We start from the raw sequence: 144,179 nt of genomic DNA, 5'->3' as shown, positions 1-144,179 counted from the left end.
TAGAGCCTCTAGGACTTTGAGTGTTCTCCGAATGTGTACTGTTAACAAAGAAGCCGTTCTGGCTTTTAACAGCCAATCGTCCAAATACGGGACAATAAGGATCCCCTCTTCTTTGAGACTTGCTACTACAGCTACCACTACCTTTGTGAAGACTCTTGGAGCAGAGGTTATTCCAAAGGGGAGGGCACGAAACTGAAAATGCCGGACTTGATTGTTGACAAACACTGCCACTCTTAAAAACTTTCTGTGCTTTGGAAAAATTGGAAGATGCAAATATGCATCTCTTAAATCCAGAGTGGCCAAGAAATCCCCCTCTTCCAAAATTTGAATGACTGATCTTATAGACTCCATCCGAAAATGCTTCTTTCTTATGAATCTGTTTAATTGTCGTAGATCGACTATCATACGAAAAGTTCAGTTTGGTTTTGGAACTAAAAAAATTCTGGAATATGTTCCCAGATCTTCTTCCAAAGATGGGACTTCCTCTATCACTCTCATCTGAAGAAACTTTAGCACGTATTCTTCCAGTGCTAACTGTTTTTGAGGAGAACAGGCTCTCTGGGTGATGCAAAATTGATGACGCTACCCAGTTCCTGAGAGCTCTGGACACCTCAGAAGCTGCAATAAGAGGCTTGCACTGATTTGATGAAGTGGAATACATTCTTCTAAGGGAACATTCTGCCTTGCGGTCCATTACGTCCTTAAGACCGGAACCATCCTCCACTGGAATTGTGGTCCTTTTATATAGGTGTCCAACGGCAACATCCACTTTGGGTGGTAATTCCCATACTTTAACTTCATCACTGACTGGGAACAGTGTCTTAAATCTTTTACTAATTACAGGAGCCTTATCCGGATTCTTCCATTCAAATTGAATGAGATCATTAATTACCGGATGAACTGGAAAAACCCTTTGTTTACTCTGAGTCCATCCTTTCTCCTTTTCTGGACACAAGGATCTTCCTTCCTGATCCTCAATAGCTGTTCTAACAGCCTTAATTAATTTAGACACTGATTCCGTCTGGCATACTGCCATCTCTGTTTCTTCCTCCTCCGAAGAAGAAAATACTTCATCGATTACTGTATACTCTGCCCCATCCAGGGATCCTGGAGACTTTTCCTCATCTCTTTGTGCAGTAGACTGTTTAATCTCTGAAAAAGATTGTTGGAGAAAATCTTTAAGCCATGACAAAGAACCTTCTTCTTGCTGAGGTGCATTATCTGTTTTAGCTAAACATTCCTCACAACGTCCTCTCTCATAATTATCTGGTAAAGGTACATCACATACACGGCACACCAAATGCCTTGTCTTAGATTTTCTTTTCCCAGAAGATTCTTGACTAGACATCTGTAACATAAACACATATACATTGTGGTATATACTGTGGCATAAGAATAAATCCATGTCTAGTATAAAGACAGAGAGGAGAGGACGTGAGCATACCTTAGGCTTTATCCCAGGCAAATGCAGCTTTTAGAACCCAGCATACACGCACAGATCACAGTAGGAAGCAAATCACAATGCAAGCGCATCTTCCTTTGGGGTCCCACGCTAAAACTCTTCCTGCTGGCGTAAATACGCGCTTTCCCAGCGTGTAGACGCGTGATGACGTCAGACGCAACGTCTGACTGCATGACTACGTCCTCTGTGCCTGGAATGCGGAAGTACCGGTAAAAACTCCGCAATAGCTCACAAGGGGCCAAAAACTGCAGCGTTACATACTCCCCTGTAAGGACCACCAGACTCGCTGGCTCCCTACCCGTCCACAGCTCACTTGGAGCCAAAAAAAACAGAAAAGAAAAAAATGACGATCCTACCATCCTACCTAAGGTAGGACAGAAAAAAACATGAGGGGAGGAGGGGGGGTGGGACCTTATAGGAGAGAAAACTTTATTGTTCCTACTGTCCGACCAATGGGGTTAAGAGACACCAATCTCTTTAGTGTGCTGAAATTGGACGTTAAGGAAATGATATATTTGTAACATACATTTTTATAGGTTGTTGTGACTGATGTTAAGTAAATATCAAGATACCAGATTTTGTAAAAAGTAGTTGTCGAGGCCAGTGCTGGGCCAATTCATGGATGCGCCTGAGACAGAGGCTCATCCGCTCTCCCACAGTGACACTAAGGGGCAGATTTATCGAGGTGAAGTTTCAAAGTGAAAAACTTTGAATTTCAAGCTATTTTTTGTGTACTCCGACTAATGAATAGTCATACTTCGATAATATATTCGAAGGTCGAATTGTTTTGAAATTCTGTCTCTTTAAAACTTTGACTTCGACCATTTGCCACTTAAAAGCTGCCAAAGTGCTGTTTTAGCCTATGAGGTACCTCCTACAACCTGTATGGAGGCAATTGGGGGAGTTTGGGAGATTGAAGGTCGAAGTTGAAAAAACTTTGAATCAAAGTACGATCGTATGATTTGAAGTACAATCGTATGATTCGAAGTAGGCCGAATTCGGCCCACTTTGACCCCAAAAAAACGTCAACTTTCATTCGATTGGTCTTTTTGAATTCGAAGTTCTAAGTTTTTTTAACTTCGACCTTCGACCTTTGATAAATATGCCCCTTAGCAGGGTGGTGGAGGAGTGCTACATGGGAAAGCAATGCTTCTTCTGCTTACCCCTAGTTTCAGGTTGTTAACAGATATGGGAACTGTATCTTATATATTGCAAACCTACTGTTTGCATTGCAAAGCTCAACGATTTACCTGAAATGTTAAAAGGAGTTGTTTCTACTTTATACTAATTATATAAGAACATATACCTTAAGGCTAGTGGCATACTTTTTTCTGCCTGCGTAGAACGCAGATCGGGAAAAGGACAACCCCCTGTCTTTTTTTGTCCAGGTTTGTGCATTGACAGACACAGCATCTGCCTGTCAGCACATGCAACGTAAATCCCAACACAAAACTTGTGTTGAAAGTATCCATTCTTATTCCGAAATCTGCTCTGTATGTGACTTGATATTAAGATGCCATGCTTGAAGACGATGGATCGGCCTGGTCTCCACCTCGCTAGAAAATTCATTTATGTATTTTTACCCGACTCAGATAATAAATATGTTGTTTTTTTGTACTTCCATCGAAAACAAATGATTAAGCAAAATATATATTTTTGATGATATATTGTATATGTCAGTACAACAAGGAAAAAATTCAAAATATTCCCCACTGTGAAAACCTTTTTCTTCACCTCTAATTTAAAATGTTTGTTTATTTTAAGACATGTCTGAATCCCTACTCCCCAATGCACATTGAAAGGATTTGCACAATTATTTTCAACTCTGGAATAAATCATACCAGTGTAGAAAATAAATTGTTAAATGGTGAAAGGATAAGTGCATTTTTAAAAGGGATCTATGGTCAAAAATTGAAATCCCCCTTTGGCTTTGGGGAGTTAATATAAGCGTTTTTCCAATAGCGATTAATTCTTTTTCATGAGCAGTTTTTTGGGCAAACACAGAGCAATCATATCCCCCACATACCTGCACCCACCTACCAATGAAAAACGAGTAGTCAGTGATGGTGGGAGTGATGGTGAGACACATTGAGCAGGCGTCTGTAAACCGTCACTGCCTACTCATTTTTCATAGCATCAGAGTCTTCCATCCATTTACTACGCCAAATGTAACCTTGGAATAGGAGGTATGGAAGACTTTCTCATAAACAACTTTATTGTGGTGACTTCTTCTTAACAGGTAAATCATAGCAGAGATCTTTCTCCTTACCTTTCCCTGAGATAAACTGCTGTCCTTTGTTCTATTACTGCAAAAATGTCTATATTGTTTCCTGTTCCTGTTTTCGTTATATACCTTTCACTACCAATAACTTTATACTTTATAGTTTAACTTAGGACTCACTGCCATTTGGTGGACAAATTAATTATACATTAACCATTAATGATTCACATTTTGCCTCCTTATAAGCAGTGGGCCAAAGCATTGCCTAGTCTATTACCATAATTAGTGATGGGCGAATTTATTCGCCGCCAGCGAATAAATTCGCGAAACGCCCGCGAAAATTCGCACCGGCGTCAAAAAAACATTTTTCTGAAAAAATGGACGCCGGCGCCAAAAACGGGCACCGGCGTCAAAAACGAGATGCCGGCGCCGTTTCACGAATTTTTCGCCTTTTCGCGAATTTTTCGGCGAAACGGCGCAAATTCGCCCATCACTAACCATAATCAATTTATTTCCAAAGGGAGTTTTTTTTATACACACACATACACATACATGCATATATTTATATTTATATATATACAGTACATATATATATATATACAGTATATATATATATATATACAGTATATATATATATATACGGTATATATATATATATATATATATATAGATATATATATATATATATATATATTATATATATATATATATATATATATATATATATATATATATATATAGTTGTGATCACAGCCTCATTGCACCCCCACCTAATGTTTTTAAAATTAGTGGTGAGCACAACTTTCCCTTGTTTGTTTTTATATATATATATATATATATATATATATATATATATATATATATATATATATATATATATATATATATATATATATATATATATATAGTTGTGCATTCAATGTTTCGGGCCAGTATTCGAGCCTTTATCAAGAAATCCCAATACGAGTCGAAATGTTGGATGCACAAGTATGAATAAATACAGATTTTTTGCACTAAACATTGGAGTGAGGGTCCTTGATAAATTCTACATGTGGATTAATACTGAATAAGAGTGCAGGCGCTTATCATCTTATATATAAATATATATACAATACATTTACGCATCAATAATAGTTTGCAGATAGTCAGGACTATCTGCCAAGTTTGTCATTTTATCTGTCTGTCTGCCTGTCTAAAATACACAAAAGCATTGAATAGCCTGCAAATTATATACGATAAATGGCTCTTAGTAATGTCATCAATTATAGACAGTGCATCGTTTAGCAGATCTTTTAATAATAATAAATAGCTGTAATTGGCTATTTGGTGGCCCCTATGTGGACTGGCAGCCTAAAGGAGGCTCTGTTTGGCAGTGCACCTGTTTTTTATGCAACCAAAACTTGCCACCAAGCAATTCACATAATTAAGTTTGCAGTGGGTGGGTCTCATCTGAAACAACAATGAGGTAGATTCACCAGTTCGCCAGCCGCAATTGCTCTATGACTATGCCAATTCACTAATATGTGGAGTTTCATCCTGGGCATCGACCGCTGTAGACTTTTCACTAGCTTTACTAGCGGCAGTGTGAGCATTTCTTAGCGAAGATGCGTTAGTGATTTTGCGCTTAGGTCAATTTGCATAGGGCGGGAAATTTAAAGTTGTATGGAGATCATTATTATTATAAATGTTGGTGCAAATGCTTGAAGTTACCACTTCTTAATAAAAATTTCCAGGGAACCTTAATAAAGACAAGAGAATTAATATAATGCCCTACACAGGTGCCCACTGTAAAATGAATGCTCCATATGTTAGGAAATTTCTGGAGAAAATCGGTTACCCAAAAAAAGTTTAAATTAGGACTTTTGCACTGTATTGATAATAAATTGAATCTTGAATATATATATCTACAGTATCACAGCCCTGTACAATGAAAGGACATATACAATGAGCTTGTGTTTTGCTTCTGTTTCAACAAAGCTCCTTCAGCAATCTTAATCACAGAAATATAACTGGAAGAACTGAATCTAGAATTGTGAATGATTGCCGCTGGGGAGAATTGTGTCATCTGTTAATGTATTCAGTGAAATATTGTACTTTCACAACATACTGTGATTGCCAGTGAAACACACAGTGGTAGCTTTTTACCATTCATAAATAATAAATAAAAGGTGCTCAGTGCATCATAACTTGCATAACTAAGGAAAACGGAACCAATAAATCTGTTTAATTTATGTTTGTATGTGTATTAAATTGGTTTCCTGATAATTGATATGATAAATTAAAATGTAATTCCACTTAAGCAACAAACTTTTTAGAAACATTTGGTAATTGCTTGGCATTTTCATTTTTCCTTTGAGGAACTCTATTTCCCCATATGGCAGGTCACAGCAGAAGATTTGTACAAGTTATGATCCTCTCATAACATCCATTCCACTGTAGCTCTGAATTTTTTGCTAAGGCAGCAACGCTCTGTCAACTAATTTAATATTACAGATTAATGTAAAATGCCTGTAGCTCTAAATCACCCTCATTTATTTTGTACATTAAACCCTGACAGAAAGAAACCCTCAGCAGTCAGCACTCTGTATTTCATATAAGATATATTGACCCATATGTACACTCTATTGTACATGTGTTTCTATGGTTACATATTCTAAAACCTTATGATAATTATTTCATGTAAACATACAGTATCAACATCAAATACTGTACACTTGTACACTTCCACACTGAAATCTATTACTGTATAATGAAATGATGTAACATTGGTATTAACAGTTTCTATAGTATTCTTGCACAACAGTGTTACATAAATGATTACTATGTCATGAGTATGTTAAAGCAGATAAAATGGATATATCCCTAACATTTTCTAAAGATGCTAAAGAATTTATGTATATATTAAAGGTAATATAATATTATTCATGTTTTTGTGAACTGTCAAACAAATTTTAGGCTAAAATATTAAAACCAAGGTGTTATTTATCATGGTCTGAATATCCGAGGAAAAAGTCCGATGGTCTAAAAACTCTGAATCTAATACTCTCTCGAGGTCTTGTATAAGTCAATGGGGGCAGGTCCCAGTATCTGCGCTGATGTCCGTATCGATATCCGATGAGTTTGTGGTTTCTGTGCAAAAACTCAGAAAATGACTATGCTTTCATGGAGTTTTTTGCGAAGAAACCACAAACAATTCTGCGTTTTTGGGGAAAGCTCCGAAGTTTGCTCAAGCCTATTTTTTGTGGCTTTTTTCTTCATAAATTAGGTCCATTCAGCCAATTGGAGTTGCTCGTATTTCTAACTTAGAAATACTCAGATAAATTCGGGCCTTGATAAATAACCCCCTAAGTGTTTGAGATGACATTTGCTTTATAAATTCATCATTATTTTCTCAAATCTTACTTTATTTAGAAAAATTATCAAATAAGTTAATTCAATTTGTGTCCAATCAAATAACTTTTTTTAATTACCTAAAAAGTTTTATCCTCAGGCTATTAGGCTTCTTAATCATGATATGCCACCACAACTTTTTTAGTTTTTTAATTATTTCTATATTGATGAATCTAGGAATATATTTTAGATGTTGGTACCCTCTGGTTGCTTGATTTGTTAACAATATGGCACTTTAAACTTGGAATGATCAGGGTACATTTCACTACAGATTGTACTTGTATAACTTTATATGTGACAAATAAAGAATCTATCTCTACCGAATGATCAAAATACTTTTTTAAAAATTGCTCCACACACTTGAAAGCACAAAGTAAAGGGTTACCTCTTCTAACAATCACAAGATAAATACAATAAGTAAGTAAGTTTATTGGCAGCTCAGTAGGTCTGAGCTAGAGGGGAAAAAGAGGATTAAGGGAAATCCTTGCTGGAGAAGGATCTGTGGGTAGGGATGTAGCGAACCGCCGAGTATGTGTTCGCGAACGCCGTTCGCGAACACCGGCAAAAAATGCGAACAGTTCGCGAACTGTTCGCGAACTTCGAACATCCGAAAATCGTTCGATTCGAACGATCGTAGGATTTTTAATCGTTCGATCGAACGATTTTCGTTCGAATCGAACGAAAATCGTTCGATTTTAGCGATCGAATGGTCGAATGGTCGAACGATTTTGACGCGAACGCCTATTGGCGAACGTCGCGCGACGTTCGCGAACTTGCGGCGGACGCGAACAGCCGATGTTCGTGCGAACAAGTTCGCCGCAGAACAGTTCACTACATCCCTATCTGTGGGTACTGTGTAGAAAATAAACTTCTGTAGAAAGCAATGTCAGTCAATCACCTGAAAGTGCAACAAGGTACAGCATTGTCCTGCATTAAAATGGGTACTGAATAATAGGAGGAAAGTTTCAGTCTTCCCTTTTATAAAGCACTGGTAAGATCCCATGTAAAATATGCAGTGTAGTTTTGGGAAAGTCCAAAGAAGAGCACCTAAGTTCTTAAAAGGTATGGAATGTTCCAGTTTTAAAAAAAGTCTTGCAATGATTGTTTACAATGGAGAAGAGGCTCTTAGAAAATTGGAGAAATAAATATACAGGGGAACACACCTCTTTATTGCTTCATTCACTGGTAATTCCTTCTGGAGGGCATGATCTATCCAAGAACTGATTTGCTTGCCTTTTGGAATGAGGAAGGAATTTTCACTTTCTGAGGAAAATTGGATATGCCTCCAGAAGCAACAAAAGTGGTGAATTATCCAGATTAGCACACAGTGTGTGCCATTGTCATTAAGCCTAATATTCTAAAGAATTTAATGTACATTGTATAATTACAGAAAACGGGGACATAAATATGTCATTGTCAATCATAAAGGCAAACATTCAAATGTTAAAAATAAAATATAGAGGTATAAAATTGTGAAAGTGATGTAGAAGACATATTCCATTCATGGTAAAACATATTAGGCCAATTAAATAAGAAGGCTATGAATTTGAAAGCTAGCATTGTCAGAATGATGTATTGTGGTGACAGTGCTACAGAGGCCTTAAAGGGAGATCATAAAGCATGGGAACTCATTAGACTGGCTCAATAGAACTTCTGGGAAAAAAATCCAAGGTGGAAAAGAAACAACATGTAATGTTTGCTCAGTGGCAAACACTAATATTTAATAAAGGCACATTCATTTCTGAGATTCTTCAACTATGTGTTACACAGACCAAAAATAAAATATTGTCTAGAAAAGAGGGAAAGAGTGGAAATGATGGAAAAAAATTTTTTAAAATATTATTTCAGAGACTGTGTCGAGATAGCATAGCAGGATGTCAAGGTAGATTTCCCTAATGGTTTTCAGGTTATATACAGTATTTGATTTTCTAAGGTGAATTGGTAGGGGTTGATTTGATTCATATAGTAACACATGTTAAATAAGGTCATGTTATCTTCACCCATACAAATCAAATTAATATGTTGGAATATATTTTAGAAAGATTAATTTTCCAGAAAAATTATGATGGATCTCTAGATTTGCTGTTTTCATTTTATGGTCAATCCTACAAGTCATGTTGTGATAAAGCAAATGCTTCATAGTAGAATTACTGCTTGGAAAGCACCAACACAAGCAACCAAGCAAAAAACAGGTACTATTAATGCATATAGAAGGGTTACAGAACTGTATGAATTTTTAATTATGTGTCAGTTAAAAAAACTTTGGCACATTGAAACCATAGCAATAATGATGTGAAGATGAATATGAGATTGTGATTTGTGATGCCTAATTATGGAGTTTATACAACAGCACTATGTTCTTGATGCCCCTGTTCCTACATTATTGGCATGTTCTGAATTAACTGCTAAAATACACCTGCACATTTTCAATATTGAAGTGTCAGTAAGGATAATTTAGAAATGACCATTATAGGGGGCGAGGTGTCTTTATGACTAGATAGAAATGATATTCCACTTCTGAAGATGTGTAGAAAGTTTTATTTCCTTGTTATTAGAGTAAATGTATGAATATATAACACTAAATCAAATGATAATAAAAGGTTACATAAAATACAGACATATAAGCCGTAAAAGCCAGAGTTTCCCAGTCTCAGTCAAAGAACAAGCATTAAAAAGGTTAATGCTCCTAATAATATGTGGGGAAGTTACTAGTACTACAGCTGATATGTTAATACACTATCTTAAATAAATCATGGACAATATATCATGCACTAGTTTGACTAAAAAACAGGGACCATTCATAATTTGCATATTTAAACTGAGAGATTATACACACATTGGGGCTAATTTATCAACACTAGGCAAATTTGCCCATGGGCAGTTACCTATAGCAACCAATCAGTGATTAGCTTTTTATAGCCACCTGCAAGTAGAACTATAAATTTGATTGATTGCCATGGGTTACTGCCAAGGGCAAATTTGCAAATTTTTAATTTTTTCTTTTAACATTGTCCCTGATCTTCTCTGGTTTTTTGTTGAATAATTATAAAGCCTTTGATTTTTAATCATCACATATTTCTCCAACTGTTTGCCCTTTATCATATTGTCACAGCTCCTGAAAAGCAGTATTTTGTTACTATGGTATGGTATGTAGCAACTACATTAAAAACCCTGCTTTTGCAAATGTTTATAATGAAGTTGCTATAGGGCATGTGCCATAGCAACTACATGAAAAAGATTTTGTAAGTACCTAATCTTTCAGTATGTAGTTACATACATTTTGCGTTTAAATGTCAATTACGAAAATGGGTTACTATCTGATAACTACACTTATCTACAGTAATTATCTAATAACTAGATCTAATTACTAATTATGTAATTACCACACTAATCTAATTATCTAATTACTAGATGTAATTACCACTTATATAATCACTATACTAATGGATTACTATCTAGTTAATTAAGTTAAACATTAAAAAATGTGTGTAGTTTTTGTGAACATCATTACTAACAGATATATGTGTTTTGATGTCTTTAAACATGTGTTTTGACCATCTCATTTCCAAAGGTGTTAACGTCAGTGTAATGTTTTTAAATGTAATTAGAAATGTGTTTCCATGGTGGCACATAGTCATAAATATGGTCTGATATAAAAAAAAATATTACCACCATTTCAGCATGTCATAAAATGTCACTGTTACTAATATCAATTTAACCGCAAACCACAGACAAGTGAAAAAAAAATTGCTGACCATAAAAAGAATATGAGCGGTACTGGAGGAGGACCGCCTACAGATTTAGACCTAATGGATTATGAAGAGGAAATTTCCAAAATACTTGGTCCAGATACAATAACTGGCATGGAAGGATATTTTGACACAGATGCAACAGGTAAAATCAATATATGTAGATTGCATTCTTAACTCATTTACTGTATGTCTCCCATTTTGATAAATGTGACATTAAAAGCTAAACACCCAAGAATTCAGCCAGTTTTTAATGAATCTCTATCTGGTTTTTCTAAGCGTTTGGATCAAATGTTGAAATGCCATAGGAATGATCAGAATTTTGTTGTTTTTTTGTTTTAAAGACTGCTCCTAATGCATGTCATATGGCATGCATTTCTACATGCTGGTGTCTAAAAAAACACCAGCATGTAGAAACTTTTACAGCCTCCACGTTTAATAAATCTTGAAAAATGTGAGATTTTTTTCTCTGAAAAAATAGTTTTCCCCTTTAAAACAATGACCAGAAAAAAATCGGACTTTAATAAATAACCCCCTTAGTGTTGATCATTAATTTATTCCAGCCCTTTGGGCACCTTTGGTAATTACATTTTTTATTCCAGCTGAAGGGCTGGGGCCTCACAACTTTATCTATTTATTTATTTATTGCACCTCCTGTGCATCCTTTAGCGGTTCATATTTTTGTCTTTTTCACTCAGATTCGGTGCAGTCCTCTGGGGTAGCACCAATCTAGGGAGGGAGGTGCTACCCCAGAGGCTCCTTCTCCCCCTCCGTCCGGCCTGTGTGGGCGCAAACACTTTGGGCCTCTATGGAGGTCATTTATTCTCTTTTCCTCTTTAAAACCAATATAAACTACCATATGCCACCAATGCCCTCAAATGACAATATAGGGTGAGCCATGCTGTTTTTAGACTTGTGGGTTGAATCTCAATTTCCCTTGCCTTTCACATGTTGCAGCCAATGTACAGATGCTTAGATAATAGAATAGCAAAACTACTCATATTCTGTTGTTCACTGAAACATATCTTTCACGGTTTTACAGGAGTATCAGTATGGATAAGGCCCATGTTAAAAACAAGAAACTGTGCAATACTTGTGATTTGACCTTACTACATTTGCATTCAATAGTAAAATTGGGTTGGTCCATTTTTAGGAACAATGTTCATTTGTCAACTTTAAAAAAACGTGCCAGAAGCAGAAGAAACTCGCTCATATCAACATGTAGTAAAAGTAGCAGATTATTTTGTAATTTTCTTAGATCTGAAAAGGCAGATAAAATTAGAACAATATTTATCAAAGTCAAAGTAGACTTGCTACACTTTATCCAAGTTTACCCTGATTTCAGAGAATTTGACTAGTTACTGTTAATACTAAGGAGGCTAAAAATATCATTGCTTACTATTGTGGTTAATAGAAAAATGCTGACCTACAGCACAATGGCAGCAGGGTTTGAGGTCAAAAATAACAGGCAGAATTCAAGTAACCGGGTATACACACTGAAAACAAAGAAACAAATCCCAGGATTAGGGAACACAACATAATCTTCAGACATGCTAATGCACAAGCTCTGTCACCGTGTGCATTACTATGCATTCAGCCAAGCCACAACATTGGGTGATGAGCAGTACTGTACCGGCCGGCCGGTGTGACCAAATGTAAGCATGTCTTATATAACCCTAATATTGACATTATTTTCCATCTACGTTAGGAGGCCTATTATAAGCTTTGAACCCAGATTTGGAGTGGGTTAAGGATCATAGGTCTTGATTAAGCTTTCATTTGGGATTAACCATTCCATCCATTCCATAGTGTCCAAATTATTGTAGTTGATGGGTATCAATGCACGACAGCTTGATGACTTCTGACCATGGCTGAGGTGTTGGGGTCATGAAATATGTGTAATAGTCATACTACAATATTCTTTATGTTATTTGTTTTCCCAATGGGGATTGTGGATTTAGGGCAAGTGCTAGAGCAACACAACCCCCCCCCCACTCTATGAAGTGTTTAGGGGGTTCAACTTTTATTTTTGCATTACACACCATCATGTCGAGTCTGCCTACTTTGTTAAAAAGGTTCAAGCAAATATTGAAATATGTAAAAAGCAATTTAATGGGGTCCATTAATTAAATCATAGTACTGTTCATATTTTATGGCGCTGCTGTAAAAGTACCACAGTACAGACAGTGTACAGACATGTTAATTTCAGGAAATTACCACCATGGTTGTGAGTTACTAGAGTACTGGAAATTCCCAGAAGAAACTAGATGGTCAAAAGACAGTCAGAAAAGCTTTATAACTTTACAATGCACCAAAATGCTTAGCAAAGAGTTTGTCACCTGTTGGTTAACTAAGATGGATAGCAAGTCAGTAAAATGAAGGTAGGCAGCTTAATTACATGCGGCATCACCAGGCCCGGATTTGTTGGCCACAAAGGCTCAGGCTAGGGCAGCACACCGCTATTGGCCACCACTGAACTTGGATCCATTCCACAGAGATCGGGAAACTGAAGCAACAGAGAAGCAGGTGAGAAAGGTGCAAGTGTGTGGTGGGGTTTCTAATGAGTTGGGTATGAGAGAGGTGTTAGTGTGCGAGTGGGGGGGCTGCAGGGGCAGTGGGAGTGATTCAACCATGGGCATCACCAGAATTTTGGTGTCATTGCTGTTGCAAATGATTGATTCTCTTGGTGTCCGATGTCCTGTTTCTTTGTGTCCTATGTGCTCAAATAGATTCATTCATTGCAAATTTGACACAACTCCAACTGGCAACATTTCCAGTGTGCTCCATGTGATTGGCATCTGCACCCAGAAGTGTACTGTGCTGGGCGGAAAGGGAACCCTACATCAATTGATGCAGTACCCAATTGTAACAGAAGGCAGGAAGGGCTGAGTGGTGCCGAGTTCAATTATACGGAGTGTATTTTTATAAAGTACCTTTAATAAAGAATGTTTTTTCATGTAACTGACTGGGGAAAATTGCAGACTTAAATGAACCCTATGGTGTGGTACAGTACTCACCTTTCAGTAGAATTCCAAATATTTTACAGGGTTAGTTATACAAGACTCTGTTTATCAAACTGCATTTGTTTCAAAATCTATTCTACTGTATCTGTCAGTTGTTTTGCACTTATGAAGTTAGCATGAAAATCTCCCAGTTCATAAACTTTTTTGTAAATACTTGTTTTGTATTATATATGTCATTTCCATGGCAGTCTGAGCATTGCAGTGCATGAGAGACATGATATGAAATAACAGACTTACTACAAACGAATAAATACTAAATACTATTAAGAACATAATTGAGGTTGTACAGAATAGGTGCATAATGTTATCTTCGTTGTATTTAACATGCTTTTTTCCCATTTCTGTTTTATTTTAAAACCAAATAATTACACAACATCACATGATACTGTATATATCGCAATTTCACTGTGTTGCATATTTTATTCTATTAAATGTAAAAGAATAAAGTCTACACAGTTAAAACATAAGGACACAAATTTATAAACAAAACAAATCAAGGGAAAAATTTTTGAAGAGCTCTTTAATCATCATCTGCACCCAGGAGATCCCTGCTTAAATCTCGCAAGAAGCTGACTTTTTAAGTGATAAATGGTGTTCTCAGGAAAGATGGGAAAAGTGATAGATGCTGCTGTCATTGTAAGGGAAAAAATAGCAGCATCTACATCAGAATTCTCATGGATGTTTAAGGTTTTACCAACAGAAAATGTATATCATTGGCGGAAAATGGCAATGTCATGAATTCAAACCATAAATATTTAGATATTTACATTTTATGATCCTAAGGAATATTTTTTCCAAGTAAATAAGAATAGTAAAATGTTTTATTTCTTTTGAAAATGCTATATTTATGCTTGTTTACAAACTCAAGGTGCAGTGCAAAGTGCATTCATTAAAATGATATTCACAATGGTTCTTTTGTCAGTACATATGCTTCCCTTGCATCAATATATCCTCTACTTTGCACCCTACACCTAAATGCTGATTATGCCTGCTTTGCTGAAAAAGGTGCCAAGCAGAGGATTCATAGACATAAGGGAACCTTAAAATAAGCACATGCCTTTTGGAGCTTCTAGAGCTCTGTATTTTACATAAGCCCTAAATCTGCATTTTCTACAGAAGCAATCATTTTGTTTTATTTATTGTTTGAAGATACATTTATTTGAAGAGCACAAATTGAAACACAAACAAACAAGCAAAAATATATATTTTTTGCTTTTCACAGAAAGTAGACAGCAACCCTACACTCAGGGGTCTATTTACTGACAATTGAATTGTGATTTTTTTTTTTCAACAAATTATGAAACATTTGTGGTTTTCCTCCATTTCTAAAAATCTGTAATAATTTAAGATTTATCAAGTCAAAAAACTATGAAAGCCTTTCCATGCCAAACTTTGCCAAGTAAAAGTTGGCAAGGTGCTGAAGAAGTCAATGGGAGGAGCACTGATCCTATTGCACCATTTTCAAACCAATCAGAATGTTAGAGGTTTTCATGTTTGTTTCTAGAGCTTTTCATGGTTCTCAGATGTTTTTAACGATTCATTCATCTCTTTTTTCTCTTTCATTCTTTTTATACTGTAATTAAAAAGTGTTTAGTCAATGCTTCAAATAACTATTAAATCTGACATTTTATAAATAAGCCTCTCAGACTGTTTGCTCTGAGATCAGGAGTTCTAATGAACAGAATTTTACTTCAATATGTGACTTTCCCAGCAGCCCTTGCTCTTAAAGGCATGTTTAGCTACACTAAGTTGAAATTATTAACAAAAATACATTTGTATAAACATCCATTTTGGGTTCTATCTTACCAAATAAGAAGCTTACAATCTTATTAACAACCAAGAAAAATAGGCAAAAACAACATTAAAAAACATATTTTGCTTAAATGTGATCCACTGCAGGTTTTACCAACTTATTATTAAATTTAGGGCATGTATCCTGCACACACAGAGACTTATTTATAAACATTCTCATTTTAGTGATTTTGGAGGTTTTTGAGACCACAACTAAACTTAATTTCTCTAAAAACAGAAATGTCATGGAATTTATTAAAAGATCCAAATATAAAAAGTACGAAGAGCTAAACGATATACTAATACTAATAATACAAATATCTCTAAAAATTTGAGTTTTTGGACAATTCCTAGAGGAAAAATCATGATAACCTCTAAAAATCCAAATTGATTAAAAGCAGTCTAAGGGGGTTGAAAAATGGCAAATACAATTCAAAAATAGACTATTGTGGTTTTCTTTTCATCTATAGAATCTGGTATGTCTATGTAAATATACATTCTATACAGCATTTATTTCTGGACGTTCAGATAACATCTATGCATCTTTATATGCATCTATCGTTATAGTTCAACTGAATGAGTCAAATAAGAGGGTATATTTTCCTTTAAGCTTTAGCTTGTTTCACCTCTTCAGTTCTTCCACTATAAGTAATCTACAGTGGTACTGTATATGTTTCATTTCCCAGGAACATCTGAGTACTGGGGTGAACAAAATTTTTTAGTGAAGCAGTATTCAGTTGAAATGAAATCAAATGTGAAAAACTGTCAAAAATTTGGGTACCCTTGTAATTTTGCTGATTTGAATGCATGTAACTGCTCAATACTGATTACTGGCAACACCAAATTGGTTGGATTATTTTGTTAATCCTTGAACTTCATAGGCAGGTGTGTCCAATCATGAGAAAGGGTATTTAAGGTGGCCAATTGCAAGTTGTGCTTCTGTTTGACTCTCCTCTGAAGAGTGACAGCATGGGATCCGCAAAGCTCCTCTTAAAAGATCTGAAAACAAAGATTGTTCAGTATAATGGTTTAGGGGAAGGCTACAAAAAGCTACCTCAGAGGTTTAAATGGTCAGTTTTAACTGTAAGGAATGTAATCAGGAAATGGAAGGCCACAGGCACAGTGGCTGTAAAACCCAGGATACAAAATACAGGAGCGGCATATGTGAGAATGGTTATAGACAACCCAAAGATCACCTCCAAAGATGGGCAAGAACATCTTGCTGCCGTTGGGTATCTATACATTGTACAAGTCAGCGCAATTTGCACAAAGAACTTCTGTATGGCATGTTGATGAGAAAGAAGCCCTTTCTGCATTCATACCACAAACAGGGTCATTTGTTGTATGCATTTAGACAAGCCACAGTCATTTTGGAACAAAGTACTTTGGACTTTGAGACAAAATTTAGTTATTTGGTCATAACAAAAGCACTTTGCATGGCAGAAGAAGAACACCGCAATCCAAACTACTGTCAAATTTGGTGGAGGTTCCATCATGCTGTACTCTGTGTGGCTAGTTCATGGACTATCAGTTAAGTATTGATGTAAAATCTCTGTTGGGGAGGCCAAATTTATGCACCTGTCTAATTTTGTTATGATGCATATTGCATATTTTCTGTTAATCCAATAAACTTTATTTTACTGCTGAAATACTACTATTTCCATAAGGCATGCTATATATTTAAAGGAAGTTGCTACTTTGAAAGCTCAGCCAATGATAAACAAAGAATTAAGAGGGGTTGCCAAACATTTTCATATAACTGTATTATCTGGAATGCTTGGACTATGAGATTTTCTGGAAAAGGGTTATTTCTCTAATTTGAACACCATTCCTCAAGGCTACTAAAATATTTAAAGATGCAAAATACCCACTAGGATAGCTTTGCCACCAACAGAAATTAACAATATTTAAATTACCATCAAGTAAAAGGTTCTTTTTTATTATTACAGAAAAAAGGAAATCTGTAAAATAATGAAAATTGTTTGCTTATATGGAACTATGGCAAATTGCAAAACACTTATTTTGGAGCTTACTGGATAATGCTATTGTCATAGTTAGAACAGTAACCTCCATGGCTAAATAGTAGCTTACCTATATAAACCACATTAGAGTATCTGAAGCAAACAGTTGTTAACTGTGTAGATGCATAATAAACCCTTTTACTTTTTTGTTCTTGGTTCTTTAACCAGTAAAAATTGCAGAGCGCGTAAAAATTTGTAGCCCGTAAAAATGTCCATTGACTTCAATGCGTTTCGCAACATTTTGGAACAGATTCGCTCATCACTACTATTAATCTATAAGCAATATATTTGCTCCATTGGTATTATAAAAATCTGGTGTTGGAAGCCTCATACTACTTACTTCATTTTGTAATATAAGCCAACATGCCCCTTCCTTTGGGAAGGTACTTTTTAAGAAGTGTCTAGCACATTGTGTCTATAGTGCACTTTGCACACTGCACATTGGTAAGTAAATGACTGCATACATGTTTGCATTTCACAAACTTAATATAAGGGGGTATGATATTAATCACAAGTTAGTGAGTTGTTTCAATAATTGTCGATTTGTCCCAATATTGTATGAATCTAAATAAACAATAAAACGTAGTGATGTATTTCATGTTATTTTTTCTCTGTGCTCCATTCCTAGAGTTAATGTCCTAAGCAGCAAGATTACATTTTTTGGTACAGGTATGGGATCTGTTATCCAGAAAGTTCTGAATTAGAGAAGGCCATCTTCTACACACTACATTTTAATCAAATAATTCAAATGTTTTTCTTTTTCCCTTTAATAATAAGACATTAACTTGTAATTGATCCCATCTATTTTATATTTAGTCCTTATTGAAGTCTAAACACTCATATTTTTTAATAGATCTAAGGTCTTGAGATCCAAAATATGGAAAACCCATAATCCAGAAAAACCCCAGGTCCCGAGCATTCTGGATAACAGGTCCCATACCCTATAGTCTCATAGGAAACCTTAGAGAAGATCCTTGGAAATTTTAGAATGTAAGGGAGTCAGGTGATAAACATTCAATGCTTTATACATTTTTAAGGCAGTTCATAAATGGTCAGTGAATAAAAAAATACACCTTAAGTGGGACCCTGAAACTTAGAGCCAAATATATTACATATGTGAGTATGGTCAATGTGCAGGAAGTCCTTGAGTTACATACATCTGACTTACATACAACGCATACTTAAAAATGGAGGCTATTACAGTGACATACTGTGGTTTGCTTTGCCTTTATTAGCATTTAGCTTTAATAAATCACCTGCCCAATTCCCTCTGGCATGTGTTGTCTACTGCAGAGCAAAGAAAGGTAAAAATAAATATGCACAGAAAGGTAAAACAAACTCATACAGTATGTAAAACCCTGCAAATATAAATAAACCATTTTCATAATAATATACTTTTTTCCGTACAGTGTAGTATGTGCCATTGGGTAATCATGTATAGAAAACTGCCATTTTAAAAAATAAGGCAGCCCCCTAGGATTGTATGATTCACGGTGCACACAAACATACCAAACTATACTTGTTATGTCACATGAGTCAATTAACAGACAGAGTTCTGTCTTTTGCCTCTACACTTCTTCCTGTTACAGTTAGGGTTGTCGTATTTCTAGTCAGGTGATCTCTGAGACAGCACAGAGGTCATCACAAAATGGTGGTTCAAGACAAGAAATGTAAAAGGCCAATATTTAGTTAAATATATAATCTAGTTTGATAAGATTCTGTCACGCCTGGACTCCCAAAACCCAGAATAAAGGCTTGCTAAGACTCTGGTCATGGCTCACCCTTCTGCCTTTAACAGCCATCTTGAAATTTTGACTGAGCAAGGGAACCAGAGTGTACCATAAGGAACGGGGAACCAGCACAAGTAGTCAGGAAACAGGCTAGGGTCAAAATCGGACATCGCAGTAGCAAATCAGAATCCAAAACATAGTCAGGGACAGGCAAGGAGGACAGGACAGGCAGCAAAATCAATATCAGGAACAGGCAATAAGGTCAGAACAGGCAGCTATGATCATTATCAGGAACAGGCAAGAGGTCAAACACAAGAATCACAGCAGAATCTCACCCAGGAACTCAGAATAACAGAACCTACGTCAGGCAACGGACAATTTGGAACGGGGCCTTTTAATTTTCAAGTTTAGTGCCTTGCGCAATGACATCACAGCACCATGACATCATCGAACAGCGACAGAGAGCGTAAAGGCTCGCGTGCGCCGGCCGTGCACAACTGTGGGCATCCCTGAAAACAGAGTGCGGGTGTCCCCACTGCACTGCTGGACCACCAGGGATCCTAACGTATTCTTTAATGTGACACTTAATTTGATATCTGTTGCTCAAGTATTCATTTTGTGGGTACAGTTTTCCTTTAAGAACAAACCTACAGACCCTGTAACCGGGGACTGCCTGCCTGTATTACCTTTTGCAATGGATATTCTCTACATAGAGGAGAAGAAAAATGTTAGGCACCCCCAGTGATTGTATTCACTTACCTGATAACTCATGCCTAGTACTCCAATTAGCGGGAAAACTGCACTGGCCTGGTATTTTTTGTTTTCAGCGAGCACCACAGTGCGATCTTCCTCTTCTTTCTTCTATAACCTGGGCATTTGGTAAAAAAATTAGCTGTTTGGTTATAGTTCAGCTTTTGACTTTACTGCCATCATGAAGAAAGAACCAGCAGGAAAAGGATCACTAAGGTGCTACTCATAATGAAGTACAAAGGGCCAGGCAGTTTTTGCTAAAAGGAAGGCTGGCCTGGGGTATCATGTAACTGATTTCAATGGGAAGAAGTGGCTTACATTTGGCACCTCCATTGATTTTAGCTTTACTTCTCCTTTAACCATACAAGGCTTCATTCAATATAAATGTATTTGACTAAACATTTAAAACTTTTTCTGAGAATTAAAATTAGATATATTTTCTCTCTGAAACAACTTTTACTAATGAATTAAGATAAACATTAACATTCAAGAACATAGTTCTATTTTTAAAGTAAACTTAATTGCAATTCTTTCTCAACACACTGTCAACTTTATAAAGAACCTGCTGAATATATTCTTAATTAAATGTTGGTGAAATAAGTACAACAATATTATAGTATTTCAGTCCATAAGCTTTGCAAGATATTATGTTATAATATGATACATTTCAGTAATGATCAGTGACAAATGCAAGAATGCAGTTATAAACAGATTTAAATGCATATAGAAATGCTGAATGAATATTTTATAGTTTATTTTTGCTTGAGGATATAATGAACAAAAAGTGCTGGAAAAACTTTATGACTGTGGATTGTTCTTGAAATAATTTGCAAAATTTGTACAGAATATTACATTTCTAAATGCTATAAGAAAGAGAAACTCTTTGGATAATTTTCAGCAGAGATCCTTTATTTGAGTACTTAATTTAGTATTATTGAGTATTCTAATATTTCATAAAGAGCAAAAGTGGCACAGTAAGCAAACGTCGTGGCTGGTACTAATATTTTTTTGTAATCATTAAATGTAAAAAAATGTTGAACTGTCAGGATTAATACAATTAATTTGTTGCATAATGCATTCAAAAAACAATGTTATAGTCACGCATAGATCATCAAAAAATCAGAAGAATCTAAATGAGAGATGACTTGCCCATATTATTGGCAATTGCCTACAATTTAACTGCAAAAACATTTTTTAGGGTAATTTTCTAAGGGAAACTTCAGGTCAACTTATGAGAGCAAGGGAAACTCAGTAAACTGTCATCACAGATTACAATATGGTTTTAGCTTTAAACTGCTTTGGGGGAAATGTTGTGTCTGTGAACTTAAATTTGAATTCCAGACATTAAATAAAAAGCTTAATTTGCCAAAACTCCTTCACTACAAAGCTGACGTGTGGTTCAACTTCTGATTCACACACAGAGAAATTCAGGCTGCCTGTTGGCCAGTCATCTCAGGCACAAAAAACAGAGAAGAGCACCAAAGTATGTGACTATACCCCCTTGCTTTGGGGAGCATTAAGCCTGCACTTAACTACAGTGTAACTACAGGTACCTGTAAATTATAAACCCTTTAATTGGTTGCTAGCTTTTCATAGTGCTATACTGCTTAAGTATTTTTTTTTACTTTTTATCAACCTGACCCTTCCTTTGACTGCTTGAATGTCCACATTGTTGTTGCATATACTTTAAATATTCACCATTCCACATTATTTGATGAAGAGAGACATGTCCCTCTGTAGCTGTAATACATAACAACATAGTAATTTAGGTTGTAAAAAAGACACAGGCCATGCAGTGCAGTTTTGGACTCCAGTCCTTAAGAGGGATATAAATGAGCTGGAGAGAGTGCAGAGATGTGCAACTAAACAGGGATGGAAGACTTAAATTATGAGGGGAGACTGTCAAAGTTGGGGTTGTTTTCTCTGGAAAAAAGGAGCTTGCGAGGGGACATGATTAAACTTTACTAGTAAATTAGAGGACATTATAGACAAATAGCAGGGGACCTTTTTACCCATAAAGAGGATCACCGTACCAGAGGCCTCCCCTTTAGACTAGAAGAAAAGAACTTTCATTTATATGTAGGTGGCTCTTCACAGTCAGGACAGTGAGGTTGTGGAATGCACTGCCGGGTGATGTTGTGGTGGCTGATTCAGTTAATGCCTTTAAGAATGATGATGATTTTTTGGACAGACATAATATCAAACGCTATTGTGATATTAAACTCTATAGTTAGTATAGGTATGGGTATTTAGAATTTATGTGAAAGTATGGAGGGGTGTGTGTATGGATGCTGTGTTTTCATTTGGAGTGGTTGAACTTGTTAGTCTATACTGTATATAACCTGCCTAACTGCTAGTTGATCCAGAGGAAGGCAAAAAAAACCCCATTTGAATCCACTACAATATGCCTCAGAGGGGGGGAAAAATTCCTGACCACGCCCGGACTGGCAATCTGTGGGTTCCGGCAAATACCAGAGGGGCTGCTGTAAGGTCCCATAGAAAGTCAGTATTTAGTGGGCTGGTGGGGGCTGTTTGGGCCTCTATGTGGGCTGATTGGGCCTCGGTTTACCTGAAATGCCAGGGCCTATTTTAATTCTCAGTCCGGACCTGTTCCTGACTCCAAGATGGTAATCGCACTAGTCCCAGCATCAACTTGTACTAAATTCTATCTTCCATAATCTTGTATTCCCTCACTTGCTAAAAAGACACCTAACATCTTCTTAAAGCTATCTAATGTATCAGCCAGTGCAACTGATTCAGGGAGAGAATTCTCTTTGGGTTAAAAAAAATCTTAATTTTAGGGGGTCCTTATTTTCAGATGTCTCAATCCCAGGTAAAATATGAGAAAAAAAACAAGTTTTAGTAAATAACCCTCTTTTTTCGAGATTTATTAAACCCTGATGGTGTTAAAAGTCAGAATAAAAAAGTTCACCAACTCAGACCTGCCAAGATCATGTAGAAGTCAACGGCAGATGTCCCGTTGATATTTTGAAGATATTCTAATCTGCGCTGGGTTTCGTTCAAGAATCCAAAGATTTTGTGTTTTTTGGCATCATATCTGAAAAAGACAGGTTTTGGCATTAAATCCAGAAGTCACAGTTTTCAGTGACAAATCCATAAAAAATCATATGATTTTTTCACGATTTTATTGAGTCTTTTCCGCCACAAGAATTTTTCAGGAAAATGAATTGATGAATAGATGGGGGAAGTCAGTGAGGATTTGGTCAGAATGTTTTTCAGAAAATAATGAGAAACCCTGCATGAGGTTTTTAACCATGCAGGGTTTAGTGATTAAAAAAAAGCTCAGCAATCTTTGTAAGTTTAGCCAAATGGGTCTTTTAATTGAATAAAAACTTTGGCAGATAAAAGCTTATGAAGATTGCAGGGCTTTTTTTCAGCATGAAACTCTGCATGATTAGTAAACTCATGCAGGGTTTCATTAAAGATTGCTCGTGCCGAGAAGCTCGAGCAGACTTAAATGGGCCCCCCACTTGTCATGAACGATTCTTTAATGCAAAATCTGACCTAATTTGTAAAGTCCAGTAAAAATATTCAAATTGTTTTATTAAAAGTGCAATGCAAATCTATGGGGAATTAGTTCAAATAGATAAAATATTTTTATTTTGTAGACATTTGTTAAAAACACATACATTATCTAGAATGATTATCCTTTTATTAGTGTCTACGGTCTAGTAGACTGACTGGAAAAAAAAAGATCACTGATATATGTCCCTGCACTCTAAACTGGCTAAAAATAGAATTAGATGACATAGAATGTGTTTACTGACCACAAAGAACATATTAACACTCAAGCTAACTGCATTAGACATTACTATAAATAATGTGGTTGCTTGCTGTTATTAATGAACACATTCTGCTTGACAAGGTGAGATCACTTGCTATGCTTCAAATCTACCAGTGCCCAACAATGTTAGGCTTTATTGCCACATTTACTATGCACAGGTCATGTACAGTATTAATAACAATCGATTTTGAGATTTTGACCACAAATCTATTTGTTTTTTCTATATTTCTTAAAAGCTCTAAAAAATTGAGATTTATTAAGTGTAAAAACCATGACAACCTCTAATGCAAAACATTGCCAAGTAAAAGTTGTTGAGGTCCTATAGAAGTCAATGGAACACTTTTAATAAATTCAATTCAATTAATCAATTTTGTTGAGATTTTTTTTCACTAAAAATGGTCAGAAAAAATTAAAAAAAATTGAGGTTTTCAAGGCATTCATATGTTTAGTGCATCATTCATCACTTTCTTCATTTGCACTTTTGATATTCGGATCTTTTGATAAATGCCATGAAAATTATGGTTTTAGAGAATGTGAGTTTAGTTGTGGTTTCAAAAACATCTAAAACCACTAAAATTCTAACACAAATAAGCCTTCGTGTTTTTTTGTCTACATAGGTTTTTTTGTCTATAATAGGTAACTATGTCTTGCAATACAAATATTTTCTCTAATGTGTGATTTTTTTTTATTATTAAAATTGCCTCAAACTTTTCAACAGGCTTCTTATCTACCATTGAAAATACAATACAATTGTTAAAAGAAAAAAACAAACAAAAATCATTGGAATGATATAAAGAAGTAATTACATTATGATTAATGCTCAGAATAGCCACACTAGTCAATACGACTTTTTAGGAAAAAAAAATACATGCTCATATTCATTTTGAAAAAGTGAGATATAGAGCATGCACAAAATAAATGTTGTTGTTATTATGGTGTTACAAAAGCAATACTCAACATAGATAAGCTATGATCCTACTGAGCCTCCTGAAAGAATGTCCTCATTCAAGAAATATCTAGTGATGGGCGAATTTGCGCCGTTTCGCTTCGCCGAAAAATTCGCGAATTTCGCGAAACGGCGAAAAATTTGCAAAACGGCGCTGGCGCCCGTTTTTCTGACGCCGGCGCCCGTTTTTGACGCCGGCGAATTTTTTTCCGCGAATTTTCGCGGGAGTTTCGCAAATTTATTCGCTGGCGGCGAATCGCGCAAATTCGCCGCGAATTCGCGCCTGGCGAATAAATTCGCCCATCACTAGAAATATCGCAGTCATACAGTATAATCCAAAGGCTGTTTGTTCCTCTATAAACTTCTCCCCAGCTTTTGCAATGTGGTGGGGATAATATTTCAGGGTTGCTGGTTTAAAAATGTTAAATCTATAGTAAGGGTGTTTAAGAATAATTTTTAAAGTATGCAGCCTTTTTGTTTGACAAATATTGAAGAAGTGGTGTTTAAAAGTAAATAACAATTGCTATGCACTGGGACTCCTGGCGTGTTGAGAAACCATTGCTGAGAACTGTCTGTCACAGGGTATTAATCAGGCAGTCAGAAGCTTTCATTAATAACAGTTTTTATAGCACTAATCAGTTCATACAAAAATGACTTCCATAAATGATCAGATCACAGATGCAGTCATTTATATCATAACTATTATTTGCAATTAATATTTTAGAATTTTTAGAATTGTTTATTGCACCTTATAAGATTTTTTCCTGTATGTAAAACATTATCAAAACTAATTAACAAACTAGTGCCAAACGAATAGTATTTTATAAAACGAGCATGACTATCATGCCATCTTATTTAAATCAAATTTAAAGAGCCATTTATATCTGACAATCATGAAGATTTCCTGAGGGGTTTAACAGAACTAAAAACCATGAAATTGAATTGCATCGCCATTGATTGACCCTTATTGAGTATTGCAGAAAGGAAACATAACCTTAAGAGATTTCCTTTTAGGAATCAGCCTGTTATTCAAATATGGACTTGATAAACCTCAAGATATAACAAATTGCTAAAAGCATTTAGACGCAAACCTTTTAAGACTTTTCAGAAAAAATATTGGAAGAAAAAGTATTCAGACAGGAACACTACAGGTCAGATTTATCAAGGGTCAAATTTCAAGGTAATGGGAGTTTTTTTTACTCCCATAACTTTGAGTCTAAAGTGGCGAGATAAATAACTGTGGGCTATCTCTCAAATATTTGGTTTAGATGAACAGACAAAAGTAAGATTAATGGAAAGTTTCATATCATCTGTCAGAATAGATAATCCCTAGTTGTAAAATTATTGAACCGGTATGACAACTGTTATCCAGAATGCTGGGGATAAGGGGTCTTTTCCATAATCTGGATCTCCATAGCTTAAGTCTGATAATAAATAATGTAATTAAACTCAATAGCATTGCTTTGCAAGTAAAATGGCTGAGTTTCTATAGAATTATTTTCCGGTAAATATTTTAACATAGTTTTTCACTTTATTAAAACATTTAAGTTCTTCATCCTCATTGGAAATGATGTAGTGATGATCAATTTTTTTTCACCAGGTATGGATTCACAATCAAACTGCATTTCACCATCAGCTAATATTTTTGCAAAACCACCAGAAAAACTATACAAAGTTAAGCCATAAAGAGGGGCTTCAGACACATTAGAAAATGCAATAATATACAGTTGAAAAACTTTTTTTATTTTGTTTATTAATATTACATTTAAAAAGGGCATCTTCTAATGGCCCTATGCATTTTATGCCCTTGGGATACTTAGCCCATGACTAACTGCCCCAGAGTATGCAAAACTGTGCACTTAAGCTGCACAAATCCTTGCAGGCAGAAGATACTTGAAATGTAATCAACACTAGTAGCAAACAGCAGAAGATAACATAATTTCCTCCTTCACCTTCCCGCTTTTAAGACGAGAACCAGCAAAGGAAGGCAGCAGAAGTTTTTTACTTTATTATTTTCTATTTAAGGTATGAGACTTTTTTTTATTCACATGCCCTATATCTTCTGTGTCTTTCTTACTTTATACAAGATATCAGACTGGTTTGGGGAGGCTTGGCCTCCAGAAGCCTTAAAGGAACAGTTCAATGTAAAAATAAAAACTGGTGTAATGGGTTTTTGGGCTATTTTAGACCAAAAGGGTTAAGTCCAGCTATAGGAATAAATCATATGTTACATTGGACACACCAAGCTGGGCCTTCGCTATGTGGAAGTAGTAAAGTAAGGATGTAGTGCAACTACAACTCCCATATGTTACTGTGCATGAAAGACAAAATACAAGGGGACAGATGGTTCTTGCAACAAAAATAGAACAGTTCAATTGTCCAAGACAAATAATCCACATGTTTTGTTCTTACAATCCACAGAGGCCCCAGCAGAGAATCATGACATGACTACAACATGTCCCTCAGAGACAGCAGAGTGATCTCCCCGAGCCAATAGTTTAACACCTGGATAGATACACCCTCAGGATCTCAGCACCATACTGGGCTGTCTTGGTGAACTGTAGCCTAAAGAATTTGGCACAGACATCACTCACATGCCAAACACTGGAACTGATTCAAGCAAACACCATTAATAATGCCAGGCATATTTCTAAAATATTCAGTGTGAATCCAACCAATTTGCATCAAATGCACATGCAGTTGCATCCATTATGGCAAATCGTTGCTGAATGGATTTTTTTTTCTGTTCTGATATTTTATAAACACCCATCGTTTCTTTATTTTCTGCCAAAAGGGCAATGGATTATGTTTTTATAATTACTCTAAGGGGTAGATTTATGAAAATATGGGTTTTTTAGAAATGTATTTATCACTGGGTGAAAGTTAGAGTTCACCATTTGATAAATATGCCTCTAAACATCCCATGGGAATAAATAGAAAGTGGGTGAGTTTTTTTGTGCTGTGAGCTCTATAATCTCTTATTTTGATAAACCTGCCTGTAGCAGAATGAAGTGCCATAGACTGACCAGCTGGGTCTAATTAGCTTCAGTTGGCTAATCAGTAGTTCTTACAACCCTGGCTGGTCAGTTTTTCAGAACTGAGAGAGATACAGAGAGGCATATTTACTAAAGGGTGAAAGTAAAAATTTGGAGTTATTTTGCCAAAAATTAAGATCACCCTCAACATCACAAGTTTACTAAAAGAAGAACACAACACGTTTTGGAATTAACTTCACAGTATTCAAAACTCTCTTTGCATAGGCTTTTTCCCATCTCTTCTCCAGGTGAAATTTCTCCAGTGAATATTGTCCAATTTACGAAGGGCACAAGAAGAAATTTTCCATGCACAGGCTGGCAAACTACCATTATAAAGATAGAGCAGCCACCCCATCCTAGCCAATTTTCCATATATATAATTTCTTCATGGACAAAACTTCACCAGAGAATTTTCTCCAGAGAATTTTCCTCACTACAATTGTAGGAGGACGTTCAGCACATTTCTCTTGAAAAAGTGCACTTATGATTTTTAGTAAATGTGAGATGTCTTGTGAAAACACACCCGGTGAATTAAGATGAACTTTGATGATTAGATGAGGAGAAAATTCACACTTTAGTAAATGTGCCCCATAGAGAGAAGTCTGGGATTCTGATGCAGAAGAACCTATGTGCATATTCACCCACAGTAATATGTGTGAAGGTCTGTAATGATGCTGCATTATTGATGCAGAATGTTCTTTTTGTTGTTTAAACAGTTTTTTGAAGAAAACTGCCTCTATTTTTCAAGCTATTACTGTTGTTGAAATAAAAAGCCATTTTCTTTGAGTCTTTTGCTGTCCCAACACTTACTCTGTGGGAAAACTGCCATACTGCCCCTTAGTCCTATCCTGTCTCAACCTTTGTCCCCATCACATTGTCTAGTGCTTTTCCAAGTTTTTCCCCTATATTACGTTTTTTGGAACTTTGATTATTTACTACAGCAGCATTATCCACATTCCTTATTCAATAATTCTAAAAGCATAGTATTTCAAGCATTTTCCCTAAATACCTTCCATTTCCAAGTCACTTCAATTTACTAAAGTTGTAAAGAGAATGAGAATGTGAGTGGGACTTCTAGATCATATCTGATCAAATTTACTGCAGTGTTGGTTGCTCACTGAACAGTATTTACTGCTGTAATTTATAAGTGAAACTTCAAATCTGTTCTATGCCATCAGAAGGGACACTAGATTAAAATTATGGCCAGACATTCCCCACAATAGAAAATAAATAATGTGACTGTTTATATTGTAAATATGGAACACATTTTATGTCAAAAAACAGTGTCTCTTTGAAATAGTTTAATGTGTCATTTTCTAACTTTATGTTCCATAGTTTATATTTGAGCTGCAAAAAATAGTTTCTCTAAAATACATATTTCAGTATAAATAATGGTTCTAAAGTCCTGGGTCTATTGGAAATCTAGCATAGCTTTCTTATAAATGCCATTATAGATGTATTTAACTTTCAATATTTTCACTTCTTTTTACTTAATTATATCTAAAGTTATACTCCAGTATTGAGCCTAAGTATTACTATGAATGCATGCATCTTTAATGCTCCTTTAAAAAATGTAGTTTTTAATTAACAAAGAGTGTTACAGAGATAATTTAGGGAAATAATCTAAAATGTTCCATTCTGTTATACTGTTTGTATTAAAATCTGACATGAACTGTAACAGTAAAAGTAACAGTCAACAAATGTAACAATAGATAATGTGCATATATTTGTCAGACACATGGCTAGTTGTGCATAAATTGAAATAAAATAAGTATCTGTGTTATATCTTTTACCTACTGGCAAAGCATGAGCAGCAATAGTAATCATAAAATGTTATCTTGCCCTCATCATAAACAACCAAAGCCTAAAGGAAGAGAGATTAGGTTAAGCATTTTTTATGCTTGGTATTATCTCTTATTTGAGTATTTTAGGTGTAAGTTGATAAGTTTACGAGAACTGTGTAAAAACAGTTTTCCTTTTTCTCTGTAATAATAAAACTGTGCCTTGTACTTGATCCAAACTACGATATAATTAATCCTTATTGTTGGCAAAACAATTCTATTGGGTTTATAAAATGTTTAAATTATTTGTTTTTGTGGACTTAATCTATGGAGATCCAAATTATGGAATGATCTCTTATCCGGAATACCCCAGGTCCCAAACATTCTGGATATCAGGTCCCATACCTGTTTATACAAATAAAAAAAATTCCAAACAGGAGAAAAGATGTCCTCCTGACTTGAAGTTTATTTTCAAATTTCAAGTTTATTCAAATATGAATGCTGTTTCCATAGAAGATGCTAGTAAGTATAAAAAGATGTAGTGTTAAAATTAAAACTTCCCCAGCCTTTCCTTTCTTGAATTTATAGTATGCTTTAACCGCTCATGCAGTGTGGATTTTTTTAATAAATTTCATGACACATACAATGCAGATCAGCATACATCAGTGTTCTATTCAGATACATGGATAGATATCTGACTGCATCCAGAAGGCAAGACTACTTCCCTGTTCAAATGGTGCCCTGCCACCACCTTAGGTAAGAACCCTGGCACTTTTCACAAAACAGCTTTGCCTTCTTGTGTATGGTTCCTCTGAAGAAAGCGCTTGCAAGTCCCATGATAAATTTACTGCTACTAGAAAGACTGTCTTTATAGTTAATGTCATATCCAAAACATTTTCTAAAGTTTTAAACTGGTCTCCAGTTAATCCTTGTAGTACTCCAGCAAACTCCAGACTGCTGATAAAGGCCTTACTAGAGGTCTCAAATGAAGTGCCCCGGAAAAACATTTTACCATTCTTTGCCCATTGTATTCCTGTTATCACTAAGATGGCAGAAGTTTGGAGCTTTAAAGTTCTAACGGTGAGATTACCTTTAAATCCTGCTTGCAGAAAGTCTAGTACATGGAAAATTGTTACTTATTCAGGAGTGACTCCTTTTCTCAGTCACCATGTTAAGAATTCTGTACATCACTGCTGCCAAGTTGTCTGATTTGCCATCCACCATTTCATGTTCTGCTACACTCTCTGTGTGATTGTAATGTTCTGTTACTAGTTGTTCTCCAACATCTCCCATTGTTGAAAAAAAAGTTGTTGTTATGTCCTTATATGCCATCTGGCCCATTTCAATTGTTGAATTTAGAAGGTCTAATATATGCTGACATTACTAATCTCCTTAATAACCATTTCACCACTGTCTTTATCTTTGTTTTCTTTTGTTCTGGCAGCATAACTAGTGCCTGCCGTGTTAAAAATCTGGCTCCCAGATACACCAGATCTAGAGTAGGGATCAGCTGACCTTTTTCCAGGTTTATTTTCCAACCATGACTCTGGAGAAATTGCATCACGAAGTCTCGATGATCCATAAAAGTCTCTGCATCTCTTGCCTTCAGCAATATATTGTCTAAATAATGATATATCTGTATTCCGTACTTATTCCGTACTTCCTTATTTCTGCAATAAAAACTTAGATATTTCTGATGGGCCCCTGCGATTGGCACAAGCAAATAGGCATCTTTTAAATCCAGGGATAACACCCAATCGCTTCATTCTGTGCAATAATTGAATGTATTGACTCCATCTTGAACTTTTTTATTTTAAAAAATGAATTTATTAGTCCAATACTGGTCGATAATCTCCTGTTTTTTCTTCAGTAGAAATAACTTTGAATATATTCCCCATCTCCTGTTTTCTTCTGGAACTGAAATTATTGCTCCCTCCATAATCAACTGGGGAATATACTTCAATAAGATCGGTTTCTTTTCTTGTTGATATGAAATTTCCAATAATAATAAGAAAAGACTGTGTTCTGAAACTTTCTTGAACTCCAAATAATAGCCTCTTCTCAATGTATTCAATACACATTGATCTGCTCTCGACTTCGTCCAGACCTCTACAAACCTTTCTAGTCTTCTGGGTATTATGCTCAGAATAATTTCCTAGATTGTTTGGAGCCTCCTCTACCTCTCTGCAACCTTGGCAGTGTAACTTGCCCCCCTTCCACTCTATCTCTTCTCTATCTTGTTTCTCTAAACTGACATCTGTCTCTACTAAATCTCTTTTCTTGAAACCTTGACTTTTCACAGCTCTTTCCTTCTGTTACCTTCTGCACCCCAAGAATGCAGCCACGTGCCCTACATGCCACTACTGAGAGAGCCATGGCCCTCGATGAGGATTTTACTAAGTCAACAGAGGATTCTGCTATGAAATCTGCCGCAAATCTAATCTCTGTAAATGCTTTTATTATCTTCTGTCTCTCGACTCCTTCTTTTATAGCTGTCTCCACATTCTATATCCAGCCTTTCAATGCTTTAGATACTAAAGTTAAAGCTAATGCTGGCTTTGTAGTTCTTAAGCGATGCCTCCATCTTCCGATCCATGGGATCCATGAAGGATACCCCATCGTCCACCGGTAGCGTTGTCTTCTTTTACAAATGTGCTACTGCCGCATCTACAGTACCTTTGGCAGTTTGTCTAAGACCTGTTCTTCCTTTACTGGGAATGGATACATCCTGTGCACCCTGATGGGTATAGGATATTTCCACTCTGTTTTCTCCCATTCTTTCACAATACATTCTTTTATGACTTCATGAATTGGAAACATAATCTTCTCTCTTTTAAGTAATTTGAACGAGTTATACGTTTCCACCTCCTCTGGTAAATTTAGCTGTGACCTTACTGATTTCACTAATGGTTTTATCATAGATAAATCAAAAGAAGCGTTCATGTCCTCCTCTCTAAAATCTTCTTCCTCTGCAATATCTGACAGTCAATCTCCTCCATCATGTTCCTTTCTTATATTGAGGACTGGTTCTGGATCCATCTCTCTTGCAGTTCTCTTAGTAGCTGTTTTTACTCCTTCAGTCACTGTTTCTTTTATCCACCTTATAATATCTAAGATGTCTGCAGCTGCATCACCTGCTAGTCACCACTCACAGATTCTATTCTTTTCTTTACTTGTCCTATTCCTGGGTGAAGACACACTGTAAAAAAAATTAAGTTATCTTAATTCCAATTCTATCCTATTTCTCCTCATACATCACCTTAGAATGTTTCAACTCCTAATACTCTGAGCAGCATTGTCTGGGCTACTAGGCACCTGAGGCTCCATAAGGCGGTCTAAAAAAAGGAACGGAATGGAAACAAACCATAAGATCCAAAAATGACATTGAATGCAAAAAGCCAGATAGCCTAACCAAGTTAAGGATCGACGCTAATCTCTCCTTACCTGCACAGCACAAAAAAAGTGCTTCCTCTCTCCTCTCCTGTACGCCACCGCTTTAGATCCCCTGGAAGCCGCGCCAGTATTGGGAAGCTCTCTATAAGCATGCCCTCAAATAAAATGGTGTGATTAGAACATCGTTGCCTAGCAAACTAAGAAAGGAGAAGGAATGTATCTCTGGTGCTGCCCTACAACTGCTGTAACATGCAGGCATTGACACAGTGACTACTACCAGATTAGATCTGGTACACATCTTTTTCTTCCCCTGGGCTGCCTAAAATGGGGTACTTTGACTCACAGAACTCCTCTATGAGCAGACCAAATGAGTCCTTCCAGAGAGAGACAACTCTCCAGACAACAGTCCCAACACAGAACTCGGTGAGCCATAAAATAAAATACTTTAGAGCTCCAAAATATAAACCCTGTCTATCAACTTGTGAGGACAGGAAATAAGTCAGGAGCAGGAGGGGAGAATGGAGGTATGGGCGTGTTCATTGTGAGTTGATTTGTTTGGACCTGTCCTATCAGCATGAGGGGGTGGGAACACACCCGTGGTGTGAAGGCTGTCATAGTGACCAGGGAAGACAGGTTTATTTTGAGAAAACTCTTCCCAGTCTAAAGGTAACAGGTACACAGTTCAACAGCACCACTTATTCAATACTTTTCCCCTATGGAGTTCTCATTGTTGAGTATGGCTTCCACACTCTGGGCTTCTCACTAAACCCTGTTGGCTCTCTTCTTCAGGGATACCAGCTCACCAGCTTCTAGCCTGACTCACCTTCTAATAGCACCACAGCTCCCCCCCCTACAAAACAAGGGGGTGTCTGGAGAGCATGTAATCCCACACCTCCTTTATTTGATGCTAACCTGCAGCTTAATCAGTTAGATACTGTACCTATAGCTTGACAGCTGCAAACACTAAATGGAGTTTAACACTTGTGAAGAATACACCCTGAAAATAACATTGTCCAGTGCATCTCTTACAATGCACAAGTAGGTTTCACTTGAACAAACAAGTTAAACTAGGATGTGTGTCTTTTTGCAACCTCATCTCTACATATTTTTCTTCTGTGCATCTATGCATAGTGCTCTATTTCCATTAATCCATCTGCAAAGTATTAGATTTCCCATAGTGCTAAACTGCAGGAAAAAAAATGAAGAGAGATTTCTTTATTACCCACAGAGGTCTGCATGTCACAAAGTATGGTGCAAGAAGTATTTGCTTGTGAATGGAGTAAAATACTTTTTAAAAGAGAGTGCATCAGTCACATATTATACAGTACTGAATTCTAAGGCATTCTAGGAATTATCATGATAGACTTACTTTAATTGGGTTCTGCTGAGTCCTTGTCAGGAACCTTGATTGTTAGAGCATAAGGCCATGTACTGCTGTGTCCAATATTCTTCAGAAACAATGTTTGTCTCTAATGATCACTCCCAAATAGCAGAAACTCCAGGCTCCTATGTTAAATGTGTTTCTGTACTGTACCTATTGAATCTTGGATGATTCTGTGCTTAATACTAAGGTATTCCCTGAACCTTCAGCAGCACACCAGAAGATACTCTTATAATGACAATCCTAATGTCTATTCCTGCAGTTTTTTTCACAATTATTTCAACTATTTTCTTTTGCAAGTGATTGTCATAAAATTTGTTGTTACAACCTTAATAGCTACTGTTTTCCACATCTGCATAACCAGTGTACTCTGTAGCTGATCTTCAGGACTATCAGCAAGTTCTAACAGCTCTCTAAATTTCTGTTTTGCCCTTCTTACCACTTGCACATGAGAAAGTGTGCTGTAATTAAAATACATACAATTGACAGACAGCTGAAATTATACCAAAAGCAATATTTTATTATCACCAAAATGGCTCATAATGTTTAATTTCTCATAAATTGGGAATCTGACCTAAATCTGCGAAACGGCAAAAAATTTGCTAAACACATTGAAGTCAATGGGGTGCTTGTCATGCAACATTATTGAAACCATGCAACATTTTTTGCAAACTTGCTCATACCTACTGATAAATAGGTGTCCACATATACATAACAGAGAGAATGGGAATTAATTCCAGAAGGCAATTTTTCTTTTGGGCAGCAATAGGGGTGTGCCTCCCCTTTAAATAACAAGGCTTATGTTGGAAGTGATTATTATTCTTTTTAGTACCCCACCTAAAAAAGGTGCTTTTAAAAAATAGGCTACGATTGATTAATCAACACGGCAAATTAATCAACTCGTATGGTTTCCACTACCACCTTTATGCTGACGATACTCAGATCTATCTCTCATCTCCTGATCTCAACTCCTAACTCGTGTCTCCTCCTGCCTGTCTGCTATCTCTACCTGGATGTCACAACGCTACCTTAAATTAAACCTCTCTAAAACTGAAATGGTTCTCTTTCCTCCAACTAACACCAGTAACATCCCGGAAGTATCCATCATATCTAACAATTCCACTATCACCCCCTCTCCCCAGGACCGGTGCCTTTGGGTTATCCTAGATTCTGCCCTGTCATTCACTCCTCATATCCAGTCACTTAGTAAATCATGTCACTTCCACCTAAGGAACATATCCAAAATACGATCATTTATCACCCAAGATGCTGCCAAAATTCTTATTCACTCTCTCATCATATCGCGTCTAGACTACTGTATCTCTCTTTTAATTGGCCTTCCCCTCCAGAGACTGTCACCTCTGCAGTCCATAATGAACACTGCTGCGAGTCTCATATACCTCAGCAACCGCTCCTCCTCTGCCTCGCCATTCTGTCAATCCCTGCACTGGCTTCCGTTACCTTTCAGAATCAAATTCAAATTAATGACACTGACTTTCAAAGCACTTCATAACTCTGCCCCACCCTACATCTCTGAACTCATCTCTCTCTCACCCAACCGCTTACTATGCTCCTCTACTGACCTGCTACTCAACTCTTCTCTCATTACCTCCTCACATGCTTGCTTTCAAGACTTTGCAAGGGCTGCACCCCTCCTCTGGAACTCTCTCCCACGGTCTGTCCGACTTTCTCCCAACCTTTCTGCTTTCAAGAAATCTCTGAAAACGCACTTCTTTCGAGAAGCCTACCCTCACAACTACCAAACGCAACACCACATACAATACCACATTGCTCACCCACCTAATTCGATCTTGCCCACTCCCACACCTTGTGTATTACTCTTCCCTTTAGACTGTATGCCTATGCATAGGGCCTTCCTGACCTTTTGTACCGGTATTGATTGTGATGTATGTAACTCCATATGTTCTATGTATATAATTCATGTGATTTAGTTGTATAATAACATTTACTTTACAGTGCTACGCAATATGTTGGCGCTATATAAATACACGTTAATAATAATAATAATAATAATAATAAAATTAATTTGAATGACCTCAAACTCACATAGTATCTAATTTAAGAAAAAAACTTGAATGTCTAAAACAAGAACGAATATTACCAACCTGAAAATTTGAATAGAAAAAAATCTTGAATGTCAGGAAGGCTATTATCAAAATTATCTTCAAATGGGTCACTGGACCTCTGCCATTGACTTCTACATGAGCTTGGCAGGTTTTATGTGCAGAATATTCAAATTTGAGTTGTTCCCAGGGTCCAGGTAAGATAAATGTTGAATTTGATTTTGGACTATTCCCAATTTATGAGTTTTGACCAAAAATCCAACTTGAAAATTTGAAGTAGAATTTACAATTTGAACCTTAATAAATCTTAACCTTAAACCATAGTGTTGCTATCACTGTGCCCTGAAACTATTGAATAATGAAATGAAACCATTAAAATTTGTAAAATGTTAAATATTAACTAATGGAGACCCTGCGCCCAGTTGCACTCTAAAGGGCTGTGGTGAGTATAAGGGAACTTGATATGTAAGCAATATAAGCAATGCACTATAGAAAGTCTTGAACAAAGTAACACAGAAATACAAAATGCAAAGTAGCTGTTTTGAAATGTGTGTTTGTGAGTGTTATTGCTATTTACCGTACTGGTCTTTTTCCAACTGTTATAATGATTTTTATTGTTATTAAAGTATTAAAAGTTTCCAAATAGCTATTATAATTACGTGGTAAAGAAACTGATTTAATTTATGGATTTAATTAAAAAGAATTCCTGCCGTAAAAAGTTTTTCTTTAATTAACGTGTTATTTCTAAATTTTGGTAAGGGCAAAGAGTGATGTAGCTTATGCTAAAATATGTGTAAATATTCTGAAGACTTAAGAAACTAAATAAAAAAGGAAAGTGTCTCATTTGATAGTAGGTATAAACAGCCAACATTAAAGTCAGGAGGATCAGGCCTGCAGAGTTCTCATATATTTTTAAATACAACAATCTATCTCTATCACAAAGTGATTTTATTATGCAATGCCATTAAGCCCATTGACTCTGGCAAGGTAGAAAGGCTGATGCTGCACTTATCAAACATTTTACTTCTACAAATTCATAGGTTTTATAAAGTCCTCATGGAGCTATTACCTTTCTTATTGGTCTTTCTTTTATCACAAATTCATTTTTAATATTAGTGAAGCAATAATAATTATGGTATCAAAACAAGTTGAATTGTAAAATATTTCTCTGTGATTTTCTAGCATTTTCCAGTTCTACCATACTCCCCAACATTACAAAGATACATTTAAAAAATCAGCTGTGTATGGTGTGCAGAACTGTCTGAACCCCAATATATGCTGTTTTTAACATCACATACCCCCAAATGTTTTAGCCAGAACAGTCTGTAATCTAAGACCCCAAAGGAGCTTACCCGGAGTGGTTGTTTCAGGTGGATTGGGGCATGTGTGGCTGTAACTGGGCACACCCTAAATTTTTTTAAGTTTTAAGACACTGAGAGGTATGGCAACATTACCATTTATTTATACGCTGCCTGAAACATCCAAGCAGCCATGGTTTTGGACTCTCCCAGTCAACCTCATGTCCCAATCTGCCCAGTTGGCCAGATCAAGATGGCTTTCGCCAACATTAAGGCACATTATTAACTACTGTATTTTGTTTGTTTTCCTGAATCAAACTTTTTAGCTCTAATCATAAACTATAATAATTACTGTAAATTACAACATTTTCATTGTTTAACAAGTGTAAAACACATTGAAAATGGAGCTACCCAGACATGAAGGGTTAAAGGAGGGAAGCCTTGACAGGGCTAGGAAGGCAGGGAGGTGCAAGGGTCAGACTAAGGTCATAGGAAGAGGAGGAGGGTTGCCAGGAGACTGCAGCACGTTCTCAGCAGCGAGCAGCATCCTGCCCACCCGCCCTAAAATGCTTTGGTGAGCGGGTAAGGGATTTGGTGATGTTTTTCCCCCAGAGTGGGAAGGGCTAGTACCCCTGGCAATTATGATATTGTTTAACCTCCTTAGGTAATGGTCCTGGAAAGCATAGGCAGCAAAAGATGTTTTAGCTCAGGAGGCCAGACAGGAGAACACTGGTGGTGTGCAATGCTGCCTCTAATTTAGACCACTCCTTATTCTGTGGCTATGCACTTTACACTCCACCCACTTTAATGTGTGTTTTCACCATTTTTCAGGAAAACCAAATTAAAGCAGTGGAGGCAACATGTATAATACCCCCGAACTCATAGCAGGATAGCACAGTGGCAATTTGTGTATAATACCCCCGGAACTTATAGCAGGATGGCACAGTGACTATTTCATGTATAAATACCCCCAAAATTCATAGCAGGATGGCACAGTGGCAATTCCGTGTAAAATACCCCAAGAACTTCTAGTAGGATGGCTCAGTGACTTTTTCATGTATAAATATTCCCATAATTCATAGCAGTATAGCACAGTGGCAATTTATGTCTACTACCCCCAAAACTTATAGCAGGATAGCACACAGACAATTCATGTATAATATCCCCAGAACTCATAGCAGGATAGCCCAGTGTCAATTCATGTATAATACCCCCAGAACTTATAGCAGGAAAGCTCTGTGGCAATGTATACTACCCCCAGACCTCATAGCAGGATGTCACAGTGGCAGTTTCATGTATAAATACCCCCAGAATTCATAGCAGAATGACACAGTGGCAATTACATGAATGAATACCCCAGAACTCACAGCAGGATATCACAGTGACTATTTCATATATAATTCTGTGTATAATTACCTCCAGAACTCATAGCAGTATAGCATGGTGACTATTTTGTGCATACACATTCCCAAAAATCATAGCAGGATGACACAATGACAGTTTCATGTATAAATACCCCAGAATTCATAGTAGGATGGCATGGTGACTATTTCATGTATAAATACCCCCAGACCTCATAGCAGGATGGCAAAGTGCCAATTCCATGTATAAATACCACCCAAACTCATAGCAGGATAGCACCGTGACTATTTCATGTATAAATAACCCCAGAATTACTAGCAGGATGGCACAGTGGCAATTCCATGAAAAATACCCCCAGAGGTTTAAATTAAAAATGGCTAATTTAGTAACAAGTAAAGAGTTAATGAATTACATTACTGTGGGAAAAACATAAAGATCTGCAAGATAGGGAAGCGGTATTAAACCCCACCATCAAGTTGGAGTAATTATTCTTATCAGAATTCTCTCTCTGTACTGATAGTTTGTGGAGGGGGAGAGGGGAGTGGAGAATCTGCTGAGCTGAACTGTGAGCCGTGTGGATTGCTACATGAGGAAAGTTCTTTCCCTCCCCTCACCAAAAGAAGCTTACATGGGGTGCAGGAAATTCAAACCAAATCTGTCCTCTTGCCGCAGCGCTTCTGCTTCTCTTCCAACTCTTCCTGGTCACTTTTCTGCATCCCCTACCTGTAAGAAGTATTCAGTGCCGGGTCCTGCAGGCTTAACTATTTCTTCACGGGGACTTTTGAATCTTTATTTGACAAATGGCAAGTCTGTACTCCCTTGCCTCTTAACTTCCACAATCAGGTGGAAAAATTCTGGGGAGCCATGTTCTGATGCCTATGCTGGGAGGTAGGCATTCAGAGTGAGGCCTTCTTATGTCTTCACTTGTCCACTGTAGCACAGTGCAGCTGGTGGTGGGCATGACATGGGGGCCTGTTAACTCCAGCTTTTTTAAAATGTGAGTTCAGCCAATTTCTGATCGCCACATCATTAGTCTCACCCCTGATGTCATCAGCCCCTGCCCCAATATCACTTTCTCATCACCTGACATCACCGGCCCCTCTCCTGATGTCACCGCACCTGCCTGTTTTCCCCAAACAGAAAAGGTGGCAACCCTAGTCTGACAGCATATGGGAGACTTCTCTGCTTTGCTATTTACCTATAGGATTCCCTTAGAGAGACAGAGAGTAAGAAGTTTCATGTGGTGGTAAATCGCTGTTCACAGTGAAAAGATCCTCTGAAGGACCAGATTGTTTACTCCATGCAGACTGGACATTGCATTATGCTGAAGTAAGTTATTCTTATTTTGGACTTGTGTTGCTAAATTCAAGCTTGTTTAGTCTACATGTGTAGTGGACACTAGAACTACAAAAGTAAGCAATATAATGTTTTAGTTGGACTTTGTTGCTGAATGCAAGCTACAATATATTCTGTTGCCATTTTACTGCTGCTGGAAATAATCAGATTGTTATGCCTTCATTCTGGAGTGGCCTGCATTTATGGTGCAAATCCCAATAGGATCCCTCCTAAACTTAACACTTTCAAATATGTTCCTCATTACAGAAATATTCCAATAGTTTTTGTTATCTGCTGCAACTTCTAAATATCCCTTTAGATTTTATAAGCATTTTAGTACATATGGAATTATTATAAATGGGATTAATATTCAGGATAAATTAATAAAATATATGGGGTGTCTCTGGATGTCACTTTAGATTCTCGTCAATAAATTATGGTGTTTTGGCATATGCTATTCATTAGTTATGGATAAGTAAAAAAAATTGGATAAACCATAATTATCAACATTTACTGGTTCTGCATAATAAATAGGGATGGGTGAATTTGACCTGCTTAGTTTCACCAAAAATTTGCTGGTGGCAAAATGTCGTCAACGCTCATTAAAGTCTATGGTCGTCAAAAAAATGTTGTCGCACTGCGAATATTTTTTGATGCGAGTCTTTTTTTTTTTGTCGCACAATGACATACAAGTCTATGGGCATCATTTCCGTGGCGAAACAAGGTGAAAAAATTCACTCATCCCTAATAATAAATAGGATTATGTTAAACCCTGCTGTTTCATTGGGTTACAAAATCTATTTTGAGGTCATATCTTATCTTCAAAGTGGACTCTCAGCCATAGTACTAAATTGGTAGATAGCTTTCATTGGCCCTGAACATTGCATATATAACACTGCTTATGTCATGGAACTCAATGTAATAATTACCCTAAAATAAAGTTGGAAAATGTTACTAAAATGGGATACACTGAAGATGCTCCTCTAAATATGTGTGTTTGAAAAAGAGTGCTTAATCCCATCATCCTATCAATTCTATTCCTTATATAATTAGTTTTTTTTATTTAGTCACAGAAAGTCTGGGACAGCTTGTATGTTATGTAAGGTATCCCAAACCCAGAACAAACTCCTAGGTTCTGGCCTCAGTTCATTCTTCCACTTATAACAGCTGCCTTTGGCTTCTGGAGGAGCCCTCCACTACTCAGATGCTGCCAGGTCTTATAGTGAGAGGACCAAGAAGAAAATTCTGGACTAACACGGGAACCAAACGTATACAGGAAGAATGGAGATCAGGGAACATGGTCGAAGGACAGGCCAGGTCAACACCAATCAGGCAGAGCAGTAAAGAAATGGGATCCAAGAGAATTGAACAGGCAGAGATAAGGAACAGAAGAGACTATAAAACACATCCAGGAATTATTAGAAATAAGCCTATGTTGGGCAAGGAACAATTGGCCGTGGCCCCTTTAAATATTTGACTAAATACTCTTTTGGAGTTAAACATATTTAATTATTTTATGGAATAGTTTTGCTTTATAAAAAGGACAAGTGAATTATCCAGAAATAAATGTGTTCAGTATAGTTATCAATTACCTTTTTTTTTCTATACCGTAAATAACATTGCCACATAAATAGCTTTAGATTTTTGTTTAGCTAAACAAGGCATCATGATGCCATAGGGATTCATACTAGATAATGTTCCCCAGAAAGAAGGAGTTGAGCACTATTTTCTATTTACATGGTTTACTTCACAAGTGCCTGACTCATTGGGCAGAACCAGCACAGTAAAATTACAAAATTACTATTTGCTCCGTTTTATTGACTACCATTCAAGGCTGCTGCCAGCCTCACACATTTAATCCCTCAAGCTCTTTGCCAAGAACATTACCTTTTATTTTCAGTGCTAAACTGTATAGGATACCCCTAAGGCTACATGTGAACTCAGTCTCCATGATGGGAGCTAGCCGAGTGTATCAATTGTTCATGATTTCCAGTTTTCCTGTAAATTGGGTGAGGCAGCAGAATGTGAATTTCCTTCTGTCAGCATTTTCCTCTTCTCCTCGCTGTGTTTCAGACATTCACTGTTTAGGTAATTAATTATGTAATATTCTTCATTGCAGGAAACCATTTAGCAGGTTGTCAGATTATTGGGTTATGAGCCAATTGGATGCATTTTAGTGGTATTATTTTTATATTAATTAAAACACATTTTCGGTTTAGCTAAAATGAACTGAAATTTGTATGCATGGAGTAATCAGTCAGCAAAGGATGTATTTATGTTATTGAAATTAAGTTTAGATAAAGACATAACATGGAGATTCAGCATTAAAATAAATGGTGCTTAAGATCCTGTTACAGGTATTAGATCCATTATCTGGAAACCCTCTGGAAGCTCTGAAATAGAAGAATGAAATTTCCCATCAAATATACTTACCCTTACAATACAATACAAAATACACCTGGAAGAATAGGAAATACCCTGCATATCCGTCCTTTACCAAGCAATGGGAAAAAGACTTGAACAATACGTTATCTGATTGTGAATGGGACAAGGTGTTCCAAACAATAAGTAAATGCTCTATTAGTAATCGACTACAGGAATCCTCATACAAGTTGTTATCTCGTTGGTACAGGACTCCAGTGGTTCTTAGGAAAATGGGGTTGGTGCCTACTGATCTCTGCTGGAGATGTAACAGCAATCCGGGAACATTAGATCATATTTGGTTCACTTGCCCTAGGATCCAGATATATTGGAGGGAGATATTGGATATATGCTCTTTGATTGTTGGGGAGCCAGTTAAGAGAAATGCACCTGCTATATTGTTATTTCACGATTTTGCTCCAGACGGTTCCCTAAGAAGAGACTTGCTGAGACACCTTCTTATAGCAGCTAAAGCACAAATTCCTATGTTATGGAGAACTACGCTATCCCCTTGTAAGGACAAGTGGTTTCAGTTAGTGACTGAGATATGTGTGATGGAGGAACAGCCTTCCTAAATAATAAATATGCGAATTACATCGCTACATGGTTGCCGTTGAGAGAATACATAACAACAGTTGATCAATAGCTTAATATTTTTCTGAAAACTGTGTAGATCGGGGTTTTTATCAATTTATAGACATTTCAGAAGATATTTACCAAATCGAGACGGGTAGAGATAACACCTGTTCCGCTAATAATGGAAAAGGGAAAATTATTACTGTACTGGGAGCGACCTTAACGAGATGTTTTGTCAAGCAGCATACAAGTTTTGCTTTGTGTGATATATAGATAGGCAAATATGACTGATTGAACTGTTTTTTTTTTGTTTGGAAATGATGTATAATTTTAATGCAAGTCTTGCACGGTAATTGTTCAATACTCGTGATGTATGGTGCATATGAAATGTATGTCTATATGCATATTTGTCAATAAAACTGATTACAAAAAAAAAAAAAATACACCTGGAAGAATGGACTACTATCAGCTCCTAACAACAAAGCTAGCAAATATATGTACCTTTAGGAGTTCTTATATGTTTTGGTATACCTGCAAGAACTTGCACTTGTACTCTTGCACTTTGTCAGATAGTTGCACTGCTCCGCATATTGACGCTGGGGAACCCTGGTGTTACTACCACCTCCTGGCCAGGTGAAAGTGTTCCCACAACAACCTGTGTCAATTGCTGCAGGGCATTTGCACAAAAAAAAAAACTGGGTGCGCATGTCACTTGCAAACCAAATGATGTCAGACAGACTTGGAAAATATTCAACACAACTGTGGGCAATTTGCAATGATGAACATATTAATTTTAGCAAATTGTGCACAATTGCGCTGGGCACAGCCCAATTGAATCAGATTCGGCCCCTTTTGTGCCAACAATAACACTAGATTTTTGGGGGTAAAGCTGCATTGTGGGGGGAAAGAACATGGTGATTGCTTTTGCACTTTTCTGACTGCACTTATGAACCTAAATATTGGCTCTACAATGGAAAATTAATATTTATGAAAACATAGAGGGTTATTTATTAAGGTACGATTTTTTCAGTGCTTTGACACCAAAAAACTCCGGGTTTTTGTCTGGCTATCCAAAAAAGTTGTCGTTTTTCCTGATCTGTTTTTTTTATTGATAAATAAGGCCAAATCAGAAAAATTTGGATTTTGATAAAAAAAAAAAACTATAATATTCTGGGTTTAGTTTTAATTTTGTGTGTGCCTATATATATTTTTACTATAACTTACTGTAATGTATATACTTTTTTCATTATTTTTTAAATGGTGTATGAATATATACATCTGTAAAGCCAGATAGTCAATATCTCATTGTAGAGCTCTAGAATAAACTTCCCAGCTGCTAAATTTAATTGAATTTCAGGTTGCAAATTAATTGGGTCAGTCTCCACTAGGACAAGAATTAATTCCCAAAACATGAACTTTGGCAATGTTTTTCAATAACTGCAAGAGCAATATAGGGATGCTGTATTGATCTGCATTTCCCCAATGCTACCCAAAGTGCTCCCCATTAACCCAAGAAAATTAAATAAACAGCAGTTGTTGTTTTTCATGGGGGCGGGGGGGAAGCAGAATGCTAAAGAATGCCATTTACTAAAATGTTACCAGATTTCAGAGCAAGCAGTCCTTGTGTCCCAGGGCCACTCCTGCCATGAGGCAAGATGAGAACCTTGCTTCAGGCAGCAGCGAGTGGCCAGTTAAAAGGGGCAGCAAAAAGCCGCCACTTGTAACTTTAAGAGGCATATTTCTGGGTTTAAGCCCTCTTTGCACTAGCGATGCTGCCCCCTTTGACCCGCTCGGACACAGATTTTTAAGTGCGGAACGGGGGGGGGGGAGCAGCAGCAGCCCCAGAATTGCCCCTGTTGTGTCCACAGAGTCTGTTTGTTTTCAAATAGTGATGAGAGAATTTTTCACCAAGTTTCACAATGAAAATGATGGCCATAGACTCTAATGGGTGAAAAAAATTTGTTGCACGTCAAAAATTTGTCACACAATTTGTAGCGAACCAATAGGGGCAAATTTACTACAGGGCGAAGTGACTAACGCTGGCGAAATTTTTTTAACCTCGCCGATTTACTAACGGGCACATGCGTAACTTCGATAGTGAAAGAGACTGACGCTGGAGCTCATTCTCACTCAATTGCCAGGCAAAGTTACGATCTGGCGAAGGGACATAACTGTGCAGATTCACTAAGATGCGCCAGACTTGCCTTTGCCACCTCAGACCAGGCGAAGTGCAATAAAGTAGATAGGACTTCCTCAATATTTAGCTGCTGATCGTATTATCGCTAGCACAACTTTGCAAGCGTTCAGTACCCTGTGCGCAATTTAGGATCTTCGTGAATTAGCATTGTCCAGGCAAATTTACGCCTGGCAAAGTGTTGCAATGTGCGCAAAGCCAACGATGGCGGATTTTCGGAGGTAAGTAAATTTGCCCCATAGACTTCAGTGCATTGCGGCAAATTTTCTCAGTTTTGTGAATTTTTTGACTAAGCAAAATGAGCCTGATTCACCCATCACTATTTGCAAACAGTTGTAAAATACAAGTTTGTATACACAAATATGGGATCCACAAACTCATTATCCAGAAAGCTCCAAATTACGGAAAGCACATCTCCCATAGACTCCATTATATCGAAATAATCCCGATTTTTAAAAATTATTTCCTTGTGCTCTATAAAAATAAAACAGTGTGTTGAACTTGATCCAAACTAACATATAATTAATCCTTATTGGAGGCAAAACCAGACTATTGGATGTATTTAATGTTTACATGATTTTCTAGTAGATTTAAGATCTGAATTATGGAAAGATCCCTTATTTTTTTCTACATTCTATTTTTATTTGCAGAGGCAATTTTCACATGTGAACTACCCTTTCAATGCATTTTGCCCTGTTATTTTGTACTACAGTGTGACATATAACACTTCTCCTCCAGGATTTAACTAAGGAACAGAAATACAGTATATCATCTTAAATATTCTGTTTGTGACTCATTATTGCCCCATACTGGAACCAATAAACTCTGCCAGATACAAACTATATAATAACCAAAGTGACAAAAGACAATATATCAAACATATTCAGTTCAAGCCAAGTGGTCTCTGCGGCGAAGCAGAACAGGGTTTTAAATACCTTGCCCCTTACAATCAGGTTGCATTCTCACAAGAGGCGTATACAGTTATTTGCCAGTAACTATTTAACAAATAGTAATATTTAAGTTTTTTTTTAGAATAGCTGGATGCAAATTAACAAGCACAGTTGCAATCTTGCTACATTTGCTGCAGGATTTCAGCAAAAAAAGACATTTACTAAAGATATAAACTATTAGGGTTGACTCTCAAGGTTGGGGCTGATTTCTCAAGAGAAACAGAGTTTGCAAGGACATATGACTACTCTTTAAAAATATATGAGAGGACATTATAGATTGTGTTTTTATGGTGAGGGCAGTGAGGTTGCAGAATGCCTTGCTGGGTAATGTTGTGATGACAGATTCTATTAAGCAGTGACTTTGGATGATTTCTTGACCAGGTATTCTATCCAAGGCTATTGATCTTCAGATCTACAGTTAGTTTAGTATATATATGCAAGGGTATAGGTCTGTGAAATTTGTATATATATATGTGCATTGGGGTTCATTTGGAAGGCTTGAATATTATGGACTTTGGTCTTTTTTCAACCCAAATTAACTGTGTTATGGTCCCCCTTTTGCATATAGACAAAATGACTAACGTTACATTGCATACTGCAACAACTAGTATGTGGCACACTACTGCTTGAAGTGTTTTGCTGTGCTGAATATCTCAAAGTGCAAGTTAAGAAACAATTTGGTATATTCTATATAATCAGGAGCAATTGTGCTGAAAATTGCATAATTTCCCATGCTCTTTTCAGGGTCCTATTTATCTTGAGGGCCTGTGCCTAGATTGGCAGATTTAGGGTAGCAGCCCTCAGGTGCCTAATATGTTGAATACAATGTTTCCTAACTAAAAAAGAATGGGGAGGGTTAAGGGGTGGGAGCTAGCTGGCTGGCTGGCCTGCAGCAGAAGGAAGTGATGTAATACAAACGTGAAATTTGTCCCTTCAGAATGTGCATATGGGGTGCACTGAGGTCCAGACCAATGTACAGCACTGCATCAAAAGTAAATCTGCATGTGACGTAAGTCTACTGCGCCTTTTGCCGTAGTGGAAAACAAGGACTAACTAACACCTTAAAGGTGTAGTAGCTACAGGGCTCTCCTACATCAATTGGAGCACTTGCACATGATTCAGAACAGGAAGCAGGACACAGATGCAAAAAAAGTGCCAAAATACTGTATATACCAATACAATAAGAGCATTCGTTCTTGCTCAAGTGCAAATCTCATTGCAGTAGTTAATGAGTCTGTAGTTTTGCACAGTTTACGACAGACCCCTGATGTACTACACAGTGGACCAGCTAGAAAATATTCCATTCATCACAATTTAGTAATTTGTTTAAATAAGTTCTTTACCTAAGTGAAGATGTGGTACTGTATCACTGCAGCAAAATCCTAGTGTAGATCATATCCATGACTGCATGTGCCTGTAATTAGCAAAATTGCTATAGTCATTAGAAATGACCTTAATGAACACATTAACACACTCATTTTACTTCGGCCCAAAAAGTCATATATGCTACATAATCCAAGAAAATAGGTTTAATTTTGCTTGCTTTGTGCTGTACTCGTTGGCATTATTTTCTTTAATGAAAAAAATGTCTAGCAAATACATCGGCTTTAAAACAGAACAATCTGAATTTTTTATTCATAAACATTCTGAATGCCTGATGCACATTTAGGCATGACATCTAATTAAATCATGCTATGTTTTGTGCACAGACACAATTTCACACCCACTGGTTTAATGGGTATTCTATATGAAACATTAAGGAAATGCTGCATGGAATTAACAGATATGTTAAAGCACTATAACTTGTAAACACAAAGGGAACAATTTATCATACCAATGACTTTTTAGAAAATGCTATTGCTATTAAATAGGAAGATTGTTTATACAGAATAGCATTAGCAAATCTGCGGCATGTGCAAATTTCTCTGTTCTACATGTATTACATTCTGGAGAAAATTGAAAATGAAATTAAAGGTAGACTAATTATTAAAATTGTAATTGCATGATTCCTTTCCATTGCTTTATAACAAAAGCAAAATAATGAGTTTTATAAGCTACATTTTCCTACAACTCTAATCATTAAATTAGATGTGCACTACCAATACCTATACTATTGCTGAATAAGTTAATGTGATTCAGTGTATCCAATTATTTTTGAGTCTTCATTATGCTGAATTTATAGTGCTAATGTACCCTTTCCCCTGTTAAAATCTTATTATAATTTGTGTTTTTAAAGCCTGTTTTTCACAAAGGTCTGGAAAAGAAGCATGTTGCTAGCAATTTGAAATTGTCTTTAACAGACCTAAGAATAACATTTATGTGTGGACATTTTATGGGATTATTTATACAGGTATAGGATCTGTTATCTGTAAACCCATTATTCATAAAGCTCTGAATGACAGGTAGGCCATCTTCCTTATTCAACAACTTTTTAAAATGATTTCCTTTTTCTCTGTTATAATAAAACAGTACCTTGTACAGGTATGGGATCTGTTATCTGGAAACCCATTATCCAGAAAGCTCCAAATAATGGGAAGGCTGTCTTCCATTGATTCCATTATAATCAAAAAATCCAAATGTTTTTCTCTGTAATAATAAAACAGTACCTTGTACTTGATCCAAACTAAGATATCATAATCATTATTGAAGGCAAAACCAGCCTATTGGGTTCAACATGTTATTTTAGTAGACTTAGGGGCCGATTCACTAAGCTCGAGTGAAGGATTCGAATGAAAAAAATTCGAATTTCGAAGTATTTTTTTGGTACTTCGACCATCGAATTGGTTAAATTCGTTCGAATTCGAACAAAATCGAACGAATCGAACGAAAAATCGTTCGACTATTCGACCATTCGATAGTCGAAGTACTTCCCCTTTAAAAAAAACTTCGACCCTCTACTTCGGCAGGTAAAACCTACCGAAGTCAATGTTAGCCTATGGGGAAGGTCCCCATAGGCTTGGCTGTGATTTTTTGATCGAAGGATTTTCCTTCGATCGTTGGATTAAAATCCTTCGAATCGTACGATTCGAAGGATTTAATCGTTCGATCGAACGAAAAATCCTTCGATCGATCGATCGCAGGATTAGCGCTAAATCCTTCGACTTCGATATTCGAAGTCGAAGGATTTCAATTCGAGGGTCGAATTTCGAAGTATTTTTAACTTCGAAATTCGACCCTTAATGAATCTGCCCCTTAATGTATGAAGATTCAAATTACGGAAAGATTTGTTATCCAGAAAACCCCAGGATAACAGATCCCATACCTGTACTTGATCCCAACTAAGATATAATGAATTCTTATTGGAGGCAAAACAATCCTTTTAAATTTAAGGATTTTAAGATTAAATTATATTTTAGCAAACGTAAAGCAGGAAGATCGAGATTATGGAAAAGCTCTTTATCCAGATATTCCCAGGTACCAAGCATTCTGGAGAGTCCAACACCTGTAATTATTTAGTTATGTTGACCTATGTTGGCCTATTTTGGGAAAATGGCAACTAGGTCCACATAGGGTACCAGCATAGGGAACTATTTGATTTTTGTAGTGCAACTCTCTTGTGGCAGGTAATCCTGGACCTTCCCTGCACCAATTCACACACTTGACTCTCATTGGGTGTTTTTTTTACAAGAAAATACTGAAAAACTGCTGAGCACTACAGCACACAATGTCTGCCATAAAGCTAATGATTATGTTTGCACTTTATGGGACTCTTTAACATTCTTTGTTTTGTTTGTGGCGTTCATTAGTCTGTTGTGAATACAATTTCTTCAATAGCCTTAGACCAGGTGGAATCTTGTCCATTGTATGAGAGTGGGCTCTTAGCATCTAAATTAATAAAATATTTTTTACATTCATGGTAACTTGTAAGCCATAAATGCTTTTTTACTTCTATCAACACTGTTTGAGGAAAATATTGCAATTATATTTGATTTAAATCAACCCATACATTTTGAGGAGTTCAGAAAAGTGTTTGTGTTAATTTGGTAATTTATACCTATAACCAAAGGAATAAAAATGAGGCTATAAGTTTTTCAAGTGTTCAATCGGTCTAAGGTTTACTGATGGGCCCCTGGCATCCCAGTCCGACACTGTATTTACGATTATACAGGAAAGTCCTGGAGCTATAAATGCAGGGGCTGCATGACAATGCATCCAAATGGCAAGAAGCCAAATTACACTGGTTTAAGTTTAAAGACTGTCAGAATAAGATGTAGCTGCTATTGGATGAGAAGGAATGAGTTAAGGCAGGGGAAAGCTGGGCTGGGGGCGGAGAAAGAGAGGGAAGTGATGTCAGGGGAAGAAGCAGTTCACTTCCTTATCTTCTGACCAGGCAGAAAGATGCCCCCCACCCGCCCTCCTTTTTTGAATATTTTGTGAAATGTCTTTATATTCTAATATTATGTACTGATAACTAAATGTGGATGTTATATTGTAGTTTTGGTATGGTTATACAGTATAAACGTGAGAGTCTGCCTGGTATTATAAATGTTAAACGAGTGTCAATCCAGGGAATGTTTCGGTCTTTTGCCTTCCATTGGATCAATAAAATACTGGATATGTGATCATGAATTTCAAGTTTTATTTGTCACAGCAGTGATAGGACCTTGCCAGAGTACTGCACAGGAAATTTTAGAAGAGGGAGAAAGGAGGTTCTCTCATGTGACTGCAAGTTGGGTTGATTTGTCGGGAAAGTGTATTAATAAATAAGCCCAAAAAACCCGTGCGGATTTGGTCAGAGTTTTTTTCAGAAAATATTGAGATAAATTCGGACTTTGATAAATAACCCCCATTGTGTTTTCATTAAGATATGTAACAATGTAACAACCTTATGATATGCGGTGAGATTTTATATGTTCATAAAATATCAGTCCCAAAAAAGCCTTGCAAGCTTAATTCTATTGTGATTGAATAACATAAGCATTCTATTATTTGAAACTTAAAAATAAATGTTTGAATCCATTTTTTGACTATATTTATAACTTTATGGATAACCCCATTTGCAGCTCATAGTGGTTCTTATAGCAATCACTCAGTCCTTGAATTAAATCGACACAGACATCCAAGCATGAAAATGTAATTAATGCAAAAGTGCCCAGTGTCCTGGGGTGGCATTTAATTTTACTGAAATCACAGTAATTTTAGATTTATTCTCTAGAGAAGCCCAGATATACATCCCAACACTGTGCTGTACACCGAACGAGCAGGAACGCACGACCACAAATGATTTACAAATGGCCGGGTGCCAGTCTGTAAATCAATACAACATCCCTCCAATGACGGCACTCCAGAATCAGTCAAGCTTAAGTCAGTAGATATAGATCATGAAGGTTTATTAAAGTGGACCAACGTTTCGATTCCACACAGGAATCTTCGTCAGGGTGAGAGTGCCAAACAGGGATGTAGCGAACGTCGGAAAACATATTCGCGAACTTGCGTCAAAAATGCGAACGGTTCGCGAACGTCGCGAACCCCATAGACTTCAATGGGAAGGCGAATTTTAAAAGCTAGAAAAGACATTTCTGGCCAGAAAAATGATTTTAAAGTTGTTTAAAGGGTGCAACAACCTGGACAGTGGCATGCCAGAGGGGGATCAAGGGCAAAAATATATCTGAAAAATCCATTGTTGACACAGCGCTGCGTTTTGTGCTGTAAAGGGCAGAAATCACACTACGTCACTCAGGTGATGTTTCTGGACACGGAATGTGAAAAAGCTCACACAGCTAGATGGCACTTGGTTAAAGACTGGGCAAACAATGCCTGCAAGGGCAACGTATACAGTAGTGGATACGGAATATATTATTGCTGCTTGGAAAACGTCACTCAGGTGGTGTTTCTGGAGACGGTATTATTATTGATATTTAGACAGAATGTGAAAAAACTCACACAGCTAGATGGCAGTTGTTTGAAGAACACACTGGGCAAACAATGCCTACAAGGTCAACGTATACACTACTACAGCAGTGGATACGGAATATATTATTGCTGCTTGAACAACGTCACTCAGGTGGTGTTTCTATAGACGGTATTATTATTGATATTTAGACAGAATGTGAAAAAGCTCACACAGCTAGATGGCAGTTGTTTGAAGAACACACTGGGCAAACAATGCCTACAAGGTCAACATATACACTACTACAGCAGTGGATACGGAATATATTATTGCTGCTTGAACAACGTCACTCAGGTGGTGTTTCTATAGACGGTATTATTATTGATATTTAGACAGAATGTGAAAAATCTCACACAGCTAGATGGCAGTTGTTTGAAGAACACACTGGGCAAACAATGCCTACAAGGTCAACGTATACACTACTACAGCAGTGGATACGGAATATATTATTGCTGCTTGAAAAACGTCACTCGGGTGGTGTTTCTGGAGACGGTATTATTATTGATATTTAGACAGAATATGAACAAGCTCACACAGCTAGGTGGCAGTTGTTTGAAGAACACACTGGGCAAATAATGCCTGCAAGTGCACTACTATTGGTGCACTACTATGAAGAACAGCAAACAGCACTGGACACGTTAAAGAACAGTAAGATAAGTAAAATAAAAAAAATATATATGTATATTAAAAAAAAAAAATTACTCTGGTTGGTGCTGAACTACTAGGAGCAGCACAGTAGCACACCAGTCCCACTCCCCAACACAGCTAGACTAATAGCACTGGGCTCTTATAGTAGCAAAGTAAAAAAACAAAAAAGAAAATAAAAGCAGTCCTTACAAGGACTATTGGGTTATTACAGCAGTCAGCAGATGAGATGAGAAGAGATCAGTGCCCACAGCAGCTACATACAGAGCACTGCAGTAGAAGGTAGATTACTAGACAGCAAAGCTACCTAACCTAAAATGTCCCTCAAATCCCTGCAGAGTTCTGTCCCTACAATACAGAGCAGTATCAAGTAGATTACTAGCCAGCAAAGTTACTATCAACTGTCCCTCAAATCACTAACAGCTCTCTCCCTACACTAGCTCTTCCAAGCACACACAGGCAGAATGAAAAAACGCTGCAGGGCTTCAGTTTATATATGGAAGGGGAGTGGTCCAGGGGGTGTGGGGGTGGTCCAGGAGGGAGAGCTTCCTGATTGGCTGCCATGTATCTGCTGGTCTGGGGGAGAAATGGCAAAAAAAAGCGCCAGCTAAGGCGAACCCAAATTGGCGAACGTCGCGCGACGTTCACGAACATTCGGCGAACGCGAACAGTCGATGTTCGCGCGAACAAGTTCGCAGGCGAACAGTCCGCGACATCCCTAGTGCCAAATACAGATTGCCAATTTAAACATACAAAATGGTGCCAAATAACCGTTGCTAGGGAGCCTTAGCAACACAGTGTCAGGAAAGGGTAAAGAGTGAGGTGAGCAGAGAGAAAAAAGGAGACACACAGTACCTCCAGCGACCCCCCTTACCTGAAAGCGCACCTGCAAAGTTGAAGGGCTCTACGGCCAGAGAAGGAGTTCACCTGTCCTTCGTTCCATTGGCGGTGAGTCGGCGCCTCACCTCACCTCACTCTTTACCCTTTCCTGACACTGTGTTGCTAAGGCTCCCTAGCAACGGTTATTTGGCGCCATTTTGTATGTTTAAATTGGCAATCTGTGTTTGGCACTCTCACCCTGACGAAGATTCCTATGTGGAATCGAAACGTTGGTCCACTTTAATAAACCTTCATGATATATATCTACTGACTTAAGCTTGACTGATTCTGGAGTGCCGTCATTGGAGGGATGTTATACAGTATATATATATATATATATATATAATCTGGGATATTTGTATATGTATTTGTGTAGGGCCTAGACTATAAAATATATGAAAAACATGTCCTTGTCCCTTTGATTCAAAAATACCATATAATATAGTATAAAACATACAATGCTCTCAATTATAACTTAATAGTACTCGTAATCTATTGCTGCTGAGAAAGCACTGAAAAATGGATGCGTGTGTAAAACACACAGCAAATATGGGAAGTACTTGTTTTGTGTGACAATGTTTCACTCTGCGTGACTTTTTCAAAGCGTACAGCATTTTTTTCCCTTCGAAATGTGGTGTAATATTTCGTTCCTCCCTACTTGTGGAGTCTTGACTGTTGAAGAACTAACTCTTGCAAAAGCTTTTCAGTTATACTGTACATAACCTCTAGCAGTGCAGAGAATAGCAAGGGACAGACACATTTTACTTTAAACAGCAACAACATTAAGGGGCAGATTTATCAAAGGTAGAATTTCAAATTGATGTGAATTTTATTTTACTCTAATAAATTGGAATGTACTTACAACTTAGAAAAATTGGAAAGACACAAATTGATATAATATACAACAATAAATAACCCCCAAAGTACCAAGCATTAGTAAAGAAACCTTGTAGCCTTAAATGAGAACTGTGATTTTTGCCATATTTATCCAGCTTTATAAATATAACCATGTGCAGGGCAAATATATTCACTGTGTGAACCAATCTGCCCTGTGTGAAGTTTATAAATGAGCTTCAGTATGAATTATACATGATTTATAATCCCAGTCTTTTTCTTTTCCCACATGGCTTGTAGTCAGCTCCCCTTATGGTCCATACTAAAGGTACTTCAGCAGTGATGATCAAATCTGTCTCATTTTGCTTTGCCGAAAAATGTGTGAAACATGATAATTTTATTTTTTGTGGCACATAATTTTTGTAGCAATCTACTTTAGCATATATGTTCCTTTTTGTGCCTTATTTGTGCCTTGGGGATACCAATAAAAATTGAGATGACAAAATCACATGCATTTTCGCTCCGTTTATTGCTTCGCACATGCCCTACATTGTTAGAGAACCTCATGTCCTATGCTACAAATGCTTTTTATCAATAAAACTCCCATGATGCCAAATTTCTTAAAAACATGACTGTGATTTTTGACATTACCTCTGGTCGACTGGTAAGAGTATCTATTACTATACTATGTTGCTGTTAATGCAAAAAGTACCATCTATAGTTTATATATAACTACTAGCTTAATAACACAGGTATAACTAATAATAAATCTGAACCACCAACAGATAATATCTGCCTGGCTTTGTATCCCACATTAACATGAATAAACCATATAGTTATGTGTATGTCCTTGTATAGACAGTGGGACAGTGGGACAGAGCAGATCCTTTTGATTGATGTGGGAGAAGGGATGGATAAAATTACATATGCCTTGATGCATATACCTTTATTTTGTTGTTGTTGCATTTATTTCACACAAAGCAAAACAAGCTGAGTGATACATTTTTAGATGCAGTTTCACAAAAATGTTTACTGTCATAGCAATGAGAAAATTTGCAGCATATCTGTACTTGGCAACATTTTTCACTCATCACTACACAGGACTTCAGACATAAACATGCTTTAATGCTTAGTAACCTTAACTTTTATATATGAAAAAATGCATTGCAGAGCCACTTGCTGCATGATACAGCAGATGTACGTATAAATCCCCTTTAAACACAGTGTAGAGAAATAAAGTTACCTTATAGAGGGCCAGTTTCATACTTTAGGGAGCCATAATGCCCAATATATGTGAAAAGCCCCCAGAAATGCAATGAATCAAACAAAACTGCTCACAAAGGGTCTGATAATTTATTATTAATTGACTGTTTGGGTTTATTAACCGCTGCACATGTAGTTTCCTTTTTGTTTTTTCGTTTTCAACTTTTTTTTTTTCACAATCATTTTATTATTAGCTTTAAAAAAAGAAAGAAAAGTTTGCCACTTTAAAATGCAACTGGTGTATCTATCTCATGGTGTATCTACATTGTTGTTCCGATACCAGCACATTTTGCTGCTGCCAGACATACAGTGAGTCAACTGCGGTATCAGGTGATAAATAGCGTAGAACCCTTGAGACGTGGAGGAGACCGGACCCTACAGTTAAAAAAGCTAGAGATGAAGTGGATACAGAAGCTAGGGACGCTTGATCCAGGTGGTTTGAATCGAGAGTACACACCAATGCTATTTATTTAACTAAATGAGGTTGACCTGTATTTGTGCTAAGTGTAACATTGTTTTGTATCTTTTTGTTTTTAGATTAATACAGCTCGTGCTCTGGGAATGGCTGTGTTCCTCAATACATAGGCATTTTCGGCGCAGGAATAGAGCACATAAATTGTGAGTAGTGATTTTAATGTATGTTGCAAGGCTCATTGTTAAGCAAACCATACTACTGCAGGTTGCAGAGTTTTAAAGGACACTGGACACTTTGATTTTTTGGATTATATATAAACAAAAGATACTTGAATATTTATTATGTATTTTATGTATATTTATTCATCTTATATGTCATAAAGGGTTAATATAAAGTTTTATCACATGGGAGGAGTAAATGTGTTCTCCCCTCCCCCTACAGAGGTATATAAAGGAGTAAATGTTACACTGGTGTTAAGCTTGATAAAGGGCTGGTTATGCCCGAAACGTTGCTTCATATGCACAAATAAATTTCTTTCACTATACTGGAGTGCTGCTGGAGTTTGTATCGGAATTTGCACTGGACCTGGGCAGACAGTCGCAGCTGGCACCCGACGCTACAAAAAGCGGTGAGATTGATTGTGTAGCACTACACCCTATGTTTGAACATTGTTGTTCTTGATCCAGTCTATGCTTTAGATTTCCAAAATTCTATAATTTTCTTTTTTAAATTAAAAGTTGTAATTTACACATTAATGTATAACTAAAAAAGTATTTTTTAAAAAAAAAAAATCACATGCTACATAGCATTTGCAAAAGTATTTTCTGTTGCCCTGATTTTGCTGACTTTATCACATTCTGCATCATTGTAAACAAATAAAATTGCTGAAATATGGTTAGCACTTTACTTTAATTTACTGATTCATGAAGAAGTTACTAGAATATATTCTGAAACTGCATTTGATTGTTAATATAAAATATTTTTATGATAGTTGCTTACCAAATGTGCTATGTTTTAGGCTCTATAAATGAACAAGCCCTTTAAACTGGTTACATATTTAATGCTTTTCCCCCTTTTAGTTGTCTAGGCGATTCTCCAAGTATTATTTTAAAACATGTATAATATGGAAGTTTTGTTAATATACACGTTAGTTTCATGCAGTTATGATTCATATGATATCAAATGATTGTGTAAATGTATGCACATCTTTATCCTTCTTTGACTTAAACCCATTCAAAATGGGCTTTAACAGATTTGTTACAAAGGTTCCCTTTACTTGCAATTTTAGAGCAGCATTTAGGGCTATGGTTGATGGGATGATTTGATGGACATGCTTATTTCCAGAGCAGACAACAACAGTGTGCCCCTTAATGCTCATTCAGAAAGGCACTTGCTCCTTCCTGGAAATAATAAATCCCCACAATCAGTGAATGAGTGCATTAATAACAGGGTCCCAGTGTGGGCTGCTTGTCCTATCATTCCTGTGATGGAGGATGCATACTGTATGTGCCCCCAATCCAGAGCCGGAACTGGCAATCTTGTGCGCATGCGCAAATTGGTGCTCACATGCATGTGCAGAATTGCAAAAACGTGAAGAAACCACAGCGAGTCTGGGAGAGAGGGGACCGGACTGGGGGTAGGCGACAGATGCCTGGCACCCCCCCCAGCTTTGCACCCTAGGTACGTGCCTCCTCTGCTTACCCCTAGTAGGCAGAGGTACTGTAAATCACTTTGCATTTGATGCAGTCGTGACTCTGTAACAACTGTATAACAATTAATTTAACTTAGGAGAGGAGGTGGATCACAAAAAAATCTATTTAGTAGTACCTTTCAAGTATCAAAATAAAACTTGGCAAAATCAAATGTTCTAGCCATAATGTGTTATATAATAATGTATACAAAGTCTGTAACCCTTAGCATAAATTATGCATGAGACTACAGCTGGGAGATCTAGCTGTAGGCTCATGCATAATTTATGCTAAGGGTTACAGACTTTGTATACATTATTATATAACACATTATGGCTAGAACATTTGATTTTGGCATGTTTTTCACATACTGCATGCATCCTCCATCACAGGAATGATAGGAATGATAGAACTTGTATGAACCTGTAGGAAATACCAGGTTAGTACACAGATAAACAAACCAAGGTATCAACAGATTCCTGCAGGTCATAAAGGCTCTTTTATGAATACAAGTGCAAAGCACTAGAAGGAATGCACAATTGCAAGCTTAGATGCTATTTAGAAACTTTGCTCCTAAAAATGTTGCTTTAAACCAATGCACCTATTGAATCTTGCAGATGTATTTGACTGCAAAATACAGGGTGCACAAACACAAGGGAACCCTGAGATTAATATCTCTCTTCAGGAGGCATTACTTCAAAGGTTCTTTGCATAAAAATGGGCATTGCAATGAGCACATTAATTACGGTCAAATTTAGCAAAATTGCTTTGGTCTTTGAGACTTAGAATATGCCGAAGTGAGGTCAATAAATAAATGTGATTAAGTTTAGGATTACAATAGAGGGTTTGTCCCCAAGAAAATAAAGAAAATGCAATGACTCATGCTTCTGTCTGAGTCATTCATAACTGTTCCCTTTGGGATCTACATGGAGGATTCATGAATTAGGTTGCTTTTAAATCTAAGTTATTATGCTGACCAGTCAAGAAAATGTTTAAATTACAATCTATTTTACCATGTGTGATAAACTGATTGGCTTTCAGTGGCTTAAATGATTTTGATGTGCTAGTTCAGGTGAAGCAGACAGCCACATTATGTTTATTATAACATGGCAGGTACCATTGGCCTGAACATGGCAGGTAAGACTGGCCTGCTCCATGCTGCTCTCAGCTTAGACAGGAAGAACGGAAAAGAGGAACAGGAATAAGAATCATACGGCAATGGTAAAACAGCAGGAATGCCCTTAACCCAAATGTTCACTCAAGCTGGTTACTACATTCCTCCCTTTTTAGCAAAAAGTAGATCTCAACAATAAATATATAACAACAATCAGTTATAACTCAGTTCTAAAAGATTTTGAAGCTGGAAATGCCCAAGTTAGAAATAATATAGTGATATTAGAAGTACAGTCTCTCAGGAGGCATGCTTGTATCTGATACCTCTGTTCACAATAAGGGGCTGTAGCACTGTTCAGACTGAATGAAGTGTTGGCAGCCAGTAATTCCTTTGTGGGTGCTACAGGTACTTGAAAGTCAATTGTAGAAAAAACAGGCACTGGGGACACACTCTTACCTGTACCAGATGATCCTCATGAACATGAATGTTGCAGTTAATAATTTGTACATCTATGACAAATGGTCCCCCTGGAGACCAGAGACTCCCTGAACGGTTACATTCACAAATCGAGACCTTATCACCTGGGTGAAATTCTTAGTCTGGAATTATGTGCTCTCACTTGTTGCTTCTGATGTTTCTCCACTGTATCAACTAAAGTGGGTCTAAGCAAATCCAATCTGCTTCAGAGGTGCCTCTTTAAAAACAGTTCCACTGGCGTTCTTTTAGTGTCTGAATGTGGGGTATTCTGATACTGAAAACAGAAATCAGCATAGTATTTGCTCTGCTGTAGTACCAGCTGACTCGCTGGCAACTGAGTGTTTCATTCAAGCTTTCTTAAATGTTTGAACAGTGCGTTCAGCATCACCATTTGAAGCTGGGTGATAATGTGGAGTCAATTTGTGCCTGATAACATTTTGTTTCAAAAAGTACTGGAATTCCTGAGACCAATTCCTTTGGCAGGCCATAGAATGCAGACCAATTAGATAGCAAAGCAATATTTTTCTTGCTTGTACTCATTTAATGGGTAACACTTCCAACCACTTGGAATAGCTGTCTTAAACCAGCAAACATTTCTTGTGGTTAATTTCAGCATATTCAATATGTATTCTTTCCCATGGCGATGTAGCACCCTTCCATGGATGAAGGGGTGCAGTGGCTGGCAGATTTTGTACAGAAGTACAAGTGGCACACTGACTTACAGAATTTATATGTCCCAATTCAGACCTGGCCACCATAGGTAACCACAAAATCATGATTACATTCTGTTTACACCTGGAGTGCATGCAAAAGCCTCTGCTAGTATTCTATTTTCAAAATATGGCTTAAGCATTTTGTCAGAGCTGTAGCTGGATCAAGTAAAATCCCACAGTCTGGCAGGAAGAGGATCACAGCTTGTCACAGCTGCAATATCTTTGCAAAAAATAGGTAGTTCATCCACAGATGAAGCTTGAAAAATTACATCTTAGTCACAGACATCTGTTGTATATGGGCATGGAAGCCTTGATAAAGCATCTGCTTTCCCATGATCCTGAAATTGTCTATATACAATATCATATATATCTATAAAAGTAGTGCCCAATGTTGGAATTGCAGATTTTGGCCCCAGAATAGCCAGAAGTGGTTTGTGATCAGTAACCAATGAAAATGTCCTTCCATAAAGATATGTATGACATTTTTTTACTCCAAAAATTATATTGTGATGGAGTGAATTTTTTTTGTAAATGTTAATTAACTTTTCTGGCCAGTAATCTATGTAAATAGCTATGTGTATAATCCATGTATATAGCTTGTATATGTATGTTTTAAAAGTGGAACTTTGCAGCACTATTAGTTTTGGTTAACAAACTGAGGCCTTGTCGTTTGAAGCATGTAAATGGTGCTAAAACAATTGCATATTGGCAGTGGCGGAACTACCGGGGTTGCAGGGGTTAGATCACACCAGTGCTCGCACCCCCTCAGGCCCGCCGGAGGTTTGCCTGAATGAGAATCCGCTGAAATATGTTTTCCCGAGAGGGTGGGGGGCTGCATGGCTTGCACGCAGGGCCTGTGCCCCCTAGCTATGTTACTGCATATTGGAAGCTGTGTTTGCTACATGGGGATACAAAAGTGTGTGCATGGAAAATTTTGCTTTTATAACTAACATGTGGTTGTACAAAGTTTCATCAAGAACTTACCTAGAGTTCTCAGAGAAGCCAATTCCTAAAGGGGTAGGTAGCCTCTCTCAGTGAATATTTATTGGGTAGATGCTGATCAGCTTTTGGCAACATAAAGCAGTTTGGAGGTTATAAAAGGCTACAGACTGAATTAATTTTGCAGGGTTACTGCTAAAAATTGTGTACTGCACCTTTGCAAATACATTGTATTCCGCATTTGCTTAAATATAAAGCACAGATGTTCCACTAAAGATTTGCCTGGCTACTGAACTTACACACGCCCAGTGACATATACTTAGTGCCCTTATTTGAGTTGAGCTCTGTTTGAGTTAGGTTTCTAGACGCAAAAGCAATTGGATGTTCTTCTCCGTTAGGCAGTATATAATATATATAATATAACTGCTCCAACTCCATAGGGTGAGGCATCACATGCAAATATTAGTGACTTATTAGGGTCATTGTGCGCTAGCCACTTGCTGTAAGTTAGTTTTTGCTTTGCATCCTGAAATGCTTTTTTACACACAGCTGACCAAGTTGCTGCAACCCTTACATGAACTTTTGCAGAAAGATACAAATGTGGACAGATTTGGAAGAAACCGGCCATAGTAATTTTGCAGCCCTACGAAAAAAACATAGTTCAGACTCATTTGAAGGTGCTAACAATAGCAGTTAACTTGGTTTCTGTTGGGTGAAGACCTTGTCCATCTATGTGGTATTCTACAGAATCTAGGAGGAAGTGAAACTTAGATAATTTTACTTGCACCCCTGATGCTTTTAACTTTTAAAACACCTTAGAGCACTTAACAGTGCCAAGTGCTCTTCAACAGATGAACCTGTAATCAAAAGGTCATCGATTCCTTGAAGAATCCATTGCATGCTGAAAGATTGCTGGTGCTGTTGATACTCTAAATGGCAAGCACTGGTATTGGAACAAACCCTTGTGTGTGTGGATGGTAAGATATGGCTTTAAATCCATGTCCAGCTCTAGCTTTTGATTTCATAAATCAAATTTACTAAAGTATTTGCCTCCGGCAAGTGTAGCAGTCTAGTCCTTTAAATTTGGTAGTGGGTAGGGTTCTGGTTCTGCACAGCGATTGACAGTGACTACAAAGTCTAATCATTTTTTCCTTTTCTGGAACTGCTATGATTGGGGCAGCCAAGCTGCTGTATTTGACACGTGACACAATATCATGTTCCATTCTTTCAAGTTCTTTCTCCACGGGTTCTTTAAGAGCATATGGCAAGTGATGGGGCTTATTAAAAATGGGCTTTGCATATGTATTTACTGTAATAGTTGCTTTTAGCCCCTTTATAGTGCCAACTCCTTCCTTAAAGAGAGACTTTTTCCCAAAACCTGTTCCAGATTTTTGAAAAAGTTTGCTGGAGTTTGTTTTATTGTGAATATTTTAGCCCAATTCAGCTTTATGTGCTTGGGCCTGTAGCCCTTCACAACCACTAAGGGCAATGTAAATGGCTGACCTTCATATGTGACTGGCGCTAAGATCTCTCCAAGCGCAGGAAACTTCTCTCTAGTATAAGAAATGAGATGTAAAAGTGAGTTCTGCAATGCAATTTTACTTAAACAATCTCTGATCAGTGATACAGACAACCTGTAACAAGTAGCATGTTTACTGGATGCTCATTAATTTCCAGCTTAATATATATGCCATCATCTCCCTCATATGTATTATTGAATGTATTCAAGTCTGTGTGGTCATTTTCCTGACTGTTACAACTAGTCACATATTGCACCCTGGACCTGTGCTATTTGCTTCTCCAAACACAAGCAATGTGAGATGACCTAGCTTTCCACAATTTTTAGAGGTTTCTCATTTATATCTGCATTGCTGATGCGGGCCCCCACGGCCTGGTTAAATGTATAGCCAAGCAATGTTACAAGCAGACTTGAAAGTGAGATCCTTTCCATGTAACAGCTTATGCAGGTAGAACTCATCATGCAGGCCACATCAAACGTATCTCAAGGCCAGATCCAGAAATATACCAAATTCACAGAAGGCAGATCACTGTTTTAAATCCAGAATTTAATCTGCAAGGCTTGCATGGGCTGGGGTTTATAATCAGGTCTGGACTGAGAATCAAAATAGGCCCTGGCATTTCAGGTACCCAGAGGCCCCTACAGGCCACACAGATGCCCACACAGCCCCCCACCAGCCCACTAAATAGTGAGTGTCTATGACATCTTACAGCAGTTCCTCTGGCATTTGCCAGAACCCACAGATTGCCAGGCCTGTTTATAATGCTGAGAAAGGATCTCTGTAATCCTCACATATGGCAACTCAGTGGCCTTAGCAGGAGCTATAAAGGTTTTAAGAGACTATAGGTTTATACTTGCTAATAAAATATCTGCTTTATTTTCCTGACTAACGTCATTTGCAGACAGCCATCTCTGAAATCTTTCCAAATAAGAATCAAATTCTTCAGCATACTCTGGGACTTTCTCAGTGGCAGATGTTGTCAGGGTCGGACTGGGGGGCCCGGGGCCCACCGGGACTGCTGTCCAGGGGCCCCCTCCGGCCCCCTGCACCCCTACTAAAATGCGTCGGCCCAGCAACACCTCCGCTTGGCGCGTATGCGCAAGAGCGCCGTTCGGCGCGCATGCGCTGGCGGCGCTGCGCATCGCCGAAAAAAAAACATTTTTTTACCGCGATTGGAAATATCTAGAGAAGGGTTCTGGCCCGGCGGGGGCCCACGAGGGTCGGGGCCCACCGGGTTTTTTTCCGGTTTCCCGCCGGGCCAGTCCGACACTGGATGTTGTAGCAAGTTACTCACTACACAGAGAAGAAATCAGGCAGCCTGTGCAGCCAGTTTACTCTGCAGCTGAAGTCTGTATCTGAGTCCAGTAACACAAATCCTTGTTGCTGCTGTCATAAACTGCTTGGCTAGCAATGGGTTAAACAACGGTGCTGTGTTAGTTCAGGTGAATTAGTCAGACAAGCACAGGAACTTTTGGTACATTTATTAAAACATGGCAGGTAAGACTAGCCTGCTCCATGCCTGTTTTCAGCTTAGACAGGAAGAGGGAAAACAGGAAAAGGAATAATAATCATAGAGCAATGGCAAGAGGATATAGAAATGAAGTGAACTGAGTGTGAGGAGTGTCAGATAGTGCTCCTCTCCTCTTCTGCAATGCTTCCAAGATGGTGGCACCCATGCTTCACGTGCGTGTAGTGATATCATCAAGTCATAAATAGGGACATCATCAAACCACAATTTAGCACCAAATTCAGAATAAAAGGACACCACAGACCTGGGTTTAATGCTCAAATATAGGTCTTACTTCAATTTATTCCTAGGTGTGCTCTAATTATTCTACTGACTGGTTCCTGGCCTTTCTTTATTCTACTGACTTTTTTATTCTACTGACTGGTTCTGCCTCATTTGGACTATGGTTATTTGGTGTATGTCCTGACTTTCTTGACTGGACAATGACCTTCATCTGCTTAACCCATTGTGTACAGCATATGTCCAGTGGCCAGTGTAATCATATGTGAAATTGCCTGGAGTTGTCAGTTGTGCATGGGCCAAAAAAGGCCCACCAGGTCACATGACTTATAATTGATTAACTAACTTGCTAGCGCCAAGCTGTCTACATAACTAAGAAAAGGCAAAGTCCTTTAACAAGCAGTCTCTTTATTCTTCAGCACCTCTTTTGGGTACTGTCCCTTTAACCAGCATGTACTAGTTGGCCAGTTATTTTATCGAAATCATTATTCAGTTTAACTAATACTATGTGTGTGCGTTATTACTGTATTCCTAGTGGGACCACCCGTAGGTGCATTCCCGGATCCCACTAGGTGGAGGCACTGCGCTAGTAAGTACCAGGTACCCAGTCTGTCCCCATACCACTGCGGAGTGGCTCGGGTTTGTCCCGTGTCATTAGGTAAGCGCCACACGTGGAGGGTTACACATAGATGACCCATTATTTCCTGGTGAAACGTGAAATTTCTAGTCACTGAAAAGTATGCAATGCTAAGTAAAATATTTTTAAACTGTAAAAATGTAAATCAGGTCTGTATATTTTATATTAAAATTAGGAAAGTTATGATTAAACAGCTTCAAAAAGTTTATGTATGTATGCATTCATGCTTACACACATGTTTTATTGCCTTTATTAGAGTATAATTGATCATTTATGATCATATAGTGCATATTAATTTTTCAGTAATTGCTATTACTTGTTGAATGATTAAACATCAGCGGTTAAGATTAATAAATTGTGAAGGGCAGAACTAATGACTTATTGTGCTCATGTTCCTGTAATATAAATAAAGTGGGAATTGGAGAAAATGTTGATGTAATATTTAAAATAATTTTAAGTGATGAACTGAGGAATTTTCACCATCTGGTATAAAAGCAATTATTTTCCCTGTCAGTAAAATGGCAAACATGTAAATATTAAACTCCCTTTAGTGATAAATTAGAATAAAATCCCTTGATTAACAGTAGATTACTTTCAAGCATTTCATATAATATAGTACCATTATTTTTATGAAGTTATTCTCATACACATTGTTAAAGCATACTAATCTTGAAAAAGCTTTCTTCAGAAAATGATATAAATAAATTGGTAGAATCTGAGCTTTTCATTGGCACAAGATTTTCTAAAAGTGGCCACTAAAAAGAACGAGGTTTATACACACTGGGGCAAAAGAAGTCAACAAGGAAGACATTCTAGTTAAAAGGTTGAAGGAATCATCAAAGTGCAATAAAGAGTTACAATTTACCAACATTGCAACATTCTTTCCAGAGAAGGGATGTAACCATTTTGATTGGGGAGGCAACTAATAGAAGGCTTTCCATGGGAGAGCAATCCCTGTAGATTCAACAAAGAAACCCAGTATTTACTTTAAGTAAAATTGGTTTTAAACAGGGGGATCCTTTGTATCAAAAAATTACAAAGCAGTTTGGTGGCAGGCAATTAAAGAATCAAGCAAAAGTAGGTGTAGCAGGCTTCTTGGATTTGAAACAGCTTTCTAGGCATTATCAAAAATTATCCTTCTATATATGAGCAGGCTTCTTGTTCAATGCTGAGTTATCCTTAAGTCTTTCGGTAGGCATAATATGTTTCAGCAACATCAATCTGGCTGCAGGTTCTCAGAGTTCCCCGTCAGCGTCCCTTTAAAATTCCCAGCTCAGTGCTCACTCACTGCCTTTTGTAGTTCAAGTCTTCATGTGGTGAATACACCTTTATTCTGGGACCTGCAGCTTACTGTCATTCTGCAATACCTGTGCTCTGTATGAACAGATGGCTTAAGGTAGTGCTTTGTTATCCTTGAGTTTTCCAGTAGGCATGATCTGCTTTAGCTGTTATTAAACCATTCAGGGGTGCTCAGAGATGCCCATTAGCTTTCCTATATGATCCCTAACTCAGAGCTTATTCATTGCCCACCAGTGATGGGCGAATTTATTCGCCAGGCGCGAATTCGCGGCGAATTTGCGCGTTTCGCCGCCAGCGAATAAATTCGCGAAACTCCCGCGAAAAATTCACGGCAAAAAACGGGCGCCGGTGTCGAAAAACGGGCGCCGGCGTCAAAAACGAGACGCCGGCGCCATTTTGCAAATTTTCGCCGATTCGCGAATTTCGCGCGAAATTCGCGAATTTTTCGTGAAGCGAAACGGCGCAAATTCGCCCATCACTATTGCCCACTGTAGCTCAAGTCTGCCTGTACCTGGGTGTGCCAATTCCTATTTCCTAAATATTCTTTATTCTGGTGTTTGCCTAGCTTGCCCTGGTCCTAGGCACATTGACAGCAATCCAGTATGGGTTTGCTTTACATGACAGTAGAATCAAGTGCTTTTTTGCCCAAGTGTGTGCCTTTTTTGTGTCTGGCCTTACACCTTTTATGAGAACTAGGTCTACACATATGAGCTAAATGACAGATTTGAAGCACAAAGATTCCTTACTGTAAGGTTCTGGATTAATTTTGCGGAATATATTTTATTATTGTGCATTCCTGATCGACTGTTTCTATGTATTATTTTGGGAAATTGTCCATAAAAGGGCTTATTTCAGAATGCGAGTGCAAAGCACTAATATGGATGCAAAATTTAGCTCACGTTGCCAATATTCAGAAAAGGCACTTGCACTGGTATTTCATCCACATTCTTCTGTATCCTCTGCTACAATCCATGGAAAATTGCTGCACATGTTCCAGATATCCCTGAAGTCAGACTTTTCAATGTTCATTCTCCTATCAGCTTCAGTGAACTCATACAATATTTTATTCTGTTAGCAGCATAGCAGGGACATTTCTAACTGCAAGACTGCCCATGCAGATCTCCCAAAGCTAGTCAGTGTATCTATGGCACATTTACTTTGGTTAATATTAAATAAAGAACAACTTATATTTACATTTTCTTTATAATTTGCTTCAATTTCTGGGGAAAAAAATACAAAATACAAAGCACTTACTGCCTTACTTGTTGTCTTGTTATTCGAGACAGTTAGAAATAATTGTTACAAAACAATGAGGTGTTAGTACCACACTTTATCCAATATATTTAAGCTCACGTGTCACATCAAGGCTCCTCATTATATGTGAGTACTACACTTTCTAGCAGGATTAAGTTCCCTGCTTTCTAACTAAAGCTCCCGAGTTAAGGGTAAGTGCAACATGGTCTTATTATCTTACCATTCAGGCACACAGTTGTGTAGGTTTCACATATAATAGGGGACCTTATCATGAACACCTATATTTTTTGTAACAATGATTTTTTAAATGCAAACTGCATGCTGGCAAACATTCTGCTTTTTGCAGTTAAACATCCTGAAAAAAACACAATTTTAATTCCATTTTCCAGTGTGGAAAAGCATTACAGTCTTCACTTTCATCTTTAGCTGTTATCCTTGTATGCAGTGAAAACTGGGAGTTGTCCAACTGGGAGACTTTTGAATATCACTCTATACTATTCACTTCTCATTTCAAGTATACTCTCAAATGTATAATTCAGCTTCTTAATTGTGGACTGCTTTAATCATTATATAATTTTGAATGTTTAATGAGACACAAGCTATCAAGTTTCATATCATTTTAAAACTTATATAAGACTTGCTTATCTCTTATTCCCGATATCAGGGGGATATAATCCCTTAGCCCTCCTACCATTCTTAAGGATGGAATATGCATATACTAAAGTTTAGGTGTGCAATGAATAGAATATTCTCCTGAAAACCTGCATTTATCTTTAATATCTGATCTGCGAGTCCATGGAAAATGAAAGACGTGATTTTAATTCTCGTTTACTTTAAGAAAGAAACACAGTTTTGTATTTGGAATGTAAATTTTGAAATGATGGGAAGCACTGTGGCTGCTTGTAATTAGCGGCATACTGTTAGAATATCTTAAATCTAGAACTTGAAGTAATTTATTACTAACAGTATCCAACAGACCTGCAGCGCTGCCCTTTAGGTTTTATTATTTAAACATACAACCTGTTAATAATTTAAGAACTCCCCTGCTTGTTCCACAACATCTGTCTCTGAACATTACTTTGCATAATCAATCTTGATAGTGAACCTTGCCATAGAACATCTTCCTTAAGTTTTAGACAAATGTTAAGATGAGTAGTTGGGAGTAGTTTAAATTCTTGTTTGCACTGCGTAATGAAATGTGATGGAAATGGGGTTGAAGAAGTGACCTCTGCAATAGCAGTAAATATGTACTTGTACTATAAATAAAATCTGTGTACTCACCATGTGTAGTTTCCCATTACTGAATAACTTCCTATCAGAGAGTCATTTTATATACTAGAGTGATATTTCTATTAACTAAATAAACCTGATTGATATATTGGCAAACATGGGCAAATAGAGGGGGGGTGTGCATGACTCCCCCCAGAATTTTACATACAGTACTTCCTAAATGTCCCTCTCAGATGTTCAGCTGACAGCCCTCTGTCCTGGTTTAATGTTTAAATGTTCCTGTTTATCTTCTGTTCTTCTCTGTTCTGAAGCTCCCTGGCTGCTCCTCCAAAAAAGGTCTACTGTGGAATGCATGGCCATCTTGGATTTTTTATAGGGCCAGACAGAGGGAGAAATACAGAGAAAAGCAGTGTGGGAGCAGCAGGAAAGAACTTTGGTATAGGTATTTTGCCTGTGCAAGTGTAGATGAGGTAATGTTTTCAATCTATCCATTTCTGCATTGATGTTATTGGCAGGTCTGCAGTTAATGGAGTGACTGTTGGCCATTTATATAGTGATTATATTGGTTGTCTGGAGATAATGGAGCACTTATTGGCCATTTAAATTATGCTGGTATATTTTGGGGTTAATATGCTGGTTTATCATTTTCCGTAGTAATTATAATGGCACTTCTTGTCTTAATATGCTGATTATCCATTTTCTGTAGTAATTATTCTGGCACATCTAGAGTTTAATATGCTGATTTTCCAATATTTTTGTAGTAGGCAGAAGGTTAGTCTGGGGTTAATTTACTGATTATCCATTTTCTGTAGCAATTATACTCGCATGTCTACAGCTAATATGCTGATTTTCCATTTTCTGAAGAATCAAGGAAACCCACCAAATCCCAGTCTGATCCCTATGTATTTTTTTTTTTTTTGCACAGTTGTTAACTCTCCCAGCTTGTTTGTATGATTTTCTCATCTGTCCCTGCCCGGCCTCCTGTCATTTAATTGGATTCCCCCAGTTCTGTTTGAATGCTCACTACGCATATGTGCATTTCTTTAAGCCACTTTAGCGGCTTTTAGACTGTTACTCTAGGAAATAACACCATATCCTTATACATAGTTATATTGTAAATTTTGATAAAAGGCCAATATCTATCACATCCATCCCCTCCAAACAAACCCAAGGGAATATAAACCTACTATTAGTGGAATGTTGCAGACGTATGCAGTTTTTTTGGAGCGGTGCTTTGTAAATGTAGTAGTGTACTGCTTGGAGTTTTTGACCTATACTAGTGAGAAATCTCCAAAAAACGATATATATTGTTTTTCTGGGTAAACTAAAAGACCCCAGGAAAGGCCCCTAAAAATCGTCTAACAATAAAAGACCAAATTGTCTGGCAGTGAAAGGGTTAAAGACATTAATAGAATCTAGTAAAATGCAATATTACGAGCACTTTCATGGATCAGCAGAAAGTGGTGGTTTTTAAAGGCTTTATTTCCCCAACAAATCACTTTGGTGATTTGTTGGGGAAATAAAGCCTTTTAAAACCACCGCAGTTTGCTGATCAGTGAAAGTGCGCATGAGTGACCTGTATATATTGAATGCCTGTGAATATACATTGAATAAGCGAAAGATCCGGGGCATCTGCACCAGGCCCACCAAGTTACAGGGTAAGCGGTGACAATTATTAGCCCGATGTAATCAATTTCACAGAAGGGGAATAGAGTTTGAGCGCAACCAATTTTTGTTATATAGTCTAATTACTAGAATCTACCATCACAACATCACCCAGAAGGGCATTCCGCAAACCTGTAAAGACATATTTCAGTTGCTTCAAATAAAAATTCTGTTCCTGCTACAATCTAAAGGTGGGATTCATTTTCTTTTGAGAAAAAAAGATTCCCCAATTTCTGTCTATTGTTTCCTTTAATGTTCTTGTAAAGAGTAATCCCATCCCTTCGGGAGTGCCTTTGCTCAAGTGAAAGCAACCCCAACCTTGGCAGTCTTTCCTCATAGTTGAATTCTTCTGTCCCTTTTACCAGTTTAGTTTCACATATCTGCACTCTTTTCAGCTATTAATATTCTTCTTATAGCTTAAACTGAGCAAACCTTGTTTACTACATAACTTAGTCAAACTTTGTTTTCTTCATTCTTTTAATCCATGCTCACAACAAACAGGTCTTATTTTTTTAAAAAGTTTGGTCAACTATAAATGAGCACCTTAATGTTTGGGTGACAAGCTGCCTTAAACTATAGTAATAGAAGATTGATAATGCAAAGTTAGACTTTCCTAACTTTCAGTAAAACAGCTGCTAAAATTTACTTTCATTTAATTCCATTAAAAACAAAAAAACAAGTGTAAGTATCTTTATAGTTAGGAACAGAAACATGTATTAAGCATTAAGTGATCTGAGCCCTGTCTGTTGCTGTTCTGCTACTGTCAATATTATTACCATATTTACCTGAAGGCATGTGGCAATATCCAAACATATTGCTTAAAAACATTGGAATGATTTCACACAATTAAAATTCCAGAAAATAGAAAAAAAAGTAAGAAGGGAATTAAGAGTTGCTAATCTGACTAGATTAATAGATCAAAGAGAAGCGTATTGGATCTTCATTCTCAAAACATTATTTTTAGTGATGGGTGAATTTATTCACCAGGCGCGAATTTGCGCCATTCACTGCCAGCGAATAAATTAGCGAAACAGCCGCTGAAAAACGCTGGCTGGCGCCGGCGTCAAAAAGAAATGGGCACCGGCATCAAAAACGGCGAATTTTCGTCTGAATTTTTCGCGGCCGTTTCGCTAATTTATTCGCCGTTTCGCAAATTTTGTGAAAATTTGCTAATTTTTCGGTGAATCAAAACAGCGCAAATTTGCCCATCACTAATTATTTTCTTGTGCATTGTATTATGATTGGGAGCATGCTGCTGGTGAATGCATAATATTTATGTTTGGATTGGCAGTGGGTTTGCAAAAATATATTTGAAGTTTATGGATAAGAATTTATGGAATTTAATTTGATTTTGCATAAGGCATTCTTGTTAAGGATCTAAATGAACCTCAGCAGGTTTCTGTCGCTTACGTGAAATTACCCATTCCCCTTTTACTAGATACATTTAACTGTTTAGGGATGTTGCTATGCTTATCAAGAGTTAATCCTTCAGGTTAAGTGCATTTGAATAGCTAGTTATATTACGGGATGCTAGAGTAATACAGTAGTCACAGAGAAAATGCTCACATGCTTTTGGTTTTAATGAATTAAAATGTAAAACAATTATATTCAAGGTTTCTTCACAGCCGTTGCACACTTTATACAACGCTAAACTAAAGCAGTCTGTAACTTGGAAAGCAGCTACCAGAAGGGGTTACAAACAATATCTGCAAGGAATTTGTGAAATAAACGTTATCTTTATAGCTAACTGAACAAATTAGATATTATGCAGCGAGTTACAGTATTTAAAAATAGTATACGATACTACTTATGTAATATATTTTCTTAAATGTGAACATTGATTTATTAGTGAAGTTGTAAAGCAGGAAATCGGAGCCAAATTGAAGGCTAAATATATAGATTATGTAAGACATAATGGATAACTGACTGTAGAAACAAGTTTGCAAAAAATCAGAAAATAAGAATGCAGAAAACTTGATTAATGATTTCAGTAAACCACATGACAAAAACATTAAGCTTTAAGCTGAAATGACCCCATTGTTATTGATAAGAAAACTGTTTCTCCTGATCATTGTCTGAGTCTCATGTTAGTGACTCTCAATTTTTCCAAGCTATTGTGCCAACTCATCTTCATTAAGCATTTCACTTATTCTGCAGTCCCGCAAATGTGAAAATGCAGACTGCCAACACTAGTTTCCTTTCTCATTAGGCTTGATTTTCTTCCAAAGAGTCTTGATTTTCAGTAGCACAAGCTTTAAAAGGATTACTGTCAATCCTGACAAAAAGCAATAAAAGCAGAAAAGGCTGAGTATGCGAGCAAATTGGTGCAGCTATCCAAATTAGTTGAGCTAGTCGAGTGTTCAACTTGTTTATTTTGTGCATCGAGTGTAACTTCTCGTATTTTTATCAAATAGTACTCAGATGCGTTCATTTGCAAGTGGACATCTAGCTTAATAAAAGTTCTGTTTGCATGCTTATATTGCTGTATTCTGTTTCTTTGAGTGTGTGGAAATGATAAAAGATGTAATAAATAAGAACATAACCTTTGGTTGTTTTATGTCATTGCTCTTTCTAGTAGCTCACACTTCCATAATAGCAGTTCAAGGGAAAAGAGCAAGCTTCACCCTCACTTGCAGTATTCACTAAAAACAACACATTTGTATTGTAATGCAGTATCAGTGAAATGCATTGTTTGGAATTTACATTTAGAATATACAGTTTGGGGAATTTGTTTTATACTGTGTCCATAAATCATGTCAATTTCACAAGTTCTTCATTATATGTGCATTACACAAATTATACATTTCAATATACTTTATGCATAACTGTTGCATTTTAAATATGTTTTATTCAATTTTAATACCTAGATTGTAAGCTCTATGGGACAGGGACCTCCTTCCTATGGTGTCTCATAGGTCTCATTGTGGGCCACAAGGTCTAATGACTGCATTTGATTGGGCTTTCCAGCTCTCTGTGGCCACCGGTGGCTCTCTCTGCCAGGCTTTTCTGCTTCCTCTTCCTGCTGGCCACTCCCAGGCTGCTGTATAATTTCCTGCAGCCCAGAGATCACTGTGCAGCTGGTTGCAGAATTGGGAGCAGAAGTAAATGATCGGTCCTTTTTGGTTGCAGGTAAGTCACATCACTGTGAACATGTACAATATATGACAGGACACTCCTTGAACATTCACTTTTGTAATTTACAATTCACTTCCCTTACTACAGATATAGGATCCATTATCAGCTCCAAGTCTTCTCCCATAGATTTCCATTTTAATCAAATAAATCCAGTTTTTAAAAATATTTTTTGGATCTTTTTTGATATTCTAATAATAGTTCTAATAAAAATGTAACATTATTTTTGTGTTCCTATGTTTATGTTCTTGCTCTTTTCCATATGGATTTATTTTAATTATTAACCATGAGCACTGCACCATGTTCGATTTCATAGTTAAGTATGTATTGGAGCATGTGTTCATTTCTTAAAAATACTCCAGTCAATGACAAACCCTTTGAAGTTTCAACTCACTGAAAAGTTGTTTTTTATGTGTTAAGAAGAACAAAAAAGGAGAGAGCATTAAAAGAAAAATTTATTTCAAGGTTCATAAGATAAGTGTGACAAATGTGTTAAAAATGTATTTGTTTCGTTCCAAAGCCGTGGATGTTAGACAGATCCAACTTTGAAGCTGTTTTATGAAGTGAACTTCTAAAATGAAGAAACTAAAAACATAAGAGAAAGAATAGCTAAGAAGAGACAGATATATACATGGAATACCAAAATCATTTGTAAAATATAATGATATTATTTCACTGAGAAGTTCCATAACATACTCTATATTGCCTAAAGCTACAGGACAAGCTTGTATAAAGCTCAGGGAACTCTGAAGTTTATTACAGTATGATATACAGTAAAAGGCTTCCTAATGAAGTATATTGTTTGTAACAGGCAATAGGAAACATGGTTTTTAAGATATGATTTTTGATAAATACTTTCTGTATGCAGTATTGATTACAGCATCTTTCTGTGAGGTTTCAGGAGAGGTTCTGTGTCCTTCCACATGCAAAGTTATACATCAATTGCATGCATTGTTCCTGAAGGCAAGATCTGTTGCACATAAACCATGCTGGCACAAACTAATAGCATTATGATTTGAAATTAAGTCTATATCATCCCTAGTGATTGGACAAACTTCTCCCATTCATGGAAAAAAATCGGAAAGTTCCAAGAAAAAATTGTGAAATTCAGAAATTTTCACACAAAAAACAGGAAAATCGGAAATTGACACCCGCGTCCAGGCTGACGCTGGCATTAAAGTCGATGGGCATCCGAATAGTGTGGACTTTTCGGACGCACGTCAAAAAAAAAATTTGCGCATTTTCTCGGGAGATTCGCAAATTTATTTGCAGTGACAAAACGCGTAAATTCCCTGCGAATTCATGCCAGGCGAAATTATTCACCCATCATTAATCATCCCTTTTTTCCTACCACTGATGTCAAACTAACCGGCCTATAGTTTTGAGGCTGAGAATGGGATCCCTTTTTGAAAACATGCCAGACCTCAATGAATCCTGAAAATTTAAGTAAAGAAGTTTGGCAATCACATATATATCATCTGGTCCCAGACCTTTGTTTATCTTTACAAATTCTAGTCTCTTCTGAATTTCCTCTTGCGTGAACCATGCATAATTTTTTGTATTACTGGAATTAGCTGGTTCCTCATTGATGAAAAATAACAGTTCAGAATCTCTGCTTTATCTCTGTTCTCATTGACCAACTGCCCCCCCCTGACATCAAAGGGCCTATTTTTGAAGCTTTAAATTTTTATGGGTGAGTTTTAGTTTTAGTGGAAAATCTGAATTCTGAGAGGAAAAAAAAACCTCACATTTTTCGAAATTTATTATGCTCCAAAGCTGCTACAAATTCAAACCCAAAAATACTCCAGCTAAAACCTGTAGAAATCATGTACAAGTCACTGGAAATGGTCCCTTTAACAATTTATGTAGGCGGGACTACCGTCAAGGGCATGTGAAAGTAGAATACACGGTCCACTTATACAATACAAACAATAACATTTATTTCCCAGCAGGCAAACAAAGGATATCCAATACAGGCAAATCTATTTATTATATCACAGTAATGTAGGTAGGCTGTTATCAGTTCTCCATCTTTATTTTACACACACAGAGACTAGCTTTCCAGTCTCCTTTCGCTATAACAAAGGCTGCAACATTCTGACATCCTTCAAAAGCTATTAACTTTATAAAACTTAACACAGCTTATGCAAATGCTTGACATCTTCCCCCCTCTCTATTATGCTTCAAAACCTGGAAACCTTATAAAGTACATAGTCAGCCAGATGCCTAGGTAGGTTGCTTGTGTGGGCTGAACTTGAGCAGATTAAACTGTCCCATTCAACAGGGGGTGACATATTGCATGATGGGGTTTCTGATGTTTGTGGCTGAGCAACCACATTGGGTGTATCATTCAAGAAATGCGAGTTAGAGGCAGTGTCCTGCACATGAGAAGACTCCAATACAGGAACTAAACTTCTCACATGCCAAGTAGATCATCCTGCAATGTGTAGGTGACGTCCCAACTGACTGCGGATCTGAATAGGGTCAGACAATATGGGATCAAATTTTGACCTTGTTGAGGGTTTTCTTATTCTCACCCATTGCCCAGCATTAAGGGTAATTGGATTTTTTTCTTGAATCATAGTAAGCTTTTGTTTTGTCCAGATAGATTTTTACCTCTGGGTTCCATTACTTTCATCTGTGGACGTAAACGTATTTGTGGCAGCCGCAGATTACAGCCTACCATCAATTTTGCTAGTACTTCACCAGTTACACTATGGGGTGCTGACCAGTAGTGCTATAGAAATGTAGTTAAAGCCTTGCTGAATAGAAGGCCTTCATGCAGGTGTACCTTAAGGCCATTCTTTAAAGTTTTATTAAACCTTTCCACAACTCCATTGGCCTGTGGATGATATTGTGGTGATAGAATATGCCTTATGCCCTTCAATTGAAGGAAATCTTCAAATTCTTCTGACACAAACTGTGGCCATTCTTTAAAGTTTGATTAAAACTTTCCACACCTCCATTGGCCTGTGGATGACATTGTGGTGTTAGAATATGCCTTATGCCCTTCAATTGAAGGAAATCTTTAAATTCTTTTGACACAAACTGTGGACCATCGTCTGTAATGATTTTTAGTAGAAATCCTCACTGTGAAAACCTTCCTTCTAAGGAAATGATGACAACTTTTGAGAAATGACCCCTGCAACCAACAAATACCTCTCCACATACAGTATATCCAACTAAATTGTATCCCATGGAGCCTGTGGAAAAGGTCAACTTTAAGTGGAGCAGCTGTTTTTCCCACTGAGAAAGCATGGTTCACAGTTTCGAATAAAGGTTTTAATGTAATTGTCTATGTCAGGCCACCATACTGCTTCTCTGCAAAGCTGTTTTGTTCTTACCACATCCAAATGTCCTTCGTGGGCCATCCTGAGGACTGCTGGCCTCAGTGCAGTTGGAATTACTGCCCTGTGCCCTTGTACTAAACAGACATCTTTCCAGTGTTACAACTCTGTTCTCACTTGGTAGTTTGGCTGAAGATGTCCCAGGAAAACCGATGAACTTTTTCAGGGGAATGCACAGAGGGTGCAGATCCTTGTCGCCATTGTTATATTACAGTAATGCAGGCAGGTTGTTATCAGTTCACCATCTTTATTTTACTCACTCACACACACACCCACACACAGACTAGCTTCCCAGTCTCCTCCCACTATTCCCAAGGCTGCAACATTCTGACATCCTTCAAAAGCAATTAACTTTATATAACTTAACACAGTTTATGCTGTTTACTGACAGGATGCTTATGTTGCTTTCCCTTTTTGACACCTCAGGCCACTCTCATTCCACCACCCTCATTGGAATCTCTCTTTCCCCACCTATCCTCAACAACCTGACGCTCCTCGTTGGCGTTCCCTTTTTATTCTGGACAGGACTTATCACGATGGCCACTTCCCATAGCCCTAGCTGTTTTCTCACTGTCACTGTGACAATGACTGGTAGAGTATCTAGTGGGGCTCTTGGCTGCCCTTTATAACTGTTCCTTGACTGTTTTGTACACCTAGTGCACATTATAACATATACTCTCCTATCAATGGCTGAACACTTCATCTGTTCTCCAAGAACTGGGCTTCTCTCCTCCAGCAGATGTTCTTTACTGGACCATGACTACCTATAAACTCCTCCTCCTGACCCTCATGTTGCTCATTAATAGTATTCCTGCTCCTTCTGGTGGCCAGGGAAAAATTACACCATATTAACATTAACATAACCACAATGCCCTTTAGTTGCCAAATTCCCACATAAACTATTTTCAAAACGTTTACCCCATTTAAATACATACAATCAGTCAGTTACACTCTTATACACTACACATTTTACATTACACTTTTTTCACCACCTAACACATTGGAACATGTTGTTTGATTTCATGATTGTCAAACTTTTTGGGCACTGGTTTGACACTGGTTATTGTTCAATAATCCGAATAAGTATAGTTTTTCTGGCTAGAATTTCAAAAAGTTGCATGATTTGAATAGTCGAACGAATTTGTCGAGAATGTTCCAGCACGGGCCATTTTCGATCAAAATTGTTAGTAAATTAAGCCAGATCGTGGATGGGAGTTTGGTTGAATTATTTTTATTAAAATTATGAGAAAAACAAGTTTTAATAAATAGTCCCCTATGGGTCCCACCCCATCCTGCTTGAGTTTTTTACTATTTGCATATTTAAAAAAATATTTTGGACTCATTTTACTTTATATTTAATTAAATATTGTCCTCTTACATCTCTTGCCTTGAACCACTGTTTTGTGATGTTGAACTATCAACCCAAAAGGATTCCATGCCATTCATGGTTATTTCTTTTGAGAATGACTATAATCATTTTACATAAAGATAAACTCTTTTAAATCCCTCCATCCCTCCTAAAAAGGGTGTAGCCATTCAAATTAAAAGCTCAGTCACATGTTTCATGCCAGCAGGTCTCTTTGATACCAATTATAACAATTTAACATAAAACAATACTTTCAAAGTGACACAAGCACTATCTCTACTTCTATAACATACATGGCTAAGAATTAGAACTATGTGTAGAGAAAACACACACACTGGTTAATGCAGTCGGGGAATATCCCCTTTTATTTAGCCATCAAACATGTGGTAGGAGAAATTACATTGTAAGAATAGAACTAAGCATTATTTCAGTAGATTGGTTCACAAATGATTTAGTTACATAAAGATTTTGTATTATCATCTATCATGATTACACAAACACACACACACTGATGATGATAGATAGATAGATAGATGGCCCTCTTGAAATTAAGTGCCCTATTACCTGCTCTCTATACTGAGGGATATGTTATATGATGCAAAACTTCAAATCATCAGTATGTATCATCACCAGGCAGTGTCTTGATACTAGGGTGTTACTGTTGCATGTATTGATCATTGACCTGAGAAAATTGGAGAAAACTGATCACTGACCTGGGTGGTCTCCCTAACTTAGCTCAAATTACATGGATATACAGTACTAACATGTACACTACATAATTGGTATCACAAGAAATGTAACCTCAAATTGTTAACAGCCTATTATAGTTATATTTAGTGTTTTTGAAACTAGAAGCAGTGAAAACAAATCAACATAATGCACATCATTTACAATGTAACATAGCGCTCCTGGGAAGACCCAAGAAGTGTACAGTATATTTTTATGGTGAAGGGGATACCTTGGCATGCAGGTATATATGTTATATATATATATATATAAAAAATAAAAACTGACACAGCACTCCAAGTTTTGTATGCAAAAAAAGATATATATTGTAGAAAAACATACCAAAGCCCATAGGGCGACGTTTCGGAGTATACAAACCCCTTTCTCAAGCCAAGGGCAGCATTCAAGTAACAAGCATTGGTTTACACCTATTTATACACGGTAACACAGGAAGTTACATATAGAACATGACATCATTAACGATCCTCACACATTAACCCCTTAATTGCTTAATGTTATCCATGCAGGCATATAACAACTCAGCGTTAGTCCACTGCATATCCAAATCCAGCTAAAAAGAAACAAAACAAAGAATAAAAAACAGAAATGAGACCAATGTTTATCCCATCATAGAAATACATATAGGTCATAGTCTCTATTAAGCCCATTTGGGGCCAATGTGTTTAATTGGTGTATCCACCATACCTCTCTTTTCCTCAGCAATAGCTCTCTATCACCCCCCCCCCCCCCGTCTGGGGGAGGGTACACATTCCAGAACCATATATTTCAAATCTGTATCCTTGTGTCCTTTCTCCACATAATGCTTAGAGACTGGCAGCTTCACATTGCCCTTCCTAATTGTAGATCTGTGTTGGGATATACGTGTTTTTATTTGTAATGTGGTTTAACATGTTCCCAATGTTGTTGTGTACATAAGGGTACAATATTTGAGCATCCGACCACGGGTCGTAAATATACTCTAAGGGGGTACTATACGTGTTTGACTAAATTTGCTGTTTATGTGTTAATTTGTCCATGTGGTCTCCTCTATGTGGGGGAGACCACATTACAAATAAAAACACGTATATCCCAACACAGATCTACAATTAGGAAGGGCAATGTGTAGCTGCCAGTCTCTAAGCATTATGTGGAGAAAGGACACAAGGATACAGATTTGAAATATATGGTTCTGGAATGTGTACCCTCCCCCAGACGGGGGGGGGGGGGTGATAGAGAGCTATTGCTGAGGAAAAGAGAGGTATGGTGGATACACCAATTAAACACATTGGCCCCAAATGGGCTTAATAGAGACTATGACCTATATGTATTTCTATGATGGGATAAACATTGGTCTCATTTCTGTTTTTTATTCTTTGTTTTGTTTCTTTTTAGCTGGATTTGGATATGCAGTGGACTAACGCTGAGTTGTTATATGCCTGCATGGATAACATTAAGCAATTAAGGGGTTAATGTGTGAGGATCGTTAATGATGTCATGTTCTATATGTAACTTCCTGTGTTACCGTGTATAAATAGGTGTAAACCAATGCTTGTTACTTGAATGCTGCCCTTGGCTTGAGAAAGGGGTTTGTATACCCCGAAACGTCGCCCTATGGGCTTTGGTATGTTTTTCTACAATATATATCTTTTTTTGCATACAAAACTTGGAGTGCTGTGTCAGTTTTTATTTTTTCTATGATATTGGCTACTTTGGCAGTGCCTTTTTGACTACTTGCACCCAGAAACCAAGAGGGTTGTGCGGCAATATCTCTTTTTATATATATACAGTGGTGTGAAAAACTATTTGCCCCCTTCCTGATTTCTTATTCTTTTGCATGTTTGTCACACAAAATGTTTCTGATCATCAAACACATTTAACTATTAGTCAAAGTTAACACAAGTAAACACAAAATGCAGTTTTTAAATGAGGGTTTTTATTATTTAGGGAGAAAAGAAATCCAAACCTGTGTGAAAAAGTAATTGCCCCCTGAACCTAATAACTGGTTGGGCCACCCTTAGCAGCAATAACTGCAATCAAGCGTTTGCGATAACTTGCAACGAGTCTTTTACAGCGCTCTGGAGGAATTTTGGCCCACTCATCTTTGCAGAATTGTTGTAATTCAGCTTTATTTGAGGGTTTTCTAGCATGAACCGCCTTTTTAAGTTCATGCCACAACATCTCAATAGGATTCAGGTCAGGACTTTGACTAGGCCACTCCAAAGTCTTCATTTTGTTTTTCTTCAGCCATTCAGAGGTGGATTTGCTGGTGTGTTTTGGGTCATTGTCCTGCTGCAGCACCCAAGATCGCTTCAGCTTGAGTTGACGAACAGATGGCCGGACATTCTCCTTCAGGATTTTTTGGTAGACAGTAGAATTCATGGTTCCATCTATCACAGCAAGTCTTCCAGGTCCTGAAGCAGCAAAACAACCCCAGACCATCATACTACCACCACCATATTTTACTGTTGGTATGATGTTCTTTTTCTGAAATGCTGTGTTACTTTTACGCCAGATGTAACGGGACGCGCACCTTCCAAAAAGTTCAACTTTTGTCTCCTCGGTCCACAAGGTATTTTCCCAAAAGTCTTGGCAATCATTGAGATGTTTTTTAGCAAAATTGAGACGAGCCTTAATGTTCTTTTTGCTTAAAAGTGGTTTGCGCCTTGGAAATCTGCCATGCAGGCCGTTTTTGCCCACTCTCTTTCTTATGGTGGAGTCGTGAACACTGACCTTTATTGAGGCAAGTGAGGCCTGCAGTTCTTTAGATGTTGTCCTGGGGTCCTTTGTGGCCTCTCGGATGAGTTGTCTCTGCGCTCTTGGGGTAATTTTGGTCGGCCGGCCACTCCTGGGAAGGTTCACCACTGTTCCATGTTTCTGCCATTTGTGGATAATGGCTCTCACTGTGGTTCGCTGGAGTCCCAAAGCTTTAGAAATGGCTTTATAACCTTTGAAATTGAACTCAGGTGTGATAAACCACAGTTAAGTTATTTTTTAACCAGGGGGGCAATCACTTTTTCACACAGGCCTTTGTAGATTTGGAGTTTTTTTTCTCCCTTAATAACGTAAACCTTCATTTAAAAACTGCATTTTGTGTTCAATTATGTTATCTTTGACTAATAGTTAAATGTGTTTGATGAGCAGAAACAGTTAAGTGTGACAAACATGCAAAAGAATAAGAAATCAGGAAGGGGCAAATAGTTTTTCACACCACTGTATATATATATATATATATATATATATATATATATATATATATATATATATATATATATATATATATATATATATATATATTTATATTACCATATGTTACATTTATATTTGCATATAAAAACAAAGTTTTTAAGTGAGGAAATGTTACTGGGTTTGTTTATGAAGTATAGGTTGAAGCTATAGGTGCTTCCATAGGATCACAATTCTCTTGTCTGACCTAGCTGCTTTGAACTACCACTCAGCTTATCAATATACATGATCCATAATCAAGTTAAATAATGTCATCCAATATTGAATCCAGGGTAAAGCAATTACCCAAACTACGACAAGTTCGAATGCTTTCACCAAGGTATTAATGCAATATTGTTTTTCATAAGTTTCATGATTTCCAGAAACCACTTTTGGGTGGTGGACAACTTCCCTTTCAGTTTTGCCCCTTAAATTTAAAAAGTAATACAATATTCTTTTTTAAATACTGCGCACATAAAGATATCACATTTTATTGTCTGACACTGCAGTAACAAATAATTTCTATGTGTCAAAACTGAATTTTGGATACCTTTTCACAAAAGCAAAACTTAATTTAGTAGGCCATTTCCAGCAATTTCCCCCTGCAGCCATATAGCTATAACGAGATTTATTTTAAGAATGCTGAAAACAATGTGCTGCAGTAAATGTATAGCAGTGAGCAAAAATGCTTAATGCAGTTGATCTGACCATAAAACTATTATGAAAAGAAATTGTTTCTGAATGAAAATATATCAATTATATAAATAGTTTTTTATTTAAAAATACTTTGCTTTTTAGTCCACTCAGATGATGCCAGGTTTATATAGAAGTAACAGAAGCAGAAGCAGTGGCTAAATATTCATTTTTATATGGTTGGAAACAGCCAAGGCCCAGTAAAGCCACCGCCCTAAAGGGACAGCACCTTTAGTGTTCAAGTCGGGGATTAGAAAACCCTGTGAATGAGGTTAGCAAGCACAGGGTAGTTTATTCATAGACTCTCTAGGAGAGTGAGATAGACAGGATATATAGAAAGAGCAGTTGTGTGCTTCATCAAGGGTAAGTAGTAGGGATGTAGCGAACTGTTCGCCCGCGAACTAGTTCGCGTGAACTTCGACCGTTCGCGTCCGCCGAATGTTCGCGAACGTTCGCATTTTGAGTTCGCGTTCAATCGTTCGACCATTCGACCATTTGAATTCCTCCGACCGCTAAAAATCGAACGATTTCCATTCGTTCGAACGATTGTAAGCATTCGATCGAATGAAAATCATTCGATCGAATGGCTTCGATCGTTCGATTTGAATGAAAATCCTTCGACCGAACGATTAAAATCCTTCGATCGTTCGAATCGAACGATTTTAGCGGGTGTTCGAAGTTCGCGAACACCAAATCGGCAGTTCGCTACATCCCTAGTAAGTATCAGGGAGTAGCTTTACTGGGCCTTAGTGTACCCAGGCTCAATGGGAAACACCTAGCTGGAAGGACACCAGGAGCCAAAGAGGAAGATCCACCCCTTTCCACACACTATATTGAAGTGTGTTAGGAAGTAGTCATTACACCCTTTGGCCAATAACTACTGGTTATGCAAATATAACTAGAAATTAGATACAATAGGAAAAGGGTAGGGATTTAAGCCATATTAAAACCTATGGGTCCCTACATTAGTTACAGAGTTATAATTTTCAAACTGCCAAGCCACCATATGCCATCAAGGTAAACCCTAAAAGGTTGTCCTAAATATTTACCTCTGGTTATATTTTTTGGTTGGCACCTCAATGGTTCCATTTCTTGGGGAAAAAATATCTCCTGACCAAAACATTGGTCTAACAGCCTGGTCCTCCACTGCTGAACATATACATGCCTCTGGAAAATTCTTCTTCTGTGTAATGAACTGAGTATGTATAATAATTATTTATTAATTATTCATAATACGGAGGATTTATAATTTTAATAGGACATCCGTAAACATTTGTATCTCATACGTGTACTTTAATGTATGTATTTATCTACTTTTATACTTTCTTTGCCCTTGTTTTTCTAATGAAACACTATTTTTTTATGTGTATACATTATTATTAATTGTTCAGACCATCTTGCAGTATTGTCTCAATGACCTCTTCCTGGTTCCAGACTCTTCACATAAGATAATGGCTGATTCCCTGGTTTACTGAAAATAAGTAAATTGGCTCTATTTAAAAAGAAAAGAAAGTGTGTGAAATAGATGACCTATACATAGTGCCAAGAAAGGGTTAACATTTATATAGTATATCATTTAATACTCAACAAAAACATGAAAATGGAGAATTCTCTTTCAAGGCACCATGTCATACTTAAACCCAAAGCTGTTAAACCAGTGCCTCAATCACCATCAATTAAAACAAATGGCACAAACAATTGTTGTCTGATTCTAGCTCAGTTTTCATCTCAAATGTTATTAAATTCATGAAATAGATTGACAGCATCTTATAAGGTAAAGTCAGTCACATTACTGTGCAAAGCTGACAAATATTATTGTAAATGGTTTAGGAGATAAGTGACAAGATGTTGATGGATCTTCTGACAACTTTCTGCAGCAAGAATATTTGTAAGATTTAAAATTCCAGCACACAGAGTTCCAAATGTAGCACTTACACCTTATTCAGAACTTAGAGATGAATGAATGCAGTTACTATCAGTGATGCGAATATGCAAATAATAAATACAAGTAACAAAAGCATGGTTTACTAGAAATGCTTCTTGATAACTAATGTACATATGAATACCTAGATTTTAAAGAAGAAAACTACTCATTCATTTTGTTTCATATAGCTCTGTAAGCTATTTGTATCATTTGTTAATTTCTGCTAATAACAATATAGTGTTTGGAAGCATTTTCTTGGCGTTAAACATACTTATATAACATAAATATATAATATTATATATGACACACATAAAATAAAAAAAACCAATAAACACAGCAGTACAGCTACATCTGTGTTACTTAAATGGCAATTGTTGGGTAAAAATATTATCCCCAATCAAAGGTGCGGGCTAATAGAGCCCGCATTCCGGTTAGGTATAACAGTAGTTTTTTTTTAAAAAAAATGCCCCCCGCAAGTGCTAGGCTACCCTCACCGGAGGGAGCTCGCTGTGCGAGCAGCCAAGTCCAGTCACACGTATGCACGTAATGCGCATGGGATGTCATGTGCATAATGAGCAATTTGGGGCAGCTTTTCATTATGCGCATGCGAGTGACTTGACATGGGTGCTCCCATGGGTAGCCTAGCGCTGGCAAGGCATTTTTTTAAAGAAAAAAAATGACTGTTATCCCCAACAGGAATGCAGGCTCTATTAGCCCGCAGCTTTGGTTGGAGATAAAAATTTTACCTAACAGGTGCCCTTTAACCATTATTCAATTGCAGGGGTTGTTGGAATTTTCCAATGCAGTGGAATCAAGAATTTTGTACCATTAAATTTGTGAGGTTCTAATGACTTTTTAAGGAAGGGAATTGACACAAGGAGATATGCTGAGTCTCTTCTACTCTTGTACTTCTGAGATTTCTTCTGGGAGGCCTATATCCTTAGTCTAGTAGTTCATAATTGATGATCCAGCCCCAAATATTATGTTGAAGAGACTAGAAATCTTTTAAATGCATGAATCTACAGCATTTAGCAGAAATGTGTTGTAGACAGATTGAAGTTCTGGTGTTTGCTACCCTATAACATGATTTTCTAGTTATATTGTTGTATACAGCTGCACCTAGAACTTGGGAATGCATTTCTGGATAAGGTTGCCAACTCTGTCAATTGGCCTTGTAGGTCTTTGTTCCAAGACTCAATACATTAAGAATATGCTAAGTTAGTATTTTTCTATAGACATGTATAAATAGGAGAGATGTTGCAGTGAAGGGCATAATGGGCAAGACAAGGTTTGGGTACTGTGGCATTTTCAGAATGTATTGTCTTAATTTTATCTTCTAAGTCTTGTGGATATTAGTGCCATTTTTATGCAGCATATGTCTTAAAGGAAAAATATACCCATGAACAATGTAGGTCTCTATAAAACCCTATTACATAAAAAGCTCATATGATTCATGTAAATAAACCATTTTCACAATGATTACTGATACTTTTTTAGTCGTGTCATTGGGTAATCCTAAATTGAAATTTTAAGAAATAAGGGTCACGCCCTGGGATCCTACAATTTACGGTTCACACAAGAATACAAAACAAACTATACAGGTTAGGTCACATGAGCCAATTAACAAAGTTCTGTCTTTTGCTTTCACACTTCTTCCTGGTACAGTTAGAGCTGTAGTATTTCTGGTCAGGTGATCTTTGATGTAGCGCAGAGAATATCAAAATGGGCGCTCAAGGGAAAAGATGTAAAATGCAATATTTACTAAATTATATACAGTATCTATCTATCTATCTATCAGCTTGGTAAGATTCTTTTTCCTCATTTTGGGAGGTATAGTTTTCCTTTAAATAATTATCCCACATTGTTCATCATTTTATCTTTTTTTGCAAATAATTTAAAGTCAATTTTTTTTAACGTGTATTTTCATGTATTTTAAATGAGCAATAATAATATTTTGCATATGAAAGTTGTAGCTATTGGGTTTGTTTGTAGATACAAATATGATGCTTAAGGAAAATATCTTCAGTACATGTTTGGCATAGTAAAATCGCATCTGTGCCTTCAGACAGCGCCACAAAACTGAGCTACATTACTAACTGTTAAGGCTAAGAGAAAATCAAGTTCAAAAACAGATGGAGAACTCATAATTGCCTCTCTCTAATTCTATTATGTAGCAACTCCAATAATAACAGACCTGTCAGCAAACTGTTTTATATACATTGCTATTTATCTTCTTTATGAAACAAAATCAAATTATACACATTTCCATTAGTTCTGGTATCGTCTATACTCATTTCTTTGATGTAAATGTAATAAATGACCCATCCATGTGAAACTTATAACACAAGTTGTATTTGTCTTCAATCCATACACGACTTGATGGTGCATTGTCACCTAAACAAGGACATTTTGATGCCAGAAGTAGACACTTATTTTGCCTGTAATTTCTCTTCTCAGTTAACAATTTCAAACTAGCTATAAATTGTCACATTCACATACATTTAACTTACAGGATGTTGCTTCTTGGGAAAGTGCGCACTGTGCTTTTTTTAGCAATGTAATTTGAAAAAGTCAATTTCACCTTTTGACAGACCTGATGAAAATTGAGAATGTGGATAAGTGGTAAAACCAGGGGCATTTCCTTTTCTACAAAAAAAAAAAAAAGAATAGAGTGTAAAACGGATGAAAGGAGCCCTCCTGTCAACATCAAATACCTTAAATATACATTATTCCATTTTTTTTCCCTTAAAATGTGTTGCTGCATTGAAATAAACCGAGACAGAATTTGTAGGTGAGAAATAAAATATCACCCAGGCAGGACATATTTAACACACAGACAGTTCAGCTTCACAACTTTAAAGTATTGCAGCTTTGTATTATTACATTAATATATTATAAATAATATAATTGTATTAACTTTATAAAGTTAACCAAAAGTAGAAACACATAAACTTTTGCTTCTGAGTTTTTATTCATTAAATATAGAAAACAGAAAATACCAATAGTAAAATGTGCAGATTTTGTTTTGCAAATTTTAGAATTAAACTATTTAAATATACTTCTATCAAGGGGCTAAGAATACAGTGACCATGATAAAATGAAGCAATATGTTTTGTGTTTACTATGCAAGTACTTATAAAACACATTTGTATCCCAGCTTAAGGATTTTCAGGATTTTATTGTATCACACTAATAACAGTATTCCCATAGTAGTAGGCAATCATGTTTTATAAATGCAATAGCAATTGCATCATTTTGTTGCTGCTAGCATTTCTTGAGTTCGCTTAAATTGATCCTTTGGGCAATACCATTTGGTGCAGGCTTTTAGATTGCTTTCTGCAAATACAGTTTTGGTTCCTATCTGAAAGTGCATTGCACTGTAAATGCAGAAGAGCACATATAATGTAATAACATTGACTGTCACACATGTTGAATAAATATAAATGTATTTGTCTACACCCCTATGATCCCGTATCTTCGCGGATATACAAATGGATGACGTGCTCAGTAAATGAGAAAGAAAATTAAAAGATAAGTTTAAGAATAACATCTTCTATAAGTTGCAGAAAGACCAAAATAGTATCTTGAAGAGAGTTAAAATAATAAAGGACAGAGATATAATTTGGTTAAATTGTCTGTTGCTTTGACTATTGCAAGTTCCCATTTTAAATGTAAAACCTGTCTTGAATCCAGTCATTACAGATCATTTTGAGTTTGTGTTATCTAGCCCTTCTGAAAAAGTTTTTTATCTGACCTCTTTTATCAGTGCAACAACTGAAGTGTGCTATACTCCAAATAAATATAAGCAAAGGGTACATGTTTTCTGATGTCAATGCAGCTATTAATTTAGATTTCTGCACTTTTATATATGAAAAAGTACAACAAAAAACAAAAACTGCAGAGGTGAGTTTCCCAGGAAGCCTTGAAAGCTTGACAGCATGTTCTTGACCACAATCCAATCGTAATTCAAATATGGTTTTTAACCTGCAATTCCTTCATTCGGCTTCTTTGCAGTTTAGGGTGTACATCCAGTTCTGAATGACATTGACGTATTGGGGACAACTTCAGAAATATGGATCTTCATGGCAAATGTTTCCATTTTCAAAGCCTAGGAAAAAATGCATGCAGTATTTTTCCGGCAACAATTTTTCAGGCACTAGGCTAAAAAAACACAAGTGAATATTCTCAGTCATGTTATTTTGCAGAAGAAAAGTCACACAGAAGTAAGAAAATCCACTATATTTACAATGCTGTTTTTTTATTCTGTCTTAAGAATGCCTTAAACCCAGGACATAAGACCCTGTGCATGGCTCTTCTACATAACTTCGAATTCATTGTCTTGAGTCTGCATCGCAGAGTTTTGATCTGAAGGTAAAGTTTGCCTTGTAAATACATACAATAAATACTGTAGCATGATGATCCTATGCTTAGAAATATCATAGACTGAGCACTGATTAGTATACTATATACCCTATGCAAAATGTTGCTCATTGGCACTTGTATTAATTAAACATTTGGTCTTACAAGCAGTGTGCTGGAATGAGTTTATGACAAATGACTAAAAATATATCAAGCATGAAAACCCAGTCTTGCAAAATCCCTCTGGCCCAAGGAACTCAATCATTGTGAAATACATGCCAATGTATGCAATGGCAGCACTCACTCATCCAGCATACTGTATAATGACAGCAAGTGTTTGCCCATTATAATGTGCAACCCCACAGCTAGAGACCAACAGTTAAACCATTTATAACAAACCAGAAGCAATTAGAGTAGATTTGTGGAAGTGGGGGAATTTATACATGCAGTAGACAAAAGCTGTATAGTTAAGTTTGAAAAGTAGAGTAAAAGATTATAACAAGGAAATAAACTAGGTTTTTTTTTGCATTGAAAGCTATAACAAAAATGTCAAATAGGTTTCCCATTTCTTGGACATGCTTGGTTAAAACATAATTCTGTCAGCAAAGTCTCATCTGTAGTAAAGTTTTCACAAAAACTTCACTGTTCTTTCTAGTGATGGGCAAATCTGACCATTTCACTTTTTTCGCTGAAAAATTCGCAAAAAAAATAGCGAAACACATTGAAGTCAATGGGTGTCAAAATTATTTTGCCTTGCGACAAATTTTACACGAGCAACAATTTTTTACATGGGCGACTTTTCGGACCAAATGCATTAAAGTCAATGGGCATCAAAATTATTTTGACGCGTGAAAATTTTTACATAAGCGACTTTTTTGTCGCAGCAACTTTTTTTCAGCAGCTTTGCAAAACAATTCGCAGGTGGGGAAATGCGGAAATTTGCCTTGAATCCATGCCTAGTGAATAAATTCGCCCATCGCTAGTTCTTTCTGTTTTATAGAGAAAAAATGCCTAAAAGCCAGAAAATCATACCATAATGAATATTAACCTACATACTAGAAAGCACCAATAACCTACGGTGAATTGTGGAAACCATCTTTTGTGTTAAATCTTATCAGTTCATCAATTTGCAAGGACATTTATTTCTCCGTTACATAATGTGGACACTTTAAAATCTTTCACTGTGCATTTGAAAGTATAAGTGTGTGTTCCCTAAAGAAAGAGAAACTTTATTCAGTATTTGCTAAATTTTTAGGTTTCATTGCTTGAATATTCATGTATGTTTTCTCAAAGCTAAAGTTATACATTTAACATATAAATTAAAATGAGATCATCAAGTCTGTAATCAATACTGGGCAATTTTTGAAGTTCTGGATTGCTTCCAAAACTAATATCTATACATCACTCCAGCATTATAAATGAAGAATCGATACATTTACATTCTTTTTTGTAATGTATTCCATGGAAAAAGGCCAACAGCTTGAGAGAATATGCATATTAAATAAAATGCTAGGCTTTGAATCAAACTGAATTCATATTAGGATTCACAAAGACAGCAGCTTAGGGAAATTAGAAGTGATATGTTATAAAATCACCATCTCTGTATGTGAACCTCTTTTATCAACGTGATTACATTTTTCATTTTACCTTGCATTTCCTTGTTGAATTATGGGTGAAATCATTTGAGCGCAAGTCATTGCTGCAGTGACAAATGTAATGACTATTGGTGAAAAAATGGCTTGTCTACTAAGGTTATATGGCAAATAAATTTATTATAGGAACATTTCCATTGTGGTTCTGTGAATGGAAAACATCTCAAACTAGCTGTAACATTTATGCACCAAAAACACAAAAGGAGGGTGGATTTAAATTGGGTCAGAAGCAGAAACATGTATTTTCTTTGGTTGCAACATACAACATCCAAAACCAACCAAGGATTAGCAGCATCTTTTGATCACCAATACTAGGATTTGGGTTAGTCTTGGATTCAGTCTATATTAAGCAAAATCCTTGACCTTATCCACTCCATCTATCCATTGAAGCATACAGTATGTAACATCCAGAACACAAAAATGTGGAAGAAAAATCACCAGGCACAACTAAGCTGCAGTACAGTGTTTATTCACACAACATGTTTTGAGTAAAATTCTTTTTCAAGTGGTACATGGTCCAAGTAATCACAAGCCATTTAAACACAACACCCCACCCCCCTAGGACCTCTGACTGGGCAAGGCAACTACTGAAAGGTAATTTGTCATCGTAGCTTGTAGATAGGACTTACACATCTGACAATATTTAAACACTGTGTCCTCAAACAGTCCAATAGGTGGACATGTAACACTTGGAAAAGAGCTTTGCACAAACATGGTTTATGAATTAACACCAAATCCCGGCTTAGTTCTGCCTGGTATCTTTTCTTTTACATTTTGAGCTTTGGATGTTGGAATTATATACTAAAAATAACTACATTGTCATGGTTATTTATAGCAGGTACCGATCATTTTTAACAAATTACAGAATGTTATTTTAACCTTTTCTGGTACATTTTCAAATATAGTATTACACTCCAGTCCCTGCAAGGTATATTGTAGTGTATTGCCTTAACCTAATTTCTTAAAGATTAAACTCTATGGGGTTGATTGAAAGTTTTTTCCCACAAATTTCTAAATTTTGTGCTTTTTCTATATTTCTTAAAAGCTCTCAAAATTCGATATTTATAAGAGTGTAAAAACCATGAAAACCTTTGCCAAGTAAAAGTTGTTGAAGAATTGTAGAAGTCAGTGGAAGTGTCACTAATCAGCACCCTAAATCCAGAACCCAAGTTAAGCTCCCTGGTCTCAGCTCTCACTTCCGCCTATAACCGCAGCCTTTCACCTCGGGAGGAGCCCTCGGCTATTTGGATGCCGCCAGGTCTTATTTGAGAGAGGAGCAAAGCTAACGGTTCTGGACGAGCAAAGGGGCACGATCGTTTCACCAGGATACTGGAATGAAGGAACACCTCAGGAGGGCAGGCCAGACAACACAGCATGGAGCAGGCAGGCCGGGCCAGCAGAAGCAGAGGTAGAATAATCAGACAGGCCGGAATCAGGATTGGAGAGCGTAGAATAGTCAGACAGGCAAGGGTCAGCTTGGAGAGGTCAGAATAAACAGGCAGGCAATGGTGAGATTGGAGAGTTCAGGATAGTCAGGCAAAGCAAGGGTCAAAACACAGAAGATCAATCAGGATTCAAATAGGATAGCACCCAGGAACAAGATAAATTGAACCTAACAACGGTCAGTGATTTTCAATGAAAGGCCACTTTAAATAGTTTGAATTTTGCCCGTTGCACGTGACGTCATCACACCGGCGCATAAAACGAGAAGCGCTCCAGCACGCGCACCATAGGGGGACCGGACACAGGAAAGGAAGGAGCAGTGCAGCGGCCGTCCATGCCGAAGGAGCGGCGGTGGACTCCGCTGCCCACTAGACCACCAGGGTGAGTGTTCTTTACAGGAAGCTGTGCTAATCTTATTGGACCATTCTTAATCAATTCGGACATTGAGGTTTTTGGATTTTTTTTGCTAGTAATTGTTGGAAATGTTTAAGAGATTTTAGAGGTATATACATTTTTTTAACACATCATTCAATGTTTTTTATTCATATTTTTTAAATACAGATTTTTAAATACATTTCATGACATTTGTTGTTTTAGAGAAAGTGAGTTTAATTGCGCCTTCAAAGACCTCTAAAACCACTAAAATTTAACCTTTACTAAATTTACCTTCTCTAAAATCACGAAAGCCATGAAAATGTTTGGGAAAAAAGCGCAGAAAAAATATGAATATCTATAAAACTTCAAGTTTTTTGGATAATTACTTGCAAAAAAAGAAAAACTAAAAACCTCTGAAAGTCTGAATGGCTAAAAAGAAATAGAATCAGCCCAACTCTCATTGACTTCTATGGGACCTTGACTGCTTTTACTTGGAGAAGTTTTGTATTAAAGTTTTTGTGATTTTTACACTTAATTAGTCTTGGATTTTTTGAGTTTTCCAAAAATACAAAAAAAATGTATTATAGATTTGTGGAATTAAAAATGCATTTAAATGTTAGTAAATAAGCCCCTATGTTTTGGGACCTCGACTGCTTTTACTTGGAGAAGTTTTGTATTAGAGTTTTTCGTGGTTTTTACACTTTTACAAGTGTCTGGCCAAAGCAAATCTGAATCCTAAAAATCAAGTAACAATCGAGGAAGTGAAGAAAACTTTTAACCACATGCTGCTCACGCAATTCTCTTTCACAACTTGTTTCCATAATTTGCATATGCAAATAAGAATTTGGCTTTGGTTCCGTAATCAACCAAATATTTTGTGAAGGATTTGTCTGAATCCTAAATAGTGGATTCCGTGCATCCCTATTTACAAGCAAATCTGGTAAAAAAAAATAAACACTATGCCAGCTTTTTGTATTCTTTTTGTGTTTTTAATATTTCAAATCATTGAAAGCAAAAAAAAAATGAATATTATGAAAACGAATTAATTAACTGCACTTTTTGTCTAAAATTTTTAAACAGTATAATATCATTCTTGATTCTTTTTAAATGCTGATACACACAAGTAGCTTGTGATTACATATCCTAATTATTCATAAAGTATTAATAAACAACCTGCAGTTTTAATAATGGTTTCGAAATTCAGGATGGAGAAGAGCACTATGTTTCTTTAAATAATCATTAGCTGTAAATGGACTTGATTGACTCATGAAAATCCAGTTTTATTGCTTATTTAAATATCTAATCAATATGATGCATTAGCTGATGTTGTTAGAGTAAGAAATAAATTATAGTCTTAAAAGCTCTTTTTCTTGGTAGAATAACTGTATATTGCCCTAAAAGATAATGAGTTGTTTTCATACTGTTATGATCTTAGTTCAACCACAAGGAGATGAATATGTAAAAGAAAGCAGTGCACAGATTACAGATTGGAAATATCATAAGCAAACAATATTTATACATACACCGCCTAATGGTTTCTTTGGAAGAGATCATGCTAAATAAAGAGAAAAGCAGGTATGGTCTGTAACCCCCCAAAGGTAACACTTTATTTTTTTCACTTAGGATAGGACTGACGCATGGACACTGCCTTGACGGGGCGCATCAGCTTATGCATGCTTTGTACTAACTTTGTATCTAAAAGTGTCTTTTTTAGGAAAGTTACAGTTCAGTTGTGCAAGAATATATTTTCAGGGGGTTATATATTGAGAGTGCTGGGGCTACCTTGTTTAGTATGTAAATTAAGCCTTGCCCACGTGCACCCAATAAGAAAGGCGAGGAGCGGCATTTCAGCTTGTTTGTTTAAAAATTATAAATATATATATACACACACACACATATCATATATATATATATATATATATATATATATATATATATATATATATATATATCTATATATATATATTATGTCAGTACAGTGAACGCACTCCTCCCGGGTATAATTCTGTTGATGGCGGTGCGTTGGTCAAAGCTTAATGTTACAATCCAGTAAATGGACCCGCACTCGTTCATATTAGTGAAATAAATGTGCTTTTATTCACAGGTTCATTTCCAACGTTTCGGTCCTCTCTGGGACCTTTTTCTGGGATCTTTTTGAAAAAGGTACCAGAGAGGACCGAAACGTTGGAAATGAACCTGTGAATAAAAGCACATTTATTTCACTAATATGAACGAGTGCGGGTCCATTTACTGGATTATATATATATATATATATATATATATATATATATATATATATATATATATATATATAGACAAACACAAGAGTCCTCTGCACTCAAACCATTATCAATATATTTATGACATTGAGAAATTTTGTGCATACTGCTACTAAAAAATGTCTTACCCTTTAAACAAAACAGAGATTGTTTGTCCATATATTGCAATTTATAACTGGCCAACTACTTCAAAGTCATCCCATATCTGGCCAGTCCTACGCTTAATTTTCATCTGATTCATTAAGAATTCTATTGCTTCATTATACATTTTACAAAGGGACTAAGTTTTACCTGCAACTTACTTGCTGCTTTAAAAGTAAAACTCCCAAACTCGGTTGCCCTTTTATTAGACACCAGTGGGATCACCTGACTATAGCTGGGAAGGGTAGGAGCTACAACATGGAGAGTGCCACTGCTCTTGTATAAACTATAACAAACTAGGAGATGGTGTGCTCACCACTAATTTTTAAAACCATTTGGCGGGGGTGCAATGAGGCTGTGACCACAAAATACACAGCCGGATTTCCTTCATGCCAAAGGATATGTGCTGGGGATTTAAATACAATTGTTGAAGATACATTATGTAAAAATGATATAGAAATCCCCCTCATTCACATGTCTAATTTACACTCACTAATGACAAATGTCATTAGGATTTGAGATATATCAACCCACAGCAAGCTGATAGCCCTACTTTTCCACATCTCATGGTGTTATCGAGAATAGATATGGTTTCCTTATTCAAATTCTCCTTATTAAATATATAGACCATGCCATTGGGCATATCAGACCATGGTCCATGCTAAGATGAAACAACATAAAAATGCGTATTAAATCCAATGGAGTTAGCTATTCTTAAAAGTGACCAATGATGTACAAAATGTAGATTTTTGACTTTCTCTCATTTATAAAAGGTTTAGACAATATGAATGAATAGTTGAGGAAATCCCCATCATGGTTGTTTTGTGGATTGTGCTACTAGACATACTACAAGTTACGTGCATCTAAACATAAATTAAAAAACTATTTAGTGAGATTGTTGCTACAAAATGAAATATTATCTGGCATAAAAAGTCAATCAAACAAACATATTACAGATATTTAAAAATTATTACATAAACTGGGGTCCATTCACCCACAGACACAGAAAAACTAGTTTATGTTCATATGAGATTTGCCATATTTGTTCAGGGGTATAGTATTTAAAAAAGGAAAGAGAAAAAAAATAGGTTGATATCCTTAAAGGTCTTCAACTTCTCTTTAACAAGTACAAGGTCTTTAACAAGTACAAAGTATGCCTATTTGTAATTAACTAGAATAAGGGAATTAACATTATTAATAGAATAAGGGTTAGTTCACACGAGGAGATTCGGGGGGAGATTTTGTCGCCTGGCGACTAATCGCCTCGACTTCTGGGCGACAATCTCCCTGAACTGCCTCCTCGTTTCTTCCCATCCGCTAGAATGAAAAGTCGCCTTCGCTAAAGCACACGTGGCGCAGCATTTTCCAAAGTCGCCCGAAGTTTCCTCGTGAAGCAACTTCAGACGACTTCGGAAAGCGCTACGCCAAGTGTGCTTTAGCGCAGGCAACTTTTCATATTAGCGGATGGGAAGAAACGAGGAGGCAGTTCAGGGAGATTGTCGAGTCGATTAGTCGCCAGGCGACAAAATCTCCCCGAATCTCCTCGTGTGAACTAACCCTAATAAGGGATTTAAGAAAGCTAAAAATTGCTAGAACAAGTGAACCAGAGTCAATTTTAAATACTGAAATTTATTTCAGGATTTAGAATCCTATAAAGCCTGTAGAAAAATGTAAAGGAAAAAAATTGTACACCTTTAAGGCTAATCAGTATTTTTTCATATCTAACAAAGATATTGTATCAGATACAGGCAAAATCCTCATTTTATATTCTAGCTACAAAACAATGTAAACAGTCTCATCATTAATCCTAAAGACCATTATGAACTAATTGGCTTTTGTGTTTGCCATCTTTTCCTGCTGTAGATGTATAAAACTCATCATTAACTAAAGTTACTTTTAAAACTTTCTTAATTTGATAAAGTAGCACTCAAGAAATGCATTCAAGTGTTTTATTTGCTCTGTTCTTTGGGGTTTAACGTATACAACAAAAAAAGATTTGTTAACTCAAAGTAATTGCTAGCTCTTATAGCAGTTTATTTCCCTCTTCACAGCAGAAGTAGAGCTCTTGAAATTAGTTCTGTTTACCCTTTGTTTTTACAGCATCAATAGAGTTTTCCCGAGAGCAACAAATTAACCTTCAGTAAAGACACACTCCTACAACAAATACACTTACCCACCTCTAGCTTGTGTTGGTTTGTTCTTTTTTATTATTTATACCATACCACACAGTCAATTATTGCTGTTCCTCCTCTGACTCATCCCAAAGTGACAAGTGGAAAGCACATTCAGTTCTACAAGAAGTCAAGCTGGTTTAATGAAAGGTATGAGGGCAGAATACTTGGAGGTTTTAGTAAGTTAATGTCACTCAAACTTGACAGGCTTTGAATTTAGTGTCTGAGGAAGTACAATAAAAAAGACTGAGTTAAAATGTAAGAAAAGCAGTGTTGGATTAAATGTTTTTTTTTTTAAATTTAAAAATGCAAAGACTGAAAGAGTGTTCAGAAAATCAAATGGACAAACACATATACTTAGGCAAGGATGCAACAATTTACTGTACCATCAGTCAAGCAGCTTAAAAGGGACTGTCACCCAAAAAAATCCTATTTTATCACATCAGTCAAGCAAAATATACATTACTTACACTATATAAATTATATGAATCTTGTTTCCTTCAGTCTGGGAATTCATAATTATAGCAAGCAGGCAGCAGCCATTTTGTGTGCACTGATATTAAGACAAGCCTTGTATCATCTCAGAATCTTGTTTGTGCACCAGAATGGGGGACCTGATGTCCATCCCCATGCCCTGTCTATACAATTACATGGTATATCATATAAATTAAACAATATTTACATTAGGTTGGAAATAACCAGAGGAGAACTTTGAAAAGTTGACATTAGTGCAAGCTATATATATAAGCTTCTCCTATGTAACCATATTTAAAGGAACAGTAACACCAAAAAATTTAAGTGTTTTAAAGTAATGAAAATAGAATGTACTGTTGCCCTGCACTGGTAAAACTGATCTGTTTGCTTCAGAAACACTACTATAGTTCATATAAACAAGCTGCTGTGGAGCAATGGCGGAAATTGAAAAATGGCTATATGGCACAGGTTAACTAATGGATAACAGATAACACCATTAGACAGACAGAGCTTATTTGCTATCTGCTGTGTAACTTTTTCTCCTTTGAATGGCTGCCCCCATTGCTACACAGCAGCTTATTTATATAAACAATAGTAGTATTTCTTAAGCAAACACAGCAGTTTTACCAATGCAGGGCAACACTGCATTATATTTTCATTACTTTAAAACACTTTTATTTTTTACTGTTCCTTTAAGGCTGTTCCTGTAGTATACTGAAGCCAGCTATCTTCTTATTTTCCTCAAAAACTTACTTGTAACTGAATAGTTGAATTCTCGCTGCTGTGCCTTTGAGCTACAGAATCTTTTGCTTTATATTGCTTGATCCCAATGAGATTTAAATGTTTAAACAGTTTCCTTTTAAGCCAGGGGTTAATTTGCTTGTACCTCAAGGAGTAATGGCACACCATTCTAACTGGAAATATCCCCTTGCAGGTGTGTCTTTTCGTTTTTCCTTGATAGTCAGACTGTAAGGTATGAAAAAAGTAATTGAGTAGCTAACAAAGGGTGCAAAACTACGTTCTGCTAATCATTTACCATTTCAAAAAAAACACACTATAGCAAAATTTACAATGTACCCCCAATAATTGATCTCTGTATGCACCTTCTTTAGTTAACTGATTTGCATTACTTTGTTGCATTTTCTTATCGATTTGCATTAAATGATTTCTGTGACTATGTTGCATTGTTATCCCTGCATTTTTGTTCAGTATGTGTTTTTTTTATCATAGCTTCACATTTTGGTAGTTTCCTGTGGAAAACACATGCACTTATCTTGCATTCATCAGAAGTGTACTTTACAAAAAATACCATTTTCTAGGTTTTTGTACTGTTGGTGGGTTTTATAATAAATGGCAGGCAGTGCGCTTAATTTGCAGAAGATGCATTGCCAGCCAAGCAAACACATATGGATTATTTTCATAATGGAGTTACCTTATTTTTTTATAGCCTTGTCCCACATAAAATGAAGTAAATGTGTTGATTTTTGCATAATTGATAGAGAATATGGGGTATTTTCATTTCAGGTGTCCAATATGCCACATGTGGCCTATGCATACTGGCCAGTTCCCTGGCATTCATATATAGGATGTTTTATGATGGTACCTACTGCCCTGGGAAAGAACAAATCCTATATATATATATATATTAGACTAATTGTTTTGAAGTTTCTCTCTCCTTTATGTAAAAAAACATGCATTAAAGAAGGGAGTAATCCAGAAACCAAAACAATTAAATAAACTTAATTTCAGGAAGAAACATTCTAATATAGTCAGTTAAAAATTATGCACCATTTGCTGTTCTTTATTCACTTCTCCGCAATCTGTCTCTCTACATACAGGTGGTGTGTTGGAGTTGGGTTTTTGAACTCTAATATATCATGTGGCTGGTACCTTTGTCTAGATGATGTAAAATTTGATCTATCTTTCAAAAAACTGTCATAAAGTCTGATTTTCATACAATGTTTCTACAACTATCCATTACAGGTATTACAGGCATGGGATAACTTATCAGGAAAACCGTTATCCAGAAAGCTGCAAATTATAATTAGGCTGCAATAAGACCATTTTAAGCAAATAATAATGATTTCTAAAAATAATATTCTTTTTTTTCTCTGTAATAATAAATAGTGTCTTGTACTTGATCCCATCTGAGCTATATTTAACATTACTGGAGGCAAACCAATCGTATTTGATTTATTTAATTTTGTAAATAATTTTAAGCAGACTTAAGGTATGGTTGAAGTGCTTGCATATAAGGTAATATAAGGTGATCTCTCATAGACTCCACTGTAATCAATTCACATTTCTAAAACATTTTTAAAACTGATTTTCTTTTTCTCCATAATAAAAAAACAATACTTAAAATATCACAGCAAACACATAATCAATGCTTACTGGAGGCAAAACAGTCTATTTGGTTTAATTAATGTTTAAATTAGATATTTTTAGAAGGTACTGTATGAAGATCCAAATTATGGAAAGATCCCTTAGCCGGAAAACTCCAGGTCTCAAGCACTGGTCGTCACACAGGACAAGAGTGGACACTAGGAGATGGTAGAGGGCAGAGTCAATAAGCTGAATAGCAAGGAGTAGAGTGTCAGGTCAGATGGCCGTGCAAAATGATAGGGTAGATAGGCAAGCAGTGGTGTTTGGGTGAGAAAGCAGCAGGGAGATGGGGGCATCATGCAAGGCACTCTGATTATTGTTATAAATGGAACATATAAGGATATTATGTCACCAAGGAGTTCCGTGACCGTATAGAGCAGGAGGCCGAAGTGCTTTTATACAGATCATGGAAGTCCAAGATGCTACAGGGAGTAAATAATAACTGGGCACCAATTAACTCAAATTTAGAAAATGTGTATTAATTTGTACTATTTCAAAAATAATGATTGATATGAAAATAAAATATATTAGGTTCAATTAAAGAGAATGTTTTGTAGTAACTGGCATTAAAGGAGTTTAGTGTTCTTTTATCTACATAACCTATTAAGAAACATCCATTGCTCTGATAACTATACAATTAAGCTGATACCATACATTATGATACATTCAATTCAATAAATAATATGATAGCAAGGAATAAATGATATGATATCAGGATTGCAGTAATTGGGCTAAAATGTTCAAGTCCAATTTATAGTATTACATTTATTATTAGATTTAATTTTGTAATGTACTGTAATAACTGTGATCTATGAAAACAGACACAGATGACTACTTTTGGGATAAAAATCTTGTTTATCACATTTTTAATCTAGCAACATGGTTCTGTATCACACATACAGTTTAAACACAAACATGTAGTCATATACTGTATTTGGATTTGTCTGATACACACTTGCAAAAATGCTTTCAGATCAACAAATGAAAATACACAAGATATTCTCCAAACTGGCAAGATTTGTTCCAGCACATAAAATAGTTTTTCTGAATTGCTAAACCTCCTTTAATTTATGTTGTGTACATTTCCTGGTAGAAAAGAAAGTGTTACCAGTTTGAAATCCTGGGTAGCATTCAAACTTTCCTAAAAGTTAGAATTTTAGTAAATCTACCTATTATTTTTAAATTTTTAATCCTAATAATCCTAATAATAAATACATAGACAATATATACATTGCACTGTTGGGGATTGGTACAGATATACAGCGTGTATAACAATGTACAGATACAATACTGTAGATATTGTTCTTCTAATTCAAAGAAACACATTGCCCTCTAAAGGCTTAGTAATAAAATATCCACATCCTATCTATGTGATGTTTTGTAAAAATGTAAATTAACTTTTTTTTTGTAAATACCAATAAGAATAAATTATCCCAATGCAGTTAAACAATTTGCTTTTATTGCTGATTAATTCCTACAATTTGTTGTACAATGTTAGTAAATATAAATATTAGTAAAGACAAGGAAATATCAAATACTGTAGGCTATAATGTAATATATGGTGTAAGATTTGTGAGTGTTGTTTGTGCTTTTATATTGAGGCATTTGCACAACATGAGTATGCTGAATTGTAGTGTAAACATGTAGTGAATCATTGCATAGTATATCTATATATTATGTAATTAAACTTCCCCACTTTTGAAAAAGGCAGGAATTTCAAATGTGTACACCTCAAGAGTACACCTTGACCACAATCCAGTTACTCCCATTGGGGTAATGTTTTACAGTATGTGGCAACTGGTGCCTTCCAGTGTCTACCCAATGAGCAGCCTATCCTGCCCCAAGCTTGGAGTCATCTTCAGTGTTGTCAGCACCTGCATCTCTTGCTTCCTAGAAAGACTGTTCCTAACATATGATACATATAATTAGGGGCAGATTTATCAAGGGTCGAATTTCAAAGTACAAAAAACTTCGAAATTCGACCAGAGAATTAAAAAAACTTTTAATATCGAATTCGACGTTCAACAAATTTGGCAATCCTATGGTCGAATAAAAATTGAACGATGAAATAGTTCGAATCGAACGATTCGTATGATTTTAGCGATCGATCAAAGGATTTTTATTCGATATGTAAGGAGGTTGTAGGATGTTGTAGGAGGTCCCCATAGGCTAACATAGCAGTTTGGCAGGTTTAATTTGGCAAAGTATTGAAGTTGAAGTTTTTTTAAAGAGACAGTACTTCGATTATCGAATAGTCGAATATTCAAACGATTTTTACTTTGAATCGAAGTCGAAGTAAATTCGAAGTCGTAGTATCCTATTCGATGGTCGAAGTATCCAAAAAATGAATTTGAATTTCTAATTTTTTTACTTTGAAAATTCCCTCGTTACTGTTCTTTAAATTTTAAACAACATTATGGGGCAGATTTATCAAGGGTCGAATTTAAAAGTTGAAAAACGTAGACTTTTTAAAACGTAGCCAAATTTTGGCTCCAGGTTTTAGGAAGTCACCATAGGCTAACAAAGCAGTTCGACAGGTTTAAAGTGGCGAATTGTCGAAGTCAAAGTTTTTTAAAGAGACAGTACTTCGATTTTCGAATGGTCAAATATTCGAAATATTTTCAATTCGAATCAAAGTCGAATTTGGCCTATTCGATGGTCGAAGTACCCAAAAAATATTTCGAAATTCGAAGTTTTTTAATTCGAAAATTCACTACAACCTTTGATAAATCTGCCCCTATATGTATAAACCTCACTAATTCTTGTTAATGTAAGGAGAATTGTCAGATTCTGGAAGTGCCATGTACGGCTCCCTAAATTCAGAACAAGTGCTAAACTCCCGGTCACGGCTCAATCTTCAGCCTGTAGCAGCCGCCTTTGGCCTCGGGAGGAGCCCTCAGCTACTCAGATGCTGCCAGGTCGTAATTTGAGAGGAGCAAAGCAAGCATTCTGGACGACCAAAGGGGCATGTTCGTTAACAAATTTAGGACAGAAGGCAACACCAGCTTCACAAGAATTAGACGATATAGTGTGATTAGGCAGGCCGGGATCGGTACAGGCAGATTTCAAGGAGTCAGACAGGGCAGGTCAGTACAGGCAGAGTTCAAAGAATGGTCAGACAGGCAAAGGCCAGGAATGGCAGAGTTCAGCAGAGTCAGACAGGAAGGGATCAAAAAACAGATAATTCACAGACAAAACACTCCCAGGAAAAAAAACAATTTTTACTAACATGTGTATGTAAGTGTATAAATGTACTGTAAGCATATAAAAAATATGCACTTACTGTTTTTGGAGCAGGAGGATAGCTGATATCTCTGGAGGAGTCCTGGACAGCGTGTCTGCAGAGTTGTTGATCAGCAGGAAGTGTGTGGGCAGCTCTGCAGGGAGGAAGAAGTTAAGTGAAGTAGCAGACGCTGCATGTGATGCGTCTGCTACTTTGAAGTCGGATCTGTGACGATAGCGTCGCAGATCCGATTTGAAAGCCCCCAAGCCTCGTTGCCTAGGGGGCTGTCTTCCCTCCCTACTTACTGCGGAGGCGCCAAAAGCCGCCGACACAGAGAAATAGCTCGGCTGCTAAAGAACTTAAGATGTACGTTCTTGGCAGCCTGAGTATTTGTCTGCCAGCATGTACGCCGTACGTGCTTGGCAGGCAAGGGGTTAAGCAGCCTATTGACAGGAGCTTCTCGGGAGGTCTGGTAATTTGTTTTATCCACTCCTTTGAAGTTCTTTGGTTTTGTATTTTGTTTTAGTGTCAGAAATAACAGAAACCATAGATACTTCTTTATTAAAATAATAAGCAAAAAGTTTACCTTTTTATCTTAATGGGGATCTGTAACCCAGACATAAAAAGGTGTATAATAAAAGTCTTTTTCAGATTTCACATGAAAAATTATTAAGACATCAGTTCATGTTAAAAACATATTGAAAAATATCAGATGTTAATCATATATTGCCTTCCCCACCTCTATGCCGCAGGCAAAGCATTCTACTTTCACTCCTTACATTTTCATCATCTCTCCACTGTCTATACTTGTGTAGCATGTGCATGGGCATCAGGTCCTCCATTTTTGGACAAACACATGATTTTGCAATGAATGCAAACTTGTCTTAATAGACTGAAGGAAACAAGATTTAAATGATAAATATGTTTAAATAAAGTTTATTTTGCTCACTAATGTGATAGAAAAGGATTTTGAATTATTTCTTAGGATGACAGGTCCCCTTTAGGCAAAAACTATCTGTGCTGTTTGCCATTTTTGTATTGCAAAATGCAGACATTCTAAAATCAGCAATTTATCAACCATATAAATGTGCTAAATAACACATATATCATTGCTCTGAGTATAGGACATGTCTTCTACCTCTGCTATATCCTAGTGGCCAAAAATGTTCCCCACATGTCCACTGGAAAGGTGAATTTTAGGACTTAATGACCCTGATTATAATAGCCATTTGCCAACTTTTACAAACTTCTAAAATATTTAAACTTGCATTCATATTCAAGTGAATAGTTTAAAAATAATCCAACAAGTCAGGTATATGTTAATGACTTTTTTTCTGCGGCTACTAATTTCAGTGACAGTAATAGAAATGCATTTAGATTAGTCACAGGACTGCAGAGGCTTATGTGGGTGGCAAAATACCCTACTTTTAATTCTTTGTGAGAATAATTTTGATTTCACAAAGATGACAGCATCAGCATACCGGAAGAATTCAAATGTTGTGGAATATAATGCTTGTGTGAAATAAACTTTTGACACATTTCCATTAAAGACAAAGAATCAGATAACGTCAATACAGCAAAATGGTGTATACTATAAATTATACTGTTAAATATTACTGCAAATCTTTTCTGGAGGACAACATATGTTTCTAAATATGTATGAATTCTTTACCAAGTACATGACTTTAAATTTTTTTCCAATAGCAAAAAAATCTATTTTTCATAGAATACAGAAAAAAGTCATACCTCAATGAATCTAATTTAAATACCAAACATATTGTAGTGTGTTTCACCAGTCTATCCACTAATGGGGAAATGTAAAAAAGGTCGGTAATGGAAAAAATATTTGCAATGGGAAAAGTTATGCTTTTCTGTGAGCAAATTTTCCTTTGGCTGAATTTAATATAGCTTTTGTGAACCTGGAAGTTAACGAATTTTATAGTTTGAGCCACGAACAGTGGAAAAAGGTTTATGAATTTTATAGTTTGAGCCAGTGTGCAGAGCAAATAATAAAAGTTCTTAATGAATAAGTTATGTTTGCTTCAAAAGATAACGACAACTTCAAGCACTTCTTAAAAGTGCGCAATTATAGTTTGCACTGCAATAACAGTTTAAGGAGGAATATTACATTGTGAAATGCACATTTTTATTCTTCTTTGTGCAAATTGTCTTTTTCTTTGTGACTTTTATTACATTCCCCATAGGTGTTTAAAATACCAATCATAAAATGATGGTGGAGACAACTGCTGACACTGATATATATATAAATATATATAGATCAAAGGTATGAGTATAGGCACTCACGATATCGTGAGTGCCATATATTTATGCATTTATATATTAAAAATATATGTATTAAAAAAAGACCCAAACACATGGGAAATTCCAAAATATCCTATCACAACCTATATTTTTGACACCTAGGGACAAATTTACTTAAGGTTGAATATTGAGGGTTAATTAACCCTCGATATTCGCCTGTCGAAGTTAAATCCTTCGACATCGAATCGAAGTCGAAGGATTTAGCGATATTCGTTTGATCAAACAAAAAAATCCTTCGAATCGTTCAATTCGAAGGATTTTAATCCATCGATCGAATGATTTTTGTTCGACCAAAAAAAGACTATGGAGACCTTCCCCATAGGCTAACATTGACTTCGGTAGCTTTTAGGTGGCGAACTAGGGGGTCGAAGTTTTTTTTTTTAAAGAGACAGTACTTCTACTATCGAATGGTCGAATAGTCAAATAATTTTTAGTTCGAATCGTTCAATTAGAAGTCGTAGTCGAAGGTCGAAGTAGCCAATTCGATGATCGAAGTAGCCAAAATACATTCGAAATTCAAAAGTATTTTTTATTCTATTCCTTCACTCGAGCTAAGTAAATGTGCCTGCTAGTGAACACCTGATACCTGTAAACATAATACACTAGGGGTCATTTATCAACACTGCCCAAGGGCAATTACCCATAGCAACCAATCAGTGACTGGCTTTTTTCAGTCAGCCACAGGTAGAACAATAATTGCAACAATTTTGCCCAGTGTTGATAAATAACCCCCCCCCCCACTGTCTGTGATTTTGTGTTGTGAAAGCCCTAACAGTAAAATAACTCCACAAAAAACACATTTTTAGAAAGAACGGATTTTTAAATATGACTTTCTTCTCCAGAAAAATAAAGAACAAATATCTTCTAAATTTAGCTGACTTAAAACAAATGTTTAACTTACAGTTTACAGTATCTGTATCATAAACATAAATAAACATAAATATGATTGTTATGGGCCTTCTGAATAGTTTGATACTGTATACAGTAGAAATTTGATGTGTCGTGTAGAGATCCCAAATTGTAAATAATGCATGTGAATTTCCTAACGTGACAAAGAAAACACTGTCTCTGTCTCACACACCCCTAATAGTAAGTTAACATCATAACACCATATATTGTAGGAACCACATTTTCTGATGAATTCAAAATGATATAGAAAGATATCTTTCAACTTTAAATGACCCAGATACAATTATATAGTATCTATATCAGTTTACACAAGTTTTGTGAAAATGGACTCAAAACTCGTACCATAAAGCACCTTTTTTCTTACATACATAAAGGGTGAACTATAATGGGGTGCACACTTGGTGACACTAGATACTGCAGAATAATGTGTATAAGGGTAAAGTGAAGCTTGTTGATGTGGGAGGTTCTACAGCCATCTAGTCATATACTACACTGATTTATGCAGATCCCTTACAGCAAGAATGCCTCCTGTGTTATTTTGAGTAGCAGAAACTTCACAGCCAAAATGCATAGTATCAGAAACAGTACATGGCATCAGAAGCTGGTGATTTTACAGGTCACAGCACTGAGCATACAGCAGAAGTAAGAGAAAGCATTGAGTTTGCAAGTATGCAGCCACCCAGCATGGATTTGGATTGCATCAACCTCTCAGAAGGATGGAAAAGGTTTAAACAACATGTAGAGCTAATCTTTAAAGGAGAAGGAAAGCTACGGAGGCATTTTATTGCTAATAGATTAGCTGCACTAGTGCAAGCTAGAATGCTATATTTATTCTGTAGAATGTTTTACCATACCTGAGTAAAAAGCTCTAGAAACTCTCTGTTTGTTTAGGATAGGAGCTGCAGTATTAATGTGGTGTGACATCACTTCCTGCGTAAGTCTCTCCCTGCTCTGGGCTCAGATTACAGCAGAGAAGGGAGGAGGAGGGGAAGAGGAGCAAACTGAGCATGCTCTTGCCCAGGGCAATGAGGTTTAAGCTGAAAACAGGAAGTCTGATACAGAAGCCCATGAGTACACAATAGAAGGAAAGAAATGCAGTGTTTCTTTTGACAGGGGACTCAGAGCAGCATTACTTTGGGGGTTTACTGGTATATTTAGATGGACCTTTCTGATAAGGCTTACTTAGTTTAACCTTTCCTTCTCCTTTAAGGGTCCTCAAGGCAAAAGAAGAGAAAGATAAATGCTGTTATTTGTTGTTCTGGGTTGGAGAAAAAGGAAGGGACATATACAACTCATGGGGAGCAGCGCAGTGCTTATTATAAAAGATACAGTGATTATGTAACCCCAAAAGCAAACCCAATCTTTACAAGATATACTGTAAATTCTATAAAAGGGTGCAAGATGCGAATGGGTCTATGGGACAAGTTGTCACAGTTCGAAAATTGTTAGGCTGGGATTGTGCATTCGCTGATACTGATGAAATGATTTGTGACAGGATTGTATTTGACATATTTTCTCCAAAAGTACATGAGAAATTAAAAAATCAAGGTGCTGATCTTAATCTAAACAAAGCAATTGATATTGCAAGATCTTATGAAGCAGCTCAGGCACAACTAAAAGTTGGCAGCCACAGAGAAAGTACATAATATGAGCAAAATTTCCACTCCCTGCAAACAGTCACAAACAAATAAAAGTGCACATAACTCCCTACAAAATAAATGCAGCAGATGTGGGAGGTGACACAAATGGCAAAACTGTCCTGCGGATTTGTCTAGACCCCAGCGACTTAAATAAAGCAGGAAGGCCTAAAACCTGATCCAAACAAAATTGCAACAATAGCTAATATGAGACCACCTGACAATTGGTCAGGGCTGGAAATGGTTTTGGGACTGGCCAATTATCTTGCAAAATCCATTGCACATCTTGCTGATATTCTGTCACCTCTAAGAAAACTTTTAAATAAACACTCTGATTTTCAATGAGGATCTAAGCAGAATGGGACATTTAACAAAATGAATCAGATCATTTCCAATGCTCAAAAAGCATAGCATCAGAAACTCCACAAATGGAAACTATACAGTTGAACACTAAAGGTCGCTATAAAAAATAATATATGTAAAGTACTACTTCATATAATTAATTTTTTAGTTAAAAATATATATACTTTTGTAGTATATATATAAAAAGGCAAAAACCAAACTGTCAAGAAAGTATCCGGAATAATTTCTTGTCGATTCAATGCAAAATTGGTAAAGGCCAAAATTTACTGATGTGTATATAAATGTATAGTTGCACTTTAAGGATAGAAAACAAGATATTGGGATATGAGTTCAAAAATGTTTCTGAATGGCTTGATGATATAAACATTTCTTTGTACCTGCCACATATGCTTAAGTATAAATAATTTCACGGATTATATGAATGCAACCGCATTGTTTTAATGTTGCACAAACTATTTAATATGTAGACAGATTTTCACCCCAGGGGTTTTTTTTACACAACTATAGGTGCTAAACTAGAAATAAAATGGAAATACCAGATTAGTAATTTAATGGCAATTATACCGTTGTAAGTACTCATAGGGGCAAATTCACTAAAGGACGAAACGCCTAATTTGCTAGCGTAGCACATTTTCATTAATTCGCCGATTCACTATCGGACACTGGCGTAAATTCGCTAGTATTACTTCTCACCCTTACGCCTGGCTAATTTGTGCAACGGACATAACTACGCGAATTCACTGATGCGCAAATTTGTCTGAACGCTACCTTTTTCGCCAGACTTCCTTCGCTACCTCAGACCAGGCGAAGTGCAAAAGAGTAGATAGGGTTTGCTTCAAAAAAAGTTAAACATTTTTCTAAGTCCCAAAAAACGCTGGCGTTTTTTCTTTTTTATGGCTGAAAAAGATCGAAAATTTTTGTTGGGGCTCCCCTCCTTCCCCCCTACATTTCCTAACATATGGCACCTTAACTATACAGTGGGCACATGTGTAGGGCAAAATAAAAATTTTATTTGCTGTTTTGAAGGTTTCCCAGGCTTGTGTAGTGCTGCTACATATACCTCCATTGTGACTTGAATTTGGTGCCGTATGCAAATTAAGCATCACTAGCGTAACTTCGCTTTGCTTGGCGAATTAACGCTAGCGCAACTTCGCAACCTTACACTTCCCCTGAGCGCAACTTCGGATTTTAGTGAATTTGCGTAGCACTGGTGAAAATACGCCTGGCGAAGTGTTGCGAAGCGGGCGCTGGCGCAACTACGAAGCTTAGTGAATTTGCCCCATAGTATGTTAGCAAATGAGGCCTATATGGTCTTAGTAGTATGGTAGCTTTACAAAATTAGAAACATGTGTGCGCTGCAGAATTTTGTGTGCTATGTTGTGCACATTTAATTTTTTTTAATCGGATTGGTTGGGCCAGAACCAACAAAATACAAAAAGCTCAAATCCCAAACAGGGTTTGGCCCATCCCTACTAAACATGTTATTAAGTTCATCTTATTTTTTCTCCTTTGCTATTGTTGTCTTCCTGATTGCTGCTTTTTTACACGTAGCAAAACTTGAACTTGAAATACCATGTAAGTTTAAACAGTATTGACATTGTCTACACAGCAACAAATGCTAAATTGCTAAGATTAGGGAAACTATCAACATTTACTAGAGAGATAGTGGATCATTTCAGTACATTGCAGTACATTTGAGAGCTAACATGGCAGACTTTGCTCATTCATCAGGCACCTTTTTATATATTTAAAACTTAACAAATTCCACACTTCATAATAGAGGAAAGGTCAATATCATGTCACTAAACAACAGTCAAGATGGCATACTTTTTGAACAATTTTGTATTGAAGAAGTTTTTCACCTTCAAACACTTTTTTTCAGTTCAATTGGTTTCAGATAGTTAACTAAAAATTAAGAGTTTTTCCAATTACTTTCTAAAATGTAAATGTAAAATGTAAAGCAATTTGAAAAAAGTCTTTATTTCTGGAGAACAATCTGAAAACAACTCAACTGAAAAAAGTGTTTGGAAGGTGAACAACCCCTTTAAGCAAATAAACCTCTTAAGACAGTGGTATTTTAATGTACTTTCTAGAGAAGGGATAATTAATCAATGCTTTTAAATAGTTAACAGTATAATTAATTTATAGCTAGTATAATCCTTATAAGCTTTTATAATATTATAGGTTTCAGGTTTCTGGGATTCTTATATTGAGTGGATTTCTGATCCTGAGATACATGTGACTTATTTTTTTAGGTTGTACAGTTCTACTAGTAATTTATATATAACAATATGTTTCAGCTTCCTACATAATAAACATTCCAAATTTTTGAGAAAACATCAAGAGCAGAAATCTGAAGCAAATGAGGAACCCCTGTTAAATTTCATATAAGCCAAACATTCTAAGCAAGCTCATAAAACTTTGCCGGTGCTACAAACACATTAAAAAACAACATTAATTCCACCACACAGGCACGCTGCCTAGGAGTTATCTAAAGGTGGCCATACACGGGCCGATAAAAGCTGCCGACAGACCGTGTCGGCAGCTTATTGGCCCGTGTATGGGGCCCCACGACGGGCTTCACTGATCGAGATCTGGCCGAAAGTCGGCCAGATCTCGATCGGATGGGACAGAAAATCCCATCGGATCGCAGTCGCATCTATTCGTTGATGCGGTCCCGCGATCCGACAGCCCGTTTGGGCATCGTTAGGATCCGATCGTTGGGCCCTAGGGCCCACGATCGGATCAGCCGATATTGCCCACCTCAAGGTGGGCATATCGGAGGGAGATCCGCTCGTTTGGCGACATCGCCAAACGAACGGATCTCTCCATGTATGGCCACCTTTAGACTCTCATCTGTCTTTTTCACCACACATTCAAACACTTGCAAAATCTTGCCGTATTCAACTGCGCAACATTGCTCGAATACGACCCTATCTCAGTTCAGAATCGACTAAAACACTGATTCAGTCTCTCATCATCTCCCGCCTTGATTACTGCAACTTACTCCTCACAGGTATTCCAACAAGTCACCTTTCACAACTCCAATCTGTTCTAAACGCGGCCGCTAGACTCATTCATCTAGCTCGCCGCTCAACATCAGCTGCTCCCATATGTATGTCCCTTCACTGGCTCCCAATCTCTTCTAGAATCAAATTCAAATTACTTACACTCACATTCAAGGCCCTTTATAATGAAACCCCTCCCTATATTTCATCTCTAATCTCCAAATACACTCCTTCACGAAACCTTCGCTCTGCTCCTGATCTTCGCCTCACTTCTCCTCTGATCACTTCTGTCCATTCTCGTCTACAAGACTTCTCTCGGGCTTCTGCTTTTCTCTGGAACTCTCTGCCTCGAGCTGTCAGACTTTCTCCTTCTTTCCAAACTTTCAAGCGCTGCTTAAAGACCCATCTGTTTAAAGAGGCTTATTCGATGTACCTTAAGTAATCATTGCTGTATCAAAAATGACAAAGTGTTTACATAATCCTAATGTCTCAATTGTACCCTAACCTTTAGTTTGTAAACTCTAATCTCTAGGCCCTTCTAATCCCATTGTATTCTGTAATCCTTGTTTGTTATCCACCATTTATTCCCTGTTTGCTATAACTGCAGTAAAGCACTGCGTATCTTGACAGCGCTATATAAATAAATGATGATGATGATGATTATTTCAAAAGTGCAAGGGTTACAAAAATGAATTACAGCAGCATAAATTTGGCGTTATAGGTGCTATTATATACTATCCAAAATGTTCTCAAAATTGACTGAATAATTGTAAGATATTAATAGTAACTCTTTAAATAATTCTTGATCATTTCTGTTACAGCTAGTAATTCTGACAACAAACAAACTAATTTGGGCCAGATTTATCTTTGGGCCATTATTCTTTGCATGATTCCTCTAAGCATCTCAAGCATGTTAATGTTTGACAAACATTTTTTTTGTGGTGTGTATAATGTTGAATTAATTTTCTCAAAAATATAATGGTAAAGCAACTAGAAAATTCTTGAGGGCTAGTTAGTGTAGTGTTGTACATAAACACATTGCACTGATATGCCAACTGGTTGGAATGAATCAACTTTTAGTTGTCAAAAGCACAACCAAGAAGCAATAAAAAAATTTGATAAAGATCTAAACATCTTGATCAGTAGGAGAATTTATATCTTCCATTTAAACTGAACTAATGTTTCTTTTTGACCTTTAACAAATCAGCCCTTAAATGTAACATTTGGCAAATTAAGCTTCCTGCCAGTATAGATTCCTTTCTGACTCCAATAATATATAGCATCAATTATATTGTTCAAATATCCCATAATGGTCACCAATGATTATAACTACAGATGGCCTACTGCTAAGGAAAACCTTTTATGACAGTATTAAAGCCATCTGTCATGTATTTTTTTCCAATCAGAATATTTTGTGGCTGCACAGAGATCAATGATACAGTCAGCTTAGGGACCAATTGCATAAAGATGGTAAGGGGGAGAAGTAAGGCAATTGGTTAAGGAGAGCAGGAGTTGTGTGGGGGGATCTGTCGAGTCAGCTTGGATATTGGGAAAGGAGCTGTGGTGAAGGATCACACAGTGAGTGAGCTTTAAAGGCATGATACCAGTTGGTGTAGCAGTGAGGAGATACAATATAGGGGAGCAGGGGAACTACTGTACAAAATATATATAGACTATCATTTATATTACCAGCAGCAGACAGTTTGTTTTATTTAAAAAAAAACATTTAAAGTTAATAACAGTTTAATTGTGGCTGCGGCTATATAGGAATAAGGGAATTAACACCTGTGGAGATATTGTAATTAGAAATGTGAAACAGCATGGGGTGAAGATGCTTAGAATGTCTTAGTATAAACAAATTTTGATGCTTAAGTTGCTGAAAGCATTCAGTTGTGATGCAGAACACTGAGGGGTTATTTATAAAAGTCCAAATGCCAAAAACTCAAAAAAATGCATTTATTATAACCAGGATGGAAAAAGTCAGAATCTGAAAATCCGGCATCTCAGACCTGTTGAGGTTGTATAGAAGTCAATGGGAGAGGTCCCTAGCCTATTTTGGAAGTTTCTGTGGTCTGCACTAGAATTAGCCCAAAAGTCCAACATTTTTGGACTTTTCGGGCAAAAATCCGAAAAATTCAAATTTTCTGTAAAAAAGCCCAAAAAAAATGTAGATACAGGAAAAAACTCCAAAAAAAAACATACGATTTGGATTTTCACATTATTTTATCAAGTTTGTCCCTGAAACAATTAAATATTTTTTTCAATAATAAGGTCACATCATGGATTCTAGTTTGGTCTGACTTTTTTATTTGAAAAATCAATAACCCCCATAAAGTCGTGATATGATTAAAGGATCTTGCTTCTTTATAAAAACAAAAGCAAAATTATACTGACTTGGACAAAGACATGGACTGAGTCATGTCTAATTATACTAATGATTTATTGAGGGCTTGATATATGCAGAATTGTCTGAATCCCAGTAAAATAATTGTCATAGCAAATATTTTTTTTTATTTTGTTAAAAGGTTTTTGAGTACTAATCATTAAGTAAGACAATTACAGGCATTTCAAATGACGACATATTAATAACATGGGAAACTGTGTGATTGAGAACATTACATTGTCTTTATTAACTAAAAATATAATTAAAATAGATGATTTGTCAGTAGACTTAAAAAATAAGGAGACAGCTCATTCTACTGTTGTGACAGTGATTTTTTTCCAATTGTATTCATGTATTGTAGATTCACAAGGGGGAAAACAAATGAATTATTAAGAAAATGACTATGATCAAGTTAGGTTTGATTCAAGTTTGAATAATGCCCCTCATACACTACGGGGCCGATTCACTAAATTCGAGTGAAGGATTCGAAGTAAAAAAACTTCGAATTTCGAAGTATTTTTTGGGCTACTTCGACCATCGAATGGGCTACTTCGACCTTCGACTACGACTACGACTTCGAATCGAAGGATTCTAAGTAAAAATCGCTCGACTATTCGACCATTCGATAGTTGAAGTACTGTCTCTTTAAAAAAAACTTCGACCCCCCTAGTTCGCCATCTAAAAGCTACCGAAGTCAATGTTAGCCTATGGGGAAGGTCCCCATAGGCTTGCCTAACTTTTTTTGATCGAAGGATATTCCTTCGATCGCTGGATTTAATCATTCGATCGAAGGAATAATCCTTCGAACGTACGATTGCAGTATTTGCGCTAAATCCTTCGACTTCGATATTCAAAGTCGGAGGATTTCAATTCCTAGTCGAATATCAAGGGTTAATTAACCCTCGATATTTGACCCTTAGTGAATCAGCCCCTACAAGTACAGCAATATCTAAAGGCTAGAACCGAGCTGACATGTTCTGAGAGAAAAGCAGGATAGTAAAAGCAAGTAAATGAACTGAGGTCAGTAGAGGCAGAGTTCTTGCATAGTCCACAGCCAGACTGAAGATAAGAACAAAAAGAGGTCAAAAGAATTCAGACAAAAACAACAGGAAAGAAAATCTATGACCATAACTAAATCCAGACTGTAGTCACCGGTGGTCATTTTAAAGAGATACTGACACCTGAAATTAAGCTGTTAAATATATCATAACATTGCATAGCATGTTATTTATGATTTTGCTATAAAAGTATTTGCCTAATACGTTAACATTACCTATCTTATCCAACATGTTCCTCTAAGAAGGAGCCGCCATATTTGTGCAGCAGTCATCCGCATTAGAAACTGAAGAAGTTGAGAAGGGAAAGCAGGTTTGCAAAACATTCAGGTTTAGGAACTTCAAGTAACAATTACTTACAAAAGCATTCATCTATCGTTGAAAAATTATCAACATGAGCTATAGGTAACTTTTTATGCACTGTTCATAAATAATTTGAAAAGTAGTTTGTTTGTATCGCTAAAGCCTAATTATCTTGGCAAAAATACTTTGAGGAACTTAAGCCAACATGCAGTGATGAGTACTGTGCTTGCACATGATAAAGCTGAAAAATGGTGGTGGGAATATCAATTTGATGCACCAAAGTTTGGTAGATTCGTTCTCATGCAAATGAGACACAAGTGTATGTTACAATAGGTGTAAAATTGTGTAGTATTGTCCATGACTGCATTATTTGGACGATGGGTCTCATTTTTTCAGCTACAAATTACTGCACACTGTGGGCATGTTGCTGAAATCTCACTGGAATCAAGGCAATCCTATCTTAGGAAACCTTTTTTTGCTGACCAGAGGTTCACTTTGCCATCTGCGACATCTTCAGTTACAGAGAGTTCTAAGATTCATCTTTTAGATTAAATTCTATGAAGTTTTATTTCTTATACTTTTACTCTCAATGTTATGTTCATAACTTTAAAAACTACATTCCAAGATATTCCTTGTTTATGTTGTTATTTACACTGAGCATTGAATGTTAAATTGATTCCCCCTATTATATTTTTTATTTATTACTTTTTAGCAATATTTTAACAAATGTGTGGGAAATCCAAGCTGCCTATATTTGGTTTAAATAAAATCCCATAGACTCTGTACAGAATATAAATATTTTAGAAAAGTAATTAAATGTACAGCAATTCAACAAATTGCTAGATAATTGAAGTTGGGAGTGATTATTAAGCAATTTCCTAATTTCTGAATAAACATAACATTTCTTAAAATAAATGACTACTTTTAATAAATTAAAAATAGAAATGTATTTTAGTTTATTTCTACCATGCCGTAATCGCCATTGTACTGACTAATGACAAGTATACATTAAAGGGTAAAAATAAAAGAATGTTACTATAACCTTAAAAAACACTTTATATATTTTACCAAGGGAACACATATGTAAAGATTGGTTAAACAGTGAGCAGATGTAGGAGACTTTTTTAAATAAATTACCCTATTTAGATTATGGCACAATGACTTCATACCTTAAAGGACTGGATTAAAAATAGTTACCCTCAAAGGCTTGGTTAACCTCGACTCAATGTGGGATTTTGTTACCAAGGAGACAAATATGAAAAATGTCGCTGTGATTTGTAAACAGATGTATACCTTTCCCTAGATAACAGGCATACCTTTGTAAAGGAAATAAATTGTCTATATACTGTATGTGTGAGTTATAGTATTCTAACCACTATGAATTGTTCCAGTTATGTCGACTGCACATGCATTTGGATTTTATGGTTTTCTAAACACAAGCATACATGCTGAAGTCTCATCTTTTTTGTCTAATATATAAAATGTTAATTCTGATATATTTCCTAAATGGCACTATGGATAAAAACTTTTAAAATGCTAAGTGATTCTGGATCATTAATCATTAGTAGCTAGCTATATAAGCTCATCGGTAAATATGTTATTGTACCAGTGGCCTAATTACCATGGACTGACCCCACATGCAAGAAAAAACTTTGGAGGGCCCAGGTCTGGCAGGCTGAGTTCTAGTTCTGCACAGGAAAAACAAATTCCATACAACAGACCCTGTGGCCTGGTAATAATGTTAATAATTAATAAAGCTATGACCTTTATTTTCTCCAAAATTGTGTCAAGTGTCTTATTTGTTATATACCTGACCACAGCTGTTTTGGTTTTGGGTTTGGCTCTATCAGCAGCCATGCATCCTACAATGGCATTCAATCACATTTCCTTTAACAACACAATATGGTCAATTTCTATTGAGCCAATTAACTTACCTGTATTTTTGGAGTGTGTGAGAAAAACCAAAGTCATCCCAAGCAAACATAAGCAGTCCAGGAAGGAACCCCGGGACCCAGCAAGACAATGCAGCAGTTCTATAACATCTTCATTTGCTTGATTTTCACATACGTTTTTGCAAATATTCCCCAACCTTCTACCTATGATAGTTGTCATTACTGGAGAGTATCACGTTATCTCTGTAACAACAGGTATGGGATTTTTTTTAGGAAACCCAGTATCCAGAAAGCCAACGCCAATAGAATCCATTTTAATCAAACATTTTAAAAAATAATATCATGTTTTTTTTAATATTTGGATAATGTATAGGAAGTAAACCATACAATAAATATCTCTGAGCCTGCAACACATTGATGAAAGAAGGGAACGTATTCTAATATCGAGGACATGAAATGTATAGATTAAATAGGAGGCCATTGATAATGAATATGTGAGCTGACATTGGAAAGAAGAAAAAAAAATGCATACCCACATATTACTCAAATATTACAGACAATGATTAATAAAGCCTAGCACACAGGTTTATTAAGAATCAATATAAATGTTATTACATAGCAGCATACTTTAATATCAAGGTAGCAACAACCTTTCCTGCATGGGTTTGCATGTGAGTGAGAAAATGTGTTCCAGCTGCCTTCGGCACTTACCTGTCCCCCCATTGAGTAGGAATGAATAGAATAGACTGGGATGCATTCCTTCCTGTCTTCCCCTGCCATAGAATGAATGAAAGATCCAACCCCAGGGGGACGCAGGTAAGAATGCCATTGTGTATTAATTGTGATACAGCTGAATGCGGGTACATTTCAATTACTCTGATGAAATGGACCATGTGATGTTTAAATAAAAGTATTTGTTCATTCCGCGGGAAATGTACAATATTTTTTTCTGTTAATACTTTTGTCATGGCTGTTGGCTGATACACTGTATAAAAGCCACTGATTCAAACAGATGCAAATTTTTACCAAAACTAGCCACACTTCGTTATACTCAATATTCACCTTTGATGATCAAACTTTTCAGCGTGAGTCACACCGTAGCCATATTGTAACAAGCTCAGGGTCAGATTGGGCCATTTGGGAACCACTGGGAGAAACATTAAGTTCCAGGTGGGGCAGCAGCAGGAGCCCACCTTGTTTTTCCCAGTGTCCATGTGGCCCAGTCCACTGAACACTGAACAAGCTAATTGGTTGAATAACAAAGTGAGCATTCATATTGGGAAAGATTTGAGAGGGGGTTCTGCCACTTTCACTCTGGGTATGACCATTACTTCCCTCATATTCTGATTTGACTTTTATTCCTGACAGCCTAACCTCTGTCCAAAGGGCCCACAGAATATGATGGTCGGGTAATTAAAATGACCTTACTGCTTCATATTTTGACAAATGTGCCTAATGTTGCCCATGTATTACATGTGAGAATTATTATAACAGGAAAGATGATGATATAACTATATATGTATTTCTTCCTAATTCAGCTGGCAGTACGCTGTGTTTGCAGATATACAATTGACCCATTATAACAATCAGTCTCATTAACAAGGTAATAACAGTGTCTACTGCAATTTGCCATTAAATGTAACTGATACTAGACTATTGTGCTTAACCACAATTACAAGTGTGCATCTGACGTGTTGTAAAACAAGAGAAAAAAATGAGAGGGACGGTAGTATTTCTCATTACTGCAGAACAGCATTCAAATGTCTGTATTTCACACGTTCAGCTTAATTTGTCTTTCTGCATTACTTTAGTTAACTCATTTTATTTGTGCTATTTTCATGTTTGGGGAAAGAAAACATCTGCAGTTGATTATTTTATTGCCCCTATACACACACTATTATTTTCTAACTAATAAGGAGACAAAGGCATTTCAGTTAAGGAGAGATACAAAGAGAACAAAGAAATCTATAGCCATGCCATTAAACTTTAAATGCACAGCTTTTCCACATTGCTAATTGCCAGTCATACATTTTATACCATACTGTCATCTAGTGGTCTAAAAGAGAACAATTTAAGATTCTTTTTTTTTTAGAACAGATTTCAGCTTTCTCTTCCATGGGTGTTGATTCACTGCATGTCAGGTAAGTTACCTTTATTGCATATATATATCTAGACGATGGAACTTATATTTTCTGTCATTGTTAATATTAATACGGTTTAAGTTTTTTTGCAGTTTAAATGTTTTTAAAAATGTAAAGGCCCACACGGTGCAAAGTGCACTATCTGGACCCTTTCCAGCAATGCAACGTAATTCCTAGAATTCCCCTGCCATTGCACTTGTGTGGAGATAGTCGTATTTCTAGAATACCAATGTGTAAGCTGTTAGTAATGGCATTGTTATGCAATATGTTTGGTGCAACTGAGCAGCACCTACTGACACAAGCTGTTTGTGGAACCCTGGAAACAACACCACATCTAGAATTCACCTACTGTATGCTCATATGTTTAGCTGCACATAATACATTAGAGCAGGCAAATTAAAGCTCCTGACAAGCATGTGCAAGTGTAAGGAGCAGGTATGAGTACAAGAACCTTTTATGAATGGTTTATCATGCCACATGCATTTGCAGTTGTAAATATGTCCTGTGGTTTTGGCCATTGGATCTTGCAGGGACCTTTGGGTTTAGAGTAAAGAAAAAAAAAAGTTCTACATAGAAAATAATAATAATATTTTTACAGTTGCCCCATGTGGGAATCAAAGTGATTTTGACATGGTCATCTTGTCTTAGGTGGCAACTCTTTCAGAGTTGGCAAAAAGCTGCTCCTGGTAACTTTATGAGTCTGTTTTTAAATTGGAATTTCAGCTTTTCTAGTGCAGAGAACATGAATGCACTCTACACTAGTGATGTGCCCCCACCAAGCCTGCTTCAAAGTTTAAGGGGGGGCAGCACCAAGGCCAGAACTGCCCTTGACTCTCTCCTATAGAACCATAACCCTCTGCATAGAGCAGTGTCGGACTGGGACACCAGGGCCCACCCAAAAACCTTAGACCAGGGGCCCACCAAAGAACCAAAGACCAGGGGCCCACTCTCAGTACTATTATTATTATTCTCCTCACTCTACCTCTATTCTCCTAGTCTCTTTTCTTTACATACTATTATCAATTATTCCATCTATTTAGACTCTTTGTTCTGTGAGAAATAGGAAATGGTTTGCTTTCTGCCCAATGACACCTGCAGTTGCCCCAATGAATTTAGCATTGCTTGTGTTCATCAGCACTATGTACATGAGGGGCATCAGGAGAGAGGCACATAGGCATCCCCCTTCCTACCCCTACCCATTCTACTGATCTATACTACAGCAATACAAAACAATACAAATATTCTTTTTCAGCATTTTGCTGCTCAGACTACTGTAGTTACCTCTACCCTCAATCTGTTTATAAAAATAGACAGTTTGCATGATTCAATGGAACACATACCAATTAATAACACTGCCTATATAGTACACATATATTAGGAAATTTCTTCATTATATGCAGTAACTCCCATCAATAAGTTTTTATACCCCGTAGACTTACTTAAGGGTAGTAAAAACCTAATCTATATAATTAATAGCCATCACCATTAGTAAGGAAGGCCAAAATTCATTGTACTTTTGATGCAAATGTGTTATTTTTTCATCCAAATATTGTGTGTATTGTTTGAGGGTTCATTATGTTATAACATAGTGTATTTGCAGCATGGTATGTGAGCGCCAATAATGGAGTGCATTATATATAGTTATCGGTTAATCTGTATATTCTGTTTTGGGGAAATTGATTTATTTCTATCAGTCAATTGTAATTAGAAGTTTAATCAGTAGTTTATAAATAAATGTAACTTTAAATTAAGATGTCTTTAATTCTTTCATTGGAAAGTAACTTGTTTTAATTTAGGCTGCAATTTACACGATTTCTGATTAATTACCACTTAGTTGCTCTATAGCAAGATTTATGTGATAGCATGAGATTCATTATCTAGAAGCACAACATGAAAAGACTGTGTAATTGCCAATGTGCCAACCTCACAAACCCCACAGTTGTTAGGAAACAAGCTGCATGTATTATATTTTTAAATCCTATACGAAATAATATATTTACTTCTCAGACTTGTTTTTGTGATATTTGAACTGCCAGATGCAAATGTCAATTTTTAAAAGATGCCTTTGTATTTCATTAAATTAAATATTAGTAACATAATGTATTCCTTATACTTTGCTTTCTCTGGCACCTATAACATTCAGCTTGCATTTCCATTACTGGATAACCTCTTGTCTTCTCAGGTTATCTGACTACATCCTTCTTTATCACCTACCAAGCTTTCAAGTAGTTTTACATGAAGCTGATAAAGGGCAGGCTCAAGTGGTCAGTGTGCAATTTTACTTGGCCTTGGATAAATACAAAATAGCTGATAATGGAGAAATAGTATTAGCAGGAATATACTCTGGCAGCAGGATGCTGTTGGACTACAATTTGCCTTAATACAGCATTTTTTAAATAATAAACAAACTTAAATTAATTCATAACTGCACTAAGAGGCTTTATTTGAACAGGACAGCTTCTACACGCTGAACTTCATTGTCATTCTTTTTCTAAAAAAAGACACAAAAGGCACATCTTGGCATCATCATGGCATTTTCATCTTGGCTTATTCTATTTTTTCTTTAAAGAATGTCTATAGCTTTACACAGATATTTATGTAGATAAGAGAGACTCACAAGCACCTCACACTTCCACTAGACAAACCCTAGCTGAGTGTAGGCAGGCTGGTGCCCATGTGCTGGGTAATGTTGGTAGACAATGCCATAGAGATTCATTCAAGTAGCAAGATGTAAAAAATGTAAAAGAATTATAAAAAGAAAGAGTCAATTTAAAGACTAATATGTGGGTATGCAGAAGACAAGCAGCATTCAATAGCCAAGCCAAAGTCTGAGCAGGCAGCAGACAAGCTGAGTCCAGTCAGGACAGACAGAAGACAGTAAATAGGGAAACATCAGAAACAGGAGATCCACATAAAACAGGCAAAGAATTGAGATTGTTAAAAACCAGATAGATCCTGACAGATAAGACAGATAACAGATGCAATGTAGCAGAGGGTGGTCAGTAAGACTGGTAACCAGGAAATAGGCAAGCGTATGGTCAGATCCAGGACAGGGCAGGCAGCAAGATTCAGTGCACAATACATAAGCCAAAGTGTGGCAAGATGCACATACAAAATGTATACCAGTATGTTCTTCAACTTGCATCCATGAAGACACAAGGGGGTGTAGAAACTGACACACTAAGGCACACACTTGCACACTGAAACACACACTAGGCAAGGATGTGTGCACATTTATGATACCATACAATAATACAATACCCTCCCCTCCCCCCGTGCGGAGCAGACTGACGCTCGGAACACCTTGGGGGGCAACATCTCTAAAACAGGTGGTGTGAAGAGTGCTAGGAAGGAAAGGCAGGTTATGGATAGGATAATCTGCCACAAGAACCCTGCATGCTGAATTGTTGCTTGCCTGGTGATAAAAATACTATGCAGCCCAATGAAGCCTATCCAGTATGTAGCATCCTTACAGCAGGATCTTGACAAACTGCCAATGTGGGTGGCTAAGTGGCAGAGGAAACTTATATGATCCCATAGAGTGAAAGGACACCATGTTACGTTGATTAACCATTTCCATAAATCCCTTTGTTTTTACAGTGTAAATCAGTTATCCCCAACACCAACCCCTTAGATGTTGCTCCCACTGGTCTCAAAGTAGGTGCTTATTTTTGAATTACTGGTTTGGAGGCAAGATTAGTTGTATAAAAAACAAATAGGTAATCATAGCCCTTATGTGGCACCCCCAGAAACTATTTCTATGTTTATGTTGCTCTCCAACTCTTTTTACATTTGAATGTGGCTCACAAGTAAAATGTTGGGGTCCCCCAGTATAAAGCAATCCCTCCCTCACCAAGTTCCATTTTTAATCCATTCTGATTAATTATTTTGGGGTATATAATGTGATTTTGTTACCCACTGCAGAGTCAGTTATGAATTATGAATACCTTTATATTTATTTCTGGGTGTTTAGATTAAGAACCTTATGAGCTCATGTCACAAAGGGTGGTATATTATCCCCAGTCCGACGCTACCTGTGCTGTATTCTGCACCTCATGCCAGACTAAAAATCTGTCACAAATTACAGTGCAAGCAACTGGAAGGGCTAGGTGCTAATGCTCTGTGCATGGGGCTCCAAGGGTCACAATTTCTTAATCCTTAGAACTCAGAACAAAATTAGAAAAGCCTAAAGTCTGGTACAAAACAGAAATTCAGCTCTCAAAATTACCAGGGTCATCATTTTGAGGGTTCTTACTTTGCTTCATGGTAGAAATGGCACTGATGTTCAGTGACTAATTAACTAATAATTGCTAAAACTCTTTCCACTAAAACTTTGAAAAATCATCTAATTGAGAGCTACATGAATGTGGGTATTTTTCTGTTTTGCTTATTTTTTTCTGTTTCTTATTTATAACCAATAAAAAATAAACGATTAGGAAAATGTCACACAGAAAGATGTTAACAGTTTTTAACTTTTAAACCAGAAGCCCCCTACTCCTGAGCCTGAGCATAATCAAGGTCTCTGGCGTTGGATATTCATTTCATTATCTTATAAGGCAATTTGTCTAATCCAGTGCCAATATTCTGTGTCTTGTAGGGAAAGTATAGACAGTATAACCACCTGTTCAACACTAGTTTAATAAATAGGATTTGTGCCAACAATACTGTTAGTGGGATGCATTATAATACCTTTCTTCAGGAGAGAGATCCAACAGAAAATAATTCCTCTTAGGTCTTTTGGTAAAATGGGACGTTGTGCTCTACCACGAGCTATAGAATGTCATTAATTTCCTTCCCACCAGCAGTAATGTGAATTGGGAAAATATATGCTCCACTTCTGCATTCTGACTCTTGTCTCACAAGGCAACTTTGGGCTACTTTGTAATGCATGTGTCCCCTCCCCCCACTGATTCACATTACTTCCTGTGGGAAGGAAGCTTCGGGTGTTTTATAAGATATTTACTATGGATGACAAAATGTTCCATTTGCTATTACCTTTAATAAGATCTATTGGAAATGGCTGAAGGACATCTTGCAATTAAATCAGCAACAATGGTCCGACATTGTAGATGAGGGATGATGTGTAAAACATGCAGTAAATATCTCACACCACACAGGCTACATCTAAGGCTAAGGCCACACTAGGCGATAGCGCCGCGATTTGACTCGCAGCGACTTTTCGCCGCGACTTTTAAGCCGCAATCGCTGGGGAAACTTTTGCGCTGGCGTCTATGGGGAATCGCAAAAAATCGCCAGCGTAAAAACACACGCGGCGATCTTTTCTCTACTGTCGCTCGAAATTGCCTCGCTAGGCGATTTCGAGCGACAATAGAAAAAAGATCGCCGCGTGTGTTTTTACGCTGGCGATTCCCCATAGACGCCAGCGCAAAAGTTTCCCCAGCGATTGCGGCTTAAAAGTCGCGGCGAAAAGTGGCCGCGAGTCAAATCGCGGCGCTATCGCCTAGTGTGGCCTTAGCCTAATGAACCCACTAATGCAAGATAGTTATCCCAGATGCTCACCCACACCTGCAACATTCCCACACATGGAATAATCCTGTGAGAAAAATATAAATGTTTTGACAAGACATTATTATTTTTATTATTGCAATGCCCATGAATACACTGACATTATTATATAACTAGGTAGAAGCTATAATTCTTCCTGGCATAAACGCACAAACTATCTATGTAAGAAGCTTTTGCCCAGACAATTTTTTAAAGATATGGAGTGGACAGAATTTTTGTGGCAGGCAAATTTTTCATGAAACTGCAGCAAAAAAACGTTGCAAAAATTTTTGCTGTGATAAAAGAATTGCCACGACAGAATTGTAGCCTTGACAAAAGAAAGAAAAAACAGCCATTGACTTTAATGCATTTGGACAAAAAATTTGATTTGCAGACAAAAAAAAGTCACTGACACAAAAAAGTTGCCAAGATAGAAAAGTTGCAAAGACAAAAATGTCGCAAGAAAAACACCCATTGACGTTAATACGTTTGGAGTGAGAAAAAATTGTAGCGTGTGTAAAAAATTGTTGCGCTTGAAAAAAAATTGACAGCCATGGAGTTCAATGCCTTTTTGCAATTTTTTGCAAATTTTGCAAATTTTGCAAATTTTTCCATAGTTTCACAAATTTTTCAGTGAAGTGAAATGGGACAGATCCGCTCATGACTAGACAGAATGGATCAACCATATAACAGGATAAAATACCCAGCTACATTATACTCTCCTTCCTACTCCTACTTTTTTTGAACTCCACAGAGATCCCATATAAACTAGTGATGTGTGGGCTGGCCCGATACCCGCGGTTGGACGGGTTTGGGCCAACCTCGCACCACCCTTTTCTGTCCTTCCAAATGCTGGCTTCCAACTTCCGGGGTTGAACTTTTATAGACACACGCCTCTTGCCCTGCCCCTTTTGTGACATCATCAGCGTGGCAGCGCAGGTCTATAAAAGGAACCCGGAAGTCGGGCACGGGCGGCTGTGGGTGGTTGCGGGTAGGGAAAAGCCCAATCCGCACATCACTTATATAAACATATATTCCCAGGACTGATCATCTCGGCGTAGACCACTGAGCAAGTTAAAGTTTTACTTTAAGTTATATTTTAGCATTAGTAAGTTAAGTACTGACTTATGAAACACTGCCTACAGAGTCAATCAAATGCTTGTACCTATGGGAACTGTCAAATATAATAATAAGGACCCTGGGCAGTAATGTCTCCATGTTAATGTTGAAATTATGTTGCCAAGAGCTGGACACCTGAGAAATCTCTGCATAGAGAGTGTAGCTACAGTAGCTCATTTGCAAGAGTAGAAAGGGAGTTGGGGTGTTAGAAGGTCAGGTGTAATAAGTCTGCTTTCAACTGCTGAGAGCTGAGCTGAGAGGCAATTTGAGAGCTATAAGTGGCAGCCTAGAGAGTTTAGCAAACGACTAAATCAATATACAGTAGTGTCTTGCAGCACAAGAATCTAGAAAGGTTTGGAAAGAGAGGAGTCCATCATATTAACACAGAATGGTTGCTGAATGCCATGCAACCCAAACCTTTCAGTATTTGAATAGATTATTAATTATTTTTAATAGTCAAAATAATTATTATGAGTACTGAAAATAATCTGAACCTCATATTACAATGCATTAAATAAAAATCAAAGGCTTAAAAAACTGGCACTGTATAGCATGCATGTTTTCTGACCAATAACATTTCATCTGGATGAAGTAAAAAGAATCATAGCACTCTTCAGAAAAATAAAACTCTTGAAAAAAAACTCTTTATTTAAAGGGGAACTGTAGTGAAAAGGAAAATTTAATATAAGCTTCAGCATACTGAAATAAGAAACTTTCTAAATACAGTTAATTAAAAATTCTGTACCATTTTTGAAAAAATCAAGTTCATCTTCACTATCCCTCGTTCAGCATCTATTTATATTCATTCGCACTTCATGCAGCAGTTGGGCGTCAGATAATCATTGATAGTTAAATCCAATATATTTTATAGGGAGGTTCCTTTATCCTAGAAGATGTATTAGAGCTCACTCTATTAAAATCATCAGAAATCCTGTCTCTCTACATGTAGAATATGTGCAAAAGGCAGTTATTTTAGATTTTGTTTGTACTGGAATCATTTTTTTGAATTAACTCAAATTAATCTGCTAGGAAAGGAAGCCCCCTATAAAATATATTGGATCTAACTGTCGATGACTATCTGACACCCAACTGCTGCAAGAAAGCAGAATGAAGAAAAACAGACGCTGATGGAGGTATAGTGAATATAAACATGATTATTTCAGAAATGATGCAGAATATTTAAATGAATTATGTTGAAGTTTATATTAAATTAAAATTTTCAATAGTTCCCCTTTAAAGTCCAATGTTTCAGTTACTATCTGGGACCTTTCCCAAGGGAACACATACAAAAAAATAATAGATAAAAAATTATTTGTTGTGAACACACAACAAATAAGAAACCTTAAAGTGGTTGTTCACCTTAAATTAACTTTTAGTATGAAGTAGAGAGTGATATTCTGAGACAATTTGCAGTCGGTTTTCATTTTTTATTATTTGTGTTGCGTTATTTGACTTTTTATTCAACAGCTGTAAAGATTGCTATGTAAGCAGTCTGGTTGCTAAAATCCAAATTACCCTAGCAACTATGCGCTGGTTTGAATAAGAGACTGGAATATGAATTGGAGAGGGTCTGAATAGAAATATGAGTAATAAAAAGTAGCAATAACAATACAAGTGTAGCTTACAGGGCCTTTGTTTTGAGATGGGGTCAGTGACCCCCGTTTGAAAGCTGGAAAGAGTCAGAAGAAAAAAAGGCAAATAATTAGAAAACAAAAAAATAATAATGAAGACCAATTGAAACGTTGCCTCGAATTGCCCATTATATGACATATTAAACAGTAACTGAAAGGTAAACTACCCCTTTAAAGGGCATGTAAAGTCTAAAATAGAATAAGGCTAGAAATGCTGTATTTTGTATACTAAATATAAACATGAACTTACTGCACCACAAGCCTAATCAAACAAATGATTTATGCTTTCAAAGTTGGCTACAGGGGGTCACCATCTTGTAACTTTGTTAAACATCTTTGCAAGGCTGTGCACATGCTCAGTGTGGTCTGGGCTGCTTAGGGATCGTCATAAACAAAGCTGCTTGAGTTCTGCATGGCTGGTAAGTAAGACGGGGGCTCCCCCTGCTGTTCATAAGTATGATTGTTTCCCTGCTCAGCAGTTAGGGACCATCTGACAATTCCTATCCACATCAGTAAATTAAGAATTTCACTGCATACAGTCAGGTTTGTTATAAAAACGGTACACGTTTTTTAATTAAAGTACAGTGGAGATTGGTTTCTTTTTCATTAAAGAACGTAAAAATGGGATTTTATTTTTTTGCCTTAACATGCCCTTTAAATATATATTTTTCTTAAAAACATTAGCCTTCTAGTTTGGTAGTTTGGTAGTAACCGATTAAATTTGCTATGCAGAAAAAAAATATTCTGTTCATATGTCGCAAACTAATCGTTGTGCTATGTAACCAGCCTCTATTTTTAAAGATGACAGCCAATGTTTCTTGCTTTACATACAAAGTATACACTGTTTAAATTTGATTTATGTCGCCTTTACAATTTTGCAGAGTTCAGCTTAAATTCTCTTCTGCTTGGTCAAGGTCAGGAAGCCAAAGTGTGTGCCTTTTATCTTTGCGAATTCAGCAGTAGCATGATTTATAAAAATTCTTCATACAATAAACTACTGTACATAAAGCAAAGTACAATACATCTTCAGTGTTATGCCTCTGTGATTAAATATAAAGCTATATAATGGAGGTAAAATTGGTTGCTAATGGCAAAATAGCTTTTCTCATATCAAAGAATAAATATTTTTATACTTAGATAATATTGTATGTGCTACTTTTTTACAGTGGAAAAAGACAATTCCTATACTGAGACATCTTAGATTGTAGCTGTTGTATTTTGCAATACAGGCTTGAAACATAACTGAAAATTGCCGTTTTAGCTTTATCAAGGAAACAGCTACAATATCATATGCATGCTGCAAATACATTATTTCTTTGTGTATACAAAGTAAAATCCTTACTTCTCGATCCATCAATTCAGTGCAATTTTTCTTACTTTAAACACACAAAATATAGCACATCATTTTGGTTGTGGATCTTATTTACCCTTTCTAATCACCCATAAACCCAGATCATCGCTCTTTCTGTCAAATAAAGTTGTTATACATTATTTCCATTATTTGGGCAGTTATTTAATGCAACAGTGCCATTGTTTTAACCTCAGCCACACAATCAAGCAAGGCAAATTCAGTTCTCAAACCCTTTAGAGATGAGGAACAACTCTAATGAGCAATAGGAATAGTGGAGGCACAGCATTGGTATATGTTGTAGGGGAACAACGCATTCAGCTCCAGGTACACAGGTACAAAAAGATGGAGCCGTTAACTTTATGGGGGTTATTTATCAAAGTCTGAATTTATCTCAATATTTTCTGCTACAAACTCGAATTTGTCGTGATTTTTGCATTCAGAGTTTAGTAAATAACCCCCTAGGTCTAGTGAGCTACTACAGGTAATTCATCCTCATCCATTGTAAATGCATCAACCTTACAAAAGTGAAAGCCTAAGAGGTAGTTGGACAGGTAGCAAAACATGAAGCTGTGTTTCAAGAACTAAAAGGAAATTTGCTCCAATGGATAGATGTATCCAGTCCTAAAATGTCCTCCTGCATACAGGTAGTCTCTCTAGACTCATGTAAATAAGTTGGTTGGTTGCTGAATAATAGAAACCACATTTTGTACTGACCTTAAGACAGTATTTGAGTGGGCATATGTATATTTAATAGAAATAATATGGGCCATAGATAACTTTAAATGTTAAAGTTACCCTTACATTAATTTTTAGTATGATATAGAGAGTGATATTTTGCCTTTTCTTTTTTTATTAATTGTGTTTTTTGAGTTATCTAGCTTTTTATTTAGCAGCTTTCTGGTTTGCAATTTGCAATCTGGTTGCAACCATGCATTGATCTGCAGTAACGGAACATGTTTCCATTCTGCTTAAGAGATGGGATAACCAGTAGGGATGTAGCGAACTGCCGATTTGGTGTTCGCGAACGCCGGCAAAAAATGCGAACGTTCGCGAACAGTTCGCGAACTTCGAACACCCGCTAAAATCGTTCGATTCGAACGATCGAAGGATTTTAATCGTTCGATCGAACGATTTTCATTCGAATCGAACGATCGAAGCATTCGATCGAATGCTTTTCATTCGATCGAATGCTTACAATCGTTCGAACGAATGGAAATCGTTCGATTTTTAGCGGTCGAATGAATTCGAATGGTCGAATTGTCGAACGATTTGTATTCGAATCGAACGCGAACTCAAAATGCGAACGTCGCGCGACGTTCGCGAACATTCGGCGGACGCGAACGGTCGAAGTTCGCGCGAACAAGTTCGCTGGCGAACAGTTCACTACATCCCTAATAACCAGTAGCTCAATCTCACGTGAGCATGCAGCTTTCTTTTAGACAGAGGAGAAACTGCACGAAGACACCATGCTTTTCTTGCTTCAAGAAAACAAAACTTTATTAACACTTCTGCATTAGCAGACAAAGATCATGTCACATGACACTGTATCAGTATCCGATAACTATGGGATCTGTATGAGAGCTAGGGTTGCCACCTGTCCGGTTTTGACCTGGACAGTCCACCATTTTGAAGGGCTGCCCGGGTCAAAACGTCCTGCCGGTTTTCCAAATAAGGAAAACCATGCAGTATTCCCTTGTTTGACATGGCGATCAGCCGATCGCCGATCGCCGCAACATATCCCCTGATGTCACAGCAACTCCCATCTTCATCATGGCCCTGCCCACTGATGTCACGGCCCTGCCCCCTGCCTGATCTCAGCAGTACGGAGCGGTGGTAACCCTAATGAGAGCACACCCATTAATGCATATATTAACAGAACAAGTAGTTTCCAGGCCTGGGTGCAGTCCATGTATCCGGACCCCTCACTCCCCCTACATATGCATTTTTCCTAGCAGCTTTGCTCCAGCGCGAGTGTCCTACAGGTCCTGAGGGGGTGTGGGCCCTGGTGCAATCACACCCCTAGCAGTCATCCCCCATTGATCTGATAAAGAGACTGGAATATGAATATGAATTTCTGAGTAGAAAAATGAGAAATAAAAAGTCGCAATAAAAATACATTTGTAGCGTTACAGAACAGTTTTTGTGACCCCCGTTTGAAAGCTGAAGAAAAAGGCAAATAATTTAAAAACTATAAGAAAGAAAAAATGAAGACCAGTTGAAACATTGCTTAGAATTAGCCATTCTGTAACATACCAAAATTTAATGTAGAATTTAAAGGAGATATTTTGCAAAATACTCATGTTTTAGTAAAGTATTCCACTTGCCTTGGAATTTGTAATGATGCAGAAAAAGATTTTGGAAACATTTAGCATTCTAAAAATTATATCAGAGCTGCATAGAAAACATTTCAGTTCAAAGTCTAGGCTGGAATGAGGGGTGGGAGTGTCTTTTAATTCTCAGGAAGTGATCATAGCATTAACTGACAGACTGAACTTTGCATTAGCAAGCAAAGCCCCTTTCAAGTTACTCCCAGAGGTTCACTTTTGCATATCACTTACAAAAATGAATTAATCATTAAATAATAGTTGATGTATTTTTTATTTGTGCCATATCAACTTCTATTTTCTCCCCCAAAATATTGTGTATAACAGTAATGTCTCAGCAAGCTGTGTTTTACAAACAGCAGAATGGCAATCCCCATATATGTAAATTAGAGAAATACCCTACATTTTTAGAGCTGAGTTCAGATAAAGATTGGGAGCCGGTGGGTTAGGACCACATATCACTATTCCAGACAAGAGGTTATGCTCCTTTGTTTCTCAGCCAACTGGGGGTCCCTTTCACGACCGGATAAAAAAAAATCTTCTTTTGCTTTATCTCATGTATATCATGTACCGTATATACTCGAGTATAAGCCGACCCGAGTATAAGCCGAGGTACCTAATTTTACCTAAGAAAACTGGGAAAACGTATTGACTCGAGTATAAGCCTAGACGCAACTACAGCCCTGTCTCCCAGCAGTGCACATTCGCCAAAGCGCCCCCCCCATCAATCAACCGGACTTCTTTGCAAAGTTGATGGTGACAGAGAATTGCCAAACAGATTACTGTGTGCATTGTCCCACTGTCCCACTACCATGTGCAGAGGGTGCTGTGTGATATTGCCATCACTGTTAATCTTTCATATAACCAACAGAGGGCGCTGTGTGATATTGCAGTCACTGTTATTCTCTCATATAACCAACAGAGGGCGCACTGTTATTCTTTCATATAACAAAACAGAGGGTGCTGTGTGATATTGCAGTCACTGTTATTCTTTCATATAACCAACAGATGGCGCAGTGTGATATTGCAGTCACTGTTATTCTTTCATATAACCAACAGATTGTGATGTGTGATATTGCAGTCACTGTTATTCTTTCATATAACCAACAGAGGGCGCTGTGTGATATTGCAGTCTCTCCCCAAGCGAACTGTTGGTATAGGAAAGATTAAAAGTGACTGCAATCTCAGCTAATGCCCACTGACTCGAGTATAAGCCGAAGTAGACTTGAGTATATACGGTATATAGTAAGTGATATCCATCCCTAAATATATGTACATTTTTAAGATTTCTCTCTGTAAAAAAAAAAAAACTTCATGTCAGTAGTTGTTTACTGACAGTTGGAGAGGCGCCTTTATAAATAGTCAGGATCTACAATAATTAGGTTACATTTTGTTTTCTTGATAAGATTGGCTAACTGCTAGCTGACACAGATCCTAATTCACGAATAATTTCGCCCATCACTAGTCAAGTTACTTTAGACTTCAGATTGGGTTTGTCTGAACAATGCAAACAATGTTAGGATTTGTCCAAATACAGAGCCAAATTAATGATTTAGTGCGTTGCTAGAATAGAGCAAGAGGGCTTTTTTTAACATTAGCAAAAACCCACCCTTACTTTATAGAATTTACATTAACTGAAACTTCATGTATGCAAAGTAGAAGATGATAAACCAGCTTAGTTTGTTTGCAAAGCACTTTCTTAATTAAAGGATATTAAAGTCTAATGCTAGCTACCCTAATTTAGACATGCATCATTATGTGCCGTCAGACTCATTTTTGTAATGAAATACATTGCTAATGAAGTAGGTCATTTCAATTTAACAGAAACTTTTACATGCACATTTGTTGTGAAAGTTCTGTTAAATATAATAATTTCAACATATTAAGGTGTTTTGAATTGTTTGGGAAAACATTACTTTTCTTTTTCTGGTCTTTTATTCTTTATACACAATTTTGTTTTGAGTCATAAATCCACTCTGCAGAAAGTTACGATATTCTAAATGCCTCGCTGACTTTCCATGTTAATAAAGACACTATAACCTCAAAAATGTTACTTGCTTCATTGTTATTCATACACAAGACATAGATTTATTTTATTCACTCACACGAGGAATGAGAAAACTTGGCATCATGAATGGTTCTTATCTTAAAAAGTTCAAGTTACGTGGCATTAATATGGTTTTGTTTGTTTGTTAGTTTCTATTGCAACTGACTTTTCTCATGTAAACAAGTCATTAGGTTGCAAGTTATTTAATACAACAAATGGATTTCAGGCTCTTTTGAGAAAACCTGGACATTTACGGGAAGAATAACACATTTGGTGAAGTTGCCAAAAGAGGTCTGATTTAGCCAGGTTTTTTTTTTAATTTAACCACACAGATGATGTGCCATTTCAGGCTGATCTGATCATTTGGTCCTAGGCCAGGGTTGGAACCCCATGTTGACCCATTAGGAGAACAGCCCATCTGTGGCTTTATGCAGATTTTGTCTGATAATGCAGACAGCCCAATTAAGTTCCATTCAGAGGCTACTTTTTTGGCCCGATGCACTGGCTAATATGTCACACCTTTGTGACTAGTATACCCAGAGAAGGACTGAGCTAAAACCACATGAATGAAATGAAGCAAACATACAGTATCCATGTTTAACAGGACATGGTCTCAATTCCTAACTCCTAAATCATGTTTCTGTGCTGTTCTTATTTACTTGACCCTGTTTTTAAAAAACAGAACCTTTTTTACTGTTTCTTTAAAAGATTCAGATGCAGCAAGAGTCAAAAAGAATGGCTGGTTGGTACTCTAGATACTCATGAATGCCAAGTTTGAAGCGGAGCCCATGACTAAGCACCCTGAGGGGTGTGAAAAGCATAGGGTGGATGGAGATACAGCTATATTTTTAACTTTTCTATCAATAAAATATTTTTTTAACTGAATATCTCTGGTCCTGTGGGGCCGGTCAGCTCCGCTTTCCAATGTTTTGCCAAGTTTGAAGGCCAGTAGAGAGAAATTTTAAACACTTGCTTGATATTCTTGCAGATATGATGAAGTTTCAGCACATGTTATTATAGCAACTTTTTCACTTTACTTTTACACATTGTAGCAGAGCCCCGAGTATGTGTGTTAATGTTAATAAACACATTTCCTGTTATAACAAGAACTAGAAATGTCTTTTAGAACTATCTGTAAAAAAATTTCAGAATTGCAGGGTTTCTTAAAGTTTCCTCTACTTTCATGTGTTCTTTTCAGCACCACGGGCTTGGCAAATCCTCCACCCAAGCCACCAAAATGTACATATGTAAAATTAGCTAAAATCAGCTAGCAATCTGTTCAATTAAACTGTTCATTTTAGCTAAACGTGGCCCTCCAACCATAAACCATTTTTTTGCATAATGAAATTCAATTCTTTCCAATAACCAGGTTTTCATTTTTCCTAAAGTAATTGGTAAGTACAATTGAAGTGTTTATTTGTCCATTATGTTCTCTAGTGTTTTTCTTTCAATGTGACAGGAGACAGATCTACTCTACTCACTTTTAACAAGCTTTTACCAGCTGGCTTGGAACATTATTTTCAGGGGTTAGAGAAAGGATTGAAAATTAACTAATTTAAAGGAATGATAATATAATGTACTGTTGCCCTGCACTAGTAAAACATGTGTGTTTGCTTTAGAACCCCAACTTTTTGTTGTGTAGCCATGATACATAATAAATAGCACATCAATCATGTTGTATACTGTAGAGCTTATCTGTTATCTGCTGTGTATCCTGTGCCTTTTCCCCTTTTTCAGCTTTGAATGGCTGCCCCCATGGCTACGTAAGCAGCGTAAGTAGAGTTTCTGAAGCAAACACACCAGCTGTAGAGCAACTGTACAATATATTTTTCAATTTAAAACACTTTCATTTGTTGGTGTCACTGTTTCTTTAACGTGTCCTATGAGATAAGGAGCATAGCTGGTCCTTCACAGTGTGGACAGTGAGGTTGTGGAATTCCCTGCCAGGTGATGTTGTGATGGCATATACATTAATGCCTTTAAGAAGCATTGTATACACATATTATTCAAAGTTATTGTGATCATATGGGCTTATATACCAAAAATCTAATTTGTGAGGTTTTAGAGGTTTAAAAAACCTTGAATATTTGCTTATTTATGAAAAAAAAACTTGGTTAAATACTGTCTTGGAAAAATCTTGAATACCTTGAATTTGTGAGTTTACAGGCTTAAATAACTAAAATTTGTGAGTTTACAAGGTCAAAAAAACTCAAAGCTTGAAAATATCATGGGATTTAAAAATGGGATTTAAAAATGGCTAGACAAGGACAACTCCCATTGACTTCTACTTGAACTCCCCAGCTTTTAGATGCCACATTTTTTCAAGGCTTTTTTGTGCTTAAAGGAAAAGTAACACCAAAAAAAGTGTATTAAAGAAATGAAAATAAAATGTACTGATTGAGCTGCACTGGTACAACTGGTGTGTTTGCTTCAGAAACGCTACAACCGTTTATATAAAAAAGTTTTTAAAAATATAATTTGAGTTTGTGAGGTTTGTGCAAAGAAATTGTGGCAAAAATTCTAATTCAAACTTTGATAAATCACCCCTTTAATTTCTACAGTTAGTTAGTATTAATATACTTTGGGCCCGATTCATCAAGCTCGAGTGAAGGATTCGAATTAAAAAACTTCGAATTTCGAGTGGTTTTTTGTGCTCCTCGACTATCGTATTGGCGTAAATTCGCCTGAGTAGAATGATTCGAATAGATCGAGCGCAAAAACGCTGCGACTATTCGCCATTCGATAGTCGAAGTACTGGATCGAGCGCAAAAACGCTGCGAATATTCGCCCATTCGATAATCGAAGTACTGTCTCTTTTAAAAATACTTCGACTGCCTACTTCGGCACCTAAAACCTACCGAATTGCTTTAAAAGCCTATGGGAAAGTCCCTTAGACTTGTTTTCCAAGTTTTTGATCGAATAAAAAGGCATTCGGTCGAACGAAAATCCTTCGAGCGAATATTCGATCGGGCGCCTTTTCGCCTGGCGAATATTCGCCAATTCGACTATTCGCCAGCGTGTAAATTCGCCCGAATTGCCTATTCGATTCTATTCGATTCTATTCCCCAGTCGAATTTCGAGGGATTTAACCCCTCGAAATTCGACCATTGATACATCTGCCCCATAGTCTCTATATGTGTGTGTGTTGATAGGTCTGTTTGTGTGTGTGTATATACCCACAGAAGTTGATTTTGAGAGTGTGGACTTTGGCCTTGTTTCAACCCAACCTAACTATGTAACCATATGTAACTAAAAAATGTTGTTACTAGACTCAATCTAATAATTGTTCCTCATTACTGCAGGATGTTGGATAGAAGATAATGGTGTAACAATTTGATGTTTAACCCTGAAACTCTAGAAAAGCTTAGTTTCAAAAAAACACAAACTATGTCGGAATGGATGGACAATGGAGCATTACCTCTGTGGTTTACTGCTCAAAACCAGGCGCTATTACTTACCCAAAGTTGGGTACATTTAACATAGGGGCAGATTTATCAAAGGTCGAGGTGCATTTTTGAATGAAAAAAATTCAAATTTCGAGCTATTTTTTGTGTACTTCGACTAGGCAATAGTCCAAATTCGATTCAAATTTGAAAAAAATTCAAAATTCATCGAAATATATCATGTACTGTCCCTTTAAAAGTTTGACTTCAACCATTCGCCATCTAAAACCTGACAAATTGCTATTTTAGTCTATGGGGGACCTCCTCAAACCCATTTGGAGTCAATTGGTGACCTTTGAATAATCAAAGTTTTTTGGGGGAAAAACTTTGAATCAAATTCGATGCGCTATTCCTTCGATTCGTTCGGTTCTAATTCAGCCGAATATGGACCTATTAGATCAACAACAGACCTATTCGACAAAATAAAAAAAAACTTCAACTTAATTTCGGTTGGTCTTTTTGAAATCGAATTTCGACGTTTTTTCAATGCGAAATTCGACCCTTGATAAATATGCCTCATAATGTCTGCAACACTTTCACTTTAAATTCTCTAATAGCATATTGTATTACAGTCCCTGCTCATAAACCTAATAATATGTACCATTAATATTTCAAGCAATGCCATCCTATATATGTAAAGGGTTATCTAAGTTACTGAATAGCAGAAATCTGCGATCAAAATCTCACGAATGTGTCTTAAAGCAGAACACAGGCTTGAAAAGAATATGCCTAAATATGATTCATGTCTGTCTACAGCCACCCTCTAATCATTTCAGGCTATCGTTCTGATGTCAGTGACTCTCCGCATATTTTCTTGGCTGCTGTAGAGCAGTTAACCTAAGGCATGATCAGAAATCATCCAAAACTTAAGCAAAATATGAAGCTGATGCTGCAGGACTAATTTACTAGTTTAATGCTGCCTTGTAAAATCTAACTGTAAGTTTTTTGTTTTGTTTTTAATGTATAAGAGTTGACAGATCGTGCTTTATAATATGACAAGTTTAAAATTCTTATTCTGCAGTGATTAGCTGTGCTGCATAAAAGACTTTAAAGTGTGATTGACTAGCAGTCAGGGAGCAAGAATTTTAGTATTTGAGTATTCCTTTAGGACCAGCTACCTAAGACAACTGTAATGTAGCTGACACTTTGAAGCCGGCAAAAGTGTCAGGATGTTAAGATAAAAAACTGTACAAAATTTGTGCACTCTGTGCTTGCCCTTTACAACTGAACCCTACTTTTTTCATCCAACACAAATGTGTGAATTATTAGATCCCTGTCACACATATTTTCTGCCTATTTCCAGTTAAAGTGGGTGAAATTTGCATATGTTGCTAGTGTCTAGTTTTAGGAAAATGATGTGGCAAACCTAAGGGGCTGATTTATGAAATAGTAAACTGGGGAAATCTTGATGGATTTCCAGCAGTTCAATGCTTTTTCCATTGAACAAAACTTCTTGTCATTCTCCTGACAGTCGGAAAAGTTTTTCATAGAATGATACATGTATAAAAGCTCATTGGGTTGGGACAATTATTTTCTGTGCTGAAGGATTCAGCTATTGTTAGCGCTCAGTGAAATTTTACAAGTCTTGAAAAAACAGCCACATTACTCGTGAAATCTTATTCTCCCTACAGCCTGTGGTTCCATCTATAAAATAAGTTAGCCATCGCTGTATCTACAGACACTTTTTAAAATGCATGTTGCAGGGCAGCAGCGTCGGATTGCGCCGAAATCGCCCATGGAGTTCCACCCTTACTTGTTTCTTGTGCAAGGGGCAGGCTGGTCCAAAATTCCTTGCTTTAAGTGCTCTATAAATGAGTACTAAGGGGTACAATTTTGCACCCCTTAATGCTCTAACATTTGCATCAGGGAATTCCATAAATGACCCTTATGCTATCTATCTATACTAATAAAAAGGCAGGGAGTTGTTGTCCCTTGTATGAGACATTTATAGCTATGTTCAGATGGTCATTCCTGAAAGATATGGTATCTCAATCTCCCCTGTCAACTCTGAGTGGATTCCAAGAACGAGTAGAAAAATGCAGGCAAACTAAGATTTAAAGGACAAGGAAAGTCTAAAATAGAATAAGGCTAGAAATGCTGTATTTTGTATACTAAACATAAGCAGGAACTTACTGCACCACAAGCCTAATCAAACAAATGATTTATGCTTTCAAAGTTGGCCACAGGGGGCTGTCATCTTGTAACTTTGTTAAACATCTTCAGGGTCGGACTGGGGGGCCCGGGGCCCACCGGGACCGCTGTCCAGGGCCCCCCTCTGGCCCCCGCTACCTACTTTGAGCCGAAGCGCCGACCAGCATACTCCGTCAAGCGGCGCATCGCGCATGCGCAAAAATCACTAAGCGCGCATGCGCAAAAGGCGCTAGGCGCGGGTGCGCAAATGGCGCTGCGATGCGCCAAAATATTTTTTTCCGAAAAACTGTTTGGGAGAGGGGGTCTGGCCCGGCGGGGGCCCACTAGGGTCGGGGCCCACCGGGTATTTTCCCGGTGTCCCGCCGGGCCAGTCCGACACTGAACATCTTTGCCTGACCCTGACCCTGCACATGCTCAGTGTGGTCTGGGCTGTTTAGGGATCGTCATAAACAAAGCTGTTGAATTCTGCATGGCTGGTAAGTAAGGCGGTGGCTCCCCCTGCTGTTCATAAGTATGATTGTTTCCCTGCTCAGCAGTTAGGGACCATCTGACAATTCCTATCCACAGTAGTAAATGAAGGGAGAATTTCACTGCATACAGTCAGGTTTCTTATAAAAACAGTACACATTTTTTAATTAAAGTATATTGGAGATAGGTTTCTTTTTCATTAAAGAAAGTAAAAATGGGATTTAAATTTCTTGCCTTTCCTTGTCCTTTAAGGGTTATTCATAAGAATGTGATACATTATTTAAGACACATCTGTTGGCTTTAGCTACATTGTTTCAGTTTTTAAGTGTCAGTTTAGCATTGTATCCCCGCTCCTAAATTAGTTTATAATATTTTTATTTACATGTTATTTCTCTCTCTCTCCTTTATAATGTTGATAAACAAGGGGAAAGTTCATTTTTATCTACAAAATTTTACCTAATTGGTTCCTTCTGGAACATTAGTTTGTATTTATGGTTTTATTATTTAAAAAGAATTCTGTAAATAAAAAATGTGTTTTCTTGATGTTTTAACGGTTCTAAATATTAGCTAAAACTAGCAAGAAAAGCCACAGTCAGTGAATTATTAAAATGTACATCTTGCAGCTTGTTATAAAAGTTATCAGGAACACAATTCTCTTGGGTTTAAATAAGGTAAGGAAGAAGCAGAGAGAAGGCAAATAAGAAAAGCTTTAAAACATAAAATGATAACAACAAAAAGGGAAAATTAAATTTAAGAAAAGGAGACTTGTATAGTGCTTCTGCAATGCAAAGCCTCCAGAAGCTGCATAATGAACATATAGATCCCGCTAATTTAGTTATTTCAATATTCTATTTTCTATTTTAAGAGTAATTCTCTTTTATGTTAAATTTTAGTATCTTATAGAATGCCCTATTCTTAACAAATGTTTATTAGTTTTATTTTTTATATATATATATATATATATATATATATATATTCTAGTATTTACTTCTTCTTCTGCCTCTTTACAGCTTTCAATGGTGGTTACTTTCCACAGAAGCCAAAATACTATTGCTTTGTTAAATTGTTAGGGTATACATTTAGGGGCCTGTTTATTAAGCTAACTTTTCTGGTCCAGTTTTTAAGGGGAAATAATCATATTTTTCGAAATGTGTTATGCTCCAAAACTGCTAAAAATTTTAATTTGAAAATAATCCCAACTAAAACCTATGATTTTTCTGATTTTTTTGGTAAATTAAGCCAGATCATGGTTGGGAGTTGAGTTGAGTTATGTTGAATTTTAATTTTTAATGTAATAGGTAAAATTTGAATTTTAGTAAATAGCCCCTTTATTGTTATTCTGGCATTTTCTACTTATTTTTCTTATCAGTCCCTCTCCTAACCATATGGTTAGGGGAGGACAAGGTTCTCCAGAATTAGATGTAAAGTAACTCACCAAACAGTGAAAGTGGTCCCGGTGCACCAGCCCCAGACCCCCAGCTTTAGGGAGCGGTACAGTAGAGAATAAGGAAGCAGAGCTGATCCACAGGACCAGAGATATTCAGTTAAAAAATAAATTTATTGGTAGAAAGTTAAAAATATAGCTGCATCTCCATCCACCCTATGCATTTTGCACCCCTCAAGGTGCTTAGTCATGAGCCCATGACTAAGCACCCTGAGGGGTGCGAAACGCGTAGGGTGGATGGAGATGCAGCTATATTTTTAACTTTCTACCAATAAATTTATTTTTTAACTGAATATCTCTGGTCCTGTGGATCCATTCGAGTGTCGGTCAGCTCTGCTTCCTTATTCTCCTCTCCTAAGCATACCCCAGTCTCTAATTAAAAACACTGCCTGGTTGCTTAAGTAGCAAGCAACTATCTAGCTTCTGAAATTCCATATTTGAGAGCTGCTGAACAAAAAGCCAAATTATTTAAACACCACATAAAACTAAAGGGTAAAAGCTAATTGTAAACTGTCCCAGAATAATAAGTGTTTACACCATACTAAGTAAATGAAGAGAAAAACTACCAGGAGGGGTGATGATGGCATGATCTCTGGGATGAAAAACAAATTTTTCAGCAATTTTAGGAAATGAGAAGGCAACATAAATTCTTATTCGAGACAGAGCACAGATGGGGTGTGATATAGTGTAGCACTGTCGGTATATTCTATGAACAGAATAAAGGTTGACTAGAGACAAAATAAGATCTATACTTCAGAAGGTAGCACCAATATCTGTGGAAGTCTTACCTCCAACAGAAATAGTGACTTTAACTGAGCTCCTGGAGGTAGATCAAAAAGGGTAATTAATCACAGTAAGAGATGAAAGTAATTAATGCTGTAACAAACATGAATGATGAACTAGAAAGAAAGATTGAAGACCAAAAATTAGATAAGCAGCAGACAAAATTTAAGAGCAGACTAAGTCACTGGGATTCAGAGGGTGACTATTTAAAGATGGATTGCAGCATGCTTTGAACAATATTTGGGGAAAAGAAGCTGCTGTTATAATTCATTTAGATTTAGCACATTGGATAAACATTGGATAAACAAACCCAAGGGAGTTTTTGTATGATAACGAAAACTGTACAAACAATTTCCAAAAAGAAGTGGATATTACTATTTTCAAAATGTATCCAGGACCACCCTACTGTGTATAAAGGAAATGTCCACAAATGCTAACAGACCTACCTAAATACCCAATAGTAATTCAGTGCAATATTGTCTTTCAATCTAATGATCCTTTTTTTGTCATACCATCTACAGAGGGACAGTCTTCAACCTTGAAAAAACCTACAGACTGCAAGCTAGACCACTGGTATACCGTTTAGAGTTTAGAGTCCAAACCATGAAGAGTGGCTTCCTAAAAAAAGCGTTTTAAGTTGACTTGATCCCCATCCTTACAGAAATGTTTAACAAAGTACTGTAAATGTCAATCATATATTTTATTCCAAGTCCATATTATATTTACAGGTATGGGACCCGTTATCCAGAATGCTTGAGACCTGCGGCTTTCTGGATAACAGATCTTTCTGTAATTTGGATCTTCATATCTCTGCTAGAAAATCATGTAAACATTAAGGGGCAGATTTATCAAGGGTCGAAGGGAAAATTCAAAGTAAAAAAATTAGAGTTTCTATCTATTTTTGTGTACTTTGACTAGGGAATAGTCCAAATTTGATTTGAATTTGAAAAAAAAATTGGAAAATTCGAATATCGAAAACCTGCCGAATTGCTGTTTTGCGGGGGACCTCCTAGAACCTATATGGAGTCAATTGGTGGAAAAATCAAAGTTTTTTTTTTTTCCTTAAAATACTTTGAATCGAATTTGATCGAATACGTTCTTTAATGATCGATTACAGCCTATTCACCCGCAAAAGAAAAACTTCGATTTTTTTTTTTAATAAATTTCGGTGGTTTTTTTTTTTATTCTAATTTCAAAGTTACTCCCATTTGCTTCCAATAAGGATTAATTATATATAATATTAAATATAATATTAATATATATTAATATAATGAATAAACCCATTTTTTTTCATCACAAAAGACCTATGAGTGCGGATTTCTTTGATTACCGTATATGCTCAAGTATAAGCCGACCCGATGATAAGCCGAGGTACCTAATTTTACCTACGAAAACTGGGAAAACTTATTGACTCTAGTATAAGCCTAGACACAACTACAGCCCTGTCTCCCAGCAGCGCACATTCTGCCAAAGCGACCCCCCCAGCGATCAACCGGACTTCTTTGCAAAGTTGGTGGTGACAGAGAATTGCCAAACGGATTACTGTGTGCATTATCCCACTGTCCCACTACCATGTGCAGAGGGTGCTGTTTGATATTGCCATCACTGTTAAACTTTCGTATAACCAACAGAGGGCGCTGTGTGATATTGCAGTCACTGTTATTCTTTCATATAACCAACAGAGGGCGCTGTGTGATATTGCAGTCACTGTTAATCTTTCATATAACCAACAGAGGGCACTGTGTGATATTGCAGTCACTGTTATTCTTCCATATAACCAACAGATGGCGCTGTGTGATATTGCAGTCACTGTTATTCTTTCATATAACCAACAGAGGGTGCTGTGTGATATTGCAGTCACTGTTATTCTTTCATATAACAAACAGAGGGCGCACTGTTATTCTTTCATATAACCAACAGAGGGTGCTGTCTGATATTGCAGTCACTGTTATTCTTTAATATAACCAACAGAGGGCGCACTGTTATTCTTTCATACAACCAACAGATGGCGCTGTGTGATTTTGCAGTCACTGTTATTCTTTCATATAACCAACAGAGGGCGCACTGTTATTCTTTCATAT

The sequence above is a fragment of the Xenopus laevis genome, chromosome 9_10S, assembly GCF_017654675.1.
Source record: "Xenopus laevis strain J_2021 chromosome 9_10S, Xenopus_laevis_v10.1, whole genome shotgun sequence".
Lineage (NCBI taxonomy): Eukaryota > Metazoa > Chordata > Amphibia > Anura > Pipidae > Xenopus > Xenopus laevis.
Note: the sequence above shows the minus strand (reverse complement) of the source record.